Here is a 121,896-nt window from a genome sequence, read left to right as displayed (position 1 = left end):
CACATGCCGCGGAGCAACTAAGCCCGTGCGCCACAACTACTGAGGCCCACACGCCTAGAGCCTGTGCTGCACAACAAGAGAAGCCCGCCCCCGCTCGCCACAATTAGAGAAAGGCTGTGCGCAGCAACGAAGACCCAACGCAGCCAAAAAAAAAAAAAAAAGATAGTTGTTTAAAAAAAGAAAAAAGAAGCTGTTAGTGTTTGTACAAGTCTTTTAACGTGGCGGGAGGGTGGTAGGCAAAATCATTTGTGCTGAGGGTCTGTCGTTTTTCTAGGCCAAGGCTGAGGCCTAGTTGAGAAGAAAGCTCAAAGGGGCTTGGCTAGAGTTCGGTCAGGGAAAGAATCGTTGTCACTCTCCACCCACCAGGGTCCCATCATCCTTTATCGTTTAACTACATGGAGAAAACTTGCATGCTGTTTTCCTGCCTTATTCCAGCCAAGGTGAATTCTCTCTTCCGAACTCATAGCATCTATTGTAGCACTTCTCATATAGAAAGTTATCATGTTGTACCTCTTGGCAAATTTTATTATCTTATCTCATCATGTACCTTCTCATGTTTGTCTTGGCTACCTGACTACATCACAATTTCCTATAGGAACACTGGGCTAATATTGCCAACATCTTTTTACCTTGTAGATTCTGTGTAGCACTTGGTCATTACAAAACAGGAGGGACCCGTGAAAGAATGATATAGCCATAGGACATGACAAAAATTGGTGAGAACCAACTAGGTCCAACTAGGCAGAAGATTCAACTTCCAGTAGACCTCGAGCCTCATGCGCTCATTGTAATACATTAGCAAGGTGAATGACACACCCACCAGCATCATGACAGTTCCGAGGCCGACCATAAAAGGTTAAAAAGCGAGCAGTGGACCGATTCCTGGAAAACCCCACCCCTTCCCCCAAATAGTTGGAACAATCCTCCCATTCATTAGCCCATGAAATTACCCAGCCCATATTTCGGGCCCTCTCGCCTTCTGAGATGGCCCACACTCTGTCCGTGGAGGGTGTATCTCTCTGAATAAATTAACTACTTAGGCATCACTTTGCCACTCACTGAATTCTTTCTGTGATGAGACATAAAGAACCTGAGCTTCATTAAGTCCTGAGACCAGGCGTGTGATCTCAAAAGATCCTGGGTTCAAGTCCCAGTTTGGGTTTTGGCTGGGTTCCCGTCCTGGCACATGGGTTCAAGTCCTAATATGAGGTCCACAGTTTCAATTAGACTCAATCCAGGTCACAGGGCACCCACGTACCTTTATTCATTCCAAAAAATTGTAATGGTGGCCACCTTATGCATATTGTTTTCCACATACTAGAGAGCTGAAATACACATTGACCTTGAAGCTTTAAAAATTTAACCGTTCAGAACCTGGTCTGTAAGACAATATTAGGTGTGTGTCAGCATATATACAACTTAAAGTTTGTTATTTAAGAATCCCTCAAAGGTGAACAACCACAGGCTCATTCTTAGGATATATTAAGGAGTCATAACTCACATCCACTAGGATAGCTATAATCAAAAAGTTAGATAATAACAAGTGTTGCCAAGGATGTGAAGAAATTGGAACCCTTATACACTGCTGATGGAAATGGAACTCCTAGGTGTGTAGTCAACAGAAATGAAAACATATGTCCATACAAAAACTTGTATATGAATGTTCATAGTATTATTCATAATAGCCAAATGGTGTAAACAACTGAAGTGTTCATCAACTGCTGAATGGATAAACAAAATGTGGTAAGTCCATACAATGGAGTATTATTCAGCCATAAAAAGGAATGACGTACTGTTACCCGAAAACTGGGTTCACCTCTTGGTGGGTGTAGAGGCAAAAGACACAACCAAGCCAAAGACTGGGAGAAGAAAGGGTTTATTATGACTTGCAGTGAATAAGGAGAACACTGCGAGTGTTTCCTAAAGCAGTGTCTCTCCAAACAACAAAATTAGGGAAGTCCTATGCTATGGGTACATGCATATTCATGAAGGGGCTTGGCAGTAGGCAGAGTCCAAATTTTAGTTGATTGAAGTCGAGGGTCAGAAAAGGTCACCGTCATCATCCCTTAGATTCCACTTGATCTGGTGGTTGGGCACCGGAGGTGGGATTTAAATTATGCAAAACAGCTCAAGGCAGTGTTTTAAGCTAGTCTTTACCATTGAAATAGACCTGGGAGTCTTTACAGCTGATTTGTTATCTTTGCTGTTGTTGCTTCTCCTGCCTGATAAGTTTGTCCTTTTATTCTCTTAAGTTCATTGTTACTGAGACCGGTTCAAGGACAAGCATTGTGTCCAGGCTTAGATCACAAAATGGCTTAGGCTTCTGTCAAGAAAGCCATGCCTGGTTCACTTTCTCTGTGGACCCCCTAACCCTATCTGTTTACAGTATTGAGAGGAACCTTGAAGACATTATGCTAAATGAAAGAAGCCAGACATAAAAGGCTATATAATCTATAATTGCATTTTATGAGATGTCCAGAATAGGCAAATTCCTAGAGACTAAGTTGGTCAGTGTTTGATGGGGTTGGGAGGCTTGCAGGGATAACTAAAGGGTATCGGTGAGTGGGTTTCTTCAGGTGGTGCAAATGTTCCAAAACTGCGCTGACAAACCCAAGTTCGCGGGCCTGACGCACCGTAAGGCCGCGCAAACTGAAAACGTCAGAGTCTGGGGCAGAGAAAGGCTAACTGCAGGGGCCAGCCGACAAGAACCGGTGGCCCGTGCTCAAACGACCTGAACTCCCTGGGTGGTTTTCAGGGAAGGGTTTTTACAGGCGAAATTTGGGGTGAGCGACGAAGGGTGTGTGACTTATCTGATTGGTTGGTGGAGGTCACAGGGCGGAGCTCCAGGAACCCTGGGCTCAGCCTGAAGTTACCATCCTCCACCTGGTTGGGGGCCTTAGTTCCTACAGGATTCTGAGCTCAGAGCTAGCTTTTGTGTTTCCCTTGAGGAGGAACTAGGGCTTTGCTTTGTAGAAGCGCTATTGTTTGACTGCTATTCCTTTGTTTCTGCCATCCCTCACTTCCCTGATTAGTAGCTGTTTGAATCTGCCCTTCGCAACGCAGGAAAGGCCTAGGAGACCAAAGCCTTTTTCTTCAAACAAAAAACAAGGAGCACGACAAGGCTCTGGTACCCAGGATCCTCCAACCCCGCGGGTCCTGCTTAGTTTCAACTCTAATGATAATTGGACATATCTGTGAATATACTAAACACCACTGAATGCTGCACTATAAACAGCTGAATTATTTGGCATGTGAGTTATATAAAGCTGTTAAGAAAAAGAGAAAGTCATGTGACTAATTATTTCAATTACCAAGAGATAAAAGGCCCAAATGTTATTCGGAACCCCTGTGGCCAACAAATTGGCAGAGATCACGGGCTGTCTTCCGTCTTCAAGCGTAAAGTAGCGAAACGGAGCTGCGGGGTAGCTGGTGAAGCAGCGGACGTTTGGGGTCTAAGGAGAGACCCTAGGCCGGCCTCTGTGTCCCGGGCACCCGGCGGCTGAGCTCGGGGCGCCTCGGGTGACTGCGCGCCCCTCCTCCGGCCTGAGTCACGGCGCCCCGAGTCCCCACGCCGAGAGGATGCGGCGGTGAGCGCTGCCGGACGCCGGGCGCAGCGTGGGCTCCGGGACGCCAGCGCCGCCGCTCGGGACGCCAGGCCGCAGGCGTGCTCTCCCGGCCGGGCCTCGCAGGCCGGCTGCTGGGCCCGCCTCCGCGGCTCCCCGACCTCCTCGGCCGGCGGCGCAGCGGAGCGGCGGAGGAGTCCGAGCCGGAGCCGGAGCCGCAGCCGCGCGCGCCCCGCCCGCCCGCGCCGCCCTTCCTCCCTCCCTCCCTCCATGGCGTTTATCCGGAAGAAGCGGCGCGAGCAGCAGCTGCAGCTCTACTCCAAGGAGAGGTGAGCGCCCGGCCCCGGGGAAGAGCCGAGCCGCGGGCGGGCGGAGGCCGGGCCCGCTGGGGGCCCGAGGCCGCGGGGGCAGCAGCAGGAGCCGGACCGGGGCCCATCCCGCGGCGGAGCCGAGCGCAGGCGAAGCCCGGCCGGCCACGCGGGTCCCGCCGCCGCGGCGCGGCTCACCCGGAAGGGGCCGCGCGGGGGTGGGGGGGGGGCGTGGGGTGTAAGTGGGCTCGGCGGACCCCCGACGCCCACCCCCCAGGCCCCAGGCGTCGGGTCCCAGCGCTCGGCCCCCTGTCGCCGGCTTGTACTCTCGGGCGGCACCGCGCGGCTCGGGGACCCCCCGCCTGCGGGGTAGACGCAGGTGTCCCCCATCACCGCGCCTTGTTACCGCGGACTTGAGCCCTCAAGCAAATGCCTGGGCAGATCCCTGCCCTCCTGGGCTGGGAGACAGCCTCTGAGGGAGGCCTGATTCTGAGAAAAGCCCGGGTCCAGCCCGCCAGACGTTGTCTGCCGAGCAGTGGACCTTATTGTAAGTGCATGTGAAGGCTCTGAACTCCTGAGCGCTGAGGCACGACAGTCAGGATCACCGGCATCCCGGTGAGGATTTGGGGTCCCACGAGCAAAGGCTGAAATGGCCTCGAAGCAGTTATGGTTCAAGAGTTTCTGATCCTCAGCCTCCAAGGGAAGAAGTCCCTTATGAGTAAAGCTCACTTCTTCTAAGTAGACTTCCAGTGCATTTCTAGTGAGACAGCTTGCTGGTCCTTGGGTCTGTTGTCCCAGGTGCCAAAAGGAGCTGGGAATGAGTCATTTTACACAGAGTGTTTTGGATGTGGGAGCCAGTTATCTCGGAGTGCTGCTAGCCTGCCCTGGTGTTGTGTGATCAGTGGGGACCAACGAAGCAGATTGTACATGAGATAACAAGTGCAGACTTTAAGGCTTGTGCGATCTTGCAGCGCCCACACTTCTTTGTATGGGGATTGACTGGACCCCGGTGCAAACATTCATACCCTTTTCTCATCTCTAATGTTGGCCTCTGCCAGCATATCCATAGCCTGGAATTTCATTTTCCACTGTAGAGAAGAAGATATACCAAAAAAACGTATCTTGGATAGGGCTTCCAAGAACGATTTTGGTAGCGTGATTAGGCTTTATCCACAGACAGGCTTGTTTATTGAGTAGTGATAACTGGATCCTGAATAAAGTAACTCACTCTTGTAAGAGGCTTTTGGGACTTCGTCTGTAATGCTTGTTTCATGTGGAGAGGGCGTGAATAGTTTCTTTGTTCAGTACCAACAACATTAAGACTTGGTATTCTGTATTAAATAGATGAATGTTCACATTTACATTGTAAGAACTTTGAAACACTTGAGTTGCCATCATGTTCTATGATCTAGGAGTCATTTGTAACAATTCTATGGCTTCTTTGGTATACAGGGAATCCTGCTTTCTTTAGACCTGCCAGTTATTTCTACGACAGTAATTTGTGTTTAATTGGGTTAGCTTGTGCAGCTCTGCAGCGTCACACCAATCTTAAAGTCCGCCCTGGCATTTCTGTGTATAAGCTGCTTTGTTGGTATCCATTGATCGGGCAGCGTGACAGGCTAGCAGCCCTCAGGGATGACTGTAGCTCTCACAACAAAATAATTATTCGTCAGGAGGCAGCAACTGTTCTTAAGCATCGGTAATCGGAAAAAGTCAGTGCTACATATTTTTATTTGAATCCTACTTCCTGACTGCCCAAATTCTCTAATGCCCTGCCCCGTGGCTTTGCAACCTTGAGTTGATGGGTACACTAACCAGGATGGTGTCCCTAGAATAGCAGTTTAAATGACAGGAATATGTCTCATAGTCAAGCAGTCTCTTTCTAAATCTTAGAATTCTCTCTGAAAGACAAGAGTATTTTATTTTATTTTAAAATATTTATTTGGTGGTTTTTTTTTTTTTTTTTTTGCTGCATTGGGTCTTAGTTGCATCACATGGGATCTTTCGTTGCAGTGGGTTCCTTGTTGCAGCGCGCGGGCTTCTCTCTAGTTGTGGCGTGTGGGCTCCGGAGCGCATGAGCTCTGTAGTTAAGGCGCATGGGCTTTCTTGTTGTAGTGCAAGGGCTCAGTAGTGCCGTGGCATGTGGGATCTTAGTTCCCTGACCAGGGATCGAACCCACGTACCCTGCATTACAAGATGGATTCTTAACCACTGGACCACCAGGGAAGTCCCAAGATGAGTATTTTAAACCAACTTTATTGAGCCCCAAATTTACCTTGGCTGCACAGGTTTTTTCCCCTAGCTTATCTCTTTGTGGCAATAAACACCATTTAGCAAAATGATTGACAGGTCATTGACTCCGGCATACCCAAGAGAACTGTTACTTTCCTTGGAACTGTTTCAGAGGTCACCATGAAAGCCTCACCTCTTCAGAGTTGCAGTTTCATTGGTCCCTGTCACGCTGCTTTAGAGATTTGAGATTTCTGCTGCTACCCAATAATGATCCAGAAAGGAGAAACTTGAAGTTAGCATCAGCTTCACACTAAGAGAAATAAATGCTGATATATTTAGAATAAGTGATATTTCTACAAAAGTAGAAGCAGAGAGGCTGTTGGGAGATTCTTAGATTGGTGGCTTAGACCAAGGTGGTGGCAGAAGAAATGGAGAAAAATGGATGGATTTTTATTTTATTTTATTTTTTAAATTTATTTTTGGCTGTGTTGGGTCTTCGTTGCTGCACACGGGCTTTCTCTAGTTGTGGCGAGCGGGGGCTACTCTTTGTTGCGGTGTGCGGGCTTCTCACTGTGGTGGCTTCTCATTGCAGAGCACGGGCTCCAGGCGCGCGGGCTTCAGTAGGTGTAGCACATGGGCTCAGTAGTTGTGGCACGTGGGCTCTAGAGCGCAGGCTCCGTAGTTGTGGCGCACGGGCTTAGTTGCTCCGCGGCATGTGGGATCTTCCTGGACCGGGGCTCGAACCGTGTCCCCTGCATCGGCAGGCAGATTCTTAACGACTGCACCACCAGGGAAGCCCATGTGGATGGATTTTAGATGTTTTTAGGAAGTAGCACTGATAGGTCTTGGTGGAGTGGACTGCATGTAGAAGGTAATAGAGGAAGAATCCCAGCTTAGAGTTCTCAGATAAAATACAGGATGCCCAGTTAAACTTGAATTTCAGATGAACAGTGAGTAACCTTTTATATAAGTATGTCCCATGTGATATTTGGTACGTACTTATACTAAAAAAATGTTTGTAATTTATCTGAAATTCCAATTTAACTAGGTGTCCTGTATTTTTACTTGCTAAACCTAGCAGTCCTACTCTCAGGTTTCTGATTTAGACGACTATACAGTGGTATCATTTATTGGTGATGCTGTAAAGAAATGCTCTGGGTAGTTTTCAGTATTAGAAAACAAGAGGTACTGGCTATTCAGATTAAGTACAGTGTTATCCCGCTTAAGACTTAGTGGGAAGGAGCCATGTTGATCTTACTGGTGTTCTAAAATGTCCATTGCAGGTGTTAAAATAAATGCAAACAAATCTAAAAAGACAATTCCCATCGCTTCCCTTGGAATTGTCGGGAAAGGCAGATGTGTACAGTGGGCTAGCATACGAGGGTATTCTACAAACAGCTGCTACTTAAGATATTTCTATTTCAAGATTTAGGAGTAAGCTAATTGTATATTTTTACGTTCACATCTAGGAGTGGTGTGGGGGAACCACAGCTGTTTTCTTTTTGGATGATATAGAAATTGAGAGAGTTGAGGCATGTCCCCACTGGAAGAGAGTCAGTTTTCTCTCTTAAGTGTCACAGAACAAATTGCTTAGCTGTGGCTTGTAAGTTGTCGTTCCAGGATAAAACGTGATGACTATGAGTTCTGTATTGGGCTCACATATTGCATTAATCGTTTTACAGGCATTCCTTAGACTTCATCTTTGCTTCAAACATGCCATGTGTGGATACTTCTCTTGCTTATGCCGATATTAAATTTCTTGGCTGATATTAAATATCTTTTACTTAATAGGTTTATTTTGTCAATTGGTTCTGTGTTTGTTACACTGAAAATACTTGCTGAGATGGCAGAGTGATTCGTGACTCTGGTTTAATCTTTCGTTTTTAAGGCTGGTCATCCTATTCCTTGAATACCTCGCTGGGATTTGCCAGGTGTCGAAAATGGAGGTAAACTGCAGAATCGGCGCTCAGTTAGTCAGGACTGCTGATGGGCAGAGAGAAATCGACATAAATCCTATTTCTTTACATCATAGTTACTTTTCTTACATAACAAAAAAAACAGTGAAAGTGGAAATAAATGTTGCTAATTTTTTGATTAACTTAGAATTTATACTGGCTTTACCCAAAATGCGTTACTAGCCTACCATCTTATTCCCTTATTACTGTCTCAAATTAGCATCTTCCAAAATGGTTACCATTTAAGAAGACACCAGAATCTCCCATAAATGGATTCTGAGTGTGTTGGCTGTATGGTTTTTCAAATGTGATATAAAATGGGCATTTAAGGAATTCATCGCTTGGTTTTTTCCTAAATGCCACTGTGATTCCATCTTTTTCTCATCAGATATTTAACATTTCCAACTCATGGATTTTGCAAGTTATCTTTTTTTTTTAATTTTTTAACATGTGTTCAGTGAATGGGGTCTGCATAATACTAATACTTTGAAGTTTTGTATTATGACTTAGTATGTAGTCAATCTTCACAAATGTTTGATGTGAGGTGGAAAATAGATGTATATTAATATTGGTACAGGATTCTGTATATATATCACATTAAGCTTGTTAGTTATTTAGATCTTGAATGAATTTTTTCTGATTGAGAGAGGGTTCATGATGCTAACTTCACCTTGTATTTCTATCAATTTCTGCTATAACTATTTTCAGGGTATGTTATTAAGTCTATTTAAACTTAGAATTGATGTCTTCTTAGCAGATTGAATCTTTCATCAATGGATAATGACCTCCTTATTCCTAGTAATGATTCTTTTTCTATTTTGTCTGATATTAATATAACTATATTAGTTTTCTTTTGGTTATTTGCATTATATATAATTTTTCATTCTTTTACTTCCAGCTTTTCTTGTCCTTAGATTTTAGGCTTATTTCTTATAGTTTGTAGTTGAACTTTTTATTAATTTGTTCTGATACTTCTTGTCTTGACAGATTAGCCCATTTACATTTGTTATATTACCAATTTATTTGGAATCATTTTTATTTTGTTCTTTAATTTTTTCTTATTTTTCCTTGGTTTGGATTAACTAAGATCCCCTTGTTCCCTTTCATTTGTCCTGAAGAGTGTGGGAGTTACATATTGTTTCTGTTTCTATAGTGCTAACCCTCGAAATTTTAACATTTATATTTAACTTAAGGTCTGAGGCTAATCATTCTCTTTACCCTCCTTCCTAACAATATTGGGACCTTGGAACACTTAATTCCTGTTGGCCCATCTTAAATTATAGTCTGGGGCTTCCCTGGTGGCGCAGTGGCTGAGAGTCCGCTTGCCGATGCAGGGGACGCGGGTTCCTGCCCCGGTCCGGGAGGATCCCACATGCCGCGGAGCGGCTGGGCCCATGAGCCATGGCCGCTGAGTCTGCGCGTCCGGAGCCTGTGCTCCGCAACGGGAGAGGCCACAGCAGTGAGAGGCCTGCGTACCGGAAAAAAAAAAAAAAAAAATTATAGTCTGTCATTGTCCAGTATTTTCAATATATTTTAAGCCTACAAATTAAACATTATAATTATTTACTTAATGCTTGTATAGTTTACATGCATATTTACCATTGTCTTGGCATTCCTTCTTGCATATAATATCTTCCCTACAGAATTTTCTCTTTCCTGAAGAATGTCCTTTAGAAGTTCCCCGATGAGGGTCTGATGATAGTAAACTATGTTTGTTTTTGTCCGTCTGAACATGTCCCTATGTTGCCCTTGTTTTGAAAATTGGTTTTGCTGGATGTATACTTCTCTCAGCCTTTTGAAGATTCTGCAAAGGAAGGCGAATGGCCAGGAATATGCGTCAGGCTTTTGCTGGGGCAGCACTGGTGGGGGAGACTCAGCACAGGAGAGGGAGATCAGTGACAGATGCGCCGCGCCCTCCTGGTGTGGCTCTTAGCTCCCTGGCAGGGTCAGGCTGCAGACTCCAGGAGAAGCCTGGACCCCATGGGGTGACCCAGGGCTGGGACACAGCGGAGTTACGCTGTGATGGAACCTTGCTCGCCAGGCCCAGTGCGACATTTGTGGCTGTGGGTTGGCCTGGTCCCTTCCCTGGCTTGATAGGGGGCTGTCTAAGTGTTGCACTTGAGTCTGCATAATATGGTCGGGTAGGTTCACGTGTCTGTGTTCATGGTTAGGGAGCTGCCAACACTTCCTCTGGCATGATTAAGGTACTGGGGTCCAACCTTGTTGTTGTTTTGTTTTTTAATATTTATGTGTTTATTTATTTGGTTGTGCTGGGTCTTAGCTGCGGCAGGCGGGCTCCTTAGTTGCGGCACGCATGTGGGATCTAGTTCCCTGACCAAGGATCGAACCTGGGACCCCTGCATTGGGAGCACGGAGTCTTATCCACTGTGCCACCAGGGAAGTCCCAGGGGTTCAGTCTTGTTGACCCAGACTGTTGCCTTTAACACAGGTCAGGGCAGGTCTCTGGAGCTTTGTGGGTGGCCACCTTCCATTCTGGGAGACCAGCCTGCAACAAACACCTGTCATTCGTCTCACTGCTGTTTGTAAGGAATCTGCCTTTTCTCTGGCTGCTTTTAAGGTCCCTTCTTTGTAGTGTTTTGCTGTTTGTCTATACAGACATTTCCTTCTATTCATCTCTCCTGGATGGGGTTCCTAAAGTTGGAGTAGTTTTGGAAAATTTGTAGCCAAGCCTTTAGCTCTTGGAATATTGCTTCTCCCCATTCTTTTAATATCTCAAAATGACTGTTTAATACATATCTTTTTTCTGTGCTGCATTTTGGCTTATTTAAATCCATCTTACAGTTTACTAATTTTTTTCTTCTAGTTGCCTAATTTGCTGTCTATCCCTCTAAAGTTTTAATTTCACTTATTATATTTTAAAATTTCTAGTTTTGTTTGGGTTGCCTGATCATTTTTGATGAAAGTGTGTTCCTTTCTTGTACTTTTGATGTCCTTCTATTTCTTTAAACTTATCCTTGTAATGATCAGATACAGAAAATAATTATCTGTAGCCTTTACAGGTTTCATTGAGTAGTTTGCTTCTTGTACTGACCTCCATTCAGTAATCTTACTTCCTCACTTGATTTATGATTTTGGATTGTGGCCTTTTGTTCCTTGAGTTATTTTCGGGAATTCTTGGAGGTCTGGATTTAAAGTGTATTTTCCCAGAAAGTGTTTGCATGTATATCTGCCTGGGGCTGGGGGAGAGACCACAGTGGTTTGTTTTGAGTTTTATTCGGCCAGAAAGGTAGTGTGAATTCTAACCCCAAATGTGTGTCAAGGCAGGCTTGTGGTTTCAGGCTCTAAAGGAAACTTATTTTGTCCCCAGCCCAGAGCCAAGGTCCTACCATATCCCTCTGGGGGAAGTAGGGTGGGTGGTTTTTTATTTCCACCCTCAAAGGGTGTTACTTGAGGGGTCCTAGCTTTTTCTACTCCCTCCCCCTGCCCCCATGACTGTCCCCTCCTGAATTCAGGCTCTGTTACTCAGAGTTGGGAAAAGACCGCTCCAGTGCCTGCTGACTTGTTTCTCTCTTCTAAGACTTTCCCTTACTTTTCTATCACCTCAGCCGAGCATTTGAAATTTTTAGCAATTTATCCAGCAGTTTTAGAGGATCTGTATCGAGATTGTTTCTTTGGACATCTCATCTGCCGTGATGCCTGAAATGGAATTCCTGCTGATTTCTTTAGGCCCAGGTTTATTTAATCTGTAAACCCACTGATTAAGGAAGGACTCTTGAGGTAATCTAATCTATAGCTCCCTCCCCTCACTTTGTAGCTGGAGGCCTGAGTAAGCAAAGTGTTTGGCTAAAAGTCCAAAGCCAAGACGTGGCTGCACTAAGTCTAGAGCAGATGTCCTCTGAGCCAGTCCAGCCGCTTTTCTACCACAGCATGCTGCTGCTGTTTTAAATCCTAGGCCAGTGCTTATTTTATGGTATCTCTGAAACTTACTATGATTCAGGAACGCTCCACGCCTGGTTTATGGCGACATTAGCACCCTGTTACTACGTGTGGTCCATGGGCCATCCCCTCAGCTCCGCCTGGGAACTTGTTAGAAAATACAGAATTTCAGGCTCCACTCAGATCTTCCACATCAGAATCTGCTTTTTTTCTGTCTTTTTTTTTAATTTGATTTTTTTATTTTGACTGCACCACACAGCACGTGGGATCTTAGTTCCCTGGCCAGGGCCAGGGATCGAACCCAGGCCCCCTGCATTGGGAGCACAGAGTCTTAACCACTGGACCACCAGGGAAGTCCCCCAGAATCTGCATTTTAACAAGATCCCCAGATGCTTGAAGTTCGGGAAGCACTGTTGTAGATTACAGTAATTAAGCATTCATCTAGATTCCTTGTTGTCTCTTCCTTCAAACTTATCTTCCAGCTTTTATCTTCTTGATAGTGTAGAGAAGGCTCACGGAAGTATCCTCCCTGGGGCTGTGACCCCTGGTGAAGAAACTGAAAGACTTTGAGAGCTTAGGTGATACGGTGGCCATTTGTTCTCACAGGTTGTGGATGGTGTCAGTGAAAGGCATTTCGGCATCTGAGCCATCTTGGCCAGGAAGTAACTGCGTCTCACATCGTCAAAGGAGAATGTAATTTCCGAGGGTCTGATAGAGTTTTAAACTTACTCCCAAGGGAAGGGATCCGAGGGCCAGATGAAATAGTGAAATTGGTTACCCTGGGGGACAGCGGGCATGAAATGCTGCTCCAGGGGGGAAGGGCCAGTAATTTACATGAGAAAACAACTGGTTCAGGGACTAGAAATAATATTTAATCACTCAGATGTCCCTATGCAAAAATGCATAGAACATGGATAATAAAATGAGTGAAGTTTTATTACAAAAGGGGATTAATATGTGTTTAGGTGTCACTGAAGCTTGATGGGATGGGACTCAAGATCAGAATCTAGTGCTAAAAAGCTGTAGACCTATTCAAAAAGGGGAGACCCATTAGGAGGTGAGGCAGTGGGCTCTGAAGATCTGCGTCTGCAGGGGAGTCCGTGAACCACGCGGAAGAACCCGGAGGACTTATGGGAAAGAGGAACAGAGATAACATAATTGTGTTCATTGGTTACAGGCCACCCAAGTGGGTGGAAAAAAATGGTGGATGTGTACCTGAGGGAGATTGAAAACAGGAAGTGGCAACACAGAAAATGAGAGACCTCACCCAGCCGAAGCTTGATGAGATCTAATTCCCGTTCCTTGCCTTTCCTTGTTGAAATTTTGAATTATTTTAAGGCAGAGAGCTTGAGAACTTTTCAAAATTCTGAGTATTAAAGAGTCATTAAGCAAGTAGCAATGACAGAAACCATCAGAAAAGGCAGTGGTATCAAGTTATTTATTGTTGAAGCCCAGGGAGATTAAGAAGGATTCTGACATGCATAGAAACTAAATTTTTCAGAAGGCAGATATTGTAAGTTTCCAGGAAGGGGAATAAAACAGGATCATTACTGGACAGTTCTGAAAAGGATATTGACCTAGGAAGTTTGTCAAACTGTCAGAAATAGAATTCAGAACGTCCAATCCAAATGGTCTTTGGTGAAGAGTTACAAAAAAAATCAGACAAGCAAATAAACAGAGAATGGTGGTACACGTAGTATTCCTCCGAGCTTATAATTTTTTTTAAAAAATATATAAAGCAAGAAAGGCAACAACCAAGGACAGATTAAGAGGATATCACAGTCCTGTAAGTTAGCATCAAGAAGGTTAAAGCCCCAGAGGAGTGCTTGCTTTAAACGATGCTACAGGTTAAAAAAAAAAAAATATATATATATATATATATATATATATATATATATATATATATATTTTAAGTCTCCTGAAGTTGTGTGTAAAACTAGGCTCTTGCCTAGGGCCCGGCCCAGCCCAGCAGTGTAAAATATTACTCATGACAGAGGAAGTGGCTCTTATTTTGTATTCTATTAATGATACCATCAGACTGAAAGTGACAGGCTAGACTTTCAGAAGATGGGTTAAGATGCGGAGGACACCCATGTGCCTAGGTCTCCTGGTGTAAACTCCTGGGAGAGTTTGAGTTTGGAACCACAGCATGTTTCCATGATCTAGGAACTTGGAAAGGTGCAGAAAGAGCATATGTGCATAAGTAGGTTGAGTGCTAATTCTAGATCAGACAGATTTTTATAGACGGCTAGGAGAGGAAGTTGTCATCCGTCTCCAGCATGAATTCAGTATGAAGTCATTTCATGCTCATCTGATCTTTTTTGACAGAGTTCTGACTGGTAGGTCAGGAAAATGCAGTCGATTTAGTTCAGCTGAACGCTCGCAGAGACTAAGGTTTGGTTTTGTGATGTCTTAATAGCAGAATTGAGAAAGGAGAAATGGATGTTCGTATAGTTAGGTAAGATTTGTTTGCCTATTCAGAGGTTGCTGTCAGATGTATTCTTGGGGGCACGTTTCTAACAGTGGGTCACTGGACAGTGTTCTTGTCTCTTAAACATTTTCTTAATTCATTCCTTGTTTCAGAGGCCATTTTAAGAAGCTTACCAAAAATGCCCAGTTTAGTTCAACCGGCTCTCTAGGTAGTGGGGGCCCTACAGTCTAGCTTAATCCAAGGATAGTGGGGTGTTCAGAGGAGAGATGCAAATACAGGCCACTCGGGCCCTTTCTGCCGCCGTGCACGTGTCACTAAGGTGTCCTGGCCCTTCCTGCGGTCTCACAATCCTCTTCACAGTGAAGCTAGTTTTACATCTCCAACTAGAGAAATGATTGACTAGCAAAATCTTCTGGCTCCATTATAAATACTGTTTATCAACAGAGTGTTGAATAATTGTTGGGTAGCTGTGAAGGCAGGGTTAACTCTGAGGGCTGGCCTGGGGTGAACTTGTCTTACGTTGTTGGTTAAGTGTTGAACAGTAAGTATGCTTTGCAATTTAGGTGACATGAGGGTGGGACAGCATCTTTTTCAGGAAAGTTAAATTGCAGAATGAGTCAGTTTATCTAAAGAAAATGTCACTACACCTCTGTAAAGATGGAGTAAACTAAGGAATACCCAGGAGCAGGGCCCCGAGTCTCCTAAAGAGATAATTTACAGTCTGATACACCACTAATGAGGGAGATCATAAAATTATAAAAGTGTTTTTATTTTTACTTTTTTTTAAAACTTGGAACGTTTTACTCCATGGAATGCACTTTGAAAATCATTGTTCAGAATACCATGAAACTTTACAGTAATACTTTTTACATACAAAAATTTTCAAGCAGGTATAACTGAATACTTCAGTAAAAAGAAAAAAATAAACTCAGAAAAGTTTCTTAATCCTCTGAATAATGATGTGGTTATATCCCTTTATCATGTGTTTTATATTACTTACAAAATAGGCATATTAGTAAATTAAGGAGGATATAATTCATTTACCAAAATAATGACTTTAGTCATACAATAGCTGATGTGATTATATTTTTATTGGCATAAAAAACACATACTTAAATAAAATTTTTAAAAATCCAGAAAACTTAAAAAAACACACACCTAAGATTTACTATTTTAGCCTTTTTTTTTTTTGCGGTACGCGGGCCTCTCACTGTTGTGGCCTCTCCCGTTGCGGAGCACAGGCTCCGGACGCGCAGGCTCAGTGGCCATGGCTCCCGGGCCCAGCCGCTCCGCGGCATGTGGGATCTTCCCAGACTGGGGCATGAACCTGTGTCCCCTGCATCAGCAGGCGGACTCTCAACCACTGTGCCACCAGGGAAGCCCATATGAAGGCTATTTTTATAGCAACAAAATTATGCCATTGTCTTATTGATGAATAGTTACCCTCTCTCTAAGAGGAGGAGTGGGGAGAGGAAGAAGGAGGAGAGACGGTTGCATAGCTCCAGCCCAAGCAAAAGGTTTCAACTTATTAATACCAGCTAAAAGTAAGGGCCAAGGTACTTAGTATCTGTCTGATTTATACCTTCTTGGAAATTATCTCGGGCATCAGAGGACGCTCCTACCAATCTGAACTTTTGTGGTTGCTCCGAAATTCAGAGTAAGTGTTAATAGTGAGCATTTTACACTGACCTCTGGCAGTTTAGCCTGTGATGAATTCTTGTTCATGGATTTTACAATGTACAACAGGCCAATAAAAATTGCCTGTTTTGATGGCAAAGCTAGTTCCCGCTGTCATCATTTTTAATTTATGAGTTATTTTTCTGTTGGTTCAGTTTGTTTTCAAGCAAGCAGTATCTCGTTTCATGGATATAATTTCTTCTTTGTAAGGATCTTAATTAGAGTCTTTTGACCTTTTCTTCTGTTCATTGTCTCTAGTCCTTCACGCTGTGTTCTTCTGCTTGTTTGGTCTAGTTCTTTCACGTTAGAGGCTGGTGATCTTGGGGTGTGCGTTCATATTTAAGGGTGAAGCACGTAATTCTGTGTCACTGTGGGCAGGCCTTTTCTGTTGGGCTTCACTGTGGGATGATGTTGTAGACGGTTCTTTGAAATGTTAGTATCCATAGGTCTTTTCTCTAGGGCTATTTAGTTTTTTCCAGAACTAACCCCCAGTCTGCTGCTTGGAGTGTTACATGTCCTCCTGCTTTCTGTGTAATCACTGTCTTTTCATGCAGTGGCGCTGCTCTGCACTGTGCTGGGTGCCTAGTTTGGAGTCTCTTGTTTAATTTTGCTGTTGAAAAACCATGTGTAGGGAGAACCATCAGGGGAGGAATCGCGGCTGCTGGCCTCGTTTGGACTTTCAAGCATCCCCCCAGGCTCCATCCCTGCCTTCTTGGTACCTGATACCTGCGGTTGTGGAACTTGTGGTTTCCTCCTGGTTGGTACCTTTTCTGAAGGCATCTGCTCTTCCGGCTTCTGATCACTGCTCATTCCTCCCCTCTGCTTTCCACGTCTCACAAATTTATAGGTATCTCTCATCTGCTTTTATGTCTCTCCGATTTCCATTAGTCTGTTTGTGTGTGGGGGTTACTATTTAAAAAATACTTTTGTTCACATTGTAGTGTTTTTCCGGAGGGAGCAGAAATAAACACTTACGTTTATTCTGCCGTATTTAATCGAGATGTCTTCCTGTAATACACCGGAACTTCAAGACACATCTCAAGTACCACACTTTTCGTGAAAACGTCACCCCGTGACTCTGGGTGCCGTTGATGTTTCCTGGTCCTTACCACAAAACAAACAAAACAGTTGTTTTCAGTTCTTCGCCATATATTTGTTTCTGTGGCCATGCAACTAAATTAATACTTTTTCTGTTACTTTATTTTGTTTTTAAAAGTTTAAAGCACTTAAAGCTTTAAAAAGAACTGATTCCCATTGGGTTCAGCTTACTCGTTTTATCTATTAAATAGCTGTTGCGTACAAGGCCTTAGATTGGTTATAACAGGAATATCTAAAGATCTGCTTCTCAGAGGCACTGGTCTTGTGGAAGTAGCAAGAGAAACTCACCCACCCACGAGCCATGACAGTGGAGAATGGTTTGTGGTGGGGAAGAGGGGGTGGGGAAGCCTCGTGTGTAGTCGTGGGGAACAAAGGATGAACACTCTGTAGGTGGGAAAGCTCCGAGCTCTGTTCAGGCAACAGTAACTTTTGTTGTTGTTGTTGTTTTATTGGAGTATAATTGCTTTACAATGGTGTGTTAGTTTCTGCTGTACAGTGAAGTGAATTAGCTGTATGTATACATACAGCCCCTCCCTCTTAGACCTCCCTCCCACCCACCCCCATCCCACCCATCTAGGTCATCACAGAGGAGGTGCCCACCAGCTATTTGTTTTACACATGGTTTTATTTCATGAAATTTGGAGTTTCTGTAAAGGAATAATAAATCCACCTGGTAAACAATTTTATTTATTTTATTTTTGGCATAGCTGGGCAGGTCTGTCTTGATAGAGAAGAGTGCCTGGCATATAATATACACTTAGTAAGTGTTTGTTGATGTAATGGATGGAAAAGCACTTTGGGAACACATGCTTGAAATATTCTGCTTTCTTATACTTACAAAAAATAAACATGCGGTTTTGTTTTTTTCCCCAAATTTAGATTTTCCTTGCTGCTGCTTAACTTGGAGGAGTACTACTTTGAACAGCATACAGCTAATCATATTCAGCACAAGGGCAGTCAGAATGAAAGGTAAGGAAGATTTTCGGATCTCTGAAAAGGCCTAGTGAGAACTCAGTAGCAGTGAGCTACTCTGAATGCTACTCTCCACTGAAAGAAACGAGGGCTCTTGGAGACTTGTCTGAGTCTACATCAGGGGAGGAAATGTGGGAGGTGAGCCTGGACCATCTTGTCAGACTGGCAAGAAAGGAAGGTATCAGGAATGACTGCTTGTGAATTAAAAGGGCACAAGGCCACCCTGAAGAGCTGGGCAAAAAATGGGACAGATTGAACACCAAAAAAGAATAATGAGGGCAGTGGATTGAAATGTATCAGAAGGGCTCAAATCCATGAGTTCATAATGACATATATGTAATGTAAATATATTATTTCTCATGTGTGTGTGTGTATATATATGTATATCAGTTACCTTTGAAGGTACTAGGACACCAACTCATTTTTCTAAAACTTGATAAACGTAAAGAATCGAGCATTTTTCCTGCTTTCCTTGTACAAATTGTACTTTAGGGTAACCAAATCACAGATAATTAAAGCTGCTCTTTGTTGATGAATTCTAGATAGTAAACACAGAGGGAATGTTAAAAATTTCAACCCCTAGTGAATAATGGATCTACATCAGGGGTCGACAAACTATGGTCAGATCTGGCCTGCTACTTGTTTTTGTAAATAACGTTTTATTGGAACACCCACTTGTTTACATATTGTGTGTGGTTGCTTTCCTGCAACACGGAAGTAGAACTGAATAGTGACAGAGACCAAATGGCCTGCAAAGTCGAAAATATTTACTATCTGGCTCTTTATCGAAGAAGTTTGCCAACCCCTGATGTAGACAGAATCTTCAGTGGCTGCTGAACCAGCAGATGAAAAGCTGCTGAGAAATTTTTTAATGCACGTATCAAGATAGGCATTACCTGAACCCACTGTGGCCTCTTGATACGAGGGAAGTACATGGGCACTGCCTCTGACGAACCCTTACCAGAACATCAAACCCCAGCTGGTCAAGTCTTTTAATCTTACCAATTATATAAAGGAAATGGGATAGAGGAAAACCACAGAGATGTGTTTAGCAAAGTTCGTAATGCAGGAAAATGAAAGTTGCCTTAGATTAAGAGATATTGAGAGACCTGTCAACTAAATGTAATATGGACTTTGTGTTCCAACTTGAACAAACCAACTATAAGAACACACTTATGAAAGAGAAAAATTTGAATCCTGGCTGTATCCTTGATGACATTAAGGAATTATTCATTTTTTTAGGTGTGACAGTGATAGGTCATTTATTGAAATAGTTTATCTTCAGAGATTCATGTTAAAGTATATATAAATGAAGTATAGGATGTCTGGGAATTTATCTAAAATCCAGCAGAGTTCTGAGGTGTTGTACACAAAACAAGAATGACTGCATGTTAACAACTGCAGAAACTAGGTGATTGAGACGTGGGAATTTTCTATTCTATTTGTATTTGTTTAGCACTTGCCATAGAAGTACTTAAGTTATTATTAGGTGATTTAGGGTGTTAGCAAAGTAAATGCAGATAACAGCATGGAAAGAAATGATACAAAATCAAAATTCAAAAGAGCTTTTGAGGAAGAAGAATTGCAGGCTAAATGACGAGCCTTCTTGTGCACTGGGTACATATTATCTACGTACACAGAGGTAGGCCTTCCTCAGGTTGTGATGGGACTTTATCCTGTGGGTTAGAACACCATTGGCCTATTTGTAAGCCAGGGAGAATGTGAGATTTCTTTGATAGAAGAAGAACTGACTTGGCCTGGGGGGTGGGGGTGGGGTACAGAAGCAGGAAGAGCAGGTCGGTCTTTCTAGAGCATAAGTAACATAATTGCTTCAGTTAAGAGACCCTGGAACGGCCAGACTAAGAAGCGTTCACGTGCTTCCCTGGTGGCGCAGTGGTTGAGAGTCCGCCTGCCGATGCAGGGGACACGGGTTCGTGCCCCTGTCCGGGAAGATCCCACATGCGCGGAGCGGCTGGGCCCGTGAGCCATGGCCACTGAGCCTGCGCGTCCGGAGCCTGTGCTCTACAAGGGGAGAGGCCCGCGTACCACAAAAAAAAAAAAAAAAAAAAAAAGAAGCGTTTACTAGGACACTGAGGAATGACTGGAGAAAAAGTCCAGATGTCATACAGGTGATTTTAAAAAACGTAAGATCCTTAGAGCTTCACTTGTAGATACTTGTAGTACTCTTGGAAACTAATCTTAAGGTGATTTTTTTTATGATGATGTTCCAGCATTTCTTAACCTGTGTTTTGATTACATAATAAGTTATTGCCTTGGTTTGATCAATTGATAAAAGTCATCTAGTCAATAAAAGACAAGTGTGTAGATTTTTATTGGCTTCAGGCAAGTGAGGCACATGGGCCTCTAACATGCTCAGGCAGGCTTTTTCCCAAAACTCATTGGAGCCGTATAAATGTCCCAAGAAAGGAGGAGAATGGTGAAGCCGATAACTGATTTATTTGCTATTATAGTAGTAGGCAGATGGTCTTTAAAATTGCTTATCATCATAGAACCAGTTTTTCTCGGAATTCCTATTCTGATTCCCAGAATCACCGGTAAAAGCGTTCTGGGTTCTAAATTCAAACTCTTGTTATTCTTGCATGATTATAAATAAGAAAACAAAAAGTCTCCTACCTAATCAACGTTAGATGCTTAGTATTGCTTTCTGAATCATTCTTTAAGATATAGGAAATTAAAAGTCAAAAGAATTTACCACAGACAGGATGGAATCAGCGTTTCTTAAGAATCAGAAAACTGTTTCCCTTTCACAGTAGTTGTGACGACCAGATGAAGTAATGCGAATAAAATACATGCGACGGTGCTCAACCAGTGAGACCGTATTACGACACATGCAGGTTCTTTAACCTCTAGGGAGGGGGAGATGAGGAAAGTATTTTTGCTGTATTTTCCAACCTTTCATACCCTTCTCTTTGTTGATCTTTTATTAGTTGATACTTTAGTCATCTACATTCTAGTTAAAATGTATTATGATTCTTTTGTGACTTTTGTTACGTTCATTAATAATAACCTTTTGTACTTTGATCTCTAGGAAAATCAGAGGCTCCTTAAAAATATGTTCAAAATCAGTTATTTTTGAACCGGATGCAACATCCCAGCCCATCATCAAGGTAAATGCATTTTAAATGTGAACAGAAACGGTTCTATTTTTTGTATATATTTTACCTTGGCTTATTTTTATAATATTTCTCTCTCAATTTTTTCCAGATTCCTTTGAGAGATTGTATAAAAATAGGAAAACATGGAGAAAATGGAGCCAATAGACACTTTGCAAAGTATGTCATTGTCTTAACTGTGTAATTTTACTTCTACCAAAAAATTACATATATTTAATAACTTCTATCTGCATTTTAGGGCGGTATCCGGGGGGATCTCACTCATTTTCAGTCAGGTAAGAAGCACCTAGTAAACATTTTTTTCTAACCTGAACGAACATTTAAATGAATAAATACATACATATGTGTGTGTGTATATATATACATACATATATATATATATACACATTTTTTTTTTAAGCACAATGAAATTATTTGTAGAAATCTCAAATGAAGGCCACAGGGAATGATGTTGAAATCCTTTTAAAGTTAGTCATTGAGAACTATATGTCTTAGAAGCTGTGATGCCTGATGCGTTCCTTAACGTTCGTTAAGCGTGTGGTACCTGCAGGCTGTGTGGGTCGGTCCTGAGGAGTCCTGACAGTGTGTGAGGGTTGAGATGAAGGACTGCAGTCGGAAGGTGGGAGGCCAGCGCCTCCCGCTTCAGTGAGCTCAGAGGGACTCGTGGTGACGACCGAGGCCACGGCTCAGGATGTGTAGCCTTGTCTAATTATAGTATAATGCTTGGGGTCATGACCTTTCTTCATTTCACATTTGCTCAATATAGATTTGTGCCTCCAGTACTGTGTGAACACTGGCAATACGGAGATAAATGACATGTTTTTTCTCCTGTCATACACAACTGACCCTTGAACAAAGTGGGAGTTTGGGGCACTGACCCCCACGCCCACACACACAAACAGGTGAAAATTTATGTATAACTTTTGACCCCCCCCAGACTTAACTACGAATAGCCTACTGTTGCCTCACCGATGACATAGACAGTTGATAACACATATTTTGTATGTTATATGTATTGTGTACTGTATTCTTACAATAAGTTAGAGAAAAGAAAATGTTAAGAAAATCATAAGGAAGAGAAGATGCATTTGCAGTATGTACTGTACTTATCCATACTGTAAGTTCATGTCATCTGTTTATAAGATGACAGGACCGACATCAATGTTGTCTTAATGTGACACAAAACACTGTAGATGTTAGATGTGTTACTAACATTAGACATCAAAAATGAAAAGATAGGGGCTTCCCTGGTGGCACAGTGGTTGAGGGTCCGCCTGCCGATGCAGGGGACACAGGTTCGTGCCCCGGTCCGGGAAGATCCCACATGCCGCGGAGCGGCTGGTCCCGGGAGCCATGGCCACTGAGCCTGCGCGTGTCCGGAGCCTGTGCTCCACAATGGGAGAGGCCACGACAGTGAGAGGCCTGCATACCGCAAAAAAAAAAAAAAAAAAAAAAAAGAAAGGATAATGTGAAAAAGGAACGTGTTATTCAGTATGATTCATGCACTGATAATGAAGAAGCAGCAGGATGACTGCTTTATCGTAGCCTGTGTCATCAATATGATTGCTTCCCAGTAGCCCAGCCTGTACACTGTTGAGTGAATCGTTATGAAAGTGTTACGGCACACAGTGTCGTATCAGATTCATAATTCAGTATGGAGACGTGGTTACATTTTAATTTTCAAAATTAAAAAAAAATTTATTTAGTTTTGGCTGTGTTCGGTCTTCGTTGCAGCGAGTGGGGGCTGTTCTTCGTTGCGGTGCATGGGCTTCTCATTGCGGTGGCTTCTCTTGTTGCAGAGCACGGGCTCTAGGCACGCGGGCTTCAGTAGTTGAGGCTCATGGGGTCTAGAGCGCAGGCTCAGTAGCTGTGGTGCACGGGCTTAGTTGCTCCGCGGCATGTGGGCTCTTCCCAGACCAGGGCTCGAACCTGTGTCCCCTGCCTTGGCAGGATTCTTAACCACTGTGCCACCAGGGAAGCCCCAAACATGATTACATTTTTTTTTTAAACCCGTGATGATAGAGAAAGACATATGAACAGTAATGTAATTCTTTGAAAGCAAAGTTATGAAACCAGAAAACTAACACATGATTAATCTTATATTAAAATCACTCCCCTTATGCCTATGCAAGGGTAGGCTGTCCACTTCAGTACAAGTCTCGCACACAATGTTCTACACTATGAACGCTTAGGTGATGACAGTGATGAACACAGAAACGTATCATACGCTTCCTCCACGTGCTTATTAGATGTTCACATGAAGACACACGCAAACACAACAGGTGAGTTTATTAACTGCATGGCAGGATGATTGTTCACTAGTCATTAGGTAGAAGTGGAACGTCCCAGAGGTCTTCATTCCTGTCGTCTGTCTTCACATTGGGCGGGGGGTAGGGGAGGGGGGGTTGTCTTGCTGTCGCAGGTGGCAGAGATGGGGGGGACGGGGTGGGCAGGAGAGGCAGACACATTCAGTTTAACTTTACGGAAATACATCATGATTTCTGGCTGACTTTTCTGCTTTTTTAGTTCTCTAAAAATGTTGCTATACGGTAGCAATCCTCCTTCCGCCGTTTGCTTTAGTTCCAGTGCCTGTGTCATACATAGAAGGGTCCACGTCATAAAAGAAGTGAAAAAGCAGTCTCAGAAATCAGAGCCTGCTGCTAGGTGGTCTCATGTCAGTTTGTTTCCTGGCACTGCTGCTTCTACATCTTCTTCGTCATCATCTGGCGCTGGTTTGGGAGCTCTCATCTCCCTCTGGTTGTCTTCTGTTAATTCCTTGGGTGTGGTGTCCATTAGTTCTTGAATTTCTCCAAGATCCAAATCTTGAAACGTTTCAACCCCCTACCTCTTTTTGCCATATCTGTAATCTGATTCATGATTTCCTTGATAGGTTCTGTTGTAAATCCTGTAAAGTCATGCACAGCGTCTGGACACAGTTTTCTCCAGTAGGAATGTACTGTTTTTGGCTTGATGGCTTTTTCTATAACAACCATGGCATCTTCAATGGTGTAATCCTTCCAGACTCTCATGATTTCTCTTCCACAGCGTTGACAGTCCTTGGCACAGAGTACCATATGTAATGAGCCTTAAAGGTTCTTACGACCCCTGATCTAGAGGCTGGATTAGAGATGCTGGGTTTGGGGGCAGGTAGACCACTTTGACACCTTTGGTGTCGAGCTCATGGGGTTCTAGGTGGCCAGGGGTATTGTCCAATTAAAAGAACATTAAAGGGCAGTCCCGTGCTGGCAGAATACTTCCTGTATCGGGACAAAGCATCGATGGAACCAATCCAGAAAAAGGGTTCTTGTTGTCCAACCAAAAGACTGGCAGCTGGGGTTCCCTCTTCCCTGAAAGGCTGGGGGCCAGCAGCTCTATAGATCAGGGCAGTCCTGGTCATCGACCCCATTGCATTTGCACAAAACAGCAGAATTAGCCTATCCCTTCCTGCCTTAAATCCAGGTCCTCGTGTCTCTTATTAATGAACGTCCTTTGTGGATTTTCTTTTTTTCTCAGAAGAGGGCACTTCCATCTGCATTCAAACCTGATCAGGCAGATATCCTTTCTCCTCAGTGATTTTCTTAATGGTGTCTGGGAGCTCGTCTGCTGCCTCCTGGTTGGCAGAAGCTGCTTCTCCTGTTATCTTGACATTTTCAAAGCGAAATCTCTTTCCAAAATTATCAAACCATCCTTTGCTGACATTAACTTTTCCAGCTTTAGATCCTTCACCTTCCTTTTGCTTTAAGTTGTCATATGATGACTCCATGTTAGTCATCACGTAGCAACCCTGCACCCACATAAAAGCTGCATTTTCAGTACGTGATAAAAAGGTAGTTCACAAAAAGTGCCAGGTTCTCCCGCCTGCTGGGTAGCTGCCAGATGGCTTCATGAATTTCCTTTTCCTTTTTACAATGGTGTTTACATTGGATTCATTTATCTTGAAATGGTGGCAACTGCAGCAGCTGACCTCACCTCAATCAATGGTACACGTATCAAGTAGTTCAACTTTCTCTCGTAATGTCATGACTTTGCTTCTCGGGAGCACGGCCAGCATCACTAGTGGCACTTCGTGTGGGTCCCGTGGTGTTATTCCGGGTTTGTGATCTTAGACTAAACACGATGAAAAATGCACAAGAACCAGGAGGGACCACTTTTTACTGTGATGCCCGATTCACTGCTGCTCACGCAAAGATGAATAGCGTCCTGCGGCCTTCTGAGGTGACCCTCAGCACTCGACCTCAGCGCAGTATCACAGGAGGCGGCTATGAAGTTATGACCGTGGTACAGTGTGAACTACAGCGAACGTATGCAGCTGTGATTTCATACTGCATCTTTATAGCTATTTACATTTCTCTCGACTAAGATTGGTGCCACCCATGTACGGTCTGTTAGCGTGTGCGTAAGTTTTGATAAGTTTTAACTTTTTGTAATAGATTTGTGTATGTTTTATGGTTGTAAATGATATGATAGACTAGTATCTACATATATTTTATGCACTCACGACATAACAATTTCTTAATTTTTCTGATATTTCTAGGCTACACAGTTCATCTTCTTTCAAATTGTCCCAAATCTCCACATCCTTTTCCAATATATTTACTGAAAACAATCCACATGTAAGTGGACCCGTGCAGTTCAAACCCATGTTGTTCAAGGGTTAGCTGTACTCAATTCATCTGGAGATCTTTAAAAAATTATAGATGAGAGAGGAGTAGAGCTCATTACCACTGCCTTTTTGCTGTGAATCTCACCTTCTTCACCTTGAAAATGAAAGGGTAGAGGTCAGCGTTGGTTCCGCTCTTTGCGGATCTCCAGCTTCTTGAAATGTTCAAAGAAAAGTATCGTTCTGTGATCGAGCAAGCGTGGGAAGAGCTGTGGGAAACAGATGCAGAGATTTCTTTACGCTATAGGACTGGACGCGAAGCGTTGAGGTTCTCAAGGGGTGAATGGTCGGGGGCAGAGAGCCTCCAGTGGGTTTTGGGTCACTTAGCCCTCTTGTTCGTGCCTCTTTTTAATGCATATTGAAAATTATTTTATGAAGCCTGGGAGATATCAGATTAGGTGATTTTCTAAGTCTGCCTTCCATGATTCTAATAATTTTAGGGAAGAAAGCATTTCAGAGGCTCTCTTTGACTTCATGCTGCTTTGACTGGCGGATATGAGAGCAGTTATGGCCACATCTGTTTGGGGAAGGAGCACCACGACTGATGATTCTGGTCCACACCTGTATTCTCATTATGTCTAGAGCATCATTCTACACTGTCGCTTTATTCTAGAAAGTCCTTATCTTGAAAGGAGTAGGTCCTTTTTCAGTTGAAAGTATGGTTTCCATTAAAAAAATATACATTTTATGGACTTCCCTGGTAGCGCAGTGGTTGAGAATCCGCCTGCCGTTGCAGGGGACACGGGTTCGTGCCCTGGTCCGGGAAGATCCCACATGCCGCGGAGCGGCTGGGCCCGTGAGCCATGGCCACTGAGCCTGCGCGGTCCAGAGCCTGTGCTCTGCAATGGGAGAGGCTGCAACAGTGAGAAGCCTGCGTACCGCAAAAAAAAAAAAAAAAAATATATATATATATATATATATACACACACACATTTTAGTATAATTTTAATAAACTTAAGAATAAAGCCCCCAAATCCTCCCACCTCCTTTCAGTAGTTTGTATAAGAGGTCTCATGTCAAATAAACTCAAAATCAGCTTTACATCAAGGTGTGACTAGATATAAGCTACTCTTTCAAGCATTAAGCTTCCTGGGTTAAGCACACAACCAAATAAACACAACTTTTGTGTTTTTTGATTACTTACCAGGTCACAGTGTTTCAGAAGTATGTTATGGTTCTTTAGGCTTTTAGAGTTTTGCTTCCAAATATTCTTTTGCTGATAGAATAAAGAGGAGTGTGTGTGTGCGTGCGCGCGCGTGTGTGCGTGTGTCTGTCTAGAGAAGAGAGTTTCCTTTATGTTGATGAATGGATTTCATACCACAGTGACTTTGTTTTACTCATTTGTTAGAAAATCAGCCTTAGATTAGCTTCCTTCACTTGTCTGGTTACTGGGTACAAGTGGTGACATTCATAAAACATCTTAGACGTTGTATTTACCCAGCAGTGGTTGCTACCTTGTTGCCTTGATGAATCTCTTTTTAATTTAATGTTTGTTATTTTAACATCAGAACTTGAAAGCCATGCTGATATTAATGCAAGTGCTTTTGGAAACAGATTATGTAACAATGATTTAAATTCGATTCATAACATCCTAATTAACAGTAACTCATTACTGTGATAAGGTTTAATATTTTACAAGTATTGATTTGTCTTTCTCAGGTATATTTCATTAAAGAACACAACATTGTTGCACCATATAAAATAGAAAGGGTAAGTAAAGCTTTTCATTTATCCCCCGCAATTTACGTAGTGATTTTGAGCAGTAAGATTCTGTGTCTCTGTTAACTTCTTTAATGCAATGTAATGCGTATTTAAAACCTTGTTCCCTAGCAGTTATAACAAAATACCAAGGGAATGACAGACTTTAGTCCAAGAGATTTCAATTAACTTTTTAACTTCAAAATAGGTGTGTCTATTAAGGGAAAAAAAAGCTTAAATTATTAGGTTAAAAGTTGAAATCAGAATATGCATCATTTAAAAGATTATTTACTGAATATCAACGAGAACTTCTTTTAAATGTTTGAGAACTACTTATAGGCTATATAATGCCCTTATTTCAGAGCTCAGTAATAGTTTATAAATGCTGCTGATAGGGTAGAAGCTCTGAGGGGCCGTGAGCACAAGACTTGGAACTAGACATTACACCAACCCTTCTGTGCTTTAATTAATGCTTTACGCTGCAGCCTAGTATGCAGTAAAGGGATAACTCGTAGCAGAAGAGTTTTTACGAGACCTAGAGGTGGGACTGCTGCTCCTGTACACGACATCTCTGAATTAGGAAAAGCCACCCTCTCCGAGCAGACGTCCGACAGGCTGGATGGCAGTTCCGGTCACAGGCCAGCCTGCAGGTTCTCAGCAGCAGCCTGGGGGGGCGGGACGCGCCAGCCACGTGCAGCCCCCTCTGAGTTTCACATACAAGAAACATCTGCATGCGCCAGTCACTCAGAAACGGTGAATACTGCGACCTCGTCACTCACACGTGGTGCTGTTGGCACTTTGGGAAGGACGGTTCTTCATTGTGAGGGGCTGTCGCTTACATTACAGGCTGTTCCCACCCACGGGTGCCCCCTCTGCACTGTCCCCCTTTGTTGTGTGGCACCGCACATTGACAAGTGCCCTGCAGGGGTGGTGGAACGCCCCCCGGCCCCCCAAGTTGAGAACCGCTGCCTGGTGTACTCTCCCTGCAGAGGCTCTCCTGTCACCCACTGGAAGTGCAAAGCTGCTGAAAAGTTACATAAAAGGAAATGAGTAAGGTTTTCTGAAGCAAAGAGAAGCTCTTGTGAATTAGGACACCAAAGGATTCTCAGGTTTAAAGGGGCGGGGTTGTGACTTTGACCTTGGTGATGAGACTTGATAGACTAGGAAGCCCAGACCCTTGTTCCTCTTATGGAGAGACTGACTCAGTTCCCTTTGTGAGAAATCCAGAAACCAGTTAATAGTGACCTGCGCCCCAGGTGAGCATGAAATGAGCCACCCTGAAGCTGTGGGAACATTGTAGCATCCTTTCCCCGTAGTCCCTCTCCTGGCACTGTGCCACGTGATTGGAGGGAACTCCCAGCTCCCATCTTCTCCCTGGGGAGGGAAAGACAAGACAGGACCATAGGTCCAATGTTCTGGCTTTTGGGGGCAGCTGCCTGAGGGACTGGCTTCTGTCTCACCTGTCCTGGACCTCTGACAGGACCCATAATGCTCTAGATGCCTGGGGACCCCTGAAAACAGGAAAGAGCTGGGCATTGTGCAGCTGCTCCAGGGGACCCTGCACCAGAGACACAGGCAGATACAGCCCAGCAGACTCACCCTCGGGGAAAGAGAAGAGTGCAGCTTGTGACACACAAAATTAACCGCCACAACACTTGCACACCCAGCCTCAGAGCACCTGAGTGTATGAAGCCAGCACTGACAGGACTGAAAGGAGAGGCTGACAGCAGCACAGGACAGAGGAGACTTCCGTCCGTGCCCCACCTTCAGTCATGGGTAGATCATCCAGACAGAAGGTCACTCAGGAAACGGAGGACTCGACCAGCACTCTGACCAGATGGACCTCACAGACACACACACAACGTCCTGCCCAACGGTAGCAGGACACATGCTCTTCTCACGTGCGCACGGGACGTTCTCCAGGACAGGTCGCGTGTCAGGTCACAAAACAAGTCAACAAATCTAAGAAAATTACAACCACCGTGGAGTGAAACCGGAAATCCATAGCAGCGGGAAAATTCACACGTATGTGGAAATTAAACAATGCTCTCGAACAACCAATGGGTCAAAGAAATAATAAAGAGAAATTAGACTCAAGAGGGAGGGGATATAGGTGTACATACAGCTGATTCACTTCACTGTACAGTAGAAACTAACACAACATCATAAAGCAATTATACTCCAATAAAGAAGTAAAAGAACCAAAACCAGAAAAACTCAAGATGATCAAAACGAAAACAGAACATACACCCAAACTGAAAAGAAGCCGCAAAAGCAGTCCTAAGAGGGGAGTTTAGTGTTAAACGCTTACCTTGAAGATCTCAAATTAAAAAACCTAACTGTACACCTCAAGGAACCAGAAAAAGAAGAGCAAACTAAGCCCAAAATTAGCAGAAGGAAGGAGATAGTAAATACAGCCCAAATCCAACAGACTCTGCTCCCCGGGGCGCTCATTCCGTGTGGGCGGAGGGAGGGCGCGCCAGGCAGGTCCCTGCACAGGCCAGCAGGGGGCTGCAAATGTCTTAAAGTGATGGGGTCTGACGTGCTTGGTCTCCCTCTTTTTTAGGGCACAATGGAATACGTCTTCGAGTTGGATGTTTCAGGGAAGGTGGAAGGTGTCGTGGAGACATTGCTTCAGGTAAGCCAGGACTTTTCTCAGACATTCACTGGCAAACTGAGGCATAAACTTTTTTTTTTTTTTAAGAATTTCATACTCACATGTCTTACCAAAACCATAACCTTTTCTATAAATCTGAAACAGGTTTACTTGAATATGTTGAACTTGAAAACTATACATTAGGCAGAAGCCATAGATATATCAGAGTCATTCTTACCTGTTACTAAGTAACAGAATGGTGGTTGTGTTTCATTGTTTCTAAGGAAATATCTTCAAAGCATCTGAGAGAAAAAATAAATTCTTGTGTATTTATATAATCGTAGCTTCACAGAGCATCCTGTCTGGACAAACTTGGAGACCAAACTGCTATGGTAAGAGTTTCTAAAGATCTGTATCTTTATTGTGAATGAACGTGTATTGATATGTCACTTATAAATCCTTATATCCATACTTTTTGAATGATTCTGTTTTAAAGATAACAGCCATTTTGCAGTCCCGTTTGGCTAGGACGTCATTTGACAAAAACAGGTAAGTTTTCAATGATTTTGTTTCCCGATTACGAAAGCAGTGGCATCGTCACCTGGTGCCTCATTCAGTGTGTCCAGAACCGATAGTGGGTGTTACCACCTGCCTCACCCCAAACCTGCTCGTCTGGGGGAGTGGCCCTGGCGTCAGTGCCAGAGCAGTCTGGGGCCTCCCTGCCACTTCTCCCAGCTGACATCTGTCCATCAGAAAGGCCTGGTGCCAGGTGCTCTCCACGATCTTCCCAGTCTACGAGCTCCTGTCTTTTCACATGTTAGCACCTCCGTTCAGGCCACCAGCCCCTGCCACTAAGATCACAGTGACAGCGTTTAGCTTGTCCCCAGCTCCAGCCTTCCCTGCTCCAATCCCGTTTCCCTCACTGTGTCGAATGTACTTTTAAAATACATTCTTTCTAAGGAACTTATTTCATTATATCACTTGTCTGTTTGAAACTCTTCCAGACTTCCATCGCCTTCAGGGTAGAGCCTTAACCTCACCTGCACGCGGGGCTCTGGTGTAGCCTTTGTCACTGTTCCGGCCGCCGGTGCCTCTTGCATGCTCTGCTCTGGATCTTTGCGTTCTGTGTGATTCCCCAGGTGCCTTATGGCCTCCTGCCTCTTCTGCACCCGCCCAACTCTTCCTTACTCTTCTCATTTCAGCTGAGCTGGCGTTGTTCTGGAAAGTCTTTCCCGTCCCGTCAGGCTGTTAGGTACCTTCCTGAGGTGTCCTGCAGGGACCAAGAGACCACATTCTTACTGATCTAATGGACTTTTGTTTCGGTTTTTGGTTTTGGGGTGTGTTGGGTTTTCTGTTTGTTTGTTTTTGGGGTTTTTTGGCTTTTCTAAGTATCCAATATATTTTCTGCAAGTAAGTATACTTTTATATTAACCTGTTCTCTTATTTGTTTCTTGCCTTATTTTAAGTAGATTTCCTCCTATTAAGTAGTTTTGTGCTATTTGTCTCTATCTCCATCTGCAGTATCACTGTATGAATTACTGTAGCTTTAGAACAACTCTTTTTTTTTTTTTACATCTTTATTGGAGCATAATTGCTTTACAATGGTGTGTTAGTTTCTGCTTTATAACAAGGTGAATCAGTTATACATATACATATGTTCCCATGTCTCTTCCCTCTTGCGTCTCCCTCCCTCCCACCCTCCCTATCCCACCCCTCTAGGTGGTCACAAAGCACCCAGCTGATCTCCCTATGCTATGCGGCTGCTTCCCACTAGCTCTCTACCTTACGTTTGGTAGTGTATATATGTCCATGCCTCTCTCTCGCTTTGTCACAGCTTACCCTCTCCCCCCCCATATCCTCAAGTCCATTCTCTAGTAGGTCTGTGTCTTTATTAGGACAACTCTTAATGTCAGGCAGTGCAGGGTCCTGCACCCTATTTCCCTTCTTAACTTATGTCTTCACTGTTCTTGGTCTTACACACTTCTGTGTAAATTTAGACTCCGCTTGTCAAGTTTCATAAAGGAAAAGCCTGCTGGGATTTTGACTGTGATTGCAGTGAAACTTTCCATTTATTTAAGTCTTCTTTATGATTTTTCTTTATAAAGTTCTTTCTTCTCTTGTGCTAGATTTATTCCAGGTACTTCGTGTTTTTGATGGTGTTGTAAATAATATCCTAAAATATTTCATTTTATTGTTGATACTTAGAATGTAGTAGATTTTTGTGTATTCGTTTTGCTTTCAGCAACCCTGCTAAACATTGTGATCCATTCCATTAACTTTATATATAGGTTCTCTAATATGTACAAAATCTTCTGTAGCGATTGTTTCAGTCTCTAGTCACTAGATATCATTTTTATTTTAGATATTTATTTTTAGATTTTTGTGTTTGGAATCCTCAGGCCTAGGACAGAGTAGAAAGTATTGGTTGAATAGATTCATTTATGGATTATTATGTGCTAGGCTTTTGCTAGAAGCTTATGTGTATAAATGAGATTCGTTTGTAATATTCTGTTTTATTGCTACCTTTGTGACCCTCACACTACATTTTCAGATGTTAAAGAATTTGCCAGAAAAGCCATCTGGCCAATAACGTGTTTTCTGTGTTTCTGTTTGTTTACTTCTTTTTCTTTTTCACCTGTATAGCATTAATTTTCTTTTCATTCTTGTACTTGTAGGATATATTAGTTAAGTGGATTGTTGGGAGGAAAGAATAGCTTTCTTTTAGGAAGGAAAAGGAAGGAAGGAAGGAAGTAATTTAGGAAGGAAAAGGAGTAATAAGAATTAGCTTTCTTCTGACCTACTTAGAATGTGTAATTTTTCTAAGTAGCAGTTTAGACTTTAATCCTGGGCTTCAGCATGACATTAATTTTTAAAATGGTTCACTGTGAAACTTTTGATTTATCCAGTCTCCAAAGTGTTAGGCTGAAGAATTTGGGGAAGACTTTTTTTGCAGCGTGAAGTGAGATATTTCAGGATTGTATACTTCCTCCAAAAGAAAGAAGGTAAATTTTTGCTGAGATAAATCTTCATCATACTTCCAAGGAAATGCTTTTTTATTGAAACTGTATTTATTTTTCCCTATTCATTCTGAAAAAGTTCAGGCCCTCACAAGTTGAAAGATAATATAGTGAACACAGACACCCTATGGGTCACCAAGCGTTAATTTGTCAACATTTTGCTGAATTTGCTTTGGTTCTTACATGCTCAGGCTCATGCTCTTGCTGTGTGTGTGTGTGTGTGCATGTATAAATAATGCATATATGTCTATATATGTTGTATGTGTGTATACATGTAGAGCTGATGTGCGTATGTATGTATGTTTGTGTGATACATATAAAATATATGCATACAACTTTTCCCTGAACCATTTGAAATGACACTGCAAGACTTCCTGACACTTCACCCATAACTACTTCAACATGTGTCTCTCACAAGAAAGTTCTGTGACATTCCTCCATACTGTTATAACACTCAAGTAGCAATATTCTGTATGCCGGGTAACTTATAGCTCCATATTCAGGTTCCCCCATTTGTACCCCAAAATGTCCTCTTTAGAATACTTTGGACTAATTTTAGATTTAAAGAAAAGATGTAAAGACAGTGAGTGCAAAGAGTTCTTTTCCCCTCATCCAGTTCCCCCATTATTATATGTTTAGTGGGTGTGGATGCTGTAATCATAGATTTGTTGGCTGTAATCCTAGACTTTTTTGATGCTATTGAAATTTTATTTTCCAATTATTTGTTACTGGTATATAGAAGTAGTTTGTTGTTGTTGTTTTTTGGTTTTTTGTTTTTTAGAAACAGTGACCTTGTATCCTGTGACTTTTCCAAATTCAGAATTTACTCATTAGTCCTAGCAGGTTTTTTTGTAGATTCCATAGAGTTTTCTATATCCATAATTATTTAACCTGTGAATAATGACAGTTTCACAGAAATACTTGTGGCTTTTATTTCTACTTCTTGCCTCATTGCACAGTTTGATTAATAGACGCAGTGGGAGCAGACATATTCTTGCCTTGTTCCTGATCTTACAGGAAAAGGGTTTAATGTTTCACCATTCAAGAATGATGCCAGGGCTTCCCTGGTGGTGCAGTGGTTGGGAGTCCGCCTGCCGATTCAGGGGACACGGATTCGTGCCCCGGTCCGGGAAGATCCCACATGCCGCAGAGCGGCCGGGCCCGTGAGCCATGGCCGCTGAGCCTGCGCGTCCGGAGCCTGTGCTACGCAACGGGAGAGGCCACAGCAGTGAGAGGCCCGCGTACCACAAAAAAAAAACCAAAACACAAAAAACAAAAGAATGATTCCAGCTGTAGGTTTTTCATAGATGCCCTTTATCAGAGTGACGAAGTTTCTTTTTATTCCTGGTTTGCTGAGAGTATTTTCAAAAATAAGTTTAGAATTTTGTTAAGTACTTTTTGTGCATTTATTGAGATGATCTTTTTTTTCTTTAATTCTGTTAATGTGAATTATGTTGTTTTTTCAGTGTTAAAGCAACCTTGTATTCATGGGATAAATCCACCTTGCTTACGATATATTGTTCTTTTTACGTATTGCTGGACTTGCTTTGCTAGTATTTTGTAAGGGATCTTTGCATCTCTTTATGGATGTTGCTCTGTAAATCCTAGTGTATTTGTGAGGTTTTGCCGTCAGGGTTATGCTAGCCACATAACAGGAGTTTAGAAATCTCCCTTTATCTTCTGTTTCCCAAAAGAGTTTGTGTAGGATTGTATTTCTTGCTTAAATTTTTAACCACTTTTACTGGTGAAGCCATGTAGGCCTGAAGTGTTCTTACTTAGTCAGTCTATTTGCTTGACACATAGTTAGGTTGTCTGTTTCTTCTTGTGTCTATTTTGTCGGGCTGCATTTTTCAAAACCTTTGTCCAGTTCATCCAAGTTGTCAGATGTGGGCATCAAGTTGTTAATGTCCTCTGAACGTCAGTAGGATCTGCAGTTATGGTCCGTCTTTCATTCCTTACGTTGATGCTTTATGTTTTTTCTTTATCAGTATTGCCAGAGGTTTGCCAATTTTATTAACCTTTTTAAAGATCCAACTTTTGACTTTATTGATTTTTCTCTATTCTTATATAAAAATCATTTTATATAAAATTGATTTCCTTCCTTCAGCTTACTTTGGGTTTAACTTGTTCTCTTTCCAGCTTCCTACAAAGTTTAGATCACTGATTTTAGACCTTCTTTTATAAGTAGGACTAGAACATAAATTTACCTCTAAGCACTGCTCAGCTGCATCCCTCAGATTTTAATATGTTTTTATTATCATTCATATGAAATATTTCATAATTTCCTTTGTCATTTCTTCTTTGACCCATTGGGTTTTTTCTTTGGGTTATTTGGAAGTATGTTGTTTATCTTCTCTGTATTTGGGGATCTTGTTACTGTTGTATTGTTATTGATTTCTAATCTAATACTCTCAGTTCAGAGAGTATATGGGTCAGTCTTTTTTTTTAATAAATTTATTTATTTTATTTATTTATTTTTGGCTGTGTTGGGTCCTCGTTGCTGCGCGTGGGCTTTCTCTAGTTGCAGCGAGCGGGGACTACTCTTCGTTGTGGCACGCGGGCTTCTCACTGCGGTGGCTTCTCGTGTTGCGGAGCCCAGGCTCTAGGCACACGGGCTTCAGTAGTTGTGGCTCGTGGGCTCTAGAGCGCAGGCTCAGTAGTTGTGACGCACGGGCTGAGTTGCTCCGCGGCATGTGGGATCCTCCCAGACCAGGGCTCGAACCCATGTCCCCTGCATTGGCAGGAGGATTCTTAACCACTGCGCCACCAGGGAAGCCCTGGTTCAGTCTTTTGATGTTTGTTGAGATGGGTTGTATGGCTCTGCATAGTCTGTCCTGACACAGGTTTCCCAGGCCCGTGAAAGGAACGAGCGCTCTGAAGTTGTGGAGTATGGTGCTCTGTACCCGTCATTTAGGGCCAGTTGGCTGATGGTTGTTCGGATCATCTATACTTGACTGACTTTTTGTTGACTTGCTCTGTCACTTACTGAGAGAAGGGTGTTAAAATTACCAGTGATGATTGTGGAATTGTTTATTTTCCCCTGTATTTCTGTCAGTTTATGCCTTGTGTACCGGCAGGCTCTGTTATTAGGTTTACATACATTTATAAGACACCAGTTTTCTTACATGTTGTGATTGCATGCTGTATCTTTTTCTGTCCTTTTTAATTTTAACTTGTCTGTGTCCTATTCCATTTCCAAAAAACACACTTTATATAGTTGAGTCTTTTTATAAAGTCCGAAAGTCTCTGCTTGTTAATTGGATTGTTTAATTCATTTATAATTATGTAATTATGGATATAGTTGGTTTTTAAACCCACTATCTTAGTATTTGTTTCCTAGCATTTCATTTGTTCTTTGTTTCTCTGATCCTCCTTTCTTGCCTTCTTTTGGGTAAATCTGGTATTTTTAAGTATTCTACTTTTTAGCTGTAGTGCTTGGTGTCATTCTTAGTGGTCACTCTGGAGCTCACAATATGCACCTAGTACATAGCGTACCTTCAGGTAAGAGTATATTACACTCCTTTACAGTCGTTCAAGAACCTTACAGCAGTGTGTTTCCACATAACCCCTCCTGCCCTTTGTGATCTGTGGTTTTATATTAAATTTCTATAAAACCCATGATATGGTGTTCTTATTTTAGGTTTTTTTTTTTTTGGCGGTACGCGGGCCTCTCACTGTTGTGGCCTCTCCCGTTGCGGAGCACAGGCTCCGGACGCGCAGGCTTAGCGGCCGTGGCTCACAGGCCCAGCCGCTCCACAACATGTGGGATCCTCCCGGACCGGGGCACGAACCTGTGTTCCCTGCATCGGCAGGCGGACTCTCAACCACTGCGCCACCAGGGAAGCCCCGTTTTAGGTTTTTAAAGAATTTTTTTTTACTTTTTTTTTTTTTTTTACAGTAGGTTCTTATTGGTTATCTATTTTAAATATAGCAGTGTGTACATGTCAATCCCAAACTCCCAATCCCAAGAATTGAGATACATGCATTTATAGGTACATAAATTAAAATACTGAGAAATAATTCTTTTCTGTTTACTTGGATATTTGAATACTTATGTTTCCTGATGCTTGCCTTTCCTTCCTGCAGAACCGGTGTTGCATCTGGTGTCATTTCTCTTAAGCCCAAAGAACTTCCTATAGCATTTCTTACGGTGCATATCTGGTCAGGATGGATTCTCCCAGCTTTGTCTGAAAATACCTCTATCTTACTCTCATTTTTGACGGGTGTTTTTGTTGGAGATAAAATACTGGGTTCACAGGGTTTTCTTTCACTACTTGAAGGGTTTTCATTTCGTTGTATGTTGCTGTCCATTGTTTCCTGTGAAAAGTCACATCATTTGTCCTGTTGTTACTGTGAATTAAGGTGTAGTCTCTCTGTGCCTGTCCTGCTGGGGGTTTCTGGGTAACGGAGCCTGTGAACTGGTGTCTTACATTAGACAGTTTTCACCACTCTCCACTCAGTGTTTCTTCTTCCCCGTCTCCTGTCTCTTCTCCTGTGACTTGAGTTACACTCGTGTTAGTATGTTTTATAGTTTGGCTTAGATCTCAGACACTCTGTTCTGTGTGTTTTTAAATTATTATTATTATTCTCCTTTTGTCCTGTTTCAGTTAGGGCTTTTTTATTGGCCTTGTTTTCAGCCACACTGGGCTTTTCCTCTGCCGTGCCAGTCTGTTAGGCTTGTTTAAGTCATTCTTCATTTCCTCTCGCCCAGATTTTCATTTCTACCATTTCCTTTCTGTTCTTTTTCGTAGTTTCTACTTCTCGGATGAAGTTTTCCTTCCCTTCACATCTGTTTTCCATCTTTTCTTCTGGATCTTTTAGCAGATTTACTACAGTTATCTTAACAACTCCCTCTGATGGATCCGACGTCCGGGTCCTCTTCCATGGAATCTTCTCTTTCATGAGTGCGGGTCATATTTACTCACTTCTCTGTGTTTCTTGTAAATTTTTTGTGTGCTGGGAAGTTTGTTTTAAAGGAACTGTAGAGACTGACCTGAGGAATATTTGCCTCCGGAGGTGGTCGTGCCCACCCCCATCCTGCCCGCTGCTTGCCCTGGGGGCTCTGTCAGTGTAATGAGTGGAGCTGGGTTAAATCCAGGTCCCCATGCCCAGTTCCACGGTGGGAGTGCGCAGAGCTGTCCTCAGCGGGGCTTGGGGTTGGCCCTTGAAGGATTTGCAGACATCCTGTGCTTCCCAGCTGAGCCTCCAGCTCTCCGCCCACGGAGCATCTGTGCCCTCCAGGCCGACTCCTGCTGTCTGGCGTCTCCCTCATCCTGCAGCCCTCACCCCCTGTGGAAGATTGCCCCTCCTCCTGCCACTCAACTGCTGGTCCCTTCATTTAGGTTTCTCTGCACCTGAGCTTTCTGATGGGTTTCTAAACATAGCAAGGATTGTGTAGCTCATCTGGCAGGTTTTGTGGTTGGGATGAGAGCTGTGAGGTCGCCTTCACGTCCAAACTGGAAGAGGAAGCCTGCTCCTGTGTGATTTTGTGTTTGTTTTTTTTAATACATTTATTTATTTTTGGCTGCGTTGGGTCTTCGCTGCTGCACACGGACTTTCTCTAGTTGCGGCAAGCGGGGGCTACTCTTCGTTTTGGTGGTGGGCTTCTCACTGCAGTGGCTTCTCCTGTTGCGGAGCATGGGCTCTAGGTGCGTGGGCTTCAGTAGTTGTGGCTTGTGGGCTCAGTAGTTGTGGCTCACGGGCTCAGTAGTTGTGGCTCGTGGGCTCTAGGGCGCAGGCTCAGTAGTTGTGACGCATGGGCTTAGTTGCCCCGCGGCATGTGGGATCTTCCTGGACCAGGGCTCGAACCCGTGTCCCCTGCATTGGCAGGAGGATTCTTAACCACTGCGCCACTAGGGAAGCCCTGCTTTTGTTCTACTACTTACAGAGGAGACCTTTTTTTTTTTTTTTGACTGTGTTGGGTCTTCCTTGCTGTGCGCGGGCTTTCTCTAGTTGCTGCAAGTGGGGGCTACTCTGTTGTGGTGCATGGGCTTCTCATTGTGGTGGCTTCTCTTGTTGTGGAGCATGAGCTCTAGGCACGTGGGCTTCAGTAGTTGTGGCTTGTGGGCTCTAGAGCGCAGGCTCAGTAGCTGTGGCGCATGGGCTTAGTTGCTCCACAGCATATGGGATCTTCCTGGACCAGGGATCGAACCTGTGTTCCCTGCGTTGGCAGGTGGTTTCCCAACCACTGCACCACCAGGGAAGTCCCAGAGGGGACTTATTTTTAGCTCAGTTATTTAGCTAAGTAATTGCCTAAACTCTTGATGATTTGGTTGTTTCCCTTCTATTTTTTTTAAATTAGTAAAGCAGAACGAAAATAGACTTTTTTGATGAGTTAACATAATTTAGGAGGGAGTGGTGATCACCTTTGACTGGTTTTACTGCAGTAGACCCACAAAAGACTATACGTTGGAACTGACGTGCAAGTAAACTCATAGCTTTATAGAATGTGGTGTGCAGTAAGTGCTACCCATGCCAAAACAGTTTCTATGACAATAAAATAGGTCTTAATGACACAAAAATAGAAAATTATGTTAATGTAAGAACAGTTTCAAGGCCGACTTCTTTGGGGAGGAGTGAAGAGTACCAATAACAGGGTTATTTGGTATTTTTTACTTGTCTGTCTTCTCTTCTTTGATACGTAACCTCATCTGCTTTTAAAAACATCAAGTATTCATTATACCATTGAAAAGAAAGTCAGTTTTATTTAGGCGACTGATTTATATCACCAGTTTTCTTGTATCAAATGCGGTGTCTAGACACCTGTTCTGCAGAGTCACTTTGTAGCTCCCTCAGATAAAGTTAAATCTAGAAAGTAGATCGATTTCTGATTTTTCTTGCTTTTGCTGGAAAAAACATATTCTCAGATTCCAAAGTGTTTCTGAAAAGCTGCACATGGAATGCAAAGCAGAAATGGTGACACCTCTGGTGACGAATCCTGGCCACGTGTGCATCACTGACACCAACCTGTATTTCCAGCCTCTCAATGGGTACCCGGTAAGTAGTCTGTAGGCCAGCGGAGGGCTCCTCTGGTGTTCCCGTTTGCGTCTTCAAGCTCTCTTTCCTGTGGACTTGACTTGACAGTTAGAGTGTTCTCACATTTTGGGGAGGGTCAGAGTTACCCCCGTCCCCATCCAGCATCTGGTATTTAACGGCTCCCCGTGGAATCCTGATGCACCCTCACCCGTGTTTCAGCTCTTGTGACTGACTTTCTGTTACTTCGGGGGGGAAAAGAAACCCTGCCCCTTCTGATTTTAGTAAAGGGTCATTAGAGGTTTATACCTTTCTACTCGGAAGCACTTCTGCAAGAGAGCAATGAAATACACTAAGGTTAAGAAGAGATGGATGCTTTCTGTGTATTTGCTGATATGTCACCTAAGTTGTATTTCTCGTTCTCCCTTAATTACAAACCAAATCAGTAGAGCTGCATCTGTCGCCTCTCCAGCCAGTGCAGAGCTGCGTGTGGCACTGCTGTCACCGGGCAGCTGCAGTTCTGCTGCTGTGATGCTGGAAACATCTTCTCTTGCACGAAGACTTTAGGCTCACGAGGCCACACAGTAAAGATGAATTCAGATTTCTGCACTAAAACTTGTAAAGATTGGCTACTTTATCTAGATACGGACCCTTTTCAGAGTGGTTTATTGAAAGAACAGAAACCCTAATACTCTGCGAGTGCAGTTGGACCGTTTAGCAGGTAGCTTCAAGAATAGGAGTGTTTTCTGCCATGGAAGAAATTCTCCAGGCTGGTCAGTCATTACATGTCACTGAAATGTGAACACTTTCCTAAGTGAAAGGTGATGCTATAACAGTTCTGTCCACCAGGTGGTAGGGCACACTCGCCGGGCCCTCCAGTGGACACAGTACACGTTGCTGACGGCATTCTTTGTGGCGTCATCGATTGGCCGGACCAGCGCTGTTGCTGTGGCCTCGGTCAATACTTGAGCAACAATATCTGAGTAAAAGCCACAGCTTCAGGATCCCAGGTCTGGGCTGGGGGCCGTGGCCAGTCTGCAGGCAGCTTCCACGGCTACACACCCTGCATCTGCAGGCTCTCCCTCCCTCCTACTTGGAGGGAGGAGGGTGGACCTGTCGCCTTTTAGCCGATCTCAGTACCTTTTGCGACCTTGTTGCTCTCTCACTAGCATTTTAAGGCTCCAGAGAAGCGAGACAGTTTTCCTCCTTATGAAGTTTAGAGGCCCTGCTTTATACTATGTCTGTTTATGAGCCTTATTACACTGTAGTTTAAGGAGCTACAAGACAGGATCCTAAAAAAAAAGCTGTATGTCAGTTCTGAGCAAACCGTAGGTCTATAAAAATAGGAGAATTCCTGAGAGGAGGTCTACACCAGTCCTTTAATATTTCTTACCACTCAGCAACCCTGCAGAAACCTGAAAGCTAGATGCCTGCCTTATCATCCTGGGGGGTACCAGCGGGGGTGGGGTGGGTAGGGGGGCTGGTCCACGGTCACAAAGCTAGTGAAAAGGGCAGACAGGCGTGTAAAGTGAGGCACGCCCTGTTCTCAGAGCTCACTTTCCAGGTGTTCAGGTGTGACCCGTCAGGAAGTTAGGGTGGGACAGCTGAAGGGCAGCTTCTAGTTGTGTCAGAATCTTGACATTTGAGATTGTCTTTCTACTTTTAAAGAAACCCATGGTCCAGATAACACTCCACGACGTCCGCCGCATTTACAAGAGGAGACATGGTCTCATGCCTCTGGTGAGTTCGAGGGGAACATCCCCTCTAGAGGATGACTGTCTTTTTTTTTTTTAATTTTTTTTTATTTTTTGTGGTACGCGGGCCTTGCACTGTTGTGGCCTCTCCCGTTGTGGAGCACAGGCTCCGGACGCGCAGGCTCAGCGGCCATGGCTCACGGGCCCAGCCGCTCCGCGGCATGTGGGATCCTCCCGGACCGGGGCACGAACCCGCGTCCCCTGCATCGGCAGGCGGACTCTCAACCACTGCGCCACCAGGGAAGCCCAAGGATGACTGTCTTATCTTCAGTTTGGCCAGTGGTTTACTGGCCTGCACCCACCTCGGGCTCATCTGAAAGGCGTGGGTGTTTGTGTTGCGAGCAGAGGGGCCGTGAGGCCTGCCGCCCCTTCTTTTGGCTGCGCTGGAAGTTTATCAAGGAGCGACTCTTTCTGTGGGGGGAGGGCTGTTGGGAAAAAGGCTTTGGCTCCAAGAGCAGGGGGGCTCAAGTGCCTTTGAGTTTCTCCCTGCCTAGTTCTCAGGGTCCTCCCGGGCTTGTGTGGGGATGTGGAGATAATGGACGCAGAACCGGTCCAGTTACAGCAGCGAGGTCTCCAAGCAAAGTTTGGAAGCTGCGACAGCAGCTCTCAGTGGAACTGTAGTATCCTTACGGTTAACTTGTACTAATTCAGCCTTCAGGCTTGGTGAGAGGGAGAAATGGATAAAATAACCATTTCAGTCACCTAGGCGGCCCTCCCCGCCATTCTCCTGAGTAAGCCCGTGTCCGCACTTCTGTGAGGCTCACACGCTTATTGTAGAAACCAGTCACCACGGAAGGTGTGACTCCAAGGGGTTTTAGCTTGACATCGATATAAATCTATTTGTTCTCCTTCAGAGATTAACCAGTAAGTTGGTGGCATTACAAGAGCATTGTGGATATTTAAGCATCTCATCTTGGTGTTTTGTATTTATGAAATTTAACTGTTTTCCTGCCTATTTTACTTAAAAGGCAATTCTCCATTTCCAGTGCCAACAGAGGATTAGGGAAACAGATTCCATGAAAAATCCCCTCCTCCTTTGGGTATAGAGATGCAGTCAGAAAAAGAAGAAATTGGCATTGATTAAGTACCTTCTGCCTACTGGGCAATCTATGTACAATATTTGTTTATCAGCACCGTCCCTGTGAGGTAGATGATACCCTACTTTACAAAGGAATCGAGACTCCAGGAGTTCACTCCCTCAGTTCCCTCACTAGTAGCGCTGGAAGCCTGTATCTGAACCTAGGACAGCGCTGCGCCTTCATCCTTTCTCTGTCTGTTCCTGTCCCGTCTCGGCTTCACCCTCACAACATTCACGCAGCTCATAGTTTTCTTAAAATAATTGCATCCTACTAATTAAATGAGTTATTCGATTATCAGTTTAAGTTGACATAATTACGACTTAATTTGTAAAAGAAAGCTAAACCTTTGTCTCTGAAGAAGACAGGTGAAGACATGGACTAGCCAGTTTTGAATTTCAACATAATGAACTCACAGATGCTGTCATCATAAAGATCCTCACGGTCAAAAGGGATTTTGTAAAGTTTAGCTGAGACACATGTCTTGTCCTTATACATCAAATTTATTGCTGGGGAATATGCATACAAGACCTACAAATAAAAAATGCAGGGGCTTCCCTGGTGGCACAGTGGTTGAGAGTCCGCCTGCTGATGCAGGGGATGCGGGTTCGTGCCCTGGTCTGGGAAGATCCCACATGCCGCGGAGCGGCTGGGCCCGTGAGCCATGGCCGCTGAGCCTGCGCGTCTGGAGCCTGTGCTCCGCAACGGGAGAGGCCACAGCAGTGAGAGGCCCGCATACCGCCAAAAAAAAAAAAATTAAAAAAATGCAAGTGTTTAGTTGAAAGGCTTTTGTACTTGCGTCACTCACATTGAGATGCCGTTTGTTTATTCTTCTCTTTCTGGACTTGTAGGGCTTGGAAGTGTTTTGCACAGAAGATGATCTGTGTTCCGACGTCTACCTGAAGTTCTATGAACGTCAAGACCGAGATGACCTCTATTTTTACATTGCTACATACCTAGGTTTGGTGCTCACTCTTCATTGTATCTGTTCATGTGAAGGTGGTTCAACTCCCGAGTAACTGGGATGGGAAGTGAGAGGAGAGCAATTCTGTATCTGGAATCACCTCTCTGTGGTTCTGCTTACTTCTTCTCATCAGTAACTGTAGTTAGCAGAATGGCATACTGAAAATTAAGGGAAATATAAATGAAATTGGGTAATAGTTCAATCCTGTGTTTTAAAAACTTTTGATAAATATATTTAAATGTTTTTTTGTATCTTAACAACCCCCAAGTTGAATGGATTTTATAAGAATCCACCTAATTATTTTTATGTCCAGTCCTGTCTTATGTTAGTTTATGAAAACCAGGACTCAGTTTCTTCATGTGAGATAGTTACCCAGTCATGTGTCTGTGATCATTAATTGTGGTCTTAATCTCAAAGCCGGAAAACGGTACAAAAGGAACACAGGAACCTTCTATGCTCAGTATGGAACCGTGGGACTCAGTTTGCTTACAACTAATATTTCCTCAATCTTCCATGGGAAATGTGAATTTTCCCACTTTTATCAGAGAGAACACCTGTATTTTTCTTTTCAAGCATAAACATATTAAGTTGTATGGTTGAATTAAATTATTCTTGTTTTCAAAATTGCCAGATGACTAGAATGGAATTTTAAAAAATCCATGTTGGGATTTTATTAATACCATCTTAGTTTGCTGTTCTCGTGTGCAGTGAAATCATTTATGAGATGTGTAGTGACTTACTCCCTTAGAAGTTTTCTCTCAAGGAGGAATAGTTTATTTTCAATAAAGAACATATTTTACAGTAGGTTTGAGTTCATTTTTTTTTCTTCTCACACTAAGCTGTTCAGTTTAACTTAGGGCTTCAGTATAGCTTTGGTATAAGTTTACTGTTATCTCCTGCCTCCTGATTTAATTTTTCTAACTATAACAAGATGACAACAAAAAACTCAACTTTCATGGTGAGTCCTAAAATCTCAAGTCAAAAAACTTGCCACGGCCTAAAGGGTCTGCTTCTGTGAAGCGTCTGTTCTGAGTTCATTCCTGAGATTGTTCAGACTTTCTCTGAGACGTTCTGAGAGCAGAAAATCAGAGGATAAGTGTTTTGAGTTTTTAAGCCCTTTCCTGGTAGCTGATTAGAGAAGAAACTTGGCAAAGTATATAAGAATAAATATTGAATCAGCAAATGAGTTAGATAAGTTTGATGCAGCCAATACAAAGCTGAAAGCAGAATTTTCTAAACAAAATAGAACAGTTGACTCATTTTACAGGGAAGTTATCACTGGTGCCACACCATCTGTGGTTCCGTCTTTCCTGAGGTTCTTTCTGGGGGCTCTTTCTGGTCCTTCTACTTTGAGATTTCTGACAGATACCTGTTTTCTCCTTCAGCAGTTTCTATTCTTTTCCTGATTCCTCACTTGCATAAATAATACGTAGTCAGTGACAAATTAGCCATAGTGTACCCCGCTTCCAGATCTGAAAGAAAACTAAAAGATTGTTTCGTTTTACTTTCATAAGAAATGGAGGAAATGAGTTTTACAGATGGTCATGGCTTCTTAAAGGCATTAAAACTCAAGCACGTTTGGAAGGATTCTTTGTTAGTACATATTGTAGACTATATATAAATATTGCAAATGTTACATATATTACCATGTCATGTTTATGTATTTGCTCCATACTTTCATATTTGTTTTATATCATATATTTCATAGATGTGATATGTTTTATATCATACATTTAATAATTTCCCTCCTGGATCTTGGAGATGCTTGTTCATACTTGACAGAACAACTCTTCGGTTAAAAGCAAACTGTAGCCTACTTTTCTTGTTTTAAAATGTACTTTTCAAAAATGGGTTGAAGGGTCTACACTGAAAGCCTCTGTAGCGCCTTCACATGCCGAGTGACCGCTGCCCACACACGTGGAGCTCAGTGTGACCCGGGCCTGCCCTCACCTGTCCCCCCAGAGCACCACGTGGCGGAGCGCACGGCCGAGGGCTACACGCTGCAGTGGCAGCGCGGGCTTCTGTCCAACTACCAGTACCTGCTGCACCTCAACACGCTGGCCGACCGCAGCTGCAACGACCTCTCCCAGTACCCCGTGTTCCCCTGGGTCGTCGGCGACTACAGCAGCTCCGAGCTGGGTGCGTGCCACAGAGCCGGGCTTTTAGAGCGAAGAACACCTTCCCTCTTAGAGCCACGTTGTGATTCGTGGACAGAGTAGAACCCATTTGATTTTATTACTGACGATGGCCCGTCTCCATGCCACGATACTGGATGGGTGTCATGGGAATTACGTGTGTTCTGTATGTTTTCTCTACTGTCTCTGAATGTTTTTTAATTCTAAAAGTACTCACATACTTCTTGAAAGCCACACCCAGAAGACATGCATGGGATCTTCAGCCAGTGTTACCACTGCTACCAATAAGTACTATGTTTTCAAATACTTACGTTTTCACTTTCAAAATTGCGCCTCAGGTTACCGTATTATTTTTCAATTCACATGAAAACATGTGATTACCAAACATAATAGCTGTTCATTCAAGAACACTTAGAAAGTACTGAAACACTCAAAGAAGGAAATAAGGCTCATCAGTAATTACATTACCGAGAGAGAACCATTTTAACTTTGTGGTATATATACTTCTTTCTCTCTCTCAAATTATTTTACGAAAAATGTGATTGTACTGTAATTTTATTTTGTAATATCTTAGATATTGTGAACACTGAATTACTTTTGACACTTCACTGATTGCACCCTTGTAGTTGAAAGAGGTAACAGATTTTCTAGGAATATAATTTATTTATCTGATAATATTCAGGTCCCCAGTTCTCAAATTGCTGTTATCACAGAATAATACTATTCACTATAATTCAAACTTAAAAAGTAAATTTTGGTAGAATAATGGCTTTTGAAATTTGTTTATTTTTCGTTGTTGTTTTACTTGGAATATAGTTTTTTTGTCAGTAGGTCTTCAAATTCTAACCTTTACAGCTATATTACTAATCATCAGAAATATTAATTCTAATGGATCTGTCTCAATTTTTAAAAAGCTATTTATTATTTGGAAATAAATGTGTGCATGTAAATTCATTCAGGGAGGTAATGTTATTAAGGGTAAGCTTGTTTGCTTTATTTATTGTAAGTAATTTTTAAAAATTTATTTCCTTTATAGATCTGTCAAATCCAGGAACCTTCCGGGATCTCAGTAAGCCAGTAGGGGCCCTCAACAAGGAACGTCTGGAGAGGCTGCTGGTACGTGGACTCAGAGATTCCTGGTGTCTAAGCAACCCGAGAGCCTTGGTGTATGTTTTGTTTGATTGTTTTTGTTGGTTTTTTTAAATTTACTCTGTGGCCACACCACACAGCACGTGGGATCTTAGTTCCCTGACCAGGAATTGAACCCCCTTCCCCTGTGTTTTTATAGTACCTGAAACTCGTTTCTTCAAGACTTAGGGGAAGTATATCTGGAGAGACCGAAGTTTCTGAGCGTATTCTCTCTCCCTGTGCCCGCTGCCTTCCTTCCCCTGTGAACTTAGCAGCTCACCATCTGCATTTCTGCTTACAATTCAGGAGGTAGGAAGCTGAGCCGATCACAGGTTTACCCATTTATTTTCACGAAGGTGCTCTCTGGTGAACTGCACAAGAGATGCATAAAATTTCTTCTTTTCAGTCCTGCCCCGGCAGACATTGTTACCATGAGGCCAAGAACACCAAGATACTTGTTGCAAGAATGCTGTGTTTACTCAGATTTTCACCCCTCTTTTTTTTTAAGTTTTTATTTATTTATTTATTTATTTATTTGCGGTACGCGGGCCTCTCACCATTGTGGCCTCTCCCATTGTGGAGCACAGGCTCCGGATGCGCAGGCTCAGCGGCCATGGCTCACGGGCCCAGCCGCTCCGCGGCATGTGGGATCTTCCCGGACCGGGGCACGAACCCGTGTCCCCTGCATCGGCAGGCGGACTCTCAACCACTGCGCCACCAGGGAAGCCCCCCCTCTTTTTTATCTTCTCCTTTTCCTCTTTAGGAGAGAAATTAGGGGCTAGAATGTGTCCAGGCCACGATTTCCTTAGGCTTTTACTACTGGAGTCGGTTATTGTCTTCACAGCCAGCGCTCAGCAGGACTTTTTCTCTCTGTGTTGTAGACACGCTACCAGGAGATGCCGGAGCCCAAGTTCATGTACGGCAGCCACTACTCCTCCCCGGGCTACGTGCTGTTTTATCTGGTCAGGATTGGTAAGACTCCTCGCCGTCTCTCCCAGGGACATGTTATTTCACGTGGACTCTTCAGTGGTTTTGTGATCTTGCTTAACTCTGACTTTTTTCCCCTCTAGCACCAGAGTATATGCTGTGTCTGCAGAACGGAAGATTCGACAACGCAGACAGAATGTTCAACAGGTTCGGCATAAATGCCTCACTTAGCACTTTTTAAACTTTCTCATTATGCATATGCAATACGTTCTTTTCCAAAAACCAGATTTAAACAAAAATGGAAGGAAATGAAAAACACCACTACAGTAATTGTTGTATCTATTCCTCTCAGGCTTTGTGTAGTCGTGTGTGTGTAAATGTGAGAACATATTTTATTTTTTAACATCTTCTTTTTTCTTTTTGATATTTGTTCAATTGTGTAAGTATTATATATATATTTTTAACATCTTTATTGGAGTGTAATTGCTTTACAATGGTGTGTCAGTTTCTGCTGTATAACAAAGCGTATCAGCTATACGTATACATATATCCCCATATCCCCTCCCTCTTGCGTCTCCCTCCCACCCTCCCTATCCCACCCCTCTAGGTGGTCACACAGCACCGAGCTGATCTCCCTGTGCTATGCGGCTGCTTCCCACTAGCTGTCTGTTTTACATTTGGTAGTGTATATATGTCAAGGCCACTCTCTCACTTCGTCCCAGCTTACCCTTCTCCCTCCCCATGTCCTCAAGTCCATTCTCTACATCTGCGTCTTTATTCCTGTCCTGCTCCTAGGTTTTTCATAACCATTTCTTTTTTTTTAGATTCCATATATATGTGTTAGCATACGGTATTTGTTTTTCTCTTTCTGACTTACTTCACTCTGTATGACAGACTCTAGGTCCATCTACCTCACTACAAATAACTCAATTTTGTTCCTTTTTATGGCTGAGTAATATTCCATTGTATATATGTGCCACATCTTCTTTATCCATTCATCTGTTGATGGACACTTAGGTTGCTTCCATGTTCTGGCTGCTGTAAATAGAGCTGCAATGAGCATCGTGGTACATGACTCTCTTTGAATTATGGTTGTCTCAGGGTATATGCCCAGTAGTGGGATTGCTGGGTCACATGGTAGTTCTATTTGTAGTTTTTTAAGGAACCTCCATACTGTTCTCCATAGTGACTGTATCAATTTACATTCCCACCAACAGTGCAAGAGGGTTCCCTTTTCTCCACACCCTCTCCAGCATTTATTGTTTCTAGATTTTTTGATGATGGCCATTCTGACTGGTGTGAGGTGATACCTCTTTGTAGTTTTGATTTGCATTTCTCTAATGATTAGTGATGGAGAACATATTTTAAATACAGTATTGTTGTCCTGCCTTTTGTATTTTATAGCCTTTCGTTAGATCTTGAAGTTTTCCCTGTATTACTGGATGTTCTTCAAAACGGTGATTTATTTTAAATTAATGTATCACATCCTAACATATGCCATAATTTAACTATTTTAACTATTTCTCTATGGTTGGACACCTAGGCTGTTTCCAACATTTCATTATTCTAAATAATCTTGCTATGAATTGAATACAATCCCTGTGTTTAAATAATTTTTTTTATTATAAAGGTAATCTTTTCTTACCCCCCAAAATCAGAATATGAAGAAGGAAATAAATTTCATATGGCACCTGACCACACTGAGATAACACTCATTGTTCATCTTTTGGTCTGTGTCTTTTTTTTTTTTTTTTTTTTTTTTTGCGGTACGCGGGCCTCTCACTGTTGTGGCCTCTCCCGTTGCGGAGCACAGGCTCTGGGACGCGCAGGCTCAGCGGCCATGGCTCACGAGCCCAGTCGCTCTGCGGCATGTGGGATCTTCCCGGACCGGGGCACGAACCCGTGTCCCCTGCATCGGCAGGCGGACTCTCAACCACTGCGCCACCAGGGAAGCCCTGGTCTGTGTCTTTACAGTCTTTTTCTAAGCTCTGCACATGGCTGTTTATAATCCCTTTTCGAAATTAGCCCTTAAAATAACTGCTGATTTTTCATGTTTAAGCACCTGCCCCGAGTGGCCCTTCGATGAGGCCATGTATGGGGGGGTCCCTGGCCTGGACTTGGGGACACCCCCCCAGGCCCATATCCCGACTCCTTGCTCACTCCCTGCGTGGGCCCAGAGTTTTCTGTGAATCCCCAGTATCCACGTGAGCTCCTCCGATGGGGTAGCTCATGTGAATACTGGGGATTGTGGATTAATGAGCGAGATGTTGTGGTTTAGGTAAAGTGTAGAATAGCACCCAGGGGCCTAGAAAGTGCTGCTGTTGCTGTTTCCATTCCCTAGATTTAAAATCAGTTGAATTTTTTTTTTCATATTTAGTATTGCAGAAACTTGGAAAAACTGTTTGGACGGTGCGACTGATTTTAAAGAGGTAAGCAGTTACCAAGCCAATGACTCACTGGGCTTGTGGTTTGTGACTGCTTTAAAAAATGTTTGTTCTTTTTTTTTTTCTTCCCCTGAAACTTTCAGCTGATTCCGGAATTCTATGGTGATGATGTCAGCTTTTTAGTCAATAGTCTGAAGCTGGATTTGGGAAAGAGACAAGGAGGGCAGATGGTTGATGACGTAGAACTCCCCCCTTGGGCACGGAGTGAGTACCACCTTGGAAGTATGGAATTATAGAAATTCTCTACTTAGTCGTGCAACTTCAGTGTTACTATTTAGTGGCTTAGATTTAAGTCTTATTCCAGATTGTAAGTATTCCATGAGTCTGTGATGTAAAACCATTATTACGCATACGAGAGAGCTAAGTGTTGTGAAAATGGTTTTTCCTCCGCCCAACCCCCAGAATTTATATTTTATATGATTGGGGGGAGACTCATTAAGAAATATGTCCCTCGTGCCTGTCCCAGAAGCTCTGTCTGCATATGGACAGATGAAAGGAATGGGGTGTTTTGATCGAGTCTAACCTACTAGGTCCCGAGGACTTTCTCCAGAAGAGCAGAGACGCGCTGGAAAGCGATTACGTGTCAGAGCACCTTCACGAGTGGATCGATCTCGTGTTTGGCTACAAGCAGAAGGGGAGGGATGCTGTTGGAGCCCACAATGGTGTGTAACAGTCCCTGAAACTCCGTTTAGCGTTCGATGGAAACAAAAGCAACCCCCAAACTGAGCTCAGAGCAGCTTATTTCCTTAGCAGAAGCATCTTGTCTCAGCGGACGGTGCCTCCTGGCTCAGCGACCCCAGACTAGATGCTGAATGAAAGGCGGGAGAGAAAGTGCTTTTGTCTAAAAACACCCACTTCGCCATGGTCCCAAGAGGTCTTTTGCTAGAGTCTTCTAATTTTAGCATGTACTCTCCATCCCATTCCATCACTTTCACTAAAGCTCAGTCAGAGCAGGATGGAACGGTGGCCTTGGTTCCCACGAAGGCCCCAGAGTGTCTTTGTGACTGAGCGGAGGGAAGCCCGCGGTCGCCCTCTCCTGTTCGGGGCCGGTTCTTCCTCCGCCGGGCTTCTCAGCGTTGGCGACGGGGATGGGTGTGGACCTGACCCCTCACGTGCCGCACAGGGTGCTTTGCGCTCTCCTGGGGAGAGGCATGCTGACCGAGAAGCACCCTGAGGTAGCCCACCGTCCCACGGCCAGTTGGATCGCTGCTCAGAAGAGATAACAGTTCAGCTTGACACTTACCCAAGCTGGATATTATCAGGCTGTTTTGCAAAGTGAAAATCAGTTTCTTTGAATAAAAGTTTAAAGTTGTTGAGTTTTTAAAATAAACAGTGTATATTATAACAAAATAGTACATCTTTCAATAGTGTTTTACGTCTCTTTTTCGCAGTGTTTCATCCCCTGACCTACGAAGGAGGTGTCGACTTGAACAGGTACTTATATGTCAGTAAGGAGTTTCTACATGAGTACAAATGACCTCTTTGTCTAAATGATTAGTGCAGTATTTGATGATATTAAGGTATGGAAATGTTACCGTGAATTACGGCCTGCTTTCACTGCTGTGGAAATTACCGAGCTTCAGAAATTAAAGATGTGTGATACGGTCTAGACAGTGCCGGCATGCAGCGTCTGTTACTGTTTGAGGGTTAATCTCTCTCCTGTTGAATGCACAAATTTCAAGTGATACAGATCAAGGAGCTTGCACCTAGAGGTCACCACATGGTTTGTGTTCTGTCCTAAAGCATTGAGGACCCTGATGAGAAGGTAGCCATGCTCACCCAGATCTTGGAGTTCGGGCAGACACCAAAGCAGCTCTTTGTGACACCGCATCCTCGAAGGATCACCCCAAAGTTTAAAAGCTTGGCCCAGCCCTCCAGTTACAATGCTTCCACGGCAGATACTCCAGGTAAATTTTGAAACGAGAATAAACAATGTGAGCACCTTCTGTTTCTCTTTTCTGATTAAGACGTTTCTGAGGATTCTGGAGAGAAGGCCAATCATGAACCCTGGGCAGCTTAGAGATGATTCTGTTTTACTGTCTCACTGCATTTCTCCTGCAAACAAACAGATCTTTTCTGTTTTTTTAGTTGTTGTGCTGTTGTTTTGTTTGTTTTAACTTTTGACCTTAAAGGAAATCAAATCACTTTTACTTTCTGGTAATTTAATGAGACTTGGCAGTAGTTTTCATTGTTGCTGTTATGTTCTTTCTTTTCTGAGGTTTGCCCAGCTGGTGTTTGATTCTTAGCCATTCTTGTGTTCTTGTTGATCCGCCCTGGCCGTGACTGCTGTAGCAGTCCCCGTCGCCCTGCTCGTTCCTGCTCTTTCCCAGGAACGACTTCCAGCGTCCTGACTCTCCTCTTCTACCCCGACACACAGATGTTGAATTCGGGGTGCTCTGTTTTCTTCATTTGATTCTGTTTCCTTATTCAGTCATTTGACAGACATTTACAGAGTGTCTATGCCAGGTGCTGAAATGAACTTGACTCTGGGTCACATCTGGCATTTGGAAAGGGAGGAGAAGGTGCTCCCCTTCATCCAGTTTTCCACGTTTTACATTTCACGTAAGACAGCCTCAGACCCCCAGGCTCCCAGGGGTCTGACACTGTGTGGAACCTCGGGAGCAAAGTCGCTGGATTTCTCGTTTTCTCCCGCTCTGCGCTCCGTCCCAGGAGTGTCCAGGCTTCTCGGGCCACACAGCTGGGCCTCTCGTGGTCACGCGACCCAGGGCTGGCCGGCAGCGCGTCTCTGGGGTTAAGTCATGAAGACTGGAGATTATCTCGTGATGCCCTTAAACCCGTGCTCTGCTTAGTCACCAGGCCCATCCACGAGGATTATCTTAAAAGGGAAATTGTTCCAGCCTTTCTTAAAACAGAAGTGAAGGGACTGCTTAGCTAGTCCTGTCCAGGAGCGTGGTAGTAATTGGTTTCATCTCTTCTTCCTGTGTCTGGAAGCCAAAAGCAAACGGCAGTGTTCTTAGGGAACTGTCAGGTTTTTACAAAGATTGCTGACAAGGAAATGGTTACTCAGTGTCATGGTTCCTGAAGTTCCCAGTTTAGGGGCGGAGTGAAAACTCTGCAAACACTGATAGAAGTATACAAAGACCTGCAGTGTTCAAAGATACTTTTTAATCTTTCTCCAAATGATTGCTGTTTTATTTCGATGATGCACCTCATTCTTCTCCCTTGACTAACATGGACCTTTCGAAGCAGTTCTGTTTCGGTGGGCGTTTTGCTTTCTTGGTTATTTGATTTTAATGGAAAATCTTGTGCCTCTGACGCTTGTCGTCTCCGACACTGGTCAGAAATTTAGCTGACTGACTGAGCTGCAATTTAACGTAGTCTCTCCAGGTGAAGAGTCTTTTGAAGACCTGACCGAAGAAAGCAGAACGCTGGCCTGGAGTAACATCACGCGACTGCAGCTCCACGAGCAGCACAAAATCCACAAAGAGTAAGAACGTCTCGGCCGCGGCTTCGCACATGCCGGGGTCTTGGCCTGGGGGTCTTGATTGGTTTTAATCCCCCTAAGCTGTCCATAGCAGTGAACAGCCACCAGGGGTCAGTGTGGCATGGGAAAGCTTGGCACAAAATGGGTGTGTGTCATTTCTGCTGTCGGTCATTCTAGAGCACGGGATGGGGTCTGCAGACAGCAGGCGGCCGTGTGCCTCTCAGAGAAGTACACGGCACCTCCAGTCCTTGATGGTGGGAACCTTCGGGGAGGAACAGGATATGTCTTACCCACGTGTTGCATTTACTGATATTGTCAGGGAAAATGTATCTTTTTTAAAACATGGTTAACAGATGTGTGTGTTATACACACACAGTGAACATTGCAAAGTTCATTGCAGCACTCTTTACAGTAGCCGGGACATGGAAGCAACCTAAGTGTCCATCGACAGATGAATGGATAAAGAAGATGTGGCACATATATACAATGGAATGTTACTCAGCCATAAAAAGAAACGAATTTGAGTTATTTGTAGTGAGGTGGATAGACCTAGAGTCTGTCATACAGAGTGAAGTAAGTCAGAAAGAGAAAAACAAATACTGTATGCTACACATATATATGGAATCTAAAAAAAAAAAAAAGTTCTGATGAACCTAGTTGCAGGGCAGGAATAAAGACTCAGACGTAGAAAATGGACTTGAGGACATGGGGTGGGAGGGCGAAGCTGGGGTGAAGTGAGAGTAACATCAATGTATATACACTACGGAATGTAAAATAGCTGGCTGGTGGGAAGCAGCCGCATAGCACAGGGAGATCAGCTCAGCGCTTTGCGATGACCTAGAGGGGTGGGATAGGGAGGGTGGGAGGGAGGGGATACGGGGTCATGTGTGTGCCTATGGCCGATTCGCTTTGCTGTACAACAGAAACTAACACAGTATTGTGAAGCAATTATACTCTAATAAAGATCTATTAAAAAAACTAACAAACCTTTTCTTCCCCCAAATCAGGCTTGCTGTTGGCCCTAGAGGGGTCATGAGTGTCCCTGGTCCCCTGTCTGCAGGGCTAATGATGGACTTTGGTGGGAAGGCTGGGGAAGCACTGACCTTGCTGACCCATCCTGTTCCAGAAAAGAAAACTCAGGGCCAGGGACGAGGCCCATTGTTCTGCTCCAGGGCCACCGACGTCCTGTCTGACGTTTGATATCACGTACACTTGGTCATGGGTGGAACGGAACGGGCCGGTCCCCGTCCGATCGGTGGCTCCAAATCAGAGCACAGCCTCCTGCAAAGCAACCCAAAGTCCCACCTTACTCGTTATAACACGGCTTTCCTTTGTCACCTTCTCTAAACGGCACGTAGAAAGGGGCCTTGTCACCCGAGGCAGTGAAGACATGAGTGAACCTTTAAGAGGACGTGCCGGGACTGATACCAGTCAGGGTCCTTGGCGTCCTTAATCAATAGAAACTGATAAGAGGCCAGACAGGAGATTCAGGCAAGGCTTTATTGGGGCTCCTGCTGCCGCGGGGGAAGGGGAGTGAGAACAAACAGCAGGTGCCCTTGCTGGGCCCACGAGGCAGTGGCGAGCTGGTCTCCTCTTTGGGGTGAGGGCAGGGGTGTGTCCAGGGGTCGGCTGGAGCGGGGCTTAGGTGGTGTGCCCACCCCTTGGGTGGTGCTGTGTGCAGGGGGCTCGGGCAGTGCCCTGCTTTTGCTCCCAGCTCTTCAGAAGTGGCAGTTGGGTTTTTTGGTCTTTTTGTATCTTGCTGCCCATAATTTGCCCCAGCTGCGCACGCACGCAGTTATTTTCAGTTCCTTATAGTTTCACAGTTTCTCTGTGTATCTGTTGCCGGAGGAGACGTTTGTCCGGGTGCAGGCACTGTGGTAAAGGGTCCCCGGTCCCAGCCTGCCTCAGGGCCAGACGGTGACATTGTCATTGGCCAGATGCTAAGTGATGAAGCGAGTGCAGTGACTGCTTGGGGGGCGTCAGTGGTTTGGGTGGCGGGCACCTAGCGTTACTGGTTATCCAGGGGGCAGACGTGGGCAGGCAGCTTTCGTCCAGGGCGGTCCGGGAGCTAAGAGTTGGGGTGTTTTCCAGCCGCAGGCGTTGTCAGGACAGAATTAGGAGTTGCCAAGCCATGACTTGCTAACGCCTGGTGGAAGGTGGGACAGGTCCCGCAGAACGAGCTGTGACGAAAACGATGACAGACACTTGGGCTGAATTAAATCAAGGCCTTGAAGGAGACCGGTGTCCTAGCACGTGGTTGATGGTAATTTATGAAACCTTGTTTTCCAACAGGGCAGTCACTGGAATAGCAGTCTCTCGCAGTGGGTCGTCTGTCTTTACAACCTCACAAGGTAGGTTTTCCTACCTGAAAGGGGGGTTACCTGGAATCACAAATGTCCAAGTTTCCTAACTCGGTCCAGGACTGTACCTTCATGTGCTGCCTCTACGTAAAATAAACCTTGAGCAGTTAGTTTGTTGTGTATTGCGTAACATTCCACAGTGATTAGCCAAAAACAGTAATGAAAAATGCCTCCCTGTTGCTAATAAGGTTTCCCAGGATTTGGGGCGGCGAGAGCCTGTGCTGGGACCTTTCCCGCCCTGAGGGCGGAGCCGCACACGGGGTGTCCGCCAGCACAGGGCACACGTGCTGTCAGCTTTTCACGTTCGTCACTGGGTGTGTGCTTCTGGGTGCTGACTGGAGGATTTAGCTCGAAATCTAATTCACACATTGTTAATGTCTTACACGTTACCAAAGTCACGCAGAAGCCCTGCAGTGGCTGTTTGATGGGACTTGTAACTAGCTTGATGACACACTGGAACTTCACTGTTTTGATCCTACGAAAGGACTAAGCGTCAAGCCTTCCTGGCCGTCTACACCATTAGTCATTGTTTATCTGGTCCCCGTCCCGTTTGAAGCGTGCTGACAGGCGCGCCGGGGGCAGCGGAGATGAGAAGCGAGTAGCTTAGCTGCCTGGTGCACAGAGTTCGTACCTGGCTGTGAGTGGCTGGCTACTGGCGCTTTGGTCGTCATTGTAGGAAATTCTGCTTTTCATCCATTAAGTTAAGGAAAGGTGCTGTCCAGCTGCACACCTCCGGGCAAATCAGAGTTACTGCTCTCAGATTCTGGGATCGTGGCTTCACATCTGTAGCGTCCTTCCTTTCTCTTTCAAATATGATCTCAGATTGCGTAAAACAGAGTTTTCCACAAAGCACAGAAAATGATCCCACTGTGGACCGAAGTTGGTTCACATGCGGCGTACACACGGGGCCACTCCAGGGTCACCGAGACGACGACGCGGTGGCACGAGTGAGCAGTCGCGCTTTGCCAGGGTTCCTGCCGGCGCTACCACCCGAGACAAGACCCTGACCTGTTAGCAAAGCCGGCATTCTTGGCTGGATTTGTCTGTCATGGTTTAAATCCCCCTGTTCCCTGCACTGGTCTGACCTTGTAAACCGTGAGTTTTACGAGCATCAGGGCTTTAACCCTCTGAGGCTTAGTAAGCCTAGCACTTCTTTGTGAACTTGCCAAATAAGGGGGCGTGGGGGGGGGGGTTCGTTTCAGTCGGAAGCTTTTGTTTTTTGTTTGTTTCTTCAGCGTTAATAACTCATGTTGCTGACCTATACGCATTTTTGTTTCCACCTGCATTACTGACTCATGTATACCCTGACGACCACCCCAGAGTTACGGTTCTTCCTCAGAGGTGGTGTGTGTCCAGGCTTATGGGTGACCCCACGGGTGACCCCATCACCTGGGGGACCAGCTCTCAGCAGCCTCTGATGTGATTACCTCTAGTACGAGAGGGAACCTCTCATTTTGAGAAAAGCAGCTTTACACACCAGGCTGGCTGACTGTTTTCTGTAGGACGCCCCAGTGCACGTCTGCGTGTTGGTGTTGGCAAAAATTAGGTGGAAATATTAGATTTTACTATACAGAAGACATTATTTGAAGCTCATCTGACCTTTTATTTATCATGCTGTATGTTTTCAAATTAGGAACCGTAATGTTACATATTGCAAATATGGGATGTTTGGAGCACATTGTAATTTGCAGTCTTGTCGCTTAAGAGGTTTACCTTGATGCACTTCTAAAAGCTTCTGTTAGGCAAGGAAATTAAGAGCTTGGACATTGTAATCTCTAGTTTATTATTTAGAAAGTTAGTGCTTCTCCTCCATGAATGGTCATACGCTACAAGGATATCACACCATAATTGGGCTATGTGAAAAAGAAAAACATTGCCCAAATCTTTTTGTTTTCTTTAATATTAAAATTGCTCTTTTCTTCCTCTTTAGCTTCTGTCAGTAATTAGGCTTAAATCTGCCTTCGGTCATGGCTTTAAGTTGACCTCCTTGTTGTGGAGCCGCAGATCATAGAATTCCACAGACCGTAGCGTCCTCATCGGGGACATGACCCTCGGTCACCTCGCCTGTTACCTCTGCGTGCGCTGGTCATCTGTAAGGGTCAGGAAATCTTTCTTATATGTTTGCTTTGTCATTATTAAATTAGATTCCACCTTGAAGATGTTTTCCAAAGAATCCAAGATGCTACAAAGAAGTATATCATTTTCAAATATGGTGAGTTCATTTTAATTTCACATCAGTGTTACGGTGGAATTTCATGTAGCAGTTTGTTTTATATACACGCATATATGAGTTTGTTTCTTCCCAAACAATCGGGCTTATTTCTGTTCAGAATGCCTTAGATAGATTCCTTCTAAACTAGAAATTTTTTCAGGCTGCCTTTCTCATGTTATTGTGGTTTTATCTGTAACCTAAAAAGTAGAATTCTCCTTAGTAAATCTTGCCTTTTTTGGAACTGTCAGACTAAATGTCTGTGTGCTGCTTACATAACTTAATGCGTTTCTGAGTTGATAGGATACCTAATACTAGAAAATCAGTTCTGAAAAAATACATTTTATTGTTAATGTAAAGCATCCGAAAGATTCTGAAATTCCCGAAAGACTTTTGGAAGCTTTCCTTCCCCACCTGAGTCTTGTAACCCAGAGCCAGTGTTTGGATTCTTGAGGACTGTCCCCACCTGCACCCCTCGCGACTCACTCTGATGTGAGTAGGGGTCCCTCAGCCCAGGGCAGTGAGGACCGTCAGGCTAGGTCCTCGTGCACTCGACACCCTTTTGACTTTCCTACATTTGGGAAGAAACTAGGCACCTGGAATTAGCCAGATGAAAAGAAAGTTCATGAATATGGGGAAGGCCAACATAAACGGAATTTGAGCATGAATTTTGGGGGGAACCTGTAAGATAGCTTTACCCCATTAAGGATTCACTAAGTTTTGTAAATTATTAATGTTGGATCATTTGTATTTCAGGCTTTATCATCGTGTTTACTTTTACCAGGAGATGCCACTGTCGTAAGCTCTTCGTGGGATAACAATGTGTATGTATCTGCGCGGGCCCCTTCGCGATTCCACACGCAGTGCAGCTCCCTGTGTGGACGTGAAGCAGGAGAGGGCGGATCTCCCGTTGTTTTCAAAAGGGAACAGATGAGGACAGTTGGGTTTGGATGTGATTATCTGAATCCAGTAATTTCTCCAGTCGGACTCTAAGTTTTTAAATTGAGGTGAAAACACAGATGAGCCAGACCTGGAAATTTCTAGTTTTAAATTCACATTTTGAGTATTTGGTTTAATAACATGAGAACAAGTAATTTGTAATTCCAGTGGGCCTTAATGAGTATAGAATTAAATAACCTAAAGTTTCTTGGAAATGTGTTTGAGTCTTGACATTAAGCTGGAATGCTGTCTTAATAGCTCTCGTTATCTTTTATGTTAGCTATTTTTATTCCATTGCATTTGGAAGACGCCAAGACACATTAATGGGACACGATGATGCTGTTAGTAAGATCTGTTGGCATGACAACAGGCTGTATTCTGCGTCGTGGGACTCTACTGTGAAGGTTTATATACAATTTCTAAGTTAAAATGTTTGGATAATACAAATATTATAAGCCATTCAGCTCGCTGCTGTTGACGTGTTGTCACTTTTTCACAAAGTGTGAGTGACGTATAAGGATGTGGAAGGTTATTGCCTGTGTTTAGTGTGTGCACATCTTAATATAAGAGGACGTTTTCCTGAGTTTGTCCTGTGTGTTCCGCTGGGGGTTGGGTGGTGCATTAGACAGCGGACTTAGAGGGAAACATACAGCAGCCCCTCTTACCTCACGCAGCTACGGACCTAGCAGTTGATCAGTAAATATCAAGTTAAAGTGGAGAATCACTGTAAGGCAAGACATTGTATTTAAAGTCAGAACACAGAAACACAGTCCTTCACCATTACTGACGTGGGACCATACTTGGCCTTTCTTTGGAATTCTGCACAACTTTCTTGCATAAACCACAGCAGTATTCATCCTCTTTGGTTTCCAATTTGCATTTATATAAACAGAAAGCAAGAACCTAAAACCATTAGAATTTCTTCAAGACATTTTCATCATTTCTGTGCCCCCGCCTCTGAGGGGGACATTATTGTAGGTAAGTTTTCTTGCCTACGTGTGATTTCAGTAAATTTTTTTGGTGACTTGCCTTTTTGAGTCTTCTCAAAACCTTAATAGACACAACACTTCCGCACTCTGATTTCTTTAGTTCACACAATACTTAAGTCACAGCAGCAAGTGCAAGAGACGGAAGCAGACACGGGTACAGCAGACTCTCAGGAAGCACGTGGTGGTGGGAATAAAAGCTCAGGCATGTGGCAGAGGGACTGGGCCTCACGACATTTCATTTTGTTGGCAGCTGGGGAGTTGGTCAGTCAGGAGAGTTTTTCCTGCACGTGTTAGAAATGCTTTTATAGTGTTTGCAACTACCTTCTGCAATGGGTCCCGTCCTAGGTGTGGTCCGGGGTTCCTGCAGAGATGCCAGGCTCCAGGAGACACCAATTTGACCTGCTGGCCGAGCTGGAGCACGATGTCAGCGTGAGTACCGGCAACAGAGCTGCACGGGAGCCCAGCTGACCCATCCGGGGCGGTGGAGGTTCTTGGCTTCACTTGTGTGCTTACGATCTTTTGCTTTGCCTATTATTTTGCTCATCGGAGGGGAGAGCACAGGCAAACTCTCAGCTCGTTTCTTGGAGCTCTTTGGGCTTCCAAGTCGTCTTTGTCTCTTTTCCCCCAGTTTGCTGTTTCTTTGAGAATTAGCTACCGTCCAGCTAGACTTCCAAAAGACCAGTGTCTGAGCACGACATTGAACACCTGGGTATCCTCACACTATCGGGGCAACTAGATGTGTTTTCTGACACCAAGGGTGGAAAGGGGGCCCTCTGTCTAGGGTGAGGACACCAACCTGCCTGCATGATGCGTGCAGCGGGCGCACAGGCCTGGCACCGCGTCCTGTTCACCCGCTCTGTCTCCACGAGGTCACGGCTGCATCTCCTGCCGTGGCCTGCGGTACTACTGCCTTTCCTCTGAGGTTGTGAACTGGTGCCGAATCTGCACGGTCAGCAGACTGACTGGGGTTGAGACATATTATTTACTGTGTAGTTCAAGAAGGGCGTGCGAGGATAACCCCGAGAGATGCCCACCTCCCCAGGTGATCGTGGAGCCGCTGTGCTTCGGGCAGTCCGGCACCCTGCTACCACTTATTACTCGTGGAGTCGTCATTCTGAGACTGTCAATTTTAGGCTCTTTTGAAAAGTGTTACGTTTACCCCAGCAATACTTCATTGTATTCACTGGCATATGAAGAATTTCACTTTTAAATGAATTATCATTCCGTAGGTGGTGTTGAAAGCATGGGCTGGGGAAACGCAGCTCAGTGCCCATGATTCTAAATGGAGTACCGTCTGTTTCTCCTCTAGGTCGATACAATCAGTTTAAGCGCTGCAAGCACACTGTTGGTTTCAGGCACCAAAGAAGGCACAGTGACTATCTGGGACCTCACTGCAGCCACCATATTGCACCAGATTCCATGTCACTCAGGGACTGTATGTGATACTGCTTTCAGCCCAGGTAGTATTAGCCTTTTTAATACAGCTAACACCAGGGGAACTGGAATTATTATTTTGAAATATATAATAAGAATATAAAAAGAAAAGCACTGTTTGCTGATAAAAAGAGGTTTTGCCTATGGGTAAGGCTGCTTCATGGTAAAATACGGTATATGTGGTATTTGTATCAGAAAAGCGGTATCAGGTACTGTTCTTAATTCCTCACCTCACTGGAGAAATTAATTTATAAGGTGTAAATGAGTTCACACCATAGGGTCATCAGCCCAGTATCTTAAAAACAAGCGTTTCAGGGAGAGGCTAGTCATCATTGGTTAAATACAACAAGCAGCTGTAGCTCAAGCGAACATTTGGCCCCTGGATTCAGCAGTAGAAATCTCAGGTTAATCTAAACCACGCTTGTGAAGCTGTAACCCGTATCCACGTTCCGCCTTGTGTTACAGACAGTCGCCACGTCCTCAGCGCAGGAGAAGACGGCTGTCTAAACGTCGTCGATGTGCAGACAGGAATGCTCATCTCTTCTATGACTTCGGAAGAGCCCCAGAGGTGCACTTTCTCGAGTTACTCGTGGTGAAGACATTTATGGACAGGCTCACGATCACGGCGCAGGGCCTGCTTTGGCCCTTCCTTCGTGAGCAACGATGAAAGGATGATCTCTGAATCCTTCTTGCAGGTGCTTTCTCTGGGACGGAAATTCTGTTTTATCCGGGAGTCAGTCCGGTGAGCTGCTTGTCTGGGACCTTCTCGGGGGGAAGATCAGGGAGAGAATCCAGGGCCACACAGGTAAGCTGTCTGCCGCTGACCTGACTCCACCAAACCTGCTTTTCCCACCAGCAGACGAGCCCTTCTCAAGCAGAAAACTCCCCGTGTGTCCTCTGTGCCGTGGACGTTCCCCTCCAGATACTGGCTGGCCAGGCCACCTGCATCTCTCGGGTTGAGAGACATTCGACTCCAGAATGGAAGTTTTTAACTTCCACATGGAGAATTAAAAGCCAAGTAAAAGCTGTATGTGCATTTAATACATGCACACGGTAGGAAGAAACAATACAAAAGTAATGGAAACGGTACCAAAGTAATGAATCACAGTGGAAATGAAGTCTTCCTCCCACAGACCCCCCCACCCCCCCGGGCCTCATCCTGGGAAGACTCTGCAGCTGGGTCTCTGGAGATGTCTCACATTATTGAAGGATGCGCTGCTGTGTGCGTCAGCGTTCTGCCCGTTGGGTTTTCACTCTGCTTACATTTGCACGTCTTCCTCTCCTCTCAAGCACTTGGAGGATTTATGGTTAATTCTTGTAATGGCTATGGTTATAAGTATCTACTGACTGCCCACCTTCACTCGCTTCCCTCTGTCACTGTTGTGTGTGGTTATTTCTTCGTAACATTATACATTGAAGTGACTTGTCTATGCCTTTCTTCCCCAGCTCACAAGCTTTAAATAACACTTTGACTCCTGATAGAAATGGAAGTAAACCAGCAAACTCACACCAATTCCCTACTTCTCTCATCTGCTGCCTGACTTTTGTCACAGGTGTATATAATATTTGTATTCTGTTCTGCAATTCCCAGTTGCTTTAGCTTTACATTCAAGTAGTTTCTTATTCCTCCCAAGTTCCTTGTACTGAGTAGTTATTCTGAGTTCATGCAGATTGTATTATAGGACAAGACCACGTGGTACCTCCTGGTCAGCTCACCCCCTAACCACACGTCTCTTCTCGCAGGTGCCGTAACGTGTATGTGGATGAACGACCAGTGTAGCAGTGTCATCACGGGAGGGGAAGACAGACAAATTATGTTCTGGAAATTGCAGTATTAAGTGCCTTTTCCTCGAATATTATTGAACCCTGTGTAATGCTTTTTTAAACCAAACTTTTAAACGAACTGGTGAACGTGCAATTATAGTAGTTAGAAGTCTTACCACATGAGAAATTTGTGGTTTTAAACTTTATAAATCATGGTGACTTCACTGAAAGCCATTAGTTGTCATACTCTAAGGCAGATGTACTGGGGAGAAAAATGTTAACATTTGTAAGGCAGGTGGGTCAGCCCAGGATGACGATGGTCAGAAGACAAGTTGGGGTGGCAAAGAGCTAAGAGATACTAAACCAGGTGGGGAAACTTCCCAAAAGCACTGAACAATTTAAGGACTTTCCAAGAAAATGTGAGTATTCTCTGCTGCCGAGTCACTCCGTTATGTCTTCTTACTCGACACAATTGCTGCCCGCTGGGTTTTGGGATGTGTGTTTCCACAGAGTGCTTACTTTCTATAACCGCCTGGCCCCAGGTTCTAAGAACGTGGGGAAGGATTAGCAGTTCTTGGGAACGGTTTATTTCATTATAGCTATTAAATGCCCATCTTTTCTATGACATTAAAAATATTTTTCTGTAATGAAAGCAGTTTTCATTTTCTCATTTAAATGATTGATTAACGAAGTACTGGGTACTTCAAGTACTGATCCTTCTAGAAAACCATACTGAGTACCGTGAACATCACCCTCTGCTTCAGTAACTATCTGCAGGCCGAAGTCCAGATAACGAGGTAGAGAATCAAACTGAGAAACGTGCCGTGCTTGGCTTTTCTGAATTTCGCACGAGGTAAGCTGTGAAGCAGTAGCACTGACGACCTCTGAACCACAGCAAGTATGCGACGTAAGATCTTTCTGCACCGTCTACAAGCCCTGGTGTATGTTGAATGTTAACTATGACTCGGCCTGGGTGCCCCCAGGGAGAAGCAATAGGCTCGTGCGGTCCAGCTTCCCGCCTGGAGGCCCTTCTCCCGACACTCAGGCCCTCTCAGTACAGAGGGGCTTTCCTCAGGCTCCCGGGTGGCGGCCGCTCTGGGAGATGACTCTCTCCTACAGGCCTAATGTTTCCAATGATGCAATAACAGACAGACTAAACTCTAACTTTATTTATACATTTTCAATTAAAATAGAATAGTCATAAACCAAAGAGAAGGAAAAACAAATCAGGATGAAGTGTCGCTGTCATTCTGTTTGCAGGGAGGGGTCAGGAAATGGAACAAATGATAGCATTCTAAGACATCCCAGAGCAGCTGGGTTACATGTAAGTGCCTAAAGCCAGGTCTTATCCCACTTAAAGAAGTCAAAGTTTCTCCTACTGAGCACAAGAATTTTTACATTACATATATAGTGATTCATTTCTCAGAAAGTGATACCAGTAACTGAGAGAAGTTTCCATTACACAAGGACTAGAAAATCTCAAATGCAGCTAAGCAGCTGTGCTATTGCTCAGCATGTACCGTTACACTGCTCTGGGCTAGTGTCCGTTTAACAGAGAACTGCACTGGGGGTTGAGAAAGGCAGCAAGAGTTTGGCTTTTATTCTAGAGGCTTAACGTTGTTATGGTGACAGTGCAAGCATATTAAGTAAAGGTAGTTAAAACGTAATGCTAGTCAGTACAGTACAGTCTCTTGCAGCCTACATACACTATATAATAATGCTTACATGGAATGAAACCAGTGTTACTTAATTGGTGTTTTATACAAACAGAACGGAAAGAAAAAAGTAATCATTCTAAATGTACTATGGGTAACAGTAAAAATGCACATATGCCATAGAACTAAAGTGATACGAACAGCACTACCTGATACCCAGGCCTGAAGGTGACTGGTTCCAACAGAGCTGAGCCTGTATCAGTCGGTCTCCAGTAAAGACACTAGTCTACAAAAGTCAGTCTTTCAACTGTAAAATCAGGATAAGGCTACAACTATCTTGAAGTCTGAACAAGATACCGGATCGGACAGTAAGATCCCCAGCCCTGCTGTAAGACAGGAGATATGCCTGCTGGCTCCTAGAAAGCTTCATGTGCGTAATAGAAAGGTACGTTGCCAGAGATGTAAACGGGAGAACTTGAGTGAAGTTTCCACTGCGCCGCGGCTTCTAAACCTCAGGAATGGTGTGATCCATCAAGCTTTTCATAATGCTCGGGGCCATCCTACAAGAGAGCCACTTCTATTAAATACCGAGAAAACTCCAATCCAGGCTAGCGCTGTGAGCATCAGGTTGGAATGCGGGGGAAGGTTTTTTTTTTTAATGAGTTCAGATCTAAGGGTCTCAGGTAATCTAGTAGTTTGCAAAATACCCAGTGTGAAAAGCTATCTGCATCCTGGCTAGTAAAGCTAGATAAGATACAGAAAAGTCCTTGTTTCTTTGTATATCAAGGCTGGATAGTTAAGAAAACAGAAGACGACAATGCCACTTGTGGCGGGAAGTGGGTGGGAGCTATTACTGGTTTAAGAAAAGTGAGCTCTTGCAGGATCAGCCCTGACAACTCTCCCCGCCAAGACCCCAAGAGCGGCTAGCTGCATTCTACCCAGAAGCTGACACAAACCATTACAGGTGGTATGTTTTTAATATTTTAAATTCTGTTTCCACATGCAAGGTAGATTCTGCAAGAAGAATTCTCCGCTGGCTGAGCCAAGCCAGAGTGTAAAAGCTGTGGGCAGACAGCCCTGGCCGCCCCCTTTCTGTTCTCCCTCCTCAGCTTTCCAGTCCCCTTCCTGAGGACGGACAGCACACCCCACACGCTTTGCTGCCTCCTGAGATGCTCCCGGGAATCAACCCCTGTGCCACCAGAGAAGCCCTGGGGGAACAGTCTTAAGAATGCGCCTGCCAGTTCAGGGACACGGGTTTCAGCCCTGGTCCGGGAAGATCCCACATGCCACCGAGCAACAAAGCTCGTGTGCCACAACTACTGAAGCCTGCGTGCCTAGAGCCCGTGCTCCGCAACGAGAAGCCGCAGCAACTAGAGAAGGCCCGCGCGCAGCAACGAAGACCCAACACAGCCAAAAAAAAAAAAAAGACTTTCCAACACCCCACATGCAAGAATTCTTCATGAACCACAAGCAGGTGTCTACTGAGAGGAGGAGCTGCAGGCAGACCACAACTACGATTTCACTGAAAACAGATAAGCGCCTGCCCACCCCTGCTGTGTACCTTTTTCTACTAGGAAGCATCAAAAGTGGATTTTATTCCATACTTGGGAATTTGTGGGGGTCATCCTTACCAACCAACTCCTCCGATTTAAATAATTTACTTCAAATTTCTAGATAATGCCAATGTCATCCCCAAAGGTTTGAGAATTACAAGAAGCACAGTGCTTCTATGAGGTCACGTGAACGTAGCATCAGGTTGAAGAATTTGTCTACTTACCGTTTAATAATATGTTCAAATATAAAAGCAGGCATGATTGTAATAGTAACTACATTCCCAGCTGTTGACAGTATGTCTGCGATTTGAGAGTCCTGTTGAAAACACAATGAAAATTCTACATATAAAACTATTATATGTCCTTTGAGGTTTTGCTAATGTCTCTAAAATCCTGACCACCCTTGGTATTTCAAGTTTCAATTCAACAGAACCACAATTTCATGAGTGGTAACTGTTAAGTAAACCGAGTTGAAAATATCAGCCAACAAATCATTCTTCTCATCACTTACGATCAAATCACTGTCCCCATATACAATATTACCATAGCCCCTCGGCTAACTATATTCTTAACCCAGGTTAATGAAACGAGCAGGTCTTAATGAAAACCTTTAGACCTCAAAATAGTTCTACTTAGGAATATGTGGAGGGAATAAACCATAAGAATGAAGTACTAATCTGAACGTAAACTATTGCGCATTTCCTACAACTCCTGGATTGAAAAAAGCAATCATTCATCCATCCAGAGTGTCCTCAAAATCTTCAGTGCTCAGGTCTCCACAGTTCTAGGTCGAGGGACTGCAGAGACCTAGCCTAGCCCCTGCCCCCCACTACAGAAGCCACAATTCCAGGTGGTAGCCCCAGTGTGAGAGCACGGCCAGAGCCCAGGACCCCACTGAATTTCTACATGTAACAGCACCAGTGAAATAGACGCTTTTGCTAAAATCAAACTGCAGCAGAGTGAGTCCTGAGTTGTGCTCCTGACCTTCAGTCCAATGACGTTCTGTCCGTTGACCTCACAGATGTTGTGTTCCGTGAGAAGACCGTTTCTAGCTGCAGAACTATCTTTCACTATGGATGTGATTTTTCCATTTTTAAAGACAAAGCCAACATGTCCAGTACTGTCCTTATGCATGGTAATTGTCCGTTCAAAGGGCCTGTAAACATAATGGCTTCAATTAAAACTTTAATTCCAAAGTAAGCATTTTCATGGATTTCCATTCTGACATACTGGATACTTTGTCACAATAAACTCACTGTTTCCAATGAGAGCTACTTAGTATGTATGGCACGGATTTTGTACATCTTAGTGCAACAGATGACTTTTTAAGAAATTCTCTCCATTCGGGTTTGCCTGCCTTACGATTTCCTTCTTATAAGCATCAAAGACTTAACCTTCATGCAGTTATCAATATGCTCTTCCCTTGAAATCACAGTACTCGCTGTAATTTAACATGAAGACAGGTTTGAACAAAAATCAGTCTTAAAAATGAATTTTTATCTTTTTAACTTCTTAGGAAATACTTATTTTGTTTAAAACCTTTAAAATATTTCTCACATCTTGACTTCGAAAACCACAGAAGCAGCGAGACGGAAGTTCCCCAGCCCCTTAGGAGAAAAGGTGGTTAAGACGGCCGTGTGCTTGCGTGCACCGGCCGCCCGCCAGCTGCACCTGCCCACTCTGCAACTCTGCTGCCACGTGACTGCACAGGTTTCATGACAAAATACGAACTGCACGTTATAAACTTCACAACAGTCATGTCTTCGTGTTAGTCCAAGTTACTTTTTGAAATTTTCCTTAGATATAAAGCAAAGGTGGCATTCCTCTACAAAATGTTTACCACCTACCATGTGTGATATGGAAACACACAGGTAGATGAAACAAATTTAACTAAGACGAATAAAACCCCTAAAGCTAACAATGTGATACAGGTCCACCCTCAACGCCCATGTGGCCGGGAAGGAAGCCCGCAGTACAGGTGCTGAATGTTTCCAATATAAATAAACAAGCTAAAGAAAGCGTTCATCCTCCCATCTGACAACTAGAGCCTCATCCACCCAAAAGGCCAGATTGGGTTTTCTGAACCCGCAGACCCCGTGGAGTTCTGCAGGGGCCCTGCACCACGTATCTACCCTGAGCAGGAAACCGGAAAGCAAGGCTGAGCCGCCTGCTTAGTTACCTTTCTATCCTTCTTTTCTATTTTCTAGAGAAACAGATTAAGAAAGGAAAGCGACTTCTTAGAGGACCGATTTCTATAAGCTCTGGCATAAAGTATGCTAAACCAGAATGCTATTTTTAAAAAGTCAAACTACGTAAGAAAAATCTGCACTGCACAACTGCAAGGGTAGAAGGCTAATCAGAAACATTTGATCATTTTCTGCAACAAAATATTACATTCACAGAATCTTAAAAGCCCAAGAAAAGGAAAACGAGTCTTGAGTGTCCCCGTGGACTGTTTAGTCAGCTCACCTGTCACGAATGGTCATAGTGATCTTCTCTCCAAAAGCCTGCTTGAGCACCTTGTGTGCTCGGTCGGAGCTCCAGCCAGCACAGTTCTCCCCGTTGATCTGGAGCACCTGGTCCCCGAATCGCAGACCAACCAGCGAGGACGGAGAATTGGCCTGGACTAGCTGAACAAATATACCCTAGAGAACAGGAAAATCACCAGTCATTTACCACTGTTACATGTTTAAAAATTCTGGAAAATTAGGAACCAACTGGTTAGGAATCTACCCTATTTAAAAATAAAAAAATTACATGAGTAAGTATGTGTCATTATCCCCAAGAACGAAACTGAAAATTTTATCAAGGCAGTACCCTAAGAAATAGGTAAAAAAGTGAGATCTCAGTGGTAATTTCTACCTCAAATCATGACCCACCCGACCAACCTCCATCACCCCCCCCATCTTGGAATAAAAAGACTAAGGAAAATAAAGTCAGATTACTGTAATAAATGTAAGCTTCTATGAGTTTGATAAAATACCAAACAGGTATTAGCACCTGATCATTATTTAGGGGGAAAGGGAGTAAAGTGTCAGAAGTTATGTGATTTCTCTTACAGTTTAAAAAACGACAGTCTAAGGTCGGAACTCTACCTTTTGAGCTGAAGAATTCCTTTGCCCACTTGCTCAATTCTGCATAATCACTACGATTAGATTTAACAGCCTAAAAAGGTGGGCACATTCAATACCATTCCAGTTAAAAGAATCTACTATGAAGTAAATACAGAAAACTCAAGTACAAGTACCTGAGAACTAAACCCACAGGGATGTTTTTACTTATGTAAACTCTCAATCTCAGATGTTGAGCACAATATAAATAAGCAAGCATAAAGGAAAAGGAAGCATGGTAAAGCATCAATACGAAAGCATTTATAAGGCTGGATCCTTTCTCCCACCTTAAGCTGGGGCAGACATGTCGTCACATGTCTTACACTTTAGGGCAGTGCCTGAAACTAGGCGGCACCCAGCAAAGTGGCTGGACCAACGAGCTTCAGTCAAGTGGACAAACCCACTGCAAGGATAACTGCTGTGGGGGACGGGCTGTGAAGAGTGTGGTCTCCTTCTTTAGGACAGAGGAAGGGGCAGCAGTGTACTCTATGCACCGAACAGGAAGGGAGAGCAGAGAAGTCCGAGCTTCCCAGAGCAGCAAGCTCACGTGTCTTGCACAAGCCACGAGTGTGCAAAGACAAACACAATGCCCTCAGCCACCTTCCGCCATGGGCCACACCATCCTTTTCTATGTGCAAAGGTGGTCACACTGAGCTAAGAAGCCTGAAAAGGAATCCAATAAATAATGCCTAAACCCACAAATCGGGGTGAAGACTCAGCACATCCTCAACATTCCTGAACGTTTCCTCAGAGTAACCGGGTTTAATTTCTTCAGTCTGGTAAGGTGAGAGGCAAAAGTAACTCTAAAGTACTTTTGAAAGTCACTGTTGCCTAGAAAATGCCTCATTAAACCCAAACTGAAGGATGGAAATAACAGATCTGTAAAACCACATTACAACAAGTTATATGATCTTCATTTAGTTTAAAAACACACATCATAAGACCACTGATTCTCACTGGTCAGTCTTCCCTTAACTTCCTCATGTGTTGCCCTATTTCAATGCCAGAATTCTACTTGTATAACCTGTTATATTTACAGGCAGACTAGTCAACTTTATTCCAAGAAAAGGACTCAAAAAAGAAAAAAAAATTTCATTCAAGGTAATGCTGGAAGTCCCAACTCTGCCTCTTCAGAACGGGGTGGCGTCTCCAAGTGGAACGTCGGATTTAAAATACTCTCGATCACAGAGCGCCATTAAAACTAATTAAAGCACCTACATTTTAAATTATTCTAACGTTGATCACTTAATAATAGACAAATTCAAATAAACAGTACAAAATACTCACATTATCTATGGATTTAAGCCTGAGCCCGATTTTTCCATCTTGATCCTTACACAAAATGACTTCCCGAATCCCTTGCTTAATTTCCGCTCTGCGGATTCCAGTATCATTACCAGTTACAGGAGCCACCATATAGTTCATGCTGGAAGCTCTTGCTACCAACTGCTGACAGAAACACACACAACCTGTCAATATTTAGAAACATTCGCCCTGAAAAACTCTAAAATGATAAGTTACTTGAATATATTCAGTTGTGGTTTCCCAAAATCTGAAAATTATTTCCTTCAGATAAAATTTGATTTTTTGCAAAAATGACTTTTTTTTTTAAACTAATTCTTCAGGTAACTTATTCCCACATCTATGTCTCCAAGAGACTCTCTCTGCTGCCTCGTGAATTCACTGGCATCTATTCCATGTGTACTTTGGCTTGTCTTCAAGCCAAATTATCCTTGAACGTTAAAAAGGCCATATCATACTTTTGAAATTCACTCAGCATTTTCCAGAGGGTTCTTTTATATGCCCTTCTTCAACAATCTTCAACAATCTACTTACGCTTTCAGAGTTTCTATAAAAGGGGAAAACTTCTTAGCTCACAGCTCCACTGTGAGGATGAAAAGTGCATGTTATACGAGTGCTGACACACACAAGACAGTCAAATGGTATTTCTCGTCCCCAGTGATAAACATCTATGGATTAACCAACTGAACAGACACACCAAACAGCCCTAGAAGAGCTATACTAGGGACTCTGTCAGGTACCATTGTTTCAAGTTCCTCATTTTTTCAAGTTTTCTTGACCAAAATCAGTTTGTTGTTTTAAGTGGACCCTTTACCCTCTACCAGAGACAGTGAGGGAAGAGTTTATTACCAAGGCTTCTTAATTGGAATCTGTCATAAAAAGCTCTGATCCACCTAATAATTGTGATGCTCAGAGCAGCAATGATAGGGAAAGAGGAACCTCAGTTACACACATACCGGAGTGCAAATTTTTTCGTTCAGAATTCATGGTAATTATGATACCATATTCCAAAGTTGATGGTCTATCAGAGTAACACACAGAGCTATACTACAAATTAGAACACAATACCAGAAAATAACTTTTGAAGAATTACAGAAAGTCAATGATTATAGCTATAAGAGCACAGGAAAATTAGGTAATAGGATAGAAAAAGAAAAACTTAAGAAGCAAATGAATTATTTAGTTTCGCTGGAATATAGGACAAAAAAAGGAGCAGCTTTGGAGCGGCCTTACTTTTGGAAAAGAAATCTTCATTCTTTCCACCAAGTTTTGTTAAGCACTTGCCTAGTATTCTTACTAAGACGACCGCATGATCGACACCACGTGACCTCTGCCCCCTCCTGCCAAGGGCAGCTACGAGGCTGCAGGCCACCTGGCCCTGACTACCCTTCCAATGCCAACCCCTCCAATGCCATCTGCTACCATGTTCTGCCTTGTCTGCCCATCACCTAGGCCTTGTCTCTCAGGTCTGCCAAGTTCACGTCTGCCTGAAGGCCTTCGAGTTCTCTGTCTGTACTGACATATGTGGCTAGCAAAGCCTAAAATACTTACCATGGTTCCCTTAACAGAAAATATTTGCTGAACCTCAATCTTAGGACGAACTGCATCTTTTAAGGAAGCATGTGGATATACTGAATGGTCAGAGGAGCAGGCAGCACCAGGTATAAGCTACTGTCAGCTCCGAACCCACCCTAGCTGGTGCGGCTGGGGCCTGACCATGCAAATGACACACTCCTCTGCCAGGGGTTTCTGGTTAGCACCCAGCACACGCGGAAGAGGGCAAGTGGAAGAGGGCAAGTGTCTCGTTCCTCCTGCCTGCCCCCTGCTGCTAGCAGCACTGCCTGAGTCTATCCCTTAACGCTGCTGACAGCAGCTGATTCCATTCTCCAGATTTTACTGACACTCCCAGGACCAGCCTCCCTGGTACAACCCCTCAGAGGCACCAGTACCCACAGCCAGGGTCCCCGCCTCTGAGGCCCAGGTCACGGGGCTCTTCCACCATGCCTGTCAGCTCTGATAATTCCAACCTCCACCCTGTGTAGCGCCCCAGTCCTAGGAGAAGCAGCTACTTCTGCAATTACATCTGTGTTCCACTTTTGCTTTTTTAAATTCTTCAACCTGTGTGATTTCTTAAGTTATCTCTGTTGAAAAATCTAGTGTGGTTTCTATTGTCCCAACTGTCCTGACTCATGTAAGTTTTTAATAAATATTTGGTGAATAAATAAAAGCCAGGTACTGTGTTAAGCACTGGGGTCATGGCAACAACACAGACATGGACCCCCATCTTCATGAAGTTAAGCATTTACCTATAATTATGACAAGTGCTATAAAGTACTATGGTCTTATCGCAATAATCTTAACAGAAGACTGAGATACACTATATTTAAGCCGAGAATTTGGTGTCTAATTACAAGGAACTTTAGACTTAACGTTAGAAGATTATGAGCAACAAGAAGGTATGACAGACCTGTATTTCGGAATTACGAGTCCAGCAGCAGCCTAGTACTGTTTGATATAAGGAGTTACTAGAGGAAAAGTCAGAGACTACTATAATAATCTAGGTTACAAGTACAGAAACGTTGAATAGGGTTATACCAGGACTGGCACAGTAGAAACAGAATCACTAGGTCTTTAACTGACTAAATGCAGAAGACGAAGGAGAATGGACCAGTCAGAGGCATCTGAATCTTTAACTCCTAATAAATTAGAAAAGCGGCCATAGCACATAAGTAGACTACATAAAAAGCGATATCTAGAAGGCAATCTAAAATCCCTGAGGTCAATGCTAAAGTTATACATTTGTGAGTTAGCCACAGAGACGAGTTAGCTTATATCTACGTGTAAAGTACGATTTCACATAATTCAAAATCACACTATACATACCCCCTGACTTGGTGCTCCAGGGACCACGGCCACATTTGCACGCATTTCTTCTTCATTTAAACTCAGGCCCATGTACTGAGAGAGCTCCGGATACAGTTTAGGATAGAGATCTAATATAAATGAATAAAGAAAAAACATTGGTAGAATACTCAAAAACTGTTGTTATTATGGACTTTTACTTGTGTTAAAAAATCACATTTAACTTATAAAATCTAAGATGGATTTAAATTAGCAATTTGGAAAATCCCACTCTCTCTGTAATGACAAGTAGAAATGGGAAATACAGAAAAAGTTAAAGATGAAAGTAAAATAAGACATTTGAACTGAAACCTCAGATTTCACAATACTCAAGAGTAGAAATAATTTTTCCAAATTACCTTGCCTTTTTCTTAAACCTATTTGATTAGGAATTTTGTAAACATACCACTGATTCTCCACTTAAGAACAACGGACCAAAATGTACACTGTCCAGTCAGCTTTTTAAATTCATTCAGTAAACACAGCTATGAAATGATTCTTCTGAACTACAAAAAACAAACTGAAAGCTTGTAAATTTATTTAGTGTCGTATCATTTTAGGAATGTTAAAAGCACATACCAATGAAATCTTGGAAACAGTACATTTAAATACTGACAGTATTTAACCAAGTCGCAAAGTCAGGTACTATTTCCAAAAGCTCTTTTTGACATGCTTTGTGACTTAAAATGAATTTTCTAAAAGAAACAATGTTCTAAGATGACAGGCCATAAAAACCCATTTAACACTCCTTTTGTATCTGAAGTCATGTTATTTAAGGGTTCTGTCCTGAATCCCTATGAACTTAGAAGGAAAAGGGACCAGGAAGGAGGATATGAAACCCGGGGAGAGATTCCAGGATTTGGGAAGTTCCCTCAGAAGGAAGCAGCTGGAAATTTCAACTCTACCAACCCCCAAGCCCTGCAAAGAGAGGACAGTTCAACCAGCGAGTTCCATTTAACTTAATTTTCATTAAGTCATAAAACACACCTTCATATTCACAGTTCACTTTCTTGATTAAAGGGTTATTTTTTGAAATGAACATTTTTTTCCTTCTTACTATTAGAGCTTTAACCACCATTTCATGCTGTATATGTTAAAAAAAAAAAATCTTGGATTCCCTATTTCAGCAAAAGAAGGCTTAACAAGTATCTCTGCTCAAGGAGAATGAACCCGAAGTATAAACCTACTTCCATCTTGAGAGACGGGAGCAGAAGCTTCAGACAGAATCGCTGGATTGGCAGGGTTTGCAGAACAGGCAGCTTGAGCCTGAAAAAGAAAAGAAGAGAATTCTAACACCAATGCTATACAGATCCTTGAACTTGTTATATAAGTTAAATCCAGTAATTCCAAAAAGAAACTAAAACACTTTAGTTTTATTCAAGAAATTTTAATTCCAAACACTTTCAGCAATATATTTTTCAAAGAAAATCCACAAATCAAAAATGTATTTCATGTTATAAATATTTAACACTATCGTATAAAACGTGACTTAGCACCATTCTAAATATAATCAATATTTCACAGTGCTACTGCAAATTAATATTTTCAAAATGCATTATAAAATGAAGGTTACACACATTACGTTTTCGTTATTCTTTTGCTAATTAGTCTAAGTATCTTATTTACATGTGAAAAAAGCTTAACCGTATTTATATAAAACGTCATATATCAGAAAAACACCTAAAAATTTAAATATTTATTAAGTTACTTATATTTATTTCGCCATTTTAGCATATCCCACTGAAATAATCTTTATCTACATTTTAGCAAGTATGAGAAGGGGTTATGTTATACTAAATACATAAATAATACAAACTATGCAAAACACATACTGTAACACTGACATAAAAATGACGGTAAAGTAATGTAACTTATAACTGTCAAGCTTGCAGAAACTTTGACAGTGCAGTGCGCACACACTTAATCAGTACGACTCATGCGCAAGCATGCCAGGAACTCCTCCCAGGGGCTGCCTTTGCAGCCTGTGTCGTTTTAAGTATTCCACTGAAGGAACTCCTTTTTCCTTTACAGATACATCTGACTTTCTAAAATAGACACATGTCACTGGTTGGCAGTAAGTTGTAACATCCATCTCTAATATCATTTTTTACTTAGTCAGAAATATGTTGATTAGGTAATGAAGTTTATACCTACATATCAACCTAGCACTGAAATTAATGCGAAGAGTAGTCCCAAAGATGCTGAGATAGAAGCTTAATTAAATAAGGAAAGTCTACAAAACCACTGAAGGTACCTCACTCTCTGGATTGTAAATGTTCTGATATGCTTGTTATTGAGTCATTCTTTAATATTTACTGTTTCATAATCTGTCACAATCTAAACAAATAAAATGCAGCATGAAAATCTTTATAATTTTAAACATATCCACAGACTCAAAAGTATGCTGAATTATGAAAATTCTTTCACCAACTATCAGCTAAAAGGAGCTAGTGGCCAGTGGACTGCTTCTTGGCTAATCTCTAAGAAAAAAAATACTGTTCAGCACTAAAAAGAAATGAGCTTGCCATAAAAAGACATGGAGGAATCTTAAATGCACATCACTAAGCAAAAGACACCAATCAGAAAAGGCTCCAACTATAGGACATTCTGGAAAAGGAGGGGGGAATGGACAGCACAGAGGACGGTGAGGGCAGTGAAAATATTCTACATGACACTACAACAGTGGCCATATGTCGCCACACATCTGTCCAAACCAACAGAGCGAACAACCTCAAGAGTGGACGTCAAGTGTAACTCTGGACTTGGGGTGGCAGTACTGTGTCGGGGCAGGTTAATCAATGGTAACAAATACACCGTGCTGGGGAGGATGCTGGCAGTGGGGAAGGCGGGCACTGTATGCACTGTGTAGGTGGAGTCGGGGGGAGGTGCATGGGAGGGGTCACTGGCATGGAAACTACCTTCCATTTAATTTTGCTGTGAACCTAAAAACTGCTCTGAAAAAATAGAATTTACTAATTTTAAAAAGTTGATCCTGGGCTTCCCTGGTGGTGCAGTGGTTGAGAATCTGCCTGCCAGTGCAGGGGACACAGGTTCGAGCCCTGGTCTGGGAGGATCCCACATGCTGCAGAGCAACTAGGCCCGTGAGCCACAACTACTGAGCATGCGCGTCTGGAGCCTGTGCTCCGCAACAAGAGAGGCCGCGACAGTGAGAGGCCCGCGCACCGCAATGAGGAGTGGCCCCCACTCGCCGCAACTAGAGAAAGCCCGCGCACAGAAACGAAGACCCAACACAGCCAAATACAAATAAATTAAAAAAAAAAAAAAAAAGTTGATCCTTTTTTACACTGATCTATTATTTTCTGTTCTTTCATTCACTGCTATTGTTCTCATCCAAGGAATACTGAAGTAAGAACATATATAAAAAGCTCTCTGCAAACAAAGTTATGTATTTACTTACTATACATTCTGTAGTAAAAACAAAAGAAAGATGGTACAATAAGGGCTTAAGGACTATAAGCCATTAAATGTAGCACAGCATTTCACACATACTTGAAATCTCAAACTATTTTTTTAAAAAAAGGGTGGGAGGGGGATGGTGTCTGGAGGCAGGGGGTGTCCCACGGAGCGCACAGTTATGCCAGAGCGTGTTGTTTCTGCCATTACAGAAAGCATGTGGAGACACCACGCTCATGGAGCCACCAGTGTCAATCTCACTGTGAAAGGAAACTGACGAAATCACGGTTTCTTACCAGCTTATTCTGCACAGGTGTGGCAACCACAGGTTCCTCTCAAAGACTCACAGGGGACAGGGAGGTTCAGGGACTGTATGATACTGAAAGCCACAAGCCTAACATTGATTGTAAGACAGTTTACAAAATGCTGCAAGACAGTTTACAAAATGCTGCAATTTAGTTTGGCCGTGGTATAAAATGCCAGGAGAGGAGAAAATGAACACCACCTTTACAGAGGCATCTCAAAAACAAAAGCCCAAGTATCACCTACCATAGAAAATGAAGAAAAAAAATAAAACCAGCCCCAGACTGCAGTGGCTGGGTTAGGAATCTTTTAAAATCCAGTGAGAATTTAAGAACCATCTGTCCCCCTCCTTACTTGCTGTTACATCTCCAGGCAGCCAGCTTTCTGCTCAGGACATAAAAAGTCTTCTAATGGAAATACCCATATAATTTGCCTCTCCTTCAAGAGGTCAGCCTGACATAGACTATAGCCCTCTTTATCTTCCAATCCAACATTTGCCAGTATCAACTGTTTCCTTCTCTTTCCGCTGCTCTCAAAATAAAAAACCTCTGCTCAAAGTCTACTATGGTTAATTTAAAGTTCAATTCCATCAAAACTAAAAAAAAAAAAAAAAAAAAGCACGAAAAGGAAATTAGTCATTTTCTCAGACCCATCTGCAAATCCTATCACTTTGTGCTCTGATATCACATTAATGGCTTAACTGTTATTCTTGAAGGGTAAATATTTCAAATAAAAGCTTTTTAAAAAGAAAGTGCCTGTTCAGATGAACTTCGTGGAAATAAAAACCATGAGAAAAACAATGACAAAATACCAAAGAAAAAAAGAGATTTCAGATGACCGAACAGTCCACTTAAAACGGTCCGGCACCAAAGCCTTTGCAGCTGAACGGATGTCAGAGATTTTACAAACCACCCATCAACATCCACAGGGGCGCCATGATGGAAAACAAGTGGTCATGATCCCCCCCCCCATTTTTAGCCAATCACTGCTACACAGCTAACAATTTCAGCTACACATTTGTTACTATTTTTGCTGGGGTTTTTTTCACCCTAAAAGGGCCAACAATTTGCCTAAAAAACACTTGTATTCTTGTGTTCTTCTCACAAGTTTCTAATAAACGTTTTTCTGTTCATTAAATAATTGTTAAGCAGTAAATCTCATTTAGAGTAAACTGAGGTCAAGACCTCAAGTAAAATGATCTTTAGGGGAAGAAGCTTTGAAGTGCTAAAACAACTCAAAATGAAAGAATTTCATCACATTTATCATATCAAAAAGATTTTAGCAATAAAGAAGTATAACAGGGAGTTCAATCTGTCTTGTCAAATTAGAAGAACAAATGACAGCTGAAAAAATTCTGACTTTGATAGAACAAGTTGAAAGTAAACTGGAAACACGATGGGTTCATCAAATACAATTATCTCTAGTTAAAAAGAAAAATAAAAATTTACAGAACTGCAAGAATTGATTCCAATCGCAAACCTTCTTCTTAAGCAGAAGCATCTACCTTCAAAACTAATACTTACATAAAGGAATACAATAATTTCTGACTTAATGAAATTAGAAAAACTGTACTAACACAGCCACTTAGAGCAGGAACAAGTAAACTGTCTGCTGCTTACATTTAAAAAGAAACAAATCACTACACTTTCATTGTGCATTTACACTACTACTCTTCCTAAAGCAGCATGTACCTCCCTCTTTCTATGATTTTTAACTTCAGAGAAGACAATTATGTTAAAGACTTGTCATACCTGAAAACCCAAAAGAACGTACGAATTTTAAACAAGACAATGAACGTCTAAGAAGTTGTAGTATATTTTACCAACTTAAAAATGTATTTAATTTAGGGCTTCCCTGGCGGCACAGTGGTTGAGAGTCCGCCTGCCGATGCAGGGGTGTGACACGGGTTCGTGCCCCGTTCTGGGAAGATTCCACATGCCGCAGAGCGGCTGGGCCCGTGAGCCATGGCCGCTGGGCCTGCGCTCCGCAACGGGAGAGGCCGCAACAGTGAGAGGCCCACGTACCACAACAAGAAAAAAAAAAATTTAATTTAAACCTTAGTTATAAAACCAAGCTATCTTTGAAGAGTTTAAGTCCCGTTTCAAAGAAATAATAACCTGTACCCATTAATCCACAGTGAAAGGAAGAAGAATCTCTAGCTTTTCTAACTGTTTAGTTAGAAAAACTTTAGAAAAAATTGAAAAGTTTATAAAGTGTAAAAACGGACAAATACATCTACTATTTAAGTTTCTTACTTCACTTCACCTATAACCAGAACATATAGGCAGAGTACATGGGGAAAAAAAGTACTTAAATTAAAGGACTTAAACATACCTGAATCACCTTGTCTACCTTCAGGTCTTCAAGAGATGGGTACAGAGACATTTTTGCAGGATTTTCCTAAAGAAAAAAGAAAAAATTTCTAAGATTCACATTTTATTGAAATTTCAACAGTACATGCAGCCAGCAACATACACATAAACGTGTATAAATGTTTAACACAAGAGACATTTAATTTGCAAAACACATGGGAAAATATGAGCGTGCAGTTATACTAAAAACTGCTGGCTGATGAATGGTTGCCAAACTACCTCTCCCTCCCTTCTGTGATCAAACTACGTCCATTACAGATCTTAAACGTCCCTTAGTAAAAAGCCCCTTGATTTCTGAAGTTTAGAAAGTCAAAGAGGGGCTCCCTGGTGGTGCAGTGGTTGAGAGTCCGCCTGCCGATGCAGGGGACACGGGTTCGTGCCCCGGTCCGGGAAGATCCCACATGCCGCGGAGCGGCTGGGCCCGTGAGCCATGGCCACTGAGCCTGCGCGTCCGGAGCCTGTGCTCCGCAACGGGAGAGGCCACAACAGTGAGAGGCCCGCGTACCACCCACCCCCCCAAAAAAAATAAAATCAAAGAGAACGATTATGTGACTCATCTAGCTTACACAAGGGCTTGGCAACTGAGCCAGTATTATTACATCCTTCTAACAAAAATCGACAACAGCTCATACGTGTAACCTATGTATAAAACCTCTATTATTAGGAAAATATATATATACAGGTATTACATAAATATGTATATGTAAAAAAAACAATATACACCAACTGTTATCAAGAGTTCTATCTTTAAGAGAAATGAATGAAATAGATGGTAAGGGACTGAGGGATAAGAGGGACATTTTTATATTTTAAACATTCCTATATTGTTCAACGATTTTTAGTGACCATGAATTGCTTTTTGTAGTAATTTAAAACACAATTCTCTAAAAGAATTACAGGGATATACACTCCAAAATTTTGTTTAGCTGTTTTTGAGATGAACACTTCCTTTAAACCCAACAAAACAGAATATATTCTAAATTGGTACAGGGTTTGACATATCAATTTATTACCTCCCAATCAAAATCCACCCATAATTGGCTGCTCTGTGGAAATGGAGATGGGCCCTCTAATTATCTGCTCTTCTGCCAGGTGGCAAGATGCTGAGCTCTGTCAGCAGAGGAAGCTGGAGGCACACCGCAGGAGAAAGGGTTTTTTCCTTTCTAAGTTCCAGTGTACGGCTCCAGCCAGGCGCCAGCTTGGAGCAGCCTAAGCACCCAGCTCCCGCAGTGCACAGCAGCCAACCGTCCCCAATACTCTGTCGAGCACGTTCCCAGCAATGGTGTCACCAGCCAGGCATCCCTCATGAGTAGCTTTCCCTAGCACCCCCCTTCCTGTGGCTTGCAGCGAGTTCCAAGGTGCAGCACCCCAAAGGGAGACTTATCCAGGAAGTCTGGTATCTCAGCAACTTCGTTGTCCATTGAGTGACGGCTGCACTCTCTCCAACAAAGCCCGGATCCCGATACAGGAAGAGGACAGCTCATCCTGGGGCACTCTATCTCAGCCCTGGGGTGAGCAGACACTTAGTAAATGTGCTCTTCCTGTGTTCTTTAAAGTTCTCTTTACTTCTGACTGGCCAATCCCTGTTTCTTCAATCATGGTATCGTTAAAAATTCTGTACACTAAACTTTCACTGTTCAAATTACTATATGGTTTCTGTCTCCTAGTTGGATACTAAATGACAGTTCTTTTTTAAATTGATACACTTCACATACCACAAAATTCACTCTTTTAAAGTATACAGTTTGACAGTTTTTAGTACATTCTGAGTTGTGCAACCGTCCCTATCGTCTAATATAACATTTCCATCACCCCAGAAAGCAGCCCCATGCCCGCCCATTCTCCCGTCCCTCCAGCTCCCAGCAAGTATGAATCTACTTTCTGCCTCTCGATTTGCCTGTTCTGGACATTTAACTTGGAATCACAGGACATGTGGCCTTTTGTGTCTAGTTTCTTTCACTTAGTATAATGCTTCCAAAGTCCATTCACGCTGTAGCAGGTACCAGGTACTTCACTCCTTTTTAATGGCTGAACAATATTCCATTGTATGGACATGACACTTCTGGGTAGCAGTCGATGACATTCTGGGTGGCTTTACACTTTGACTTATGAACGATGCTGCTAATAACGCTAATGAGCATTTATATCCAAATTTGTGTGTAAACATAATGCTTACCTGTCTTGGTATACAGTTAAGAGTAAAACTGCCAGGTTATATGGGCATCCTCTAACTTTTTGAGGAACTGAACTGGTTTCTGAAGTGACTGCACCACTTTACATTCCCACCGGCACATGAGAGGGTTCCAGTTTCTCTCTATCTTGGCCAGTGCGGTTGTCCCTCGGCATCTGCAGGGCACTGGTTCTAAGAGCTCCGCTGCCCACGCCCGCACACATACAGCCTGTGAAGGCTCAAGGCCCTTACGTAAGACGGCACGGCACAGCACATGCCCGCTATCGTCTGCTGTTTATTACAGCAATCCTGCTGCACGTGAAGCAGGATCTCATCGTAGTTTTGATCTGAATTTCCCTAATGACTAGTAACGTTGAGCATCTTTCATGTGCCTAGTAGCTATTTTATATCTTCTTTGGAGAAATGTCTATTTAAATCCTCTGCCCATGTTATTTCTTTTTCTTGCCTAATTGCCCTGGGGTAGAACCTCCAATAACATGCTGAATAGCAGTAGCCTGATACAGTTTTGAAGAGGAAAACGGGGCCTAGGTTTGTGGATAAAATGCAAATTCTTGAGAAAGCACAATGAAACATGGCTTAACTCTATTAATCCGGGGAAACAAAATGAAGTACCTTTTGTGTCTCAAAAGATCACTTCCCTAGAAGCTTTCTCCTTAAACATATTTTATTTAAACTTTCAACCATTTTATCGACATCATAAACACAATCATTTTAAATTCACTGTAACTAATGTTGACCAGTAATCCAGGTGCTATTTCCATGTTTGGTTCTGCCACTGGTCACCTACAAGATCCCATTTTTCCTCATGAAAAATGAAACGGATGAGTGGCTCATTTCAAAACTCACTGAGTAGTTTTCTCAATTTTTTTCCCCACAGAAGCTTTTCTTCAAACTAATATTAACTGAAGTTGTCTCAACAACTCTGAGGTCACTCATACCCACACACTGAGGCCAAGAAAAGAAATGGGCCTTCCAGAATTTTTTAAAAAATAACAAATATCACTCCAACTATACTTTTTTAAAAATTTAGTTTGTTCATTTTAAGTATGTTGACCTTAATTAAATCTCACCACTCTTCTAAAATACAAAGGATTCCTTAATGTTTTTACTTCAAACTATTTCTTGGTCTCATTTCATCCAGTTTCTTTCCAAACATTACAACGTTCCAGCCACAAATGACTTGCCATTTCCCACCCAGGTCAAGTGTTTCTGTGTCTCCACATCTTTATAAAAGCTTTGTCTTCTTCCTGGAATATTCTCCCAGGACTTTTCTATCAAAATCTTAGTCAAGGTGACTTCTGTGAGGTCACCTTTGATGACTTCAGCCAGACATCCTTTGTTTCTCAGTTCAGCAGTTTCACTCTGCCTTTCATCACAGCTGGTTTGTGTTTAACTCTGCTACTTGAGATCAAGGCCCACATTTAATTTTTTATTTATCTAACACAACACCTTATCCTGACAGGAAACAAATGTTTATCAAATATTTCAGCCAATAGTATCAAAATTACAGTAAACAAGATATGGTTAAAACTTACTGGAAAGTTCTAACTGTCTCACCTTGCAAGTCTACCACTTTGTTGGGTTTGGTTTTTTTGGTTTTTTTTTTGTTTTTTTGCTTTGTTTTGTTTTTGCCACATCGAGCAGCTTATGGCATCTCAGTTCCCAGAACAGGGATTAAATCCAGGCCAGGGCCATGAAAGCCTGGGATCCTAACCACTAAGCCACCAGGGGACTCCCAACAAACCTACTACTTCGAACAACACTGTTAAAAGCGTTCCAGGAAAATAATAAATGTTTGTATTATTTTTCTTGAAGGACTCCATTAACTCACTTGTATGGTACATTTAAACCTTTGACCTAAAGCTAAGTGTCAAAAATACTTAGCCCTGGGGACTTCCCTGGTGGCGCAGTGGATAAGACTCCACGCTCCCTATGCAGGAGGCCCGGGTTCAATCCCTGGTCGGGGAACTAGATCCCACATGCATGCCACAACTAAGAGTTCACATGCCACAACTGGGAAGACCGCATGCCACAGCTAAGGAGCCCATGAGCCGCAACTGGGGAGCCTGCCTGCCACAACTAAGACCCAGTGCAACCAAATAAATAAATAAATATTAAAAAAAAATACTTAGCCCTTTTTGAAGAACCACAAGGCTGCTCTTGAAATCCTTTCAATTATGTTTGGAATTTCAGAATGATCAATAATGAGATTTAAGAGAATTCTGAAAATAATTCCATTACATCAGTGTGAGAATTCCCATTTTACTCTCACTTAAAACTCTATCAAACACTATGACTGTACCAACTAAAGACAAAATCTCTTTGCAGGCCTTCTCTTCAGCCGACGGAGCAATCAGTGAGAAGGGAGAGCTTACAGCTCTCGCTGCTCCTGAGATCAGTAGGCACCACACCTTTGCCATGTACTCTAATGGTCTGCTCACAACATTCCTGACAAAGTAACAACTTTGTTTCATTGGTCTAATTCCTGGAAAGAACTGGTGCTCTTCACTGACCCCTAAACCCAGGCCTGGGCCACTCTATGCTTCCGGCAACCTCCTTGCATCTCACGCCTCACTGAACGCCTCTGCCCGCCGTGGTGCAGGCCTTTAGAAAATAACCCCCCAAATCAATTACTACGAAGAGATTTCTCAGTGCTTCGAACAGTTTCAGGGTTCTTCCAGAGCAACTGAAGACAAAAAAAATTTGACTAATTCTGCCTCAGTATCAAGTTTTCCATCTGACCCTCTACCTCCTCAGGGCAATGTCAGGGTAACTTCCTCAGTCCTTAAATATGTGCACAGACCAAAGAACTCTGAAATTCAGACACTGTATGGGATATTTTGGAACACCTAGTTAACTTGCTTTCTAGCAGCAATGCTCTGATCAACAAAGTAGAAAACATGCTAGTGAAGATGTCCCGTTAATGTCACCTAAACGGCAGCACTCAACATTTCTGAGCGACTCATTCCTTCTCTCAAACCACCCACTACAACTGGCCTCCCCTTTTCAAAATGGTGTGATCGTTCAAGGTAAAACAATGTTTGTCAGCTTGTTTAGTCTGAGTTGTTTTTAAAAAATCTTGGGATGGTGAAAATTCAGGACTGCAGAACCACTGATCTTAAAAAAAACACGGTGCAACACGTCTGGTGCTCCGGTTTTTGTAGCCGCCGCCCAGGGGACAACCCCTGATCGCCTGGCTCCGGCTGCCAGCAGGGCGTACATTCACAGGTTCCCCAGGACTACAGCGCTCCTACTGACGGCTGTATGGAAGGGGCTGGACCTGTATGACAGGCTCACCTCGAAGGCAGCTTCAGGTGTGAGGAAGACCCTACCTGAGTCCCCTCCACCACCACCAAGCCAACAGTGCGCTGCATCTGTGGAGAGGACAACGGCACCATCATCTGGCTCTGTCGGCCCAAAGGTGCGGCCCAGTGATGGTCTAACTGTGGAACCCATAAAAGTTGGTGCCCCACCAGCTGGCCTACGAGAAAACAGTTCTTAACAGGTTCTCCTCCAGGGCACAGTGTAAAGACAGCAGACTGAACTGCACCCCAGACTCCCTGTAAAAGAGGTCGATTACCTTATCTTCAAAGCTGGGGCCTGTAGAGCAAGCAGGCTTGTAATTAAACACACACCCGGGGGCTATAATTCTCTCCAGAAACTGGGAGCGCCAGCAGGTACCATCTGTGCACTCTCCCTCTCTGTCCCACCCGAGGCAGCCAGCGTCTCTGGGCAAGGACCTAGTGCCAGTGTACACGTCTGCCGCCCACAGGAGGCATCCCTGGCCCTGGCGGCCACCAGTCAACAGGACTGTAGCAAACAAGCCAGTCTACTTACTGGCAGTCCTACCAGGGCTCAGTGCAGAGGGAGCAGGCAGAAATGCCTATTTCCCAATCTTCCCCTGAAACAGGTAAATTCGCACACTTTTAAAACTGCTGCCTGAGAGCGTGGCTTCCCAACGGCCTGAATCTAGGTGCTGACCGCAATCCTCCCCGTTGGGCCAGTGACAGACCTGACACACCCTCAGCTACTGGGAGCCGAAAGCAATAAAGCAGGCTGCTGGGAAAGCTGAAGGGTTATGAGACACGACCAAGAGCTGGCGCAGGGTCGAACGAGAAGGCTCATCTATGAGGCCAGTCGCGCACGACTAGGAGAGGTGGCTGTTTCATCTGAACACAGAGTCAAGGAAAACGAAGAAACAGAAGAATATGACCCAAACGAAAGACCAAGATAAAAGCTCTGTAAAAAAGACCTTAATGAAAGTGATTTGCCTGATAAAGAGGTTTAAATTACCGTCATAAAGATGCTCGCCAAGCTCGGAAGAACGATGGATGAACAAAGAATTTCAGAAGATACTGAAAATATAAGAAGGCGCCCAGTAGAAATCATAAGGCTAAAAATACAATAACTAAAAAACACAATAGAGGAGTTCAACAGCAGACTAGACAGAGCAGAATAAAGGAAGAAATGAATCTGAAGAAAGGAAGAAACAAAGCAGAAGACAGGGCAGTGTAACTCATCTGATCAGAGTAGCAAAAAGAAAAAAGAATGAAGATAGCTTAAGAGAGGTATGAGACAACATGCTAACCAACATTTGCATCGTAAGGTTCTCCGAAGGAAAGGAGAGAAAGAGACAGAAAACTTACGTGAAGAAAGTTTCCTTCACATAAGAAAGAAGAAACAGTGGCTGAAGATTTCCCTAATTTTGGGAAGGAAACAGACATCTAGATCCAGGAAGTTCAGGGAGTTCCAAAAAAGAGATGAAGATACCCACACCAATACATATTATAATTAAAATATCAAAACGAGGAGAGAATCTTAAAAAGTGACCGGAGAAAAACAACTTGTTATGTACAAGAGAACTCCCAAGAGACTCTGAGCAGATTTTTCAGCAGACACCGCAGGCCAGAAGGAAGTGGCAGGATATAAAACTCAAAGCGCTGAAAGAAAGAACTGCCGCCAAGAACACTCCACTCAGGGGGCTTCCCAGGTGGCGCAGTGGTTAAGAATCCACCTGCCAATGCACAGAACATGGGTTCGAGCCCCGGTCCGGCAAGGTCCCATATCCCGCGGAGAAACTAAGCCCGCGCACCGCAACTAGCGAGCCTGCGCGCTAGAGCTCGCGAGCCACAACCACTGAGCCCACGTGCCACAACTACTGAAGCCCACGTGCCTAGAGCCCGTGCTCCGCAACAAGAGAAGCCACCGCAAGGAGAAGCCCACGCACCGCAACAAAGACCCAACACAGCCAAACATAAATTAAATCTTTAAAAAAAAAAATACTCCACTCAGAAAAGCTGTCCTTCAGATTTGAAGGCAAGGTAAACAGTTTCTCAGACAAGCAAAAGCTAACAGAGTTCATCACCGCGAGACCAGCCTTATAAGAAATTTTATAGGGATTTAAGTTGAAACAAAAAGGTGCTAATTAGTAACAGGAAAACATAAAGTATCAATCCCAATGGTAAAAGTAAATATATTAAAAAATTCAGAGTAACCTAAAGCTGTAAACATGGTGGATTAATCACAAAGCTGGAATAAAGGTTAAACGACAAAACAAAACACAACTAACTACAACCATTTAAGGGAAACACAGATAAACGGATGTAAACTGTGACATCAAAAGTATAAACGGGGGTGGGGGATGTAAAAATGTAGTCACAAGGATGCCCACCTTGCCACTTTTATTCAACATACTCTTGGAAGTCCCAGCCAGAGCAACTAGGCAAGAGAAAGAAATAAAAGGCACCCAAATTGGAAAGGAATAAGTAAGACTGTCAGTATTTGCAGGTGAAATGCTACTAATACGTAGAAAAGCTGAAATAATCACCAAAAAACTGTTAGAACTAATAAATTCAGTAAAGCTGGAAGATACAAAACCAATACACAAAAATCTGTTGCCTTTCTATACACTAGCAATTAACTACCAGAAACAGAAATTAAGAAAACAATCCCATTTACAACTGCATCAGAGAAATAAATTTAAATAAGGAGGTGAAAGACCTGTACAGTGAAACTACAGCACACTGATGAAAGAAATGAAAGACAACACAAATAAATGGAAAGATATTCCATGCTCCTGGGCTGGAGGAATTAATATTGTTAAAATGTCCATACTATCCAAAGTAATCTAAAGATTTAATGCAATCTCTGTCAAAGTTCCAATGGCATTTTTAAAAGAAAGAAAATAAACGACCCTAAAATTTGTATGCAATCATAGAAAACCCCAATAGTCAAAGCAAACTTGAGGGAAAAAACAAAGCTAGAAGCATCACACTTTCACTTCGAACTATATTACAGAGCTATAGTAACTGAAACAGTATGATACAGCATAAAAACACACACAGACCAACAGAAGAGAATAAAGAGCCCCAAAACGAACCCACGCCATGTATGGTCAATTAATTTGTGAGAAAGGTGTCAAAAATATACAATGGGAAAAGTACATTCTCTTCAGTAAATGGGAAAACTGGACAACCACATGGAAAAGAATGAAATCTGACCCCTATCTTACACCATACACAAATATCAACTCAAAATGTATTAAAACTTGAACATAAGACCTGAAACCATAAAATTTCTAGAAGGAAACATTGGCAATGAGCCACTTGACATTAGTCTTGGTGATGACTATTTGGATTTAACACCAAAAGCAAAGGCAACAGAAGAAAAATAAACAAGTGGTACTACATCAAACTAAAAAGGTTCTGTACAGCAAAGGAAACAATAAATTGAAAAGGCAACCTACCAAATGGTAGAAAATATTTGCAAATCATGCATCTGATAAGGATTAACAGCCAAGCTAAAAAAGGAACTCATATAACTCCACAACGAAAAAAATAAAAAATACAATTAAAAAAAGGGCAGAGAATCTGAACAGACATTTTCCCAAAGAAGACATACAGATGGTCAACAGATACATGCAATGGTGTTCAACATCATCAGGGAAATGCAAATCAAAACCACAGTGAGATTATCACCTCACAGCACAGGAAACAATTGAAATGCTCTATCAGAGAAGTAATCTAAAGTACTTCCATATGGTGGTAAAGTAAAAACCTTCTTAAGGTCCTAAAACAACGTGTCTTCAGGTCCATAAGGATAACCTGGAAATCTTGTTAATAACACAGATTCTTGAGTCCTGGCCCCAGAAACTAAAAGAGTAAGTCTGGAGTAGTGTCCAGAAATCTGCCCTTTAACCCTTTGTATACCATCAGCGTCCAATGGACACAATTTTAAATTCTGAGCTTCTTTTTTCAGAAGTTCTATTTCATGACTTTTATTCTTTCTTAGACAAAAGAAAGGGAGGGAGGGATGAACTGGAAAAAAAAAATCTTTAAATAGAGTAAAATCACCCTACCTTACAAACATCACAAGGGTTCAACTGGACTCCTTTATAAATCTAAGATGCGTTATGGAATCTTAGTGAACTTATTTTTCCCATATCTTGAAACAGTTTTACTACTGTATCTAGTAATTACTTAATCATTATTCATCCGTTATTCCCAAGTATGTTAAAGAAAAAACTAAAATGACAATAGGAACAAAAAGTAGAATCATTCTTATTCATTCTAGGAATACATTATGTCATCCTTCAGTATGTGTTGCCCAAAGTACTGCATCCTCTTCCAAAAATGTATGAAGTCTGGAGACACCATCTTTGTAGCCTTTTTTTTTAAACTGTATTCTTTGAACACAGTAGAAAATATGGGATTTTTCATTTTTCACCCATGATGGCACAGAGAATAAACTGGAGGAAGACATTAGACAAATCAGAAATGAATACAAAGAAACAAATAGCTGTACTCTAGACTTTTATGATAATGAGGGAATTGATCAAAAGCAAACCTCAGACTATGAGTTTTCAGATGAAGATATCTTAATTGAAATTCCTCAAACTTAAAGATCAATGAGTAAACAATATGTCTATACTTAATTAAAAAATACAATTTTTCAGTTAGTCATACTGAAGAAAGCACTTTATCGTACAATATTTTGAAACAAGTCCCTAGATCCTGTTTAAAAGGATATTTACCATCTTCTTTCCTCTTTTATATCTATACAGCAGAACTTACTGGATTTGGTTTGTAAGTAGCCACTGACTATTCTAATTGGTATTTATAAAAGTATAAATGAAAATTCTTTGCAAATATAAGTTAGATGGTCATCCCTGCAAAATCATGAACCATGAAAGTTTGCAAAAATACTGCATTTTGACAACGCAAGTACAAAAATTACTGAACAGTAACATTAGAACCTATTAGAGATGGGTATGAAATCTAAAATCCAGTACTGTGTTTTGACAACCAAGTGCATGAAAAAAACCTAAAAGTAATGATAAGCTAAGATATATTAGAGATGTAACTGAAATCTGGAACAATATTTATAAAAAGGATATCTCCCAACTGTATGGAGGACAGTTGATGAGCAATTAGTTGCACTCAAAGATGTTGCCCGTTTCAGCTATATATACCTTCAAACCCAGGAAAACTTAGAACAAAATTTTTGGTTTCTTATGTTCAAGTTGTTATTAAAATTCTGTTTCTAGTAAAACCGTGTTTCCCTATGCCTTTATTTTCATTTCTGCAAGTTATTCATAAAATGACCTAAATTATAAAAAAATATTCACTGGACCCAGATGATAAATAGTAATGATGTTTTCTAGCACACTGTGGATTCATAAGCATTCCAGACGATTCACATATGGTGTCAAGCAACACACTGTGATAAAGTCCTAAACAGTCTTCATGGCAGTGTTTCTCAAACTTGGCTCACCACCAGATCAGAATTATTTGGGCACTAGTTAAAAATACTTTACCAAGCTGACACAGATTTCATGGAAGGACGTAGGAATTATTCTTTTAATAAATATCCCAGGAGACTATGATGATAAGCAATTGAGAAATATGGTCATATGAAGTCTACTCTAAGTACAACTTCTTTTTACCCATAAGATTCCATTTCCCACCTATTGAACTGGCAAAAATCCAAAGCTGAACAACACTCTGATAATGAGGCTTTGAGAAACACTCATACATTACTGGTAAAAGTGTAAAGTAGTATAATTTCCACAAAGAGTGAGTTTGCAATATCTACTAAAATCGTACATGCAGATACCCTCCAACCCAGCAATACCACTTCAGGTTTTAGTCTATAAATACACCTACATACAAAAAGCAACAAATGTAACATTTTACTCACTGAAGCACCAACTGTAATAGCAAAATTCTTTAAACAAAGGAGGAAGTACTAGATACACAAAATAGTAAACGAGGTCGAAAATATTATCACATTAACTGGAAAAAACAAAGCATTATTTAGTGCAGTATATAAAGTATGCTCAAATTTGTGTTAAAAGGAAGGGGGAACTTAAGGAACCAGAAAAAGAAGCACAAACTAAACCCAAAGCTAGCAGAAGTAAGGAAGTAACAGATAAATAAAAAAAAGAAAAAAATTAAGAAAAATCAATGAAAACTAAATTTAGTTCTTTAAAAAGATCAACAAAATCGACAAACCTTTAGCTAAATGGACTAGGAAATAAAAAGAGAAAACTCAACATGTTAAAATGAAAGTGGAAATACTAGCAGAGTTGCTACAGAAATAAAACATTAAGTCTCTCTACAAGAGAGCACTATAAACAACTGTACACTAAAAAATTGGATAAACTAGATGAAATGCACACATTCCTAGAAACACAAAACCTATCAAGACTAACTCAGAAAGAAATAGAAAATCTAAATAGACCCAAAACTTATAAAGAGACTGAATCAGTAATCAAAAATGTCTCAACAAGGAAAAGCCCTGAATCTGATAGCTTCATTGGTGAACTCTACTAAACACTTAAAGAAGAATACCAATCTTTCTCAAAATTTTGCAAAAAAATTGAAAAGGGGACACTTTCATTCTATGAGGACAGCATTACCCTGATACCAAAGCCAGACAAAGACACAAGAAAGCAAACTATAGACCAACACCCCTTATGAACACTGATGCAATCCTCAACAAAATACCAGCAAACAGAATTCAACAGCATGTTAAAAGGATTAGACATCTCTTAACAAATGGGATTTATTTCTGGAATACGAAGATGGTTCAACATATGAAAATTGTTCAAAGTAATACATATCAACAAAAGGAAGTGCAAAAAACACAAGATCATCTGAATTGATGTAGGAAAAGCATTTGACAAAATTCAACACCGCTTTATGATAAAAACACACAACAGAATAGGAGTAGAAGAAAACAGCTTCCACGTAATAAAAGCCATATATGCAAAACCCACAGCAAACATCATACTCAATGGTGAAAGACTGAATATTTTTCCACTAAGGTCAGGAACAAGGCAAGCATGCCCACTTTCAACACTACTCTTCAACACAGTACTGCAAGTTCTAGCCAGAGCAAGAAAAAGAAATAAAAGGCATCCAAACGGGAAAAGAAGTAAAATTATCTGTTTTCAGATATGACCTTATATGTTTAGGGTTTAAAAAACCTTAAAGACTCCACAAAAAAGCATTAAAACTAAAAAACAAATTCAGCAATGTAACAGGATACAGTCAATGCACAAAAATCAGCTGCATTTTTATACGTAAATAACAAGCAATCTGAAAAGGAAAACACAAAACCAAGTCCATTTACAATAGCATCAAAAAAAATAAACTACTTAACGAATCTAATCAAGGTAAAAAACTTGTACAACGAAAACCACAAAACACTGCTGAAAGAAACTGAAAACAATCTTAGAAACAAAACTGGAGAACTCACACTTCCTGATTTCAAAATTTACTATAAAGCTAGAGTATTCAAAATGGTAACTACTGAAGCCCGCACGCCTAGAGTCCGTGCTCTGCAACGAGAAGCCACCGCACTGAGAAGCCTGCGCACCGCAACGAAGAGTAGCCCCGGCTCGCTGCAACTAGAGAAAGCCCACGTGCAGCAACAAAGACCCAACACAGCCAAAAATTTTAAAAATTTTTTAAAAAACCAATCAAAATGGTATAGTATTAGCATAAAGACAAACATAGACCAATGGAATAGAACAGACAGCCTAAAATAAACCCTCGTATACATGGTCAAATGATTTTTGACAAGGGTGCCAAGACCATTCAATGGAAAAGACAGTCTTTTCAACAAATGGCGCTGGGAAAATTGGATATCCACATGCAAAAGAATGAAGGTGGACCCTTACCTAACACAATATATACAAAAGTTAACTCAAAATGGATCCAGGATCTAAAGGTAAGACCTAAAACAATAAAACTCTTAGAAGAAAACACAGGACAAAACATTCCTGACATTGGATTTAGCAATGGTTTCTTCGATATGACACCAAAGGCACAGGTCACAAAAGAAAAAATACATATTGGACTTAATGAAAATTTTGAAAAATTTGTGCATCAAAGGACACTATCAAGAGCGTCAACAGGCAACCCACTGAATGCGAGAAAATATTTGCAAATCATATCTGATAAGGGATTAATATCCAGAATATTTAGAGAACTCCTAGAACAACAAAAAAAACAAAATCGGCAAAGAACATGAATAGACATTTCTCCAAAAAATACAGAAGAACAGCCAAGAGGCACATGAAAGGATGCTCAACATCACTAATCATTACGGAAATGCAAATCAAAACTATGAGATCCCACCTCACAGCCACCAGAGTAACAACTATCAAAAAAAGAAAACAAGTGTTGGCGAGGAGAAATTAGAACTCTTATTCACTGTTGGCGGGAATGGAAAATGGTACAGGTGCTATAAAACACAGTATGGCAGTTCCCCCCATAATTAAAAATGGAACGCTGTATGATCCAGCAATTCCATTTCTGAGTATACACCCAAAAGAATCGAAATCTGGATCTGAAGAGGTATTTGTATACCTACATTCACAGCAGCATTATTCGCAATAGCTCAAACGTGGAAGCGACCCAAGTGTCTATCGACAGATGAACGGATGAACAAAATGTCAACACATATATATGCGCGCACACACACACCGGAACTTTATCCTACCTTAAAAATGGAAGGAAACTCTGCAACGTACTATTGATACAACATGGATGAAACCTTGAGGACATCATGCGAAGCGAAATAAGCCAAACACAAGCAAAACAAATATGTGATCCCACTTACATGAGGTACTTGCAGTATCAAAATCATAAAGACACAAAGTACAGCGATGGTTGCCAGGGGCTGGGGGGAGGACAGAATGGGGCATTACTGTTTAATGCGCAGAGACTTCCAGTGTTAAGATGAAAAGACTCAAGGGGATGGACGGTGGTGATGGCTGCACACCAATGTCAGTGTATTTAATATCTCTGAACTGTACACTTAACAATGGTTAAGATGGTAAAAATTTATGCGTACTTTACCACAATAAAAAAAAAGAAAAACAACAGAAGGGGGGAAAATATATTTATAGGTTTGTACAGGTATAAAATATCCCTGGAACGATACCTAAAAAATGCCGAACAGCTGGCTCCCACAGGAAGAGAATACGGTTGGCTAGAGGACCTTGAAGGAAGGCAATTTTACACTGTATACCCTTTTTTGCTTAAATGCTGAGCCCTGTAACTGCTTACCTCCTCAAAAACTAAATAAACGTGCAAAAAATCTTGGCAGCACTTGGAAAGAAATGAATAAATGTGAATATAACTATGACTAGATGTAACGGTTAGTTTTTTTTGGGGGGGGAATCTTTCTTTTTAGAAACTTATGGCATTTACTACCTAAAGAAGTACCTAAATCCGACAAAAAAACAGGAAAGAAAAAAGAGTTGAGTCATGCTCAATTAAAGGAACTGTTTACTGAATAGTACACTCAACCGCCAACTATTAATAAACGCTTCCTCTTTCAGTCACGATTTTCATATCCTTTCTTATAACGCCCAAACGTAACTAAAAACTAATGGTGCCAAAGTTAAATGTGAATTATAATAGAATGACTCTTTCCTGAACCTATTAAAAGACATTCCAACGCCATTGTAAAGCAATTATACTCCAATAAAGATGTAAAAAAAAAAAAAAAAAAGACATTCCATATCCTTATTTTCATTCTGCGGCACAAACTATCTGATCTATAATATTTACACACCGTTCAAAGAACAGAAGTTCGTAGAACGAAGTTGGTAACAGAGCAAATCAAAAAACAAACACACACATTTTCACCGTTTGCCCTCAACCTCAAAGAGAAAAACTTAAAAGAATGGACACGTTTTATTCCACCATTTGTATATACTGGCGATAAAGCTAACCAGGCTGGGGCTGGGTTCCCCTGTAACTTTCCTTTTTAATCAACTGCTTCTTCTTTGAAACAACTGGATGTTGTGAGATTCGTAAACCAAACGTACTTCCTAAGAGAGGTACATAATATTAAAAATAACCGGGAACGGCTGTGCAGATGATATACACAGACCAGAATAACCTAGAAATCTCCCGTTAAAAACTAGCACCTTAACAGACTCCCTGCTTAAATGAATCCGTTTTGGTAAAAAGGGAAAACTTTACCCACATCTACATGCCTCCGCCTGCCCCGTATTACAAGCGAATCCTGAAACGAAAGCTGAGAATCGCGACCCTCGAGGGAGGATTCCTGCTGAGCGCACCCTGCTGGGGGCGTTTCTCCCTTTCCTCCAACTTCTCCAGAAGCCAGCGCCCCGCGAACACCTCTCCCCCTCCCCCTCCCGAAAGGCAAGGCTTCGCCCGCGCAACGGACACCTCCTTCCTCCGTCCACGTCCCGACGTTCCAAACCATTCCGAACCGAGGAAGGCGACGCAGCCCAGCCTGGGGACGCGGCACCGGGACGGCCCGCAGCCGGCGACTCTCCCCTCACCAGCCCCGGGTAGCTCACCCGACACGAACAAAAAGGGTCGAGGCGGACGGGGACTGGGGGCGGCGGGCGTCGCCCCCGGCCGGGCCCCAGGCTCGCCCTCCACCCCCAGACGGGACCCCGAAACCCACAGGGTGGTGGGCGCTCGGAGGGCGCCGCTCGCGCAAACTTTCGCCCCGGGCCCGGCGCCGGGAAGACCGCGCAGCGGAGCCCACAGAGGGGAAGACGGCGCCGAGACGCCCTCCGTCCAGCGGTCCGGGGCCCCGCGCCCGAGACGCCGTGTGAGCGTCCCCCGTTCCCCACCCAGGGCTGCTCACCGAGGCCGCAGGGACGCACACACTGCAGCCGCCGCCGGTCACTGGCTCAGACTTCCGAGACCCAGAGAGAGGAGAACGGTGCGCGCCCGAGGACCGCCCGCGCCGCGCGTCCCCGCCTTCCGCCCGCGCCTTCCCCCCACGCCTTCCGTCTGCGCGCGCTCGGTCAGGTGACCCGCTCCCCATGGTAACGGGGCGGGGCGAGGCGTGCGCCTGCTCCGCCGCTCCCGCCCACCTGCTCCGCTCTCCAGACAGTTCCCTGCCTAACGGCCGGGGGCCCCCAGCTCACTGCTGATCATACGCCCTCACGGTCACTTAGTTCCCCATCACCTGCGACACATCGAGAGGCCCGAGAACCTACCGTTCGCCCATTTCCCAGCCAGCCCTAAACTTCCACCACACCCACGGGCTCCGCAACGTTCCTCCCACTAACCCTTATCGACTCCTGCCTTCTTTGCGTTACAACTTTTTCCTTTGGCATTTATTACTCTTTGTCCGTCTGAGCTGAAGTTTGCTGGTTGTTGAAGGTTATGTGTGGTAGTGCACAAAAGTAATAGCTTTATCCTAATACAAAAACTGAAAAACTATTTAAGGGCTACGTTCCAAGCACTGTCCGAAGAACTTGATGTATAGAGCAGTCTTATTTGGTCCTTACAAAGACAGATACAGCATCTTCTTTAACATGCAAAGACACTGAGGCACAGTTTGCCTAAGTTTTCTGTAGTTACCATGGAGTAACAGAGTACTTGACAAAATAGCATTAACTTAGAAGCGTTTTATTTCTGGCTAAATTATTTAGTGCCATAATAATTTAATCTATGGTAAAATAAAAACCTGAGCATAAAAGAGATGACAATAAGATGAAAACTTTGCCCTCAGAGAGTTTGTGGTCTGATAGACATTTTAAAATAATTGCAATGGAAAACAAAATTGCAATGGGAAGGAACAAAAGTGGTTCTGTTCACAGGTGATATGGTTATGTAGAAAGTCCCAAAGAATCGACCAAAAAAAAACAACCCTAAAACTAATAAGCAGTTATAGCAAGGTTGCAGGATTCAAGGTTAACATAAAAGCCAACCACTTTCCTATATAACAGCAATAAACAACTGGAATTCGAGATTAAGGACACAATATCACTGATATTAGCACAAAAACAATGAAACAATACTTAGGTAAAACAAAATATGTATGAAATTTATATGAGAAAAACTAAGATTCTGATGAAAGAAACCATAGAAGATACAAATAAATGCAAGGACAGTCCACGTTCATGAATAGGAAGACTTGTTATTGTCAAGATGTCAGTTTTTCCCAACCTGATTTGACACAATCTCAGTCAAAATCCCGGCAAGTTATATTTTGGATATGAACAAACTGATTCGAAAGTTTATATGGAAAGACAAAAGTCCCAGAAGAGCCAACCCAAACTGGAAGAAGAAGAACAAAGTCACGGGCCTGTGTGTGTCCAACGTCCAAACTTACTATAAGGCTGCAGTAGGGACTTCCCTGGTGGGGCAGTAGTTAAGAATCCACCTGCCAATGCAGGGGACACAGGTTCGAGCCCTGGCCCGGGAAGATCCCACATGCCGCGGAGCAACTAAGCCCATGCACCACAACTACTGAGCCTGAGCTCTATAGCCCGCGAGCCACAACTACTGAAGCCCGCGCGCCTACAGCCCGTGCTCCGCAACAAGAGAAGCCACCGCAACGAGAAGCCCGTGCACCGCAACGAAGAGTAGCCCTCGCTCACCACAACTAGAGAAAGCCCGCGCACAGTAACAAAGACCCAACGCAGGGCTTCCCTGGAGGCGTAGTGGATGAGAATCTGCCTGCCAAAAAAAAAGGCTGCAGTAATCAAGACTGTGGGGTATCAGCAATAGAAAAATCGATCAATGGAACAGAATACAGAGCCCAGAAACAGACTCTCACAAATACATTCAATGGATCTTTGACAGAGGAGCAAACGTATTCAATAGACAAAGGGTAATCTTTTCAACAAATGGTACTGGGACAACTGGACCTCCTCATGCAAAAGAAAAAAAATTTTTTAAAAAGAATCTAGACACAGAACTTATCACTTTCACAAAAATTAACTTGAAATAAATCATAGGCCTAAATTTATAACTCAAAACAATAAAATTTCTGGAAGGTAACACAGAAGGAAATCTAGGTGACCTCTGGTTTGATGATAACTTTTTAGATACAACATCAAAAGCACAATCCATGACAGAAAAAATTGACAAGTTAGACTTCATTAAAATTTAAAAATTCTTCTTTATGAAAGACACTGTTTAGAGAACGAAAAGACAAGCCACAAACTGGGAGAAAATATTCGCAAAATACATATCTGCTCAAAGACTTGCAGCCGTGGAGGACATGAAGAAACCTTAAATGCATATTGTGTGTGAAAGAAACCAGTTGAAAAGGCTACCTCTTATATCATTCCAATCATGTGACGTTCTGGAAAAAGGCAAAATGATAGCAGCAGTAAAAAAAAAAGATCAGTGGTTGCCAGGGGTTTGGAAAATACGGGGAAGGATAAGGTAGGTGAAGCACAGGGGATTTTTTTTTTAGGATGGTGAAGCTATTCTGTAGGATACTAGAATGGTAGATACATGACATTACGGACAATACGTGGTATAATTATATGTGTATATATATATTTAGTCTTTCCAAAACCCTTAGAGTTTCATGAGTGCCAGCGTGTCCTTGTTATGCTAAGGAGGTAGCTCATGGCTGAAATGTGGGTTGGGGAATAGGGGCCCTAGAAAGCTTCATGATGGAGGCTGGTCACCAGAAAGACCAAGCACAAGATGACAAGGTTGGTACTTTCAGGCCCACTCCCCAACCTTCGGAAAGGGGAGGGTGCCGAAGAGTGAGTTCCTCTATGGGCCAGTCATTTACTCAATCACGCCTACGTCATGAAACCCCAGATAAAAAGTCTGAACACCAGTGCATGGTGGAGCTTCCTGATCATAGTGAACATATCACTGTACCGGGAGAGTGACGCACCTCCAACTCAGGAGACTGAGGCTTCTGCGCTTGGGACTCTTCCAGACCTTGCCCTGTGTATCTCTTCATCTGGCTATTTGTGTACTTTATAAGAAAACCGTAATCCAAAGTCTAGTGCTTCCAGTGAGTCACTCTAAGCACCAAATTTGAAGGTGCATTGTGGGAATCACCGGATTTATAACCAAGTTGGACAGAAGTGCTGACATCGTGAGGATGCCATCTGTGGCTCCTGTGTGATATGGGTGCAGTCTTGTTAGAGACCTTGTCCTTAACCTGTAGGATCTGACACTATAACTCTGGGTAGCTAGGGCCAGATTGAATGAAATTGTAGGACACCCAGGTGGTGTCAAAGAATTGTTGATGGAATGGAACACACTGTACAATGCCAAGGGTGAACCCTGATGTGCAACAATGTATCAATATGGGTTCATCATTTGTAACATGTACAACACTAATACCAGAGATTAAGGGTGAACTGTGGGGAGATGGGAGTACTTGAGAACTCTGTACTATTTGCTCAATTTTTCTGTGAACCTACTAAGAAATAAAGTCTATTAATTTAAAATATAATAATTACACAAATAGAGTTGTGATGGGTGTTTAAGAAAAAGCTCAAGGGCATATAGAGAATGGATAAACAACAAGGTCCTACTGTATAGCACAGGGAACTATATTCAATATCCTGTGATAAAGGAAATGAATATGAAAAATAGATATATGTATAACTGAATCACTTTCCTGTACAGTAGAAATGAACATTATAAATCAACTGTACTTCAGTAAAATAAATTAAAAAACAAAAAAGGTCAAGGGACTGTGGAAATATACAAGGGAACAAAAATTAGTCTAACAGTTCAAGGAAGGCAAATTTGAAGATGTGAAATTTTAAACGTTAAAGAGAAGATCCTAAAAGTTCCCAGGTAGAAGAAACAGGTCATATACCCATGACTGAGAATCAGAATAGATTGGACTTCTCAACAGAAATGCCTGAAGCTAGAAAACAATGGAGCAATGCCTTCAAAATTATAAGGGAAAGTTATGTCTAACCTGGAAGTCTATCCTGGGCTAAACTATGTCATTCCAGTTTGATAGAATGAAGACACTTTGATATCAACCAAGGAATCAACAAGCTCCTCTCTCATGTTCCCTCTGTCAGGAAGTAAACGACAAAGGAAATGTACACTTTGCTGCACTTAGTAAGAACACTACAAGAAAGGAAAACTGGGATGAGAAGGTTCCCAGAGCACTGGAGAGAGGCCCAGAGAGTCAAAGGACAATGTTGAAGGGAGATTCTAGGATGATGGCTATGCAGTCCCACATGAAACTGGGTGATAGAAGGCTCTAGGAGGAATGTCTCCAGAAAAAGTAATAACTTGTTTTTGTTTTGGTTTTTTGGGCCATGCCACACAGCTTGCAGGATTTTAGTTCCCTGACCAGGGATGGAACCCATGCCCTCAGCAGTGAAAGCGCAGAGTCTTAACCACTGAATTCCCCCAAGAATAATAATTTGAACATTGGGAGGGATTCTTGCTTCTGGGAGTGGGGAGGTGAATTAATGATAAGAAATTAGAGTACAAAGCAGTGAAAAAAAGTGAGGAAAATTGACCAAGAAATGTAATCACTCTACATGACTCATCTTTGAATATTTATGTAGACATAGTAAGATCAAAATATTATCGGTTTAGAGTCAAACCGTGATCATAAATATATTAGCTACAACTGAAATGCAGTTATTTTCCAGAACATGTTACTTTCTTTAGAACTTTCAGTGGTCGGATACAAAAATAGACCACAAGTATGAATATACGCTAACAATTACCATGGTAGGGCATGACTACCCAAGGATATTACTGCACATTAAAATCTCTTTAATATTCCATGTACAGTGGAAACCTAAAGTACAGCGCTCTTACTTAAAAGGATGCCTCTTAGATAGCTTTCTGGTTGATAATGTTGCATATGGGAAGGAGTAAAGAGGCGAATGCATTTGTATTCAATTTTCAGAACTGAGAATTTTGTCTTTTTAAGGTTCCTGAAATATGAACACTATCTTAATTAGCAGTGTTATTTCTGAAGATTTAACTTCACCATCAGAACCAAAAATAGTCAAACTCTTGCAGACCACTTGATCTACTGAATTATGTAACTTCTGCTTCCTTTTAAAAATCTCAGCCACATGACAAACCAGACTGCCCTAAACTCCTTATGACGTTAGCCTTTGTTCCAAAATACATTTCCCTCCTCAGGGTTTTATATCAACAAGGTTATGAACAACGCTTTGTTCAGAAGTGAAACTGCCACTCAAAACACTCCTGACTTTCCTGGAACAAATTTGTTTATGTACCTTCTAGAGAATCTCACTTAAGAGGGAATATGTTCCTGAAAAAAAAATGTAAATGATACTTTGTCAACTCAATCACTTTTTAAATGCACAAGGGCTGCTCGCTGTTTAAAAAGAACATTGAAGCAAATCATTTTGTACAGCCTAGACATTTGTGAAAGGCGAGTAACTATTCCTTAGTAAATACTACTTTTTAAGTTTGGATCGAGTGTAGCTGGTTATTTGATAATAGAAACATTCCTCTGTAAACGATAATAGTCTCATCCTAAATTACCATTTCCCCATGTATTTACCATTTTTACAAAGCTATTTGTAAAGTTCTTTCATCAGAGATTATTTTGCCCCTAGTGAAGTGATCATGTGTACTAAAGGTTCCATCACAGTCATGAGCCATGTCTCTGACATTTGATACAAACATGGTTGGTTGACATCCCATTAAGTTCAAACGTAACTTGCAAATATAAGTTAAATTAACTTACCGTACGGCATTTGTCTCCCCTTTCAAAGGTGTATGTTGAATTCTGCTTTCTTAAAAAATTAAAACAAATTTTATGATATTTAGAAATTTCTTTCCACCACAAAATATTTTGTGGGGCTGCCGAAAAACTTTAGAGCAAAGGTAAAATAACATGTGACTTTAAAAACAAGGAGCTTCAACTGTCATTTGGGTCATTTTCAAGGTTCTATTTTCTATCTTCTTGCACTGGCCATGATGGATAATAATTAGAAGGAAAGAAATTTAAATATATCTTATCCCCCTTGGTATAGGATTTCTATAACAGGAAATATAAAAAAGTAATCAATACTACATAAAATTTTTACTAGTGTAGGTTTGAAACAGCCATGTTGGTAAAAGGAGGCAGCTCTTTGTACATCAGTGTTCAAAACAATTATTATAGGAACACTACAGTATTTTGTGGCCACTTCTTATTCCGTTTAATTTTTAATAATATCTGGAATACTTAAGAGCATCTGGGTTCCATTAAGAATTTAAAATCACTGAAGTCTCTGAATACATCCACATTCCACAGGACATGTGCCACGTGGACATCTGTGTTGCCCTGGGTTCCATCTTTTATTGGCTGGTGTCTCTCTACCACACAGGATAGTACTCTTTCAGTATGTTAAAAACTATTTGCTTTTAACTGTGGAATTCTAGTTGAAGATTCCTTCCCAAGTTGTGAATACACACACCCTTAGAAAGGATGCCAAATGTTCTGTTCCAAGTTACACGTGGCCAAAAGTGTTCCAGATGTTCAGAATCAACCATATTAGCTGTGTTTACACAGCCAGGAAAATGCGTAACTTCGGAACCCTATTCGTGTGGAAAATTACAGTAGTTTCTTTCATTCATTTAGTTCCGTGTGTGTGGATAATAGCGCAATTGTATTAATTTGACCTTTGGACCTCACCCTTGTCCTTCAGCTCTTATTATAGTCCTTACCGTATTTTACATGTGATCAGCAGTGGTCTTTGCTTCTCTCCCCTGTGGTTTCTTCTGTATTAATCATTACTTCATCTTATAGAAACTTCCTGAGGGCTGGGGCTATGCTTTAAAAGGTCTTTGATGCCTGGCACAATTTCCAAGAAACAAAACAGTTTTCTAGAGTTCTGGAATCACCGTATTTTCCTGGTTCTATGAGCCACATTGTTTTCCACATTTTGAACAACTCAGAACTTCAGATTTCGGTAATAATGTCAGTGGAATATTTCAGCTGCCGGGAGAAGTTGAGACAGTTTTCTTTGCCAGCTCAGTGTTCCCCTTCAGCTCCACGGGCAACCCTGTGAACAGTCACCTAGTTACATTATTAGCACTCCAACTGTTACATTTTTAACTTAAATTTGGATTCCTTGTTGTCACTGAAAATGCCTTCAAAAAGATTGCTCAGTGAAGTAACTCAAAACCACTAGGGAAGAAACAGATGGCTTGTACAATTAAAGGCAACAAGGCCAGAAAGAATGTAAAGGCCAGAATTCCTTTCCGTCACCCTGGGCAGTTTTTAGGGGGTCTCGTTTCCTCCAATTAGCCTCTGCTCCAGAGATTGACCCTAAGAAGGCCCACCCTCTGCAAGGGGGGCATATATGACCGTAAACCTAACATCTATAAAAGAAGCGGATCAAATGAGCAGGGGACACTTTGAGGTGTCAGATCTAGGCTGGACTTGGGAAACTGGGCGAAGGAGGTGCACCGTTGTTACCTGAAGCCAAAGGTCTGGATAAGGATACTCAGGAAGAGCAACAGGAACGATCAGAATTTTATGCCCGTGGGAAGGTGCAGAGATGGGGCTCTCCAACCAGGATACTGGGAGATGGAGCCGCACTCTGTGCTTGGCCACTAGCACAACAGCAGGAAGTATTCCACGTGCCTAGTACAGGTAAATCTCCTATTTGAAGAACAGGGTTGTTACTGGAACTCTTGAAAAGTGACAAGATGACATGGCTTTTTTCATTCTTAAAACCTAAGAGCCGATGCAGGATGTGTGACCTGCTCTACACAGTGGGAGGCGCAAATACCATCTTATCTCTTGTTTCTTAAATCAAGTTAGAACTGGTTCCCAGTGGTCTTCCAGGTAATTCTTCCTGGTTTCCCCAATCGAGCTGCAACAGACCTTACGGCATTACTTTTCCATCTACACATCCTGTCCATTTCCCCTGGGACCTCCCTTCCCAAGCCCCATCTGAGTAATTTACTCCTCTGTCAGCCTCAGAGCTGTTTTCTGGGGACTCTCCATCACCGTCACCCTGGTCCTTACACCCCTGGGTCTCCTGCACCCCTTCCTTCACACACCCTTCTAGCTTTGGAAGAGCTACATCCTCTAGTAGCTTCCTGAGAAAAGGAGTGTGAAAGGTAAAGTGTTCAAGGCTTTGCATTTTTCAAGATTTTATTCTCGATGACTAAAGAAAATAAAATCATGGAAAGTGGCAGTTTGGAAAGCCAACCTTGACTGAAGGATTAGTGTTGAGATGTGAAAGAGGAGTCTTCTTTTGGTTATACTTTGCTCTGACGCTATTCTTACTGTTTCCTTTGAACAGCCAGTTCTTCATAAAGTCATACGCGCATTCATTTAAAGCTTTGCATTCTCCAAAAGCATACACTAAAAATAACAGGGCATATGGGATAAACAGGGTTGGGGCAGACCACACCATCCAACTTTATAACAGGAGCACCAACAAAAACAACAAACAACTATTAAAAAAAAAGCTCAGTCAATCTCCTCTAGAGCCTGCCCTATGCCGCCTTTGAACTTGGGAGCTTGCATTTTCCTCTTTGAGATATAAGGGCATTTGTTTCTAAGTGACCAAATTTCTCAAAATTAGAAATCTGATTTAGGAGCCTTCATTTTTTTTTTTTTTAAACACAAAGGAAAATACTTTTGCAACTTCTTTGTCTTCATGGCTTTACCAGATAGCTTAACGTTGGGAAATGCATAGCAGTTCCTAAAACCACTAACCCAGCCCTTGCTTTCACTAAAAGAAGGTACCTCTGTAGGATTTCTTTCTTAAGGTGTTTGCATATTGCTATGGCTTGCTTTTTAATTGTGAAGAAAGTTTGCTCCCGGTCTCTTGGAAATCCCATATCAGCATCATTACAGATATCACCCCACATTTATCAATTGTGTATGAGCTAATGCCCATTCCCAAAACACATGTGATAGCAGAACCAACTATACGTTTTGTCCTTTGAAAGACGTCAGGGCAAACACCACCCCTAGAATCTTAACACTGTTTTGGTTTGTTTTTTGCATCCTGGTTTCCTCAATCCTCTCTCCATGTTTTTCTTTTTTACTCTACAAGCCAAAAAAAAAAAGAAAAAAGGCTTGATTTAGTAGTACTGTGTTCAGCTGTAAACAGAAACCTAAAATGAAGTAGCTTAAATAAGATAGACGTTAACTTTTTCCTCACATAAAAGAAATTCAGAACTAAGATCATCTCATAATACAAAATTCCTGCTGTGCTCCAGCCGTCACATCCACATCCCAGACAAAAAGAAGAGAAAGAGCAGATGGGCCTAAAAGCCCCCCTCTTTTTATGAAGTGTTGGGGAATGGGAAATTTCCCCCTCTGCCCCTCTCGAGTTCTTGTGGCTGGACCCAATAAAACTAGCACAAGACAGATTAACAGGAGAAAAAGAAGAATTTTCATCTTGCACACAGAGGCCTCATAGAAATGGGGCCTAAGAAGTGGCCAAAGCGGGCAACTTTTATACTTTCTAGACAAATAAACAATACATTTGTGAGGAATTGACAGGACAAATAAGCTTAGATTTGGGTACCCAATTAGTGAAGAATGTAAACTCAGTTTGGGCTTTGCAGTCGTCAATTACAGAAGTAACAAGGTTTATTTACAGAGGCTTCTCGGCCCGAGATCCAGATCTTTGGTGGCAAGGGTGTCTTTCCACCTCCATATGCAGGAAGAGCACCTTTCACATGAGAGTATATTTCCTGCTTTTGGGTAGACAGAAGGGCGGGTCAGAGTATTCCTCCCGTGTTGCCCATTTCCTAAGTAACTTGAATTCAAAATAATCAATATGCCACGTGAGGCACACTTACCCAACAGAAGCCTTCTGAGAAGCTTCAGAGACCACTTAAATTATATCCCACTGGCCACATCTAGTTGCAGAAGGGTCTAAGAAACAGCATCTCGTAGCCAAGCACATTTCCTGGGGTTTTGCTATTAAAGGAGAAGGGAGAATGGACCTTGACAGGCAATTGGCATGCTTTGTCACAGTATTATTTTCAAAATATTTAATGCGTATTGAGCATTTTTTATATGCCAGAAACTGTGAAAGGTCAGTAAAACTTGATTTGTCAGTAGAGATAACGAACATGTGCAAAGTTAGTCATAAAAATTCACGGTAAGTCACACAACGAGGATTTAAGCCCAGTCATGGTGTACCGCCAAAAACCGCATTAGTTTAACTTTTCTCTTTATATAGAGAGATTGCCACTTGATTTCCAGTCACAGCCAGGGGCAGAAAAATCATCTTGAAGCAGATTTTTCTTACACAAGAGGAGGAAGAACCAGTTCCAGTTCAGTTCGAGAAGTCAAAGACTTCTTGGAGGAGAGGGAGCTATACTCTAATCTTCTAAGATTTGAAGTTATGGAGTCTTCTAGAATCAAAATGACGACTTAGATAAAATTTCAGGACTAGGTATAGAAAATAGGGCCCCCCCCCAAACAGAGTTACTGTAAAGTTAGATGGGGGACCAGCTCTGATACTGAGTCAGAGAGAGAAGTGGTGAACAGATGGTGCATCTGGGCCCCGTGAGGTCGGGTCCTGGGATGGGCCCAGTCTCCAGAACGCACCTTGTGCTTGGGAAGCACCCACCCACCTGAAAGAGCCTGTTGTTTCTAGATGTAGGACCTGAGGTGCAGAACTGTAAGGACATAATCCTGGAGATTTCCTTCCCCTGTGGATCCACGGCCAAGAGTCCCTGGGGGAGCAGCCAGAGCAGAGGAATGAGCCCGGAGGACCAGGCCTTCCTCCCAGCTTGCAGGCATGGTTCCCTCAGGGCACGGGGCCCTTCTTTGCTTGCTTCATTTCCCCCACCTTTCTGAACAATATTTCATCTCTCACCAGCCCCAGTTCCATGCCTGGGCCGTTTCGCATTTCCAGCAGCCAAAAAGACGCAACAGCGCTGTTCCACGGAAGCGCACGCAAACCTCCACGCTGCCCCATCTGTGCAGTGACAGGCACCTGTCCGTTCTCTCGAGTCTGGGGCAGGGAAGGACGAAGCAGGTTTACCTGAACAGCTTTGGCCGGTTTGGCTGGGACGACCTTTCACTGAAGATGGCATGGAGAATAGGTAGCCCGCACCCAAAGATCGCTACTGCTGGAGAAAGATGCCACTTACCTTAGCTTCCTGGTGCTGCTGTAGCAACGTATGACAAACTAGTGACTTAGAACAGCACAGATTTATCATCTTGCTGTTCTGGAGGTCAGAAGTCAGAAATGGGTTTTATGGGCTGAACTCAGGGTGTTGGCAGAGTTGTATCCCTTGTGGAGGCTCCGGGGGAGAAGTCATATCCTTCCCCTTCGGGAGGATGCCAGCATTCCTTGACTCAGGGGTGCTTCTTCCATCTCCAGTGCATCCCTCCAAACTCTGCTTCTGCCACCACACCTACCTTTCCCCTCCCTCTTATAAGGACCCAGGGATGACGCAATAGTCTCTCCATCTCATGATCATTAACTTAACAGCACCTGCAAAATCCCTTTCCAATGTCAGTGGTGCTCTCTTGCTTCTTGCATTTACTTATTTGGGCTGGAGCTGCTGTGAAACGTGCTTTGCCTTCAAATCAGCTGCTCTGCCTATGCTTTAGGCTAACACTTCCTTCAGGCCTTTTTTCTGTTGGGGCAAAAAGCAGCTCAGCACCTGTGCACGTTGCCTGTGCACATTCTCAAGTTCTGGGCATTGGAACGTGGACATCTTGGGGAGGTCGTTGCTCTGGCTACTACACCACCCTAGCACATGTGGCCTCTATGAAAAGAGATTGTTTAGCTTCCTGCCTTGGACACCACTCCCCATGGCCACCTGTGACTCAACCGGCAGGCCGTCTGCTGCTGGGAATTCACTGAGGCAGGTCCTAGTGGAATAGACCCCTCCCCTCTGAGACACTCAGAAGCACCTAGGCAACCTGCACAGGTGCCGAGCTGCTTTTTGCCCCACCAGAAAAAAGGCCTGAAGGAAATGTTAGCCCAAAACATAGGCAGAACAGCTGATTTGAAGGCAAGCACATTTCACAGCAACTCCAAGCGCAAATAAGTAATACAAGAAGCAAGAGAGCACCACTGACATTGAAACATTAATTTCCAATAGCTAATACATAAATATACAGATATATATTTTAGCTGTTAAAAGTAAGTGAACATCTGAAAGAGCAGGTTGCTTCTAGGTGTAAGAATTGGAGTACAGAACTATTAGGACATAATCCTGGAGGTTTGCTTCTATGTATATATTCTCCTTATATATAATTTCAATAATATATACATTATTTCAAATATACATAATTTCAAATACATATATGTGCATATATACCTACATATCTTCTATGCCACAAGAGAATGAAAATTAAATATAGAGGGGAAAAAACCCTCAAGCCAATAAAAGTAGGAAGGGGATAAGAAATAAGAAAGTGATAACTGGAAAATAAAAAGTAGGATGGACAAATAAAAAGTAGAACGGACAGATATGAGAAACTAAAACATGAAAAGGATAGTTTCATTCCGTTAAAAGACAGACGCTCTCATTCATACTGTGATAAATTTCAGCTCTTTGGTCTTTAAAAACCACACATTAAAAATTTTTTAATTATAAGAATGGACAAGATATTCAAGGCAAATACTGATATAAAGAAGATAGGTTAACAACATAAATATAAAACTAATTTGACTATACGGCATAAAGCTTTTATTAATGAGATAGTCATTCCTTGATCATGAACCTATTCATTTGTCCCTGGGTATCCACTGGGGACAGGTTCCAGGACCCCTCATGGGTACCAAAATCCACAGATGCTCAAGTCTCATATAAAATGGCATAGTATTTGCATATAATCTACATACATTCTCCCATATACTTTAAATCATCTCTAGATTACTTGTAATACCTGATACAATATAAATGCTATGTAAATAGTTATAAATACAATGTAAATGCTATGGCAGTGTGCAAATTCAAGTTTTGCTTTTGGAACTTTCTGGAATTTTTATTTCAAATATTTTCGATCCAGGCTAGTTGATTCCACAGTTGGAAAACCTATGGATACTGAGGGCTAGTTGTATAGACCTATCAACACAGCTTCAAATATACAGCGACCAAAAATTGACAGAACGATGAGGAGAAATTGACAAATCCTCAACCACAGTAGGAAAGTTTATTATAACTCAAATCAAAATATCAAAGGATATAAAATAATTTAGTATAATAATTCTTATTAAAAGAGATAATAGAACCTACTCTTAACATGTAAAAATATAGTACTTTATTGTGAAATCCACATGGAGTACTCACCAAACTGATGATATGTTAGGCCACACTGAAAAATTTTAAACAGAGCCCTAAAAGCAGAATTCATAAAAGATCACATTTTCTGACCACAATGCAGAAAATGTGGAAATTCACAACAAAATAATAAATCAAAACAAAACACACCTCTTCCTTTTGAAGATTTACAATCATCCTTTTAAACAGTTAACCCTTGAACAATGTGGTACTGACCCCCAACTCAGTCAAAAATCTATGTGTAACTTTTGACACCCCCAAAACTTAACTACTAATAGCCTCCTACTGACCAGGAGCCTCACCGATAACATAAACAGTAGATTAATACATATTTTGTGTGTTATATGTATTATATACTGTATTCTTGCAATAAAGCTAGAGACAAAGTGTTAAGAAAATCATAAGAGAAAACACATTTACAGTACTGTACTGTATTTATGGATGCAGTAAGTTTACGTCCTCTGTTTACAAAATGAATCATCTGTCAGTACCTCTACCAATAGTCTTGGATGATACATATAACATGCAGTGTTTTGTATTATGACAAAAATACTCATATTTACAAGTATAACGATTCATGCACTGATAATGAAGAAGCAGCAATATGACTGCTCTATTGTAGCCTCATGTAATCAGTACGATTGCTTCACAGTAGCTCAGCCTGTACACTAATGAATCTTTATAAAAATTTCATGGCACACAGAATTAGTCATATTCATAATACATTATTGGAAATACTGTTATACTTTAAGAAAAAAGAACACTTACTCGTGATGGTAGGCTGACATGCAGTTCTTCCAATTATGACAGAGAGGCATACTGTACTGTAATTCTTTGAAAGCAAAGTTATAAAACTAAGAAAATATTAAATATCACTTACCATATGCCTATGTAAGGATAGGCTATCCACTTCAATACAAGTCTTGCACACTTTGTTCTCCATGTATATTTTTGTGTATTTATTGAAAAGAATCTGTGTATAGGTGAACCCACACGGTTCAAACCCTTGTTGTTCAACTCTTGGGTAAAGAAAAAATAGAAACAAGGGTTTTAAATTTACTTAGTGTATTATTTTTCTATATCAATTAAACATAAAAACAAAACCCATACCAAATATTGATAGTTACTAACCATTTTTAACAAAGTTGATGGACTTGATTTTTATCATTCAGTATTCAGATTAGAATCAAACTTTACTTGCTTAGTCTTACACATTTTTGTTTACATAAACCAGGGAAACAATTTGATAGCAATCTACCGAATAAACCAGAATAAGAATTCACAACTTATGTGCCAAAAAGATTTAGGGAAAAAGGGAAACTTCGCTTTGTCCAAATGAACTATCTAGGAACTAAGCCACAAAGTGCAAAATTAATGGTCAAGTAATACTGAACACGCAAGATGAAAGAATGTATAGTAAACATAACTTAAGATCTGGCAATCATTTTTTCTTTCTTTTTTTTTTTTTTTTTTGCGGTACGCAGGCCTCTCACTGTTGTGGCCTCTCCCGTTGCGGAGCACAGGCTCCGGACGTGCAGGCTCAGCGGCCATAGCTCACGGACCCAGCCACTCCACGGCATGTGGGATCTTCCCGGACCGGGGCACGAACCCGTGTCCCCTGCATTGGCAGGCGGACCCCCAACCACTGCGCCACCAGGGAAGCCCTCTGGCAATCTTTTAAGTTGATCCTTTATTTTCCTTTTCCAGTATGTTTTCCTGATCCTCTTGCTCTTGGATAACAGCAACTACTCTTCAAGGCTGGACTTCCATGTATCATATCTAGAAGAGACTTCCCTCTCTGAGAGGTGGCATGACTTTTAACTATCTGATATACACTTACACTTAGGAAAGACTGAGTGTGTACCAGCCTCCCCTTACTCGGCGGCCTCTATGTGGAGAAGCAGGCAAGGACTCTATGTATTAAAAATGCCCAGTAATATGTTTAGGAGGTACCTGTGGGAAGAGGCTGAGCTGTATGGGAGCAAACCCACCTCCAAAGAAGTGATCAAACTTTTCTTTGAAGTAACTGATAAGAGGAATCAATGCGCTGAAACGAATAATGTTGGTAATTGGCGTTTACACATTCAACTTTAAAGCAACGTCTAGGATGAGTGGCAATGTGAACAGAGTGAGAAGGTATACCAGGATATATCCAACAATATTTGAGCATAAACTTTTTTTTTAATTGGAGTATAGTTGCTTTACAATGTCGTGTTAGTTTCTGCTGTACAGCAAAGTGAATCGGCCACATGTACACAATATATCCCCTCTTCCTTGGATCTCCTTCCCATCCAGGTCACCACAGGGAACTGAGTAGAGTTCCCTGTGCCACACAGTAGGTTCTCACCAGTCATCCATTTCATACATAGTAGTGTATATATGTCAATCCCAATCTCCCACTCCATCCCACCCCCTCTTCCCCCTTGGCATCCGTACGTTTGTTCTCTACATCTGTGTCTCCATTTCTGCTCTGCAAACAAGTTCAGTTATACCATTTTTCTAGATTCCACATATATGCGTTAATGAGTATAAATAAATTTCTACCAGCAAGGCAAACTATTTGCTAAGTAAAGAAATTCTTTTTCAACTTTGTATTTTGGTATATAACAGGGATGCCGTGTGGAAATGTTTCATTGCAGCCAATCCTTAAAAATTCTGTGGACTAGAGAAAGATACAAACCCGGAATAAGAATACATAGAAAGGAATAAACACTGACATGGCTGTAGGAATGGATGGGCTGGGCCTGAGGTCGGATGGAGGGTGGGGTATGGGTGAGGAAAGGTGTGGTGGGTAGGGACTGTGGGAATCTCTGGGCAGGGGTGCAGCTGTGCACAGCTCACGGTGCAATGTGTCTGAGTTTCCAGTATTTAGTTATCCTTGTGGGTTAAGTTATCCAGCATAACACCTGTGCCCAATCAATACCTGTAGTGGACCAGGTACAACCTGTGGAATGATGAAACGTGTTCAGATGAACTGGAAAGTAGTGTTTCATAATGAGTCACGGTATGTTAAATACATGTCACACAGGAAGCAGAACTGATAACAGCCAGACAGTTAATAAGAGATGAACTCAGTTCTAGGGTATGACATCAGAGTCCCATGGTATGTGAAGATCTGAAACCTGCCCAGGAAGTTTCCACATCCTCAGAAGTATCAGTTCTCTATTCTTCTAACCAGAGGTCTTCGATTTTTAACTTATGCTGGTGACTGATGGCTTCCCTTTCTACATGGCTAATCCTACAGGATATTTTACTGGCTCGGTTTGGGAACCCTGGCATTTCTGTCACCACATCTTCTGAAAAATATCTGCCTTGCTCTAAGCTTCAGGGACAGTGGGGGCCATACTGTACCACTACTGCTTGGGAAAATGCTGGGCAGTTCTTACATTGATCCAAAGAATGATGAACGATGATTTAATGAAAGCAATGTCATTATCAATTATCAATATGGCTTTGAGGCCACAGCCTGAGAGGCTATGGGAAATATCTCCTCATCGGCTGAAGGAAAATCAGACACCTCAGAAGGAGAACTTGATGTTTGGATCAAAACTATTAGAGCCAGAAATAACATCACTGGGCTCACCAGCTTAAAATTTAGATCATCTTTATCACTTTAAACCACAATAAAATAACGTTATCTACTGCTGTATAAAAAGTCAATACGATATAGAGAGGCCATAAAGTTATTCATTAAACAAACCTAAAAACAGGGTGGACACATTGCCTAATTAGTAACCAGTTTAGAACTCACAGATGGTGGTCCCTAAGCAGCGGGATGAAGCCACCCATGCAGGACAGCCCTGCCTTTGCATGTCATTATTTCACTGTTGCAGCTGAACCAGATAACAGCTATTTTCTTGCACTTCGTCTTGGCTAATGGCCAAATGCAAGGATTCATTTTGCCCTAAAGACATCCATCAATTTCCAATCAGTAAACGCTGAAAAGTAGACTAGGCTAAGGAATCTTTAGAAATCGTGTCTCGCCAGCTAAGGTTTCTTGGCAATTTGCCATGTCACAATACTTCCTTCATTTGGAAAAAAGACCAAAAAAAAAAAAGACCAAATAAACTGTCACTTAGGAGAGCAGAGTTCCACACAATTTGAGGCCACGCCCTCAAGAGGAAGTTTAAATAAATTATAGCAAAAGGAGGAAAAAAAATGAGATGTGTTGCTGAATCCTTATAGCTTGCTCTAAGGCAGGGAAATTCACCCTTGCTTGCTGACTTGGACCCACATCTTTCAGAGAACTGAAGAAATCTGTCTTTCGGTATTCTGAGAAAAACTGAAAAGTTATGAAGTTAAACATTATCACCGCCAATTATTTCTGGATTCAATGACCAGGCTCTTTCACAGAGTTGGTCTGTGAAGGTCTCTCCTGTTTGTGTCTCTCCCAAGACATAAAAAGAAATAAAAAGGGGAGTTTCTTCACTGTACACAACTCTGAAACGATGTTGGAGAAGTCTAAATATAAGATGGTTGGGAAATCACAGCAAAGAATATTCAATTTCTTAATGATCTTAAGTGAAAAATAAATGGGACTGTCTTGAAAAACTATTTCATCTGAAGCCTGTCTCTTGGCATTCTGAATCTCACTGCCTTATGAAAAAAAATTTACTTGAATACTGTAAAAGGAAAAGGGTGTTTCTGCAAGCTTTGATTAAGAATTTAAGAAGTGTTAAAATAGCATTCAATGAAAATATAGCCTTAAAAACAGACATTAAAAAACTAGAAAGATTGAAAATGAACTAGGCATATAATTCAGGAAGACAGGCAAAGTATTTCAAATAACCCCCCAAAAAACAGAAGGAATCAATATAAAAGCAGAAATGAAACAGGAAACAAAAACATAGATTTGACCAATATCAGAAGTTTGTTATTTGAAAAACTCACTACAATAGATAAATCTGATCAAGAAGAAAGATACATGTAAACAACAGTAGAAACAAGAAAGAGATGTAAGTACAGGCATAGAGATTTTTTTTTTTCTTTCCTCCTTCAGTACGCGGGCCTCTCACTGTTGTGGCCTCTCCCGTTGCGGAGCACAGGCTCCGGACGCGCAGGCCCAGCGGCCGTGACTCACGGGCCCAGCCGCTCCGCGGCATGTGGGATCTTCCCGGACCGGGGCACGAACCCGCGTCCCCTACATCGGCAGGCGGACTCCCAACCACTGCGCCACCAGGGAAGCCCGAGATTTTTAATGTTATATATATTAAAAAAGCCCACTAGGTACATCTCTATTAACACAGTTGGAAATTTAGATTAAATGATTACCCAGAGAAACGTACTGAACTGGCTTACTGAAGCAGCTCTGTTTATTAGGGATGATAGTTTAAAGTAGCTCATTTTTTCCCCTGAACAGCCGAGGGTTGCGGGCAGATCCCACAGTTCCCCTTGTCTGACGCGCAGATTATTTTCAAAGTTTGATTTCTTTAGGTGCAGTTTCAGCCTCTCCCCTCCAGCTGATAATGTCTGCCTTGAGCTTGGAAACCTGCAGTGAGAAAGGGAGGGGCTTCGACCATCTTCTGTCTCCTCCCTGACCAGCCCCTGCACTGGAGGCCTGAGGTTTAGTACAGCCTCTGGTCCCGCCCGCCCTCCAGGAAAGTAGAGTTGTGGGTGGAGCTTAGAAGCTGGAGCGGCTGTCATCTGGTCTCCAACGTCTATTTCGGTGCTTTCTCCGATGGTCCGCTCGGTATAGGCTTAGCGCCCCTGTCCTTGGGGGACCTCCTACCAGCAAGCCCTTATTTTGTAACCCGCCCTCAGCTCCTGCTTTTTGAACTTTCATCCCACGTACATCCTTCCTTCTGGAGCCGTCTCCCTCGTCTCCCCCGGACCATCCTTTTGGGTGTGTCCTTTTCAAGATGACTAAACCAGAGACTCCCTCTGCCCAATTCTGGCGGTAGAGGCTACTTCCTATGAAGGTCTCTCTCCTCTCACTCTCGTGGCTCCAGCAAGTCTATTAGCTGTGTCGTCCAAATGCCAGGGGCACATGACAAGCTCCCGGAGTAGTTCTTTGAAACCCCGATTTGGTTTCAGGTGAGGGAAGAAAACCCCTCATCCTTCCGTCCTCTGGGGAGCACACAGCACATCAACAATTATCAGAGCAACTTTACTGCTAACCTCTTGAATTCCTCCTTTCCACTAAAACCCCTAAAATACTAGACAAAAAAAATCTTCTGTTTAAATGTCTAAGCGATATTTTTCTTGTTAACTCTGTCTTAGGATGCAGCCTTCCGGGGCTCCTGGCTATCTGTGCCTTGGTTGCGTGCTCTAGCTTGCACAAATCGGAAATTCCAGTTCTCCCTCACGATTCTGATTTTCCATTTTCTGCCTCAGTCATATATTCAACCAGAGTCAGCTCTTGACCAGAAACATTCAAGACTTCCTATTAAACCACAGTCCCCAGTACAGATTCTCACGATGAGTTTTTATTTCCTGCTACCTAACATTGATGAACTTAAATCTCAGCATAGATGGATTCTACAAAAAGTAAGAAAAATCAAACCATCTTCAAGAAATAAAGCATTCAACAGATCCAGACTCAGAGATGACCATGATGTTAGAACTGACAGGGAATTTAAAATAACGATGATTAAAATGTTAAAAGATCTAGTGGAATAAATGGACAGTGGGCATTAACAGATGGGGAATTTCATTAGAAAGATGGAAACCATAAAACAGTCAAGTGGAAATGATAGAAACAAACAAACATGGGATCAGAGATGAAGAATTTCTTAAGTAAGCTTACTAGCAGCCTGGAAACTACAGAAGAATCAATAAACTTGAAAGTCGGTCAGTAGGAATCACACAAACACGAAGAGAAAAACAATAAGGAGTAACTGTGGGATAACAAACTAACATACATGTAATTGGAGTCCCAGAAAAAGAGAAAGGGGCAGAAGAATCCTTGAAGATATAACAGGCAAGAATTTTCCAAAATCAATGAAAACACAAGCCAGATTCAAGAAAGACAAAAACCCCTAAAAACATCACTGCCAAACTGCTGAGAACCAAAGTTAAGGGAAAAATCTTGAAGACAGTCACAGGGGAAGCACATTACGTAGAGATCCAGCACCACCGCCTGGCAAAACAACCGTGTGGTCAGCGTGAGTCAACCAGCAGCTGTGACTGGCAACCTGACCCACTGCTGGGTTTCTCATCTCTGTCCGCATGCTACCAAAAAAGAAAAGCTCACGTGGACTCGTCCTGGTGTCTCTGGGTTCAGAGCTTCTCCAGGGTCCTGCACCTTCCTGGGCTTGCCACCTTGTTTTGAGAACACCAGTGCCTTGGCTTATAACAACGGAATGGAGGTTCCACAAGCCTAGGTTTTGGTGGCTCCAAAGTGTGGGGTGCAAGACTGGGCTCTGTTTCTATGAGTTGGGTTTATACAGTGCTTTCTAGGATTCTAGTTCATGGTTCCATCAGTAAGTGTTAGGGTGGGTTGCTTCTAGTTTCTGTAACTAGAGGAAGTGTCAGTGTATATGGCTGTCCACTAGAGGGAGATATAAGCATTAAGTTTTTAAAACATGACGCAGAATCAGATTTCTAGCACAAATATACATTAGCAAAAAAAGTAATAAATGAACTCTAATACAACAAAAATTTAACTTCATATTACCTTCTGGTTTGTGCTATGGTTGTAACATGTTTAATATTTCCTAAAATACACATTAGTAGGAGAAAAATCAAGCACATGTAAGAAACATTATTGCTAGAGACATTTTAGGATGATAAAAGGGTTAATCAAGAAATTATAGGTATATATTCACTTAATATTCACTTAACAACAGAGCCCCAAAATACATGAAGCAAAACTGACGGAACTGGAGAGAGAAATAGGTATTAAAGCCTCTATTTTTGTAGAATTGCCTAACTTTCAATAACAGAACTAGATAGGAGGCCAACAGGGATAGAATACTTGAACAACAGTATAAGCAAACTAGACTTGACGTGTCTAACATATAGGACATGTCACACAACAACAGCCGAGTACAACATCCTCTCAAGTCTATGTGGAACATTCTCTGGGACAGATATATGTTAGGTGAGAAAACAAGTCTCAATAAATTTAAAGATTTGAAATCCTACAAAGTATGTTCTCTAATCATGATGGGATGAAATTAGAATTCAATAACAAAGAGATTTGGGAAATTCACAAATATGTGGAAGTTAAACAACACACTCTTAACTAATGGATCAAGAAGAAAACAAAGTAGAAAATATTGGTACTTTGAGATGAATAAAAAAATACCAAAATTAATGTGGCAAAAGCAGTGCTTACAGAGAAACTTACAACTGCATATATTAAAAAGATTTCAAACTAATAACCTTTCATCTTAAGAACCTAGAAAAATAAGAGCGAGATAAACCCAAGTCAAGCAGCAAGAAGAAAATAAGTATCAGAGCAGAAATAAATGAAATTGAGAATAGAAAACAGATACAGTCAACAAAACCAAAAGTTGGTTCTTTTGAAAAGGAAAAAACTGAAAAATCTTTAGCTAGACTGACAGAAAGGAGACTCAATTTACTAAAGTGAAGAATAGGAGACATTACTACCAACATTACAGAAATTTTTAAAAAAATGGAATGATAAGAGCAATTGTATGCAAGAAAATTAGATAACCCAAACGAAGCAGACACATTCCAGAAAGACACAAACTATCTAAGTTGACGCAGGAAGAAATACAAATTTGAATAGAACTTTAACAAGAGAAATATTGAAGTTGAAATTAAAAAAAAAAATTCGTGAAAAGCCCAGAACCAGACAGCTTCATTGCTGAGTTCTACCAAACATTTAAATAAGAAATAACACCAATTCTTCACAAATTAGGAGAGATCACTTTCTCATTCCGATACCAAAATCAGATATAAAGTTATTACAAGTAAAATTAACTACAGACCAATATTCCTTATGAAGAGAGATGTAAAAACTCTCAACAAAATACTAGCAAACTGGGCTTCCCTGGTGGCGCAGTGGTTGAGAGTCCGCCTGCCGATGCAGGAGACACGGGTTCGTGCCCCGGTGCGGGAAGATCCCACATGCCGCGGAGCGGCTGGGCCCGTGAGCCATGGCCGCTGAGCCTGCGCGTCCGGAGCCTGTGCTCCGCAGGAGAGGCCACAACAGTGAGAGGCCCGCGTACCGCAAAAACAAAACAAAACAAAAAAACTACTAGCAAACTACATATAGCAACATATGAAAAGCATTATACACCATTACTAAGTGGGATTTATCCCTAGAATGCACAGGTGGTCCAACGTACAAAAAATCAATTAATGACATACATCATATTAATACAATAAGGACAGAAACCTCATGATTATCTCAATAGATGCAGAAAAAGTATGCATATAAAAGAGGATGAGTCCCAAGACCAACACCCTTTCATGATAAAAAAACACTAAAAAAGCTAGAAATAGAAGGGCACTTCCTTAACACGATAAAGGGTATCTAAGAAAAATCCACAGCCAACATCATACTTAATGGTGGAAGAATAAAAGTTTCTCCCCTTAGATCAGGAACAGAACAAGTGCATCTGCTCTTAACATTTCTACTCAACACTGTACTGGAAATTATATCCAGGGCATCAGGGCAAGAAATGACATACATATTTGAAAGGAAAACTATTTTCAGAAAACATTATCTTGTACATTGAAAAGCCTAGGCCTTCCCTGGTGGCGCGGTGGTTGGGAGTCCGCCTGCCGATGCAGGGGACGCGGGTTCGTGCCCCAGTCTGGGAGGATCCCGCGTGCCGCGAAGCGGCTGGGCCCTGAGCCGTGGCCGCTGGGCCTGCGCCCCGCGGCGGGGGAGGCCACAGCAGTGAGAGGCCCGCGTACCGCAAAAAAAAAAAAAAAAAAAAAAAAAGCCTAAAGAACCCACCAAAAAAACCTTAGAGCTAATAAACCAGTTCAGAAAATGCAAAAACACCACCCCCAAATCAGCTTATTTCTATATACTAACAATGAACAATTTGTACATGAAACTGAGAAAAAATTCCTTGTCAATAGCATAAGAATAAAATAACTTAGGAATAAATTAAAAAGTGGAAGATTTGTAAACTGAAAACTACAAAACATCACTGAAAGAAATTTAAAGAAGACCGAAATAAATGGAAAGACATCCCATTTTAATGGCTCAGAAGACTTAATATTGGTAAGATGATAATACTCTCCAAATTGATCAGAGTGAATGCAATCCCTATCAAAATTCCAGTTTGGGGCTTTCCTGGTGGCGCAGTGGTTGAGAGTCCGCCTGCCAATGCAGGGGACACGGGTTCGTGCCCTGGTCTGGGAAGATCCCACGTGCCGCGGAGCGGCTGGGCCCGTGAGCCGCGGCCACTGAGCCTGCGCGTCCGGAGCCTGTGCTCCGCAACGGGAGAGGCCACAACAGTGAGAGGCCCGCGTACCGCAAAAAAAAAAAAAAAAAAAAAAAAAAATCAGTTTTTTTTTGTAGTAATTTACAACTTAGTTCTAAAATTCATATGCAAATGTAAGAGATACAGAATATCCAAAACATCTTCAAAAAGAACAAAGCGGGGGCTTCCCTGGTGGCGCAGTGGTTGAGAGTCTGCCTACTGATGCAAGCGACGCGGGTTTGTGCCCCGGTCAGGGAGAATCCCACATGCCGTGGAGCGGCTGGGCCCGTGAGCCACGGCCGCTGAGCCTGCGCGTCCGGAGCCTGTGCTCCGCAACGAGAGAGCCTACAGTAAAAGACTTGGGTGCTGGCATAGGGATAGACCTAAAGATCAAAGGGAAGAAAAGACGCCAGAAATAAACCCTTACCTATATGGTCAATTGGTTTTTCAAAAAGGGTGCCGAGAGATTTCAGTAGAACATTCATTTCCACAAACAGTGCTGGACAACTGAATATCCACGTACAAAACAGTGAAGTTGGACCCCCAACCTCATACCATATACAAAAGTTAAACACAAAATGGATCAATTACCTAAATATAAGCGCTAAAACTATAAAACTCTTTAGGAGAAAACATAAATGTTATGTGTTCATGACCTTGGATTTGGCAGTGGTCCTTAGACACGTAAAATAAACAATAAAAAGACAGGGGCTTCCTTGGTGGCGCAGTGGTTGAGAGTCCGCTTGCCGATGCAGGGGACGTAGGTTCGTGCCCCGGTCCTGCAGGATCCCACACGCCGCGGAGCGGCTGGGCCCGGGAGCCATGGCCGCTGAGCCTGCGTGTCCGGAACCTGTGCTCCGCAACGGGAAAGGCTACAACAGTGAAAGGCCCACATACCGCAAACAAAAACAAAAACAAAAATAAAAACAGGTAAATTGGACTTCAACAAAATTGAAAACCTTTGTGCGTCCAAAGATATGAACAAGAAAGTGAAAAAGACAACCCGCAGAACAGGAGGAAATATTTGAAAATCATATCTGATACACATCCTCCAAAGATTTACAAAGGCCCAACAACCACATAAAAAGATGCTTAACATTTTTGGTCATTAGGGAAATGCAAATCAAACCCACAATGAGCTATTATTTCACACCAAATAGGATGGCCGTCATTACAAACATAAAGACAAAAGTAACTGTTGACAAGGACATGGAAAAACTGGAACCCTCTTACCTTGCTGGTGGGAACGTAAAACAATGCAGCCACTTCGGGAAACAGTCTGTCCGAAAAAATTAAAACATAGCGTTACGGAACCAGGCTCACTCGCCCACAGCACGCAAGCCAAACGCCCAGACGCTGAGGCTTGCTGCAGAGAAAGGACTTCTTCACCAGACAGCCACGCAGGCAAACCGCAACCCCAAAGACGCCAAGGCTTGGGCTATTTATGGAATGAGCTGAGGCGTGGGGCGTGAGC

At 42.5% G+C, this 121,896-nt stretch overlaps 2 protein-coding genes across 4 annotated transcripts; one reads left to right on the top strand and one right to left on the bottom strand.

Moving 5' to 3' along the window:
• The first annotated feature begins 3,635 nt into the window (after positions 1-3,635).
• Positions 3,636-64,831, top strand: NSMAF (neutral sphingomyelinase activation associated factor). 2 transcript variants are annotated; one of them, XM_082858765.1, is made up of 31 exons: positions 3,636-3,892; positions 18,041-18,130; positions 21,183-21,261; positions 21,359-21,426; positions 21,506-21,542; positions 27,587-27,637; positions 30,192-30,263; positions 30,566-30,613; positions 30,718-30,770; positions 40,105-40,234; positions 41,879-41,950; positions 43,892-44,000; positions 45,967-46,143; positions 47,176-47,255; positions 48,149-48,239; positions 48,338-48,401; positions 50,572-50,623; positions 50,722-50,842; positions 51,169-51,300; positions 52,030-52,072; positions 52,382-52,545; positions 53,987-54,086; positions 56,376-56,434; positions 58,588-58,655; positions 59,409-59,476; positions 59,872-59,995; positions 60,926-61,009; positions 61,890-62,040; positions 62,480-62,582; positions 62,710-62,819; positions 63,758-64,831. In XM_082858765.1, exons 1-31 carry the CDS (start codon positions 3,834-3,836, stop codon positions 63,850-63,852), a joined length of 2,754 nt encoding a protein of 917 aa, XP_082714891.1. In that variant the 5' UTR covers positions 3,636-3,833; the 3' UTR covers positions 63,853-64,831. The 2 variants fall into 2 exon arrangements, with proteins under 2 accessions (XP_082714891.1, XP_082714890.1); XM_082858764.1 differs by having other exon boundaries at positions 53,978-54,086.
• Positions 64,832-64,927: 96 nt separating this feature from the next.
• Positions 64,928-96,829, bottom strand: SDCBP (syndecan binding protein). 2 transcript variants are annotated; one of them, XM_082858766.1, is made up of 9 exons: positions 96,722-96,829; positions 80,351-80,416; positions 75,487-75,565; positions 74,282-74,391; positions 71,384-71,545; positions 69,456-69,631; positions 67,971-68,142; positions 67,211-67,302; positions 64,928-65,993 (listed from the first exon to the last, which is right to left on the bottom strand). In XM_082858766.1, the coding sequence occupies exons 2-9, from the start codon at positions 80,399-80,401 to the stop codon at positions 65,939-65,941; spliced, it is 897 nt and encodes a 298-aa protein (XP_082714892.1). In that variant the 5' UTR covers positions 80,402-80,416; positions 96,722-96,829; the 3' UTR covers positions 64,928-65,938. The 2 variants fall into 2 exon arrangements, with proteins under 2 accessions (XP_082714892.1, XP_082714893.1); XM_082858767.1 differs by having other exon boundaries at positions 71,384-71,542.
• Positions 96,830-121,896: the final 25,067 nt, after the last annotated feature.

This window comes from Leucopleurus acutus (genome assembly GCF_964270905.1).
Source record: "Leucopleurus acutus genome assembly, chromosome: 17".
NCBI classification, from domain to species: Eukaryota; Metazoa; Chordata; class Mammalia; order Artiodactyla; family Delphinidae; genus Leucopleurus; species Leucopleurus acutus.
This window is presented reverse-complemented; position numbering and strand designations above follow the sequence as displayed.

Bases quoted from the DNA above. Each gene is read 5' to 3' on its own strand.
- SDCBP (XM_082858766.1), bottom strand. From the start codon at position 80,401: ATGTCTCTGTACCCATCTCTTGAAGACCTGAAGGTAGACAAGGTGATT. The intron at 69,632-71,383 runs GTGAGTATTTTG...CCTGTTCTCTAG, and splicing joins GGCTTAAATCCATAGATAAT to GGTATATTTGTTCAGCTAGT. The intron at 65,994-67,210 runs GTAAGTAGACAA...GCTCTCTTGTAG, and splicing joins TTTGAACATATTATTAAACG to GATGGCCCCGAGCATTATGA.
- NSMAF (XM_082858764.1), top strand. From the start codon at position 3,834: ATGGCGTTTATCCGGAAGAAGCGGCGCGAGCAGCAGCTGCAGCTCTAC. The intron at 48,402-50,571 runs GTTCGGCATAAA...TTTCATATTTAG, and splicing joins GCAGACAGAATGTTCAACAG to TATTGCAGAAACTTGGAAAA. The intron at 50,624-50,721 runs GTAAGCAGTTAC...TGAAACTTTCAG, and splicing joins GTGCGACTGATTTTAAAGAG to CTGATTCCGGAATTCTATGG.